The sequence below is a fragment of the Triticum urartu genome, chromosome 6A (assembly GCF_056163025.1).
Source record: "Triticum urartu cultivar PI428250 chromosome 6A, HENAU_Tu73, whole genome shotgun sequence".
NCBI classification, from domain to species: domain Eukaryota; kingdom Viridiplantae; phylum Streptophyta; class Magnoliopsida; order Poales; family Poaceae; genus Triticum; species Triticum urartu.
In genome coordinates, this window is record NC_141878.1 from 302,266,742 (window position 1) to 302,410,920 (window position 144,179).

Sequence of the window (144,179 nt, forward strand, 5' to 3'; positions counted from 1 at the left end):
TCTTTTTAAAGGCTTTGGTCTTCGTTCTTCCTGTCTTCCTTCCTCCAATACCCAAAAACTATTCACTCTGCATGCATTGTTCCCAGCTCCAAAGCGAACTCCAAGAACTATGGGGAAGCAAATGTGTGGTTGGATTACTGAGAGCCATAGGATAGTAAGAAAAAGGAAGAAGCTAAAATGGTGGCTCCTTTTCCGGCCTCCCACAAATGCCTGGAATAGAAAAGCAGATAACCTATCTTAGAACATGAAGCTTCTACGGAGGACACCATCTCTCTCTCTCTCCCTCTCTCCCTCTCCCTCTCTCTCTCCCTCTCTCTCCCTCTCTCTCCCTCTCTCTCTCTCTCTCTCCCACATGCTCCTCTTTTATGGGCTTGGATGGCCCTGTACTTCCTCTCGACTTTTGTTCCTCGCGGGAGCTACTCGGCCAGCCCAATACTGTAGTTGAGCAACATAATTTTTTCTGTGATTTTTTATGAGTTCTTTCACTGATTTGCATTGGGTTTTTTCTCTTTCTTTTCTTTTTTTGTTTCTTTTCCTTTTTTTAAACACATGTCTAATTTTTGCATACACATTGCACATTTTTTGTATACACCAAGATCTTTTTTCATACATATTTAACATTTCTAGATACATTATTAACATTTTTTCAAATGTTTCGATGTTTATCTTTTTCATACACATTTTCCATTTTTTTATGTGTCTAAGAAATTTTTTATATACATTTAACATTTTTCAAATACATGATTAACAATTTTCAAGTACATATTTTAAACATTTTTTGGGATATATGTCTTTCTACAGGGTTTTTGAATATGTGTTAAAATTTTTGAAATACATGTTGAAACATTTTTCTAAATGATATGAAACATTTTTCTAATCTATGCAAACATTTATTTACATTGTACGAAAGATTTTCTAAAAATGTCATAAACATATTGTTGGAACGAGTGAACAATTTTTAAAAGTAACGCACACTTTTTTATGGTAAAAAACTTTTTTGTGAATTATATGAACATTTTTTGATGTAACGTACATTGTGTAATATTTTTCAAAAATGTCACATATATTTTTCTATGAATTTTCATGCTATAACAGATATATTTGTCATGTTATTAAAAAAATTGCTATGTGAAAAACGAAAACTTGTTATGCTAGCAGAATGAATTGTTATGCTAGCAGGGTTTTTGAATATGTGTTAAACTTTTTTAAATACATGTTGAAACATTTTTCTAAATGATATGAAACATTTTTTTATCTATGCAAACATTTATTTACATTGTACAAAAGATTTTCTAAAAATGTCATAAACATATTGTTGGAACGCGTCAACAATTTTTTAAATGTCACGCGCACTTTTTTAATGGTAAAAAACTTTTTTGTCAATTATATGGACATTTGTTTATGTAACGCACATTGTGTAATATTTTTCAAATATGCCACGTATATTTTTCTATGATTTTTCATACTATAACAGATATATTTGTCATGCTATTAAAAAATCTATGTGAAAAAATAAAAAATTGTTATGCTAGCAGAATAAATTGTTAAGAATTTGCAATGCTGCAGATGATTAAATTGTCGTGTTTTAGGATTTGCCTTGACGCAGTAGATAGAATTGTCAGGCTAAAAGAAAGAGGAAGGTTTGTCCAATTGTTTAAATTTTTGACATGCTGCAATAGGCCGAATTGCCATGCGACATAGAAGAGTTGACATACATGCTTATAAGTGAATTGCCATACTGCATCGTAGTTCGTAGGGTGTCATGCTACGCATAGAGTCAATCGTCTAGATGGTGTATGTGAGCAAATGTTTGCATTGTTCCTTCGGAAGAGTACATGGGAAACAACAAATTTGCCGCATGTCCCTGCTTTGAAATTCTCACACGAGATCAAACATACCAGTGAGCACCACTTGACATGAGTGGTTAGCTATCTCAAAAACAATGAACAAAAAAAAAAATATACCAGTGAGCATTCCCTAGATTGAACACACACACATTTTCAGAGACCGTCAGCTTGTTAGCCTTTCCGTTTCTCATCCCCGAATTCTGTTGGAACAGCTTGAATGTCGTCGTTGTGTACATGAGGAGACTGAGCCGCAACACGCGGAGGAAAAATCAAATGCGGCCGGTTCGTCATGTAGCAGAAAATACCGTACGCGTTGGAAGGAGTCAAGGAACCGCCAAGGTAGCTAGCACGCGGTTTTTAGCCAAGTGCAAGCCAGCAGGCAGCACAAAGGCCCGTCGTTGTCGCCGAAGTGGTGCTGTTGTGCGGCCCATCCCCATCCCCTTGGTGGCTCGCTCACCGCAGCGTGGGTCCCACGCCACATTCCCGCGGCGCGGGCTCGCAGCACCTGGTGCGAGGAGACGCCCACACAGTCGCGGTCCAGAGCGGAGCCGAACCGCGCAGCGCTTGCTTAGACTAGCCATAGCCATAGTAAGAGTAATTTCAGCAGTAATATCAAATTCAATTTAACAAATTTGCTTACATGGTAATGAGTTAATGAAGAAAGAGGTAGTTGTAGTAACTTAGCTAGTTACTGTAACATCACATGGCCCAATGTAATATGAGTCTATAACCTAATAAATGAATCTTTGCATGTTACCACACTTAAGTTACTATCTATTATAAAAATAGTAATATAGTCTAGGGATATGTATATGTTATTAGTGTATGTTATTATTTATTGTGGCTAGTCTTACACGGCGCCATCGGCGTAGGCATCTACTCCCTCCGTCCGAAAAAGCTTGTCCCAACCTTGTTTCTTAAATGGATGTATTTAGCACTAACTTGATGCTAGATGTTCGAGGGACAAGTTTTTTCGGACGGAGGGAGTACTAGTCGATGGGATTGGTGAAGGCCAGGAGACATGAGAATAGACTACGTGGAGGGGAGGTGGGGCCCCCGAACATGGGCGTCGTGTGGGATGAGGTTGCCGTGTGCCGGCATCTGCCTCGCCCACGCCTAGCTGCCCATATGGCATGCATGAGCTGTAGTATGCAGTTTCGCTATTCCGTTCCCTTCTTTTCTGCTTTCTCTTCTTCAAGAAAAAAGAACAACCAACATCTCTACTTCTAGCGTCTGCAGCAAAAATGGACGCCGGTAAAAGGGCTACTGCACTAGGGCGGCGTTACGACGAGAGGCTGCAAGTGTAGCACCAGCATTCCTGTTCTAGCCAGGCAAAAACTGGTGATCCTGTGTGGTACCGGTGTGTCTTTTCCTTTTCGTTTCTTTTCTGGCTGGAAGCCTCGAATGCCGGCGCGTCATTCGTGCGGGAATGTGCTGCTTGTGCCATTAAAAAATACTTCCTCTGTTTCATAATATAAGAACGTTTTTAACACTATACTAGTATAAAAAACATTTTTATATTATAGAATGGAGAGAGTAGTTCTGTATCGTCGTTCGTAATAACCTTTTACCCACAGGTTTACATTTGACTGGGCCAAGGAGGAGCACGTTTACAAAATAATCTCCTTCGCCCAATTATTACATATAAAAGCAACAACGAAAGAAATACTGGTCCAACAATATAAAATGAAAGATATTCATCATACAACACCGATCTAAGATAACCAGTTTAATTGGACGTAGCCACTACGCTACGGAAGGAAATCATAGAAAGGATTGAGTACAATGTCACGTTACATCCTATAGCACCTAAACTCTACGATAACACCCCTAAAAGGGAGAACAGCGCTGAGCGTCGCTGCCTACCGAGTCCAACGGACAAAGATTTCACCCGAAGCCCAGATACGAAGAGGAGCACAATCCACCGCCCACATCAGCCACAGAGTCTGGGTCGGCGCCTCCATGGTAAGAGGCACCTACGTCTGCATCTCCTACCAGTCCCGGTGGATCGAAGATGATACAAAAGTGTCACTACCGACGGTCGTCACCGACCACGCTCGCACGACACCAAGTCCGTGGTCATCGACGCCGCTCTGCTTAATAGAGAAGTGGAGTCCCGACCAACACCAACGACCACCGCATCCGCGAGGAGAGGGGCCTCAACGCCCACATGCACCATCCGGACCGTGCCCAACCTCACCTACCCGGGGCGAGAGCCCCGACCCACATTAGACCCAGATCTGGTCCGCCCGAGCACGAGCCCCACGTCGGAGCCACAACCGTCGCACATGTCACAGGTATCTCCTTCGGCACCTACCGAGCCCCACATGCCATCGGCCCAAAACCAAGAGAAGATAGAGACCGACCTACCACCCTGTGTTTTCCGCCAGACACTAGTCGTCAGATACGTGCCACCGTCACCAGCACAAGCACGCATCACCTACCTCAGCTACACGTTGTCACATGAACCTGCTAGAACAAGGCAGCCGGGCCCTCACCACCGCCATAGGTGAGGCACACCATGCCTTTGCCGCCCCTGTCGGAGGCCACGGCCTGTGCTGGTCGCATCCCGCGCCGCCAACCAACATTGGGCACCAGATCGGGGCGGATCCCGATCCGCCGCCATCCCCCCTCCCCCCCCCCCCCCCCCCACACACACCACCATCACCACGAAGCCCGCAGTGCAGCAACCAGACCCGAACGCCAACATTGTTGGGAGCCGCGCCGCACCACCGCTCTCGAGGCCGGCGTGGCGTCTCGGCCCAACTTCGTCGCCCTGTGATGGCATCCCATCGCAAGGTGGTGAAGCGCCCTGCCCTCGATGGCCGGGCTTTGCCTGGTCGTGGCGGTGAGGAGTGAGAGAGAGAAACTGCCGCGGCAGCAGTTGAGCCCTCCCCATCATCCACGGGAGTGTCGCTAGGGAGAAATGGAATTTTTAGACGCGTGAGACTAACAAAAAGTCATATTTACAAACACTTATAAATTCAATAGTACTGGCGAATAGCGCTCCATAGTACCAGGATCTCGATTGGAGATTCAGGCTTTGTCGACTTGTTCAATACCTTACCCAAATCGCCAATTCTTTGTTGATTATGATAATTAAACATTGGGTGGTAGTATACTCTCTCTCTCCAGGTTTATTGAGCCTCCCGTAGTTTGAGTGAAAATTTGATCATTCATATGACTAAGAAAATATTAAGTACTCCCTCCATTCCAAAATATAGTGCGCCCGTACTTTCTAAGATCCAACTTTGACCATAAATTTAACCAACGAGACCAACTGCGGCGGAAGAAAAAATTATGTAATTGAAAACTTCTTTCGAATACGAATTCTCTTATGTCCGGCCTGTCATATGGAAGACCCATCGGGCAATCTTAGCCCACAAGTTATCTTAGGTTAATTCGTGTGCAAGTTATCTAGGTTATAAATATAAGTTGTAAGACTCTTTTCAGATCAAGCAATAAGAAGAATATTATCTCCTATTGCCCGGCTCCCTGAGGAGCCGGAAACCCTAGCCGCCAACAGCCCTAACCGCCGCCACCTTTCTCCTAGCTCGCGACGGCGCCCTGCCGTCGGCGCGCCCGTTCCTCGCCATGTCCCCCTCCATCCTTCCCTTACCACCTACGCCCTAGACCTGGTAGAGTACTTGATTCTACCAATTTGGTATCCAGAGACACCAGGCCGATCATGTCACAATCTCCATCACCGCCGCTACCATCCACCTCCACCCCGCTCTCGCTGCCGCCGGCCACTGCCACCGCGATGGCGGAGATCGCATCCGGCACCACCATCACCACCGCACCCATCACCATCACGGCGGACCCACCTCCGCTCCTCTCGCCCGAGGAGATGTCGGGCACCCTGCGGGAGCTTGTCCAGGCGGTCAGGGGTACTACCCTCTACCTCGCCCGGAACCAGCCCCCACCACCGAGCACCGGCACCACCGCCTACGGGCCGCCGCTGCTACAGTGGCCCGCCCCGGCCTTCCAGGCGCCCTACGGAGGGGCGTCCCAGCCGCCGCTGCTGCTGCCGCACTACTCTGCTGCGGGACAGCCATGGCCAGCATGGCCGGCCTCCACCGCGCCACTGGGGGGCCAGACCCAGCAGCTTCTTCCGGCGTCACCGCCGGCCCCCACGCCGCAGGCGCCGGTGCAGCAGCTCCACCAGGCGCCGCCGCCATCGACAGTACCACCACCCGCGCCTAGGGCTACGGGTCAGCCCCTGCACCAGGTGCAGTTTCCACCGTCACCATCGCCGATCCCTGCTTGGGCGACTGGCTCGTCTCCGGGCCCGGTCTACTTCACGGCGCCGGAACACTGACGCCCTCTCTGCGGTTTGATCACCCCTCCAGCTCAGCGAACTACGCCCCAGCGCTTCCCGACCCAGCATACGCGCCGGCGGCGACTGCGGCCGCCCCCGGGCACGGCGGGCCAACACCCCCTCGATTGGCCAAACTGGACTTCGCCACTTACGAGGGCACGGAGGACCCCCTCAACTGGCTCAACCAGTGCGAGCAGTTCTTTCGAGGGCAGCGGACGCTCGTTTCGAATCGTACCTGGCTCGCGTCCTATCATCCCCGAGGCGCGGCGCAGACCTGGTACTACGCCCTTGAGCAGGACGAGGGCGGCATGCCACCATGGGAGCGCTTCCGGGAGCTTTGTCTCCTCCGGTTCGGGCCTCCTATCCGCGGGAGCCGACTGGCGGCCCTCGGCCGCTTACCTTTCACATCCACGGTGCAGGACTATGCCGACCGCTTCCAGGCTCTGGCGTGCCACGCACCGGACGTCTCCGCAACTCAGCGCACCGAGTTATTTGTGGGCGGTCTGCCGGACCATATCCGCGTGGACGTGGAACTTCGGGGACCCCAGGATCTCCAGTCGGCCATGTATTACGCCCGCGCGTTCGAGCGCCGCGTGGTGGCCATCCAGCAGGAATCACCTTCTGTAACACCCCGGATATAACTTTCCCAATTTGTACTCCAACTCTTGCCGTTTCCGGCGTTAAGTTATTTTATTTCTCGGGTTCGGGTCTTTGTCTCCGGGTGTTGTTCTCGTTGTCATGCATCTCATATCATGTCATCATGTGCATTGCATTTGCATATGTGTTTGTCTCATGCATTCGAGTATTTTCCCCGTTGTCCGTTTTGCATTCCGGCGCTTCGTTCTCCTCCGGTGGCCATTTCTAGCTTTCTTTTGTGTGTGGGGATTAAACATTTCCGGATTGGACCGAGACTTGCCAAGCGGCCTTGGTTTACTACTGGTAGACCGCCTGTCAAGTTTCGTACCATTTGGACTTCATTTGATACTCCAACGGTTAACCGAGGGACCGAAAAGGCCTCGTGTGTGTTGCAGCCCAACACCCCTCCAATTTGGCCCAAAACCCACCAAACTCTACTCCATGTCCTAGAGCGTTCGATCACGATCGCGTGGTCGAAAACCGCACCTCATTTGGACTCTCCTAGCTCCCTCTAGGCCTATATATACACACCCCTCCGTTTTCGGATCTTCTTCCTCCCCGAAACCCTAAAAACTGCAGCTCCGCGCGCCGGACGTGTCCACCGCCCGCCCGCCACCTCACTCCGGCCTATAGGAGCTCGCCACGTCATCCCCGCCGTCGCTCCAGGCCAATCGGGTGCCGCCAGCTCACCCGGCCGGCTCTCTCTCTCCGCCGCGGCCCGCGGGGCCCGTGGCCGGCCCGCGCGGGCCCATCTCCTCGCGCCGCCTCCCGGGAGGCTCCGCCTTCGTCCTCTCGTGCACCGCCGCCCGCCGCCCCGCTCTGCCACCGCGTCGACGCCGCCCGCCACCGACGCCGGCACCGGCCACCGTCGCGGCTGCCACCGGCGTCCGTCGCCCCGTCCATGTCTTTATAAGGGAGTTTTGTTAATCTTGTAGTGCTCTATCCATCCATGTCTTTGTTTGCAATTATGGATCACCCTAGCTTGAGTCAATCGAGCTCTATTTTTGCTTCGTTGTGAATCTGGGCAGATCGTCAACTTGTTTGCGATTTTGCCGATGTTATTGTAGTTGATCCGTGCATGCTATGCCATTGTTCTTGCCATGTCTAGCTTTTATTTTGTGCCTTCTTTATGGGTGTATGCTTGTCTTGCCATGACTTGCACCGTAGTGAGTGCATCGAGCTCGTAAACATGCCTTCGTGAGTTATGTTTCAGCATGTCCCAGTTTTCACTAAGTCTGGAAACTGATTATGTTTTTGCTATGTTCGTGAGCTTGTTAGTATATTTTGTGATCCCCTTTGGCTCAAGGTCACTAAGGGACTTTTGTTAAGCTTGTTGAGTAGCTCCATGCCATGTCCTTCTTTGTCTTGTTCAGGTCCTGTAGCATGTTGTTTTTCTGCTCCGAAGAGGGCTTCATGATCTGAAATTTCAGACAAGTGTTAATTTCACTAAGTCTGAAACCTGTTTTGCATTTGCATTTTTGCCATGCTTGTTTGAACCTGTTAATGGATGAATTGGCCGTAGCTCAGTGCTAGACTTTTGTTAAGCATCTTGTGTGCATCCCTGCCATGTATTTTGTTGTCATGTTTGGGTGCTGTAGCATGTTCATTTCATTGCATTTAGATGCCTTCTTGCTGTAAATCGCAGACCGGTGTCAATTTTGAATCGCTTGCCATTTTCAAACCGTAACTCCGATTCCGGCGTTCTTTATATCGTTTTCAAGCGTTTTCATCCCATCTTTCCAGTGGCACATTTGGATTTCCATGTTGAGGTCAGGTTCATGCATTTCCTGTCATATCTTGCATTTTGCATCCCGCATCGCATCCCGCATAGCATATCATCATTGCATCATATCGCTTGATCCTTGCACGTGGTTGATTGTATCCTTGTTGCTTGTTTGTCTTGTTTGGGTAGAGCCGGGAGACAAGTTCGCTAACGAGGAGCCCGTTGAGTTTGCTTTTGAGGATCCAGTCAACTCTGACAACTGTGCAGGCAAGATGATCATACCCTCGAAATCACTACTATCTTTGCTATGCTAGTTTGCTCGCTCTTTGTTATGCCAATGCTACGATGCCTACCATTTGCTTGTCAGCCTCCCAATTGCCATGTCAAACCTCTAACCCACCTTGTCCTAGAAAACTGTTGATTGGCTATGTTACCACTTTGCTCAGCCCCTCTTATAGCATTGCTAGTTGCAGGTGAAGATTGGAGGCCGTTCCTTGTTGGAACATCCTTTATTTACTTGATGGGATATCATTATATTGCTATGTTATCTTAATGCATCTATATACTTGGTAAAGGGTGGAAGGCTCGGCCTCTCGCCTAGTGTTTTGTTCCACTCTTGCCGCCCTAGTTTCCGTCATATCGGTGTTATGTTCCCGGATTGTTGCGTTCCTTACGCGATTGGGTTATAATGGGAACCCCTTGATATTTTGCCTTGATTAAAGCTTTTCTAGCAATGCCCAACATTGGTCTTACCATTCGCCACCTAGCCTTTTCTTTTCCTTGGGTTCTGCAGACTCAAGGGTCATCTTATTTTAACCCCCCCGGGCCAGTGCTCCTCTGAGTGTTGGTCCACCTGTCAGCTACCGGTGGCCACCAGGGGCAACTCTGGGCTGGCCTACCCGTACCTAGGACAATCTGAGTGTGCCCTGAGAAAGAGATATGTGCAGCTCCTATCGGGATTTGTCGGCACATTCGGGTGGTGTTGCTGGTCTTGTTTTAACCTGTCGAAGTGTCTTGAGTTACCGAGATACCGAGTCTGATCGGAACGTCTTGGGAGGAGGTCTATTCCTTCGTTGAACTTTCGAAAGCCGTGCCCGCGGTATGGGCAGATGGAAATTTGTTAATATCCGGTTGTAGATAAATTGAACCTTAATTATTTAAAATGAATCAACCGAGTGTGTTACCATGATGGCCTCTTCTCGGCGGAGTCCGGGAAGTGGACACGGTGTTGGAGTAATGTTTGCGCAGGTTGCTCTCTAGTTTCTCGCTCGCGCTTTGCCTCCTCTTCTCGCTCTCTTTTGCGAATAAGGTAGCCACCATACTTGCTAGTCGCTTGCTGCAGCTCCACTCATATTTTACCTTGCCTTACCTGTAAGCTTAAATAGTCTTGATCGCGAGGGTGCGAGATTGCTGAGTCCCTGTGGCTCACAGATTACTATTACACCAGATGCAGGGCCTGATGATTCCGCTCCAGGTGACGCGTACGAGCTCAAGTGGGAGTTCGACGAAGACTCTCAACGATACTACGTTTCCTTTCCCGATGATCAGTAGTGGTGCCCAGTTGGGGGTGATTGGGACCGTGTCGCATGTTGGGTTCTCTTTTATTTTGGCACCGTAGTCGGGCCATGAGTGTTTGGATGATGTAATGTTATTTATGTTCTTGATTGACGTGGCGAGTGTAAGCCAACTATGTTCTCCCCTTTATTATTCATATTACATGGGATGTTGTGAAGATTGCCTAACTTGCGACATATGCCTTCAATGCGATTATGTCTCTAAGTCGTGCCTCGACACGTGGGAGCTATAGTCGCATCGAGGGTGTTACACCGTCCCAGACTGCTGGGTCGCTACCCGGACCGGATTCCGCGCAGGGTCGGCCTGTGCAGGCTTCTGCGGCACCCCTCGCCGCGACCGCGGGGCGCCCGTTCCGCTGGCTCACCCCAGCTGAGATACTCGAGCGTCGCCGCCAAGGGTTGTGCTTCAACTGCGACGAACCCTACAAGCCCGGCCACGCCTGCCCGCGACTCTTCTACCTGGAGGTGGCAGACTACATTCCGGAGGACGCCGTCGCCGCCGACCTGGACGCCCCAGATGTCGAGAAGGTGTTTGACGCTGGTTGATTACCTCGAGGAGTTCAAGCAAGCGCTTCCCCACCTTATAGCTCGAGGACGAGCTGTTTGTGCAGGCGGGGAGAAGTGTTATGTCCGGCCTGTCATATGGAAGGCCCATCGGGCAATCTTAGCCCACAAGTTATCTGAGGTTAATTCGTGTGCAAGTTATCTAGGTTATAAATATAAGTTGTAAGACTCTTTTCAGATCAAGCAATAAGAAGAATATTATCTCCTATTGCCCGGCTCCCTGAGGAGCCGGAAACCCTAGCCGCCAACAGCCCTAACCGCCGCCACCCTTCTCCTAGCTCGCGACGGCGCCCTGCCGCCGGCGCGCCCGTTCCTCGCCACGTCCCCCTCCATCCTTCCCTTACCACCTACGCCCTAGACCTGGTAGAGTACTTGATTCTACCAAATTCACTGATATAATTTTTGCTCCCGCCGCAATCGGTCTTGATAGTTAAATTTACGGTCAAAGTTGAAGCACGTAGATAGAGGAAGCACTACATTGTGAAATGGAGAGAGTATGTTAAAAAGTATATTATTGTCATCGTAAAAAAATATTGCATTTGTATTAGCAAAAGTTTTTCACGGTACAATTTGTATGACATATAATTTATATTCTATTAGTTAAATTTATTATCAGAATTTCGACCAAATAAGAGGGGCCCAAATTAACCTGGACGGACGAAGTATCACTGTAGAATCCACCAATGCTCAAGTATTTCACGAACCTATTTCTCTATAGTAAAACTTTATCAAACGGACACCACCAAATGTTTGAAGGAATCCGGTCAAGCGTCTGCCATTCAGTGGTGATTGAAAAATGTCGGCCCCTCCTTTTCTCCCATAATCTAAATATTGGAAAGAATCGAAGATAAATACCACAATGCATCGATGACACAAAGATAAATTCCAATGCAACAATACTTCAAATAAAAATATTACAATCCAAACATTAAAGTATGAAATAAACCGTTCAAATTGAAATTTAATTTATTTTGGCACATGTTTTAATTGTTGATATGAAACGCTGGCAAAGACTTAATGCGATCATTGTGAAGTTGTGTATGAGTTCCTCGATTGTAAATCTGATTATACATTTGGAGAAATTCCTAAAATGTTCTCTAATTCTGCTCTAGAAGCTGGATAAGATCACTCATACATTAAAAAACTAGACTCTGTAAAGTACCTTGCTCTTATCTTCGACAATCATATTGTGCATGATCACATAACATGCCATCACCACCCAAAATGGCTCTGTATTTCATCGTTTAGTAGGTCCACAGACAACTGCAAAAAGGGTTTTGAGCACTTCAAACACCCCCAACATCATTTTTAGCACCTTTTTATCTCGCAGCAAAGTGAGATTTTTTGTTACCTCTTTGATTAGAGATGGTCTTTATGAAGGTCAACCATGAAGTAATCATCATAGGTCCTTACACCTTGTATGATGCGCATAAACAATGGGTGATCCATCCGGAATCAATGTCGAAAATGGCGTTCGAATAACGCATCGAGGGCAAAGTAAGTAGTCCTCGGAAAGATCAACATACCTGTGTCCGCACTGATCAATACTTGATGTCCTGACTTAAACCCTTGAAGTTGAGACATGCTCCTTCGCACACTTCGTTTTTTAGGAATCGATGCCAACGTTTCTTCCTCATCCTCCTCATACGATGAAGATGAATCCGTGAACTCGGTGTAGAAGTACTTCTTGTCCAACTTCATCGTGTTTGCTTTAAAATAAACAACGAGAATGTAAATTTTTTTGCACTGTGCCATTTGTCGGAACACTTGTCGATTGCGGTGTCCACCATGGATGGTGTTGGTAGAGGCGGAGGGTACCTGTGCGGCAACCAAATCCGAGAGAGTATGGCACCGGGTCCTACAAGGCTTGGCCGGTGGCGGGGGGTCCCGCAGGCCTGAGCGGCGTTTGGGGTTACGGCGGCGGCGATCTCCGGGAGCAGAGATAGAGGGTAGAGGGGGAGCACATGATTGTGAAAAAACGGGTACTCCGAATGAGGTATTGGGTGGACATGGATGTTTGAGTGCATCCTGACGCGTTGGATGGTTAAAAATATCGAAACAACAGACTGATCCGAATATTTGCGCGAGCAGAAGGCATAAGAAAACCTTTTTCTTTTCTTTTATCACCCGAAGAAAAGACTCTTTTATCAGTTGTCTCCTCCCTAGGAAATGGAAGGAGTATCGTCGTTTCTCACGTATACAGGTTGCATGTGCGCTTCCGGTCTCTCGCTACATTTGTCAGTGGAACGAGGCCGAGGCCGGTCAGAGTGCGTGCGTGGAACCGCCGTTCGAGGCCTGCCCGGACCCCTCTAGAAGAGAAAACAATGATCCAGTGGAGAAGGCTCGCCAGTTGCCAACTAACAATTGTAACGGCCGAGGCGGATGAGATGCGTGCGCCGCGAGCGCTCCGGACGGCACGTACTCTGACTCTGACTTTGGGCAGGAGTAGAGCAGGAAGAACTGCTGCTGCTCCTTCCACCAGCGATGGATTGAGTGAGTCCGCGGAACTCGCGCTTCCCATCAATCAGAGCAAGATTTCGCGGCGGTTACCGGACTTAGTTAATCATGCGTATCTATTATCCTAAGGACATGTCCACATGCCATCTTTCTTAACTAGTACTAGGCCATGGATACATGAACCAGAGAGAGAGAGAGAGAATCATGGCTCACAGCGGGAACAAATTTCCTTGCATCACTTCCGATTCATTTTATATTGGCATCGTACCATGGAGTGCGGATTGCCCGCTCTAATTTTATTTTCTGCGGCCGAGGAATACATACACCGTATATATGTAGGAGCATGCTAGATCAGCCGGATCGCCAGCCATCAGATCTACCGCATCTACCAGCCGAGCGCGCCTCTACTATTGCAACACGGGTCTTGTTGCAGAATTATTTCTGCAACACATGTCTTATTAAAGAATTTTTTTTTGCAAAGACATTTTTGCAATTGAGGTTTTGTTGTAATTTCATGAAGGATGACATGTAGACCCTCATTTGATGCTTGTCATCCAGGAAAGCTGGCGGACGCGGCGGCGGCGATCCGCCGGTTGATAGTAAGCGTTTCTCATATATGTATGGTGCATGCGCATGCGGATACAAGCGCTGAAACTTTTTTTTTGAACCAAGAATCATAGCACAATCGTTCTGCGGTATTTTCATTATATAAATATAAAATGTATATACATGCGAAGTTACATAAAAGTTGCTAATAAGCAAATGACAGTTTTGGGAAGCATCAAATCAGTTAAGGTAAGTGTTGCTCAATCCAAGACTTGATCTTGAGTGCTTCTTGGCTCCCGTCTCAGACATAGACCGTCCTTCTCTAAGGTAAAAAATCCAACCATTAAAGTGAACAGGCACTGGGCGAAAAATCTTACCATCATTTCTGATAGACCAAATGCTCCCACAACTCATCAGTGTATAACATCTAGTGCAATCGCATTTGGGATTAGTTGAATCATCAGACATATCTCATCATAACTGGAGGTGCGTCTGTTTTTAGCGGGTAGAAGATTTTTCCAGTAATTAAGTGCAGATGGACGGTCCCCAAAAAGATGTATCATTGTTTCTTCAACATTCTTAAAGCATAAAACATAGTTATATGATTGAAGTCGCATGTTCCTCGTCTTCAGTAAATTTCTAGTGTTGACTATGTCATGAAGGAGATAGAAAAAAAAAATTATGTCTAAGCACGGCAGAACAATTCCATAGGAGTTCAAAGATTTGATGAGTCTTGGATTGGCCAATGATGGCTTGTACATCTTCATAAGGGTGAAATGTGAAGAGTTCCCTGCCAAGCTCCAAATATCATCATGGTCTTAGAGCTATCTGCTATTTGCTGAATATTAGTTGGGCCACAGGCCCACTTAATAATTTCAGAAAATCCTTAAGGGCCCATGCTGTCAATTGAGTGATGGGAAGTTTAGCCCCACATGGCTAGTTGAGAGAAATGTACACCAACTTATAAGGTGAGCTCTTCTCCCACTAGTATGAGTTGGTGTGAAGAAAGGAGACGTGTTCCACACGCGCGCTCCTCCTCCGCCGCCCGCCTCGCCTCGCCACAACGCGCGCGCGCCGCGGGTTGCGGGAATGAGCCAATAAATACGTTTTTATTGTGGAGATGAAAACGTCTGTAATTAAACGCGTTTTTATGGAGATGAAACGTCTGTAATTAAATGGCTTTATTGCTGGACCATTCTCCTACCCGACTGGCTATATATATGAGGCACCGCATCTCAGCTCCATGCACTTCACACCTCCACTGCTCCCTGGTCGTTCCTTTCACTGCTGCTGCCCTCGGTGATCCCATCCCGTCTACCGCGTACACGGCTGATGGGAGAGCAGGCCTTCGAAACCCCGCTTCTCCAGATCCTGTACGGGAGAGGCGATTAGGTTTTTGGGGAGCGTCTCCTACGCGACTGCTCGCCTTGGTTCAACTACTTCATCTATGTCGACTACTTCAGTGTCACCTTCGTCTTCACCATGAGCACTGACTCCGACCATGCGGCTGCCGAGAAGGCTGCTGCGGACAAGAGGATCGCAGACGAGGCCGACGCCTCCGCTGCTGCTACGGCCGACTGGCCTACTGGAGGGTATAACACATTTACACCGCTCCTGTTTACTTTCATGTGTGTAGTACTAGTAGTTTGCATAGGTGTTTCTACTATCTGCCTAGTACGTGCGTACATCATCAAAATTCAGTATGTCATTAGCATTGCCTATGTCGTTCATGATTTATTATTGGATTAAATTAATCGAACAATTGCTTACTTTCTCAACAATCCAAAAACCTAATATGTTCAGGCAATTTTTGATCCATGGTTTTGCTGCTGCACTGAAACCAGCCCCATTTACGGGGACGTACTTTAAGCGTTGGCAGACTAAAACCGTCTTATGGCTCATGGCCATGAACGTTTCCTGGGTCGCCGGCGTTACTCCCACGGGAACGATCGCTCCTGAACAGGAGAAGGCGTTCAGGGAGGCCACCGTCGTCTTTGTTGGATGTGTTCTGAGTGGATCGGAGATAAGCTGGTTGATGCATACTTACATATGCGGGTTGCCAAGGACTTGTGGGAGGCGCTCGAATCTAAATTTGGCGCAACGGATGCTGGAAGTGAGATGTATATTATGGAGCAATTCCATGACTACAAAATGGTCGAAAACCGTTCTGTATTGGAACAGGCTCATGAGATACAGTGCATTGCTAAGGAGTTTGAGCTTCTCAAGCGTGTGCTGCCAGGAAAATTTGTCGCGGGTTGCATTATCGCTAAGTTACCCAATTCCTGAAGGAACTTTGCCACTACTCTAAAACATCAGAGGCGTGAATTCTCAGTTGAGGATGTCATTGGCCATCTGAGTGTGGAGCAGAATTCGAGGGCAAAGGACTCTCACGGAAAAGGGACCGAAGGGACCTCTGTCGCCAATGTGGTGTAGAAGAACTTCCACCCCCACAAGCCCAAGAGGAAGACTGGTGTCCAACAGAATACCGAGTTTAAGAAAAAGGGCAAGAAGACCTTCAAGAAAGATAAGAAGTGTGGCTGTTTCACTTGTGGTTCAGATGAACATTGGGATGCTAAGTGCCCAAACAAGTTTAAGAAGCCAGGACAGGACTCCAAGACTGTCAACATGATTGTGAGCAACAATGAGAGTGGGCCATCTGGGTACGGTAATTTGTTTACTGTATTTTTAGTTTGTCATTCTACCGATTGGTGGATTGACACAGGTGCAAATATTCATGTGTATGCTGACATTTCATTGTTTTCTTCTTATCAGGCCACAGGGAATGGGTCCGTACTGATGGGGAACGGCGCGAGTGCTTCTGTTCATGGTGTTGGCACGGTTGATCTGAAGTTTACTTCGGGAAGGATCGTGCAACTGAAAAACGTGCAACATGTCCCCGCCATCAAGAAGAATCTCGTTAGTGGTTCCCTTCTATGTAGAGAAGGGTTTAAATTGGTATTCGAGTCTAATAAAGTAGTTGTTACGAAATATGGACTGTTTGTTGGAAAAGGTTATGAATGCGGAGGTCTGTTCCGTTTTTCCCTCGCTAATTTTTGTAATAAAGTCGTGAACAATATTCATTCGAGTGTTAATGAAGCAGAAGTTTGGCATTCACGTCTTTGTCACATTGGTTTTGGTAGTATGACGCGGTTAGCAAAATTGAATTTAATCCCAAGTTTCACTTTAGCCAAAGGTTCTAAGTGTCATTCATGTGTGCAAGCAAAGCAACCTCGCAAGCCCCATAAGGCTGCGGAGGAGAGACATTTGGCACCGTTAGAACTCATACATTCTGATCTTTGTGAGATGAATGGTGTATTGACTAAAGGTGGAAAAAGATACTTCATGACACTGATAGATGATTCTACTAGATATTGCTGTGTATATCTTTTAAACACTAAAGATGAGGCTCTACACTACTTTAAAATCTATAAGGCGGAAGATGAGAATCAACTTGAAAAGAAAATAAAACGAGTTCGGTTAGATCGTGGTGGAGAGTATTTTTCTAGTGAGTTTGATTCTTTCTGTGCGGAACACGGAATTATTCAGGAGAGGACGCCTCCCTATTCACCTCAGTCAAATGGGGTTGCCGAGCGGAAAAACCGTACTCTAACTGATTTGGTTAACGCCATGTTAGATACATTGGGTTTATACAAGGCATGGTGGGGGGAGGCTATATCAACGGCATGTCATGTCCTGAATAAAGTTCTGACAAAGGATAATGAGATCACTCCCTATGAGAAATGGGTGAAGAGAAGGACAACACTTTCATACTTGCGTACTTGGGGCTGTTTGGCGAAAGTCAATGTGCTGATCCCCAAAAAGCGTAAGCTTGGACCCAAGACTGTGGACTGCGTTAATTTGGGCTACGCTAAGAACAACATTGGCTATAGATTTCTAGTAGTGAAGTCTGAGGTACCTGACCAGAAGGTTGGTACAATTATGGAGTCTAAGGATGCTACATTCTTTGAGGATATTTTTCCTATGAGATATATGCAAAGCACTTCTAGACAGGAATCTGAGGAGACTCATGAGCCTGCCATTCCTATGGATTATTATGAACAAAGACATGATGAAAATCCTGAGGAGGATAACGAGGAAACCCTTGGTAGGGGCAAGAGACAAAGGACTGCAAAGACCTTTGGTGATGATTTCATCGTGTACCTCATGGATGATACTCCCACTTCTATTTCAGAAGCGCATGCCTCTCCAGAAGCTGACTACTGGAAGGATGCGGTCCGTAGCGAGATGGATTCCATCATGGCTAACGGGACATGGGAGATCACTGAGCGTCCCTATGGTTGCAAACCATTAGGATGTAAGTGGGTGTTCAAAAAGAAGATTAGGCCCGATGTTACGATTGAAAAATACAAGGCTAGGATTGTGTCCAAGGGCTATGACCATAAAGAAGAGGAAGATTTTTTTGACACTTATTCACCTGTGGCTAGACTGACCACCATTCGAGTATTACTCTCGTTGGCGGCCTCGCATGGTCTTCTCGTCCACCAGATGGATGTTAAGACGGCTTTTCTAAATGGAGAGCTAAATGAGGAAATCTACATGCAACAGACAGATGGCTTTGTGATAGATGGTCAGGAAAGAAAGGTGTGTAGGTTGCTGAAATCTTTATATGGCCTGAAGCAAGCACCTAAGCAATGGCATGATAAGTTTAATACAACTCTGACATCTATTGGTTTCGTTGTTAATGAGGCTGACAAATGTGTATACTATCGCCATGGTGGGGGCGAAGGAGTTATACTGTGCTTGTATGTTGATGACATACTGATATTCGGAACCAACCTCAAAGCCATTGAGGAGGTCAAGTCGTTTCTGTCTCAGAACTTTGAGATGAAAGACCTTGGTGTGGCTGATGTTATCTTGAATATCAAGCTACTGAGAGATAATGAGGGTGGGATTACACTTCTGCAATCCCACTATGCTGAGAAGGTGTTGAGTCGTTTTGGATATTCGGACTGCACACCATCTCAAACACCATATGATCCTAGCGTGTTGATTCGATCTTGAGATACTCTCAAATCATTGGTTCACTGAAGTTTAGTCCCACATGGCTAGTTGAGAGAGATATACACCAACTTATAAGGTGAGCCCTTCTCCTACTAGTATGAGTTGGTGTGAAGGAAGGAGAGGTGTTCCACACGTGCGCTCCTCCTCCGCTGCCCGCCTCGTCACGGCGCGCGCACGCGACGTGGGTTGCGGGAATGAGCCGAGCCGATGCAATGTTTTGCCCGTCAAAATTGGAGAGTCCATTACAGACACAAAATGAATGTGAGACGTCATATTCATTGCGGAAATTAAACGTCCATAATAAATACTTTTTTATTGTGGAGATGGAAACATCTGTAATTAAATGCGTTTTTATGGAGATGAAACGTCTGTAATTAAATGGCTTTATTGTTGGACCGTTCTCCTACCCGACTAACTATATATATGAGGCATCGCAGCTCAGCTCCATGCGCTTCACACTTCCACTGCTCCCTGGTCGTTCCTTTCACTGCTGCTGCCCTCGGTGATCCCATCCCGTCTACCGCGTACACGGCTGACGGGAGAGCAGGCCTCCGAAACCCCGCTTCTCCAGATCCTGTACGGGAGAGAGGCGATTAGGTTTTTGGGGAGCGTCTCCTACGCGACTGCTCGCCTTGGTTCAACTACTTCATCTACGTCGACTACTTCTGTGTCACCTTCATCTTCACCATGAGCACTGACTTCGATCTTGCGGCTGTCGAGAAGGCTGCTGCGGACAAGAGGATCGCAGACGAGGCCGACACTTCTACTGCTGCTACGGCCGACTGGCCTACTGGAGGGTATAACATATTTACACCGCTCCTGTTTACTTTCATGTGTGCAGTACTAGTGGTTTGCATAGATGTTTCTACTATCTGCCTAGTACGTGCGTACATCATCAAAATTCAGTATGTCATTAGCACTTCCTATATCATGTTCATGATTTATTATTGGATTAAATTAATCGAACAATTGCTTACTTTCTCAACACTATTATGACTAGTTTGTAGCTGTAGGAATTGAGTATGAGCCTGTGTGGAAGTCTATGAAAGTATTATACAAGATCCTGAATATCCAGAACTTGTTGAAGTGTGATGTATTTTCTATTGCAAAGGAGCAGAGCTCAGGATATTTCAGGCTCAGGCAATGGTTGTTCCCATTGTCATACCATAAGTAGATAGTGTCCCATTTCCCAGCTTTGCATAATAAGTGTTGTTTGAAGTTGTGCAGCAGTTTGATTATATCTCTCCACCAAAATGAACCCACAATTCTGTCACCAGGCGTTGCTTCAGAGTAGTAGGTGTCCCAAATGATTTTAACCCAAGGGATATTTTCTTTGTTGAGAAATTTATGCAGGAACTTCATGAGTAGGGCTTTACTATGAGTAGATATCCAAAATGCCCAATCCACCGTACTTTTTGGAAGGCATACTTTATCACATGAAATTAGAGTTGTCTTGATCACCAGTTCCATATTTTTTGAGAGACAATGTCGCATGAACTTATTAATTTGATTAATCATAGATTTGGAGGTAGCGAGGGTGCTCGTAAAGAAAATAGTCTTGCTAGCAAAAACGGATTTCACTAGGATGAGTTTGTCATCATATGATAGAAGGCTTGAGCAGCTCAATAATCTTCTTTCAATTCTGCAAAGCATTGGAACAAAATCTTCAAACATTGGTTTAGTAAGCTCGGTTGTAAACCCAGGTAGGTGATAGGCAGGGCAACAAGTTGACATACCATAAGTTCAGATAGAGCCTGCATTTTGTCATCAGGAGTATTGGTAGAGATCATTGTGGATTTGGAGTAGTTGAGATCTAGTCCATTGGACTCAGCATAATGGACAAGCAAGTTCTTGATGTGGCGGAGTTTTTTATCATCAGCAGGGATGACAAGAATTGTGTCATCAACATACTGGATAATAGGGAATTTAGGGGAAGTGACATGGTGGAGTGGAGTTTCAACCACATCAGTGTGCATAGTTTCATTAAGCATAGATTGTAACATATGTGTGGCGAGCACAAATATGATGGGTGAAACAGGATCACCTTGTCCGACCCCTCTTTTGCATTGTAACTGTTTCCCTGGAACACCGTTGTGCAGAATAGAGGAAAACTCCGAGCTATAAATCATCTGGATCCATTCCAACCACTTATTGCCAAAACACTTTGCCTTTAATATTTCAAATATAGTGTCAACTCAGCATATCAAAAGCCTTTTAAAAATCCAATTTGTAAGCACAATTTCCCTTTTTTAATTGGTGGCATTGGTGGATATATTCAAAGGACCATGCCAGACAGTCTTGGATGCACGTGTTGTTAAGGAAGCCATTTTGATTTTCATGATCTAGGGAAATGATGGTCTTCTAAAGTCTGTTGGCTAACAGCTTGGTGATGATTTTCACGATATAGTTGAGAAGGGAGATGGGCCTATAGTATCTAATAGAAGATGTAAAGTCCTTTTGGGAATCAGGGTAATATATGAGTAATTGATTCTTTGCATGTTGATGGCACCAGAGTGGCAATCATTTAAAAAAAGCAGCAGCCACAATACCCAAGCAGGCTTGGAGAAATGCTGCATTGAAGCCATTAGGCCCTTGAGACTTGTCACTAGGCATACAGTGGATGATGATGTCTACTAAGCGCAGAGTTCTGTAGGACAAGAGCAAATTTCCCTCAAGTGGATGACCTAAGATTTATCAATTCGTGTGAGGTGTAGAATGAAGATGGACTCTCTCAAACAACCCTGCAATCAAATACAAAGAATCTCCTCTGTCCCCAATACACCCAATACAATTATAAATTGTATAGGTGCACTAGTTCGGTGAAAAGATGGTGATACAAGTGTGGTATGGATAGTAGATATAGGTTTTTGTAATCTGAATAATTAAAAACAGCAAGGTAGCAAGTAGAAAACAACGACAAAAATGATATATCAATGCTTACATACAAGGCTTAGGGTTCATACTTTCACTAGTGCAACCTCTTAACAGTTCTAACATAATTGAATCATATAACCATCCCTCAATGTGCGACAAAGAATCACTCCAAAGTTCTTATCAATACCAGAGAACATAAGATGAAATTGTTGTACGTAGCAAACCACCTCAAGTTATCCTTTCTGGTCAATCTATTGAGTCATCCCTCTAAGTGTTACAAATAACCCTAGAGTTCATACTAAAATAACATCATATGATATGCATCAATCAAGTCTAATGCCACCTAGAAATATACTCCAATGTCACTGCAACTATCCATGAGTTAATTATTTGACATGCACCAAACAATTTCATATTCATAATATTCAATCCAACACAAAGAACTTCAAAGAGTACCCCAAAGTTTCTACGAAGAAAGTAGGACGAAAACGTGTATCAACCTATGTGCCTAGATTAGCCCAACGTCACCTCGGGAATCCGCAAGTTGATTACCAAAATATATATCAAGTGAGTCAATAGAATACCCCATTGCCGCCGCGAGTATCCACATGCAAGACATACATCAAGCATTCTCGAATCGAAAGTATTCGTTCCAACATAACGAAACCTCAAAGAGTAAGACTCAATTCATCAAAACAAAGATAGAGAGGGAAGAACACCATATGACCCAACTATAATAACAAAGCTCATGGCGCATCAAGATCATGCCAAATCAAAATCACGAGAGAAAGAGATCAAACACATAGCTACTGGTACATACCCTCAACCTCGACGATGAACTACTCCCTCATAATCATGGAGACCGCTGGGATGATGAAGATGGCCTCCAGTGATGATTTGCCCCACCGGCAGGGTGCGGGAAAGGGCCTCTAGATGAGATCACTTCGCTATAGAGGCTTGTGGTGGCAGCGTTGAACTTTTAGGTTTCTTTCTGGCGGTTTCCCAATTTATAAGAATTTTCAGTGTTGGTTTCACGCCAGTCGGTGTTACATGGGACCAACGAGCTCAAATGACACTCCTTACACCCTAGGGTGTGTGGGGTGAGCTTGTGACTCCCTTGTGGATCTTTTGGTCCTTCCTTGAAGCTTTGGGGGTCTCTTATGTTCCAAAAAAAAATTTACTGTAAATTTTCATGGCATTTGGACTTCGTTTGGTATGGATTTTCAGGAAAACCAAAAACATGCAGAAAATAACAACTAGCACTGGGCACTAGGTTAATAGGTTAGTTCATTAAAATCATAGAAAAGTGCACCAAGACCATATAAAACTGTTGTAAACATGGCTTGAATACTTCATAAATTATAGATACATTGGAGACGTATTAGCATCCCCAAGCTTAATTCATGCTCATCCTCGAGTAGGTAAATGATAAAGGAAATAATTTATGAAGTGTGAATGCTAGCATAGTGCATATGTTTGATCAATGATAATTCACCTTTTCTATCACCATTATGTATCATAAACAGTAGCTCATTTCTCATAAAACTTCTAATGATCAAGTAACAAGCTATTCTCATTCATCAAACAATTACAATTCATCTTATTTTTGGGAAGGGTCTATCTAAGAGATTTTGATTTAGCAAATTCCACAACTATCATTTAGTCTTCCATGATTGCTAACAACCAAAGCATATTTTTAGAACAAACTGTTTCAATCAGACACAGAGGAAGCTAGGGGCTTAATGTTTCGCCTCCCAACATATTTATCTCAGGGACAATGTGAACAATAGTAACTCATGATTACCTATATTCAACTGGATATATGTGCCTGGATCATTCCCTACCACATGATGCTTGCCAAGTAGAGAATAGCTGAGGTTGAAATGAGAATGAATACTATTGACTCTTGCATAAAAGTAGAAACTACTTCCTCCGTAAACAAATATAAGAGCATTTAGATCACTAAATAAGTAATCTAAACACTCTTATATTTGTTTAAAGAGGGAGTAGAAAGTAAAAGTTAGACCCTTCATAGAGGGAAGCATAGGTTGTCATGCACTTTTGAATTTTGGATGTGCAAACTCTTAATGTAAAGGAATGTCACTTTATATTGCCCCTTATGATAGCAACCTTTATTATGTAATCTGTCGCTTTTATTGTGTTGTCATCCCAAGTTCGTACAAAGCTTATTGTCCCTTACAATAAAAGATCATACATCTTCAGGAGCAAAAAGTTTTATTGCTCTGCACCGATGACAACTTATTTGAAGGATCTTATTTAATTGATAGGTAGTTATGGTGGGCCTCATGACAAGAAACTGGGTTTAAGGATTTTTGGATGCACAAGTAGTATATCTACCTAGTACAAAATTTTGGCTAGCGAATGATTATGAGCAAGCACCACATGTAAGAGGATCCATGACAACATGACTTATTTGTGAATATAAACAAACATAACCCATTGTGTTGTCTTCCTTGTCGAACATCAACTACCTGATCAAGCTTGAACATAATTAATGGGGGCTCACAATCATAAAGATGTCCAAGATAGTATATCTATATGTGAAATATCTCTTCCTTCAATATTCTTTCATGAATTGTTCAAGTGGCCAATATTGTGTTTGTTAACTTTCAATAAATTTTACCACTTATACTTCTTATATGTGAAGTCATTACTCCCCATGAGACATGCATGTGAAACATATATAATTTGAGATTTGTGATATTCAATTCATTCAACAATTTACTCTTAGGATATATGTGAAGCACAAGAGTGAATGACAAACTACTCCAAAACATATAAGTGAAGATCGATAAGTAGTCAAACGATTAAGTAGCTATGTGAGAACTCTCTTCAACTCAAAAACTTTCGGATCTAATAATTTTATTAAACAACAAACAAACAAAAAGACACAACAAGAATATCACACATCACGTGAACAAATAAAAACTCAGGCTCAACCGAGACTAACCAATAGTTGTTGATGAAGAAAGGTGGGATGCCTTGGGGCATCCCCAAACTTAAATGCTTGAAAATTCTTGGAACATTATCTTGGGGAGCCTTGGGAATCCCCAATCTTATGGCCTTGACACTCCTTGTTCTCCTCATATCGACATATCACCCAAAACTTGAAAACTTAAATCACACAAAACTTGACGGAACTTCGTGAGATGCGTTAGTAAAATAAAACAAATCATTCACTTGGGTACAGTCAATATAAGATTGATAATTGTTTCCAGATAATTCCTATTGTAATCTATCATTTCCGCAATTTATATTGACCAATATAAGCCACAGAAACTATAAAACAAGCAAACTATGCATTGAAAACAAAATCTGTCAAAAACAGAACAGTCCGCAATGACCTGAACAAAAGCCATACTTCTGCAATTCTAAAAATTATGAAACATTAGGAATACATAGGAAATTTTTATATCAATATTGTGTAAAAATTTCAGACCAAAATCATGTCCAGTAAAATAAAGGAATCTCTACACTGGGTGCAAAATTTTCTATTTTTGCACAAAATCAAGTCAACTATCATTCACATTATCATAAGGGTTTACTTGGCACATTATTGAAATAAAAGCTATAAAACATAATTACTACAGTATCTTAATCATGTGAACACACAAAAACAGTAGGGGTAAATATTGAGTTTTCTCCCAACAAGTGCTTTTCTTTAAAGCCTTTTGCTAGGTATGATGATTTCAATGATGCTCACATAAGAATAGTAACTGAAACATGCAAAAGAGCATCATGAATCACATGGCAAGCATATTTAAGCCTAACCCACTTCCTATGCATAGGAATTCTATAACCAAACAATTTATTGTAACAAGAATGAACTAGCATAAGAAGGAAAAACAAGCATGACTTCAAAACTTTCAACATAAAGAGAGGAAACTTGTTGTTGTTGAAATATAAATACGCATATCTTCCTCTCTCTTATTAATTTTCAACAGCCTCATGAACAAATTCAACAATATAACTTTCACATAAAGCATTCTTTTCAGGATCCACATGCATAGAATTTTTATTACTCTCAACATAAGCAAATTTATTCTCATCAATAGTAGTGGGAGCAAACTCAACAAAATAACTATCATGAGATACTTGATTGACATAATCAAATTGAACATTAAAATCATGATGACAAGTTTCATGCTTATCATTACTACTTATATCATACATGTCATCACCATAATCATCATAGATAGCAACTTTATTGTCGAAATCAATAGAAATCTCCTCCAAAATAGTGGAATCATCACTAAATAAAGTCACAACCTCTCCAAATCCACTCTCATGGTTATTATAATAAGATTCAACATCCTCCAAAATAGCGGGATCATTAGTACCGTACCTAGAGTTGACACTCTTCCAAACCCACTTTCATCATTGTAATCATCATAAATAGGAGGCATGTTATCATCATAATAAATTTGCTCATCAAATGTAGGGGGCCTAAAAAGATCATCTTCATCAAACATAGCATCCCCAAGCTTATGGCTTTGCATATCATTAGCATCATGGATATTCAAAGAGTTCATACTAGCAACATTGCAATCATGCTTTTCATTGAAAGATTTTATGCCATACATTTTATTGAATTCTTCTTCTAACACTTTGGCACCTTTTTTCAATCCATCATTTTAAAGAAAGACTTTATAAAGACAAGCAACTTGGCACAACTTCCCTTCCATTTTTTGCAGTTTTCTTTTGTGAACCATACTAGTGATAAACAATAAAATAAAATATTCAATTGCAAGATATTAAGATATACCCTCAAGCACTCACCTCCCCGACAATGACGCTAGAAAATAGCTGGATGTCTACTGTGCAATTTTTATTCTTGTAGACTTTCTTGGGCCTCCAAGTACATAGTTTTGTAGGATAGCGGCAAATTTTCCTCAAGTGGATGACCTAAGGCTTATTAATATATGGGAGGTGTAGGATGAAGATGGTCTCTCTCAAATAACCCTACAATCAAATACAAAGAATCTCCCTGTTCCCAACACACCCAATACAATGATAAATTGTATACGTGCACTAGTTCGGTGAAGAGATGGTGATACAAGTGTAGTATGGATAGTAGATATAGGTTTTTGTAATTTGAACAATTAAAAACAGCAAGGTAACAAGTAGAAAATAACGAGAAAAACGATATATCAATGCTCATAAACAAGGCCTTGGGTTCATACTTTCACTAGTGCAACCTCTCAATAGTGCTAACATAATTGAATCATATAACCATCCCTCAATGTGCGACAACGAATCACTCCAAAGTTCTTATCAATAGCGGAGAATATAAGTTGAAATTGTTGTAGGTAGCAAACCACCTCAAGTTTATCCTTTTCAATCAATCTATTGAGCCATCCCTATAAGTGTCACAAACATCCCAAGAATTCGTACTAAAATAAGACCATATGATACGAATCAATCAACTCTAATGTCATCGCAAGTATTCGTGAGTTAATTATTCAGCATGCATCAAACAATTTCAGATTCATAATATTCAATCTAACACAAAGAACTTCAAAGAGTAGTCCAAATTTTCTATCAGAGAAAGTAGGATGAAGACATGTATCAACCTATGTGCCTAGATTACCCCAACTTCACCTCGGGAATCCGCAAGTTGATTACCGAAACATATATCAAGTGACTCAATAGAATACCCCATTGTCATTGCGGGTATCCACATGCAAGACATACATAAAGTGTTCTAGAATCCAAAGTACTCAATCTAACATAATGAAACCTCAAAGAGAAAGACTCAATTCATCACAACAAAGATAGAGAGGGAAGAACACCATATGATCCAACTATATTAACAAAGCTCATGGTACAGCAAGATTGTGCCAAATCATGGTCACGACAGACAGATCAAACACATAGCTACTGGTACATACCCTCAGCCCCGAGGGTGAACTACTCCCTCCTTGTCATGGAGACCATAAGGATGATGAAGATCACCTTCGGGGACGATTTCCCCTCCGGTAGGGTGCCAGAAAAAGCCTCCAGATGGGATTGCTTTGATACAGAGGCTGGCGGCTGTAGCGTGGAAGTTCTTGGTTTCTTTCTGGTGGTTTCCCAATTTATAAGAATTTTCAGCATTGGTTTCAGGCCAATCGGAGTTACATGGGACCCATGAGCTCAGACGGCACTCCCTACACCCCAGGGCGTGCGGGGTGTGATCTTGACTCCCTCGTGGGTCTTCTGGTCCTTCCTCGAAGTTTCGGGGGTCTCTTATGTTATGGAAAAAATCACCATAAATTTTCATGGCATTTGGACTTTGTTTGGTTTGGATTTTATAGAAAACCAAAAACACACAGAAAACAACAACTGTCACTTGGCACTAGATTAATATGTTAGTTCATGAAAATCATATAACAGTGCACCCAAACCATATAAAACTGTTGTAAACATGGCATGAATACTTCATAAATTATAGATACGTTGGGGACGTATCAGATAACCTCACCTATTTCTTTCTTGGTGAAAGGGGCTTCTAGATCCTGCAGACTATCTCTTGGGTTAATCAAGTTTTGAAGTGGGAAAGGATTGTCAGTGGCTTGAGCAATACCCATTCTTTCTTTAAATGCTTTAAACTGAATAGCAACCCACTACTAGGAAAAGGCCTACTAATGGCGCACAAGTTTTGCCTACTAATGGCGCATCACTGGTGCGCCATTAGTATCACGCCACTAGTATTTTTTACTAATGGCGCACCACTGGTGCGCCATTAGTATCTGGTATACTAATGGCGCACCACCCAGTGCGCCATTAGTATATAACACCATGCGCCATTAGTATGCCTCCCAGGGCCATATTTAACCATGTGCTTTGGCACACTAATGGCGTACTGCGGATGGATGCGCCATTAGTATACTTGGCATACTAATGGCGCACTCTGTAGTGATGCGCCATTAGTATGAATATTAGGTTTTTATTTACTTTTCTGATTTTTGCACAGGTTACAAAATATATTATTTGACAGAATATAGACAGTAGCACACAGCAACAGCAGATTCATCGAATACAATAGAAGATTAGTCTCCGAATACAATTCATCATATTAGTCTCCGAATTCAAAAGACCGAACAAAGATAAAACATTACAAGTCTCGAGGCCGCGAGTATCGAGTTTGTCGGAAGTAATACTAATCCTAACAAGTCCTACTAATCATCATCATACAACTTCTACTCGTTATTCATAACAAGTCATACGATCATCATCTTGATAGTCATCGAACCAACCCTACTTAATTGTTCTTAGCACATGATCATCAGTATTAGGCAGGACCTAAATACCCTATTTAAGCTAAAATAGCATAAAACAATATAGACCCTGACTCTCCATTATGGAGAATGGAGAACATCCTGTCTCCAATTCTTGCGCTTCGCTTCCTTTTGCTTCCAAGAAGCTCCTTATGACCGTCCATACATTTTTTCCATCCTTTAATTTTCATGTCTCCACTTCTTTTAGAAATCTCATATGGACAGTTGAGATTCGTAGGACGACCTGGCTGTATGTTCAAAACATTAACACTACCTTTCTGATACATCATATGAGGCACACAATTCTCTGGGATTATCTATTGAAAAACATAGTAATAACTTCATGGTTAGCAATGATGTACTAGTTTTAGAAGTATGCAAAAGATGCATGGATGTCGTAATAGTAAAAATCTTACCAGGGTATCTCCATGGTAGTTACCATAGTTGAACACATGCACTAGTGGCACGTATTTACCATAATGTTGAGGAGTTTGATTGTGGATAATGTAATTCTCAATGTCAGTACAAAATCTGACCAGATGATTTTTTCTCCTTGTAAGTTGTTAATTCGGAGCCATCGGTGTAGTGGGTTTTGTCTACCATCTCCCACACATTCTTTAAACAATAAAAATAAGCTGTCAATGGAAATAAGCTGTCAACTATTTTGAAATAAACAATATAAATTAGCTAATAACTATGTTTGAGAAACTCACATAGCGGTAGAACTGGAGGCGTATCAACAAGGACCCAAATGTCCATATTGTCTTGGTTGATGTCAGGATTACCAAGATCCATGGTGATAAGCATACCCTCATCAAAACCATACATCTTGCAAAATGCTCCCAATTTTTGCAACCAAAATGGGTACGCTCTCAGAATTATACAGATTTACTTCAAAGTCCACATCGTGATGAGTCCTTAGGTGAATTCTCTTTGTTTCAGAAATTTCATGGTCTTCAAAATCCATCCTCTCAAAGACATAGCGTCTTGCATGGCATGGGATAAGCTATACTCGAATTGTAAAAGATGAAAATTACACGTTGAAATAGTTGAAGTCATGCTTAATTATGAAAATAACACTTGTCGTCGTTGTGTACCATTTCAACTTCGAAGGTCTCCTCGAGCTTAATGCTGAAGCGCCGATCATCGTCCAGGTGAGGCATGTCGCACATACCTCGATCGTCGTGGCACCAGTCGCACTCCGCCGGGAGACTTTCGACATCCGATGATGATGACGACATATCCTACGTTCATATTTCAAAACTACATCATTTAGGGTTTGTCGACACTGAGGCATCCTAAAAGCTAAGCTTTTATCATTTAGGGTTTGTCGACGCTGAGGCACCCTAAAAGCCTAAGCTTTCATCATTTAGGTTCTTATCGACACCGAGGCACCCTAAAAGCCAAGGTTTTATCATTTAGGGTTTGTCGACGTCGAGGCACCCTAAAAGCCTAAGCTTTCATCATTTAGGTTTTGTCAACGCCAAGGCACCCTAAAAGCCTAAGCGTACATCATTTAGATTCACATCGACACCGAGGCACCCTATAGAAGCCAAGTTAAGTTTTCATCATTTAGGGTTTATCGATGCCGAGGCACCCTAGGTTGGGCCTAATCACTTGGCACTAATCACTTGGCTCTATTGCCACCTATGTTGGGTTTATCATCTAGGGTTTATCGATGCTAACGAGAATTCTAAGTTGGGCCTAATCACTTGGCTCTATTGCCACCTATGGTTTAATGCAGCAAGAATGGCAGGGCAGTTGATCCTACTTAACTAAGTACTAAGATACCCCGACCAATGCATTAGTCACAAGTACCCCATATGTCCTATTTTTAGCAAAGACATGCTAAAATTCACGGAAAATTTCAGCATGACCTTTGCTGAAAATAGGACATATGGAGTACCCAAATTTGCCGGAACGGAAGTTAATCGACATTCCGGCAAACTCAAGGGTCTCTCGGGGTACCTGCAAATTCATCACGACACAATGGTCGGAGACAAAACCCAGCCACAGACCATATGGTCCTCTGCTTTCATATGGAAAAAAATCAGCTCAACTTATGTGAGCTTCCATTCCAGATATAATAGGTCACCAAACAAACAATCATCCAGATATAATGGTACAACAAAGAAATAGCTTAATCCATGCCTCAGCTTATGAACAGTCATTACTTCAAATACAGAAGAAGGAACAATTTATTTGTGACATAGTTACAAATGATGACAGAATAAAGCAACACCCTGCACTAGCCTAAAAACAAGTGAAGTTTCACCCATATAAGAACAACTTTATAAAATCAGAGAAGTTGCTAAATTTTTTGTATCCTTCATATACACTGGAGTACAATGCTTTATAATGTTCCATCATCATTACAGAAAATTGACAATTGTCCATAACAGTTAACTGAAATTTTTGCCTCATAGCTTGGGTGGTTTAAGTACTAGGAGACTTTGTAATGTGCAGTACAGGTGCAGTAACAGGCTTCTAAGTTAAGAAAACATTTCTGTTTGATTTTCAAACCACACATTACTTTCAACTATAAACAAAACCGACTTGCTGTTAATGAAACTCATGGTGGAAGTAACTACTAGCAGCATGTCATTATCATGGCAGTCCACTATATATTTTTATGACAAAATACATCATTATCAGGGCACATTATGGCCATTTTCTTACATGATGCTAACTGTACCTAACTGATTGTTTTGACAGTAGCTCAAAAAAAATTAACAATAGCTCCTAACTGTACCTAACTGAATTTTTTGACAGTAGCTCAAGTTTTTGACAGTAGCTCCTAACAGTAGCTCCTAACTGAATTTTCTGCTTAAAGGGAAGGCTGACTTAAGTGGCAAGATGATACAATTTGCGTAACATAACAATATATGCATCTTAATATAACACCATCTCCTAACAGAAATAGTATCCAGATCTACTAGGGGGCAAAGTAGAACTAGGGGGCAAGATTTCCATTCGAGTCATGAATATCTAAACAGTGTTCAGTTTTTCTTACTAATTTGTTCCCTAGATAATTCCAATTCCTTGAGAACATGAATAAAATCAAAATTATCCAGAGGTATATCAACACCCATCATTGATGCTCTAAACATAATCTCCTTAGCTACTTAATTCCCCAACCCTAGCTACTTAATTCTCCAACCCCTTTTCTTGTCCAAAATTCTCCAACCCCTAACCCTAGAACACATCAGAAGGAAATCAAGAGGGGGAAGAGGGGGAAGCGGCTCGAGTGCTCACTGGGGAGGTCAAGGGCGACTCAGGGTAGCTGGAGCTAGTCGAGGCGGCACGAATTCGGCGTTGAGCGGTGGCGATGGTGGCCGAGGCGGAGGAAATCGGCGGGCGTCGAAGGGCGTCCGAGCTCGTCCGGGTCCTCGTAGTCGAAGAGGAAGACAACGGCGGTCCTCCTGGGCAGGCCGCGCGGTGTTGGACGGCGAGCACGAGTGTAATACCCCGTGACCGATGTGCCAGGTGTCGTCCAGTTATTCGCGGTTGTTGCCTTGTCATTTGCTTGCGTGTTGCATCTTGTCATGTCATCATGTGCATTGCATCATCATGTTTTAAAACTTGCATCCGTCCCGGTCTCCTCGTTCCTTCCGTTGTCCGTTCTGAGTCCAGACACCCTTGCACGCGCCCGCGGCATGTCCGAAATATTATTTTATAAGTGGCCGGAAAATGTTCTCGGATTGGGTTGAAAGTTGGCGTGTGGCCTTATTATAGTGTAGGTAGGCCGCCTGCCAAGTTTCATCACATTCAGAGTTCGTTTGATAGCCCAACCGTTAAACTATAGCGGCATTATAGCCGGTCTAACGTCGGATGTTTTCGGTCTCCGGAAACAGTCGCCGGGTCTCTCTCTTCTCTCTTCTCAGTCCATTGCCTTCTGCACTACATCTCACGGCCAGGCCCAGCGTAACCTCTCCCGTCAGCACGTGGCCCTCCTCGCGCGCGCGTCCGAGAAGTTGTCCCGGACCCGACCCGAACAGTCGTCACCGTCGTGTCCGGATCATCCCCAAACATCTACAAAATATCTCCGTTTTCTTTGTTTGGTCTCCCTAGCCTATTTATCTAGGACCGTCCGATTTAATCGGAGGGACCAAATACCCCTACCCAAAATTCACTTGTTATTTAAAGACCAAACCCTAAAACCTAGGGGAGCTGTCCCATCCATCAATCCCCATGCCGCCGCCACCTTCCTCGTTTTCCCCATCGATCCAATCCATCGATACCTCCCGATCTCTCCACCCAACCAGTGAGCCTCCTCCCGATCCCTTCCAAATCAATCGCAGTAGCCTCGCTCCGTTCGAGAGGAGCTCGACCCCGAGACTCCAGCCTCCTCTCGCGCCCGAGGGGCTCCCCGAGCACCTCGTTCCTGTCGGCTTTGACACCGAGCCACCGGCGAGCAGCAGCCGCAGAGCCATCGCCAGGCCAGCCCCGTCGCGCGCCATTTTCTTTCCCTTCCTCCCTGGCTCACTTCTCCTTCCGTTCTCTGATCCCTCTCTCTCTTTCTCGATGTGTGTTGCCCGCAGGAGCTGCCGTGAACATCACCGCAGCAGCCGTTCGACCCCGCCTCTCCTGCCCGTTGACCGCGCCGCCGGAGCCCTGCATCGCGCCAAGCGTCGCCGGCGCCCCATGTCCCGCCGCCCGGATCCATCTCCCGAGCGCCGAGGACCCCGTCGTTGGACCAGCAGGTCCACTCGCCCCTTGCCCCTTTCCTTTTCCCTTGGTTCTCCTTCTCCTCTAACCATCTCTCTCTGCTCTTGAACCCTCGTCGCCCGCTGCCCTCTCGTTCGTCTTCCTGCGGATCCAGTCCTCCCGCTGCCGCCTCGCCAGCCTCACTCACGCCCCTGCTCGCCGGCGCCAAGTCCCTGTCGTTGCTGCTCCGCTTCCGTGCCGAACAGAGGACGCCCGCTCGTCCCAGCCGCTTTGACCGTCGATCCACGACACCTGAGCAACCGCGGGTCGGCCTCCTCCACGCCAAGGCCCAACTCCTCTTCGCCAGATCCGCCGGCCTCCCTCTGCTTCCAACTAGGCCATGGCCCATGGTGAGAAACCCCCAGCGCCCATGTCATGTTTCAGCCTGTAGCTCTAATTCGGCTCCATATGTTTTTTCGGGTCCTGCTAATTTTGCCAATTATCCAGACAATTACAGATTTGCAGAAAAACCCTCTAACTTCATGCATATAATTACTCATGAACCATGCATCCATTTAAAACATGTCATATATGTAACTTGACTAGAATTTCATCTAGTTTAATAATTTACAACTTTCATCTATGTTTAAAATGTTTAAAATGATGTGTGATTAAATTTGCTCCTATGCCATGCTAAAATGGTTTAATTCATAACTAAATAACCGTAGCTCCGTTTTTAACAAACTTTATATGTAAATGGGGTAGAATTTTGTCTAGTTTATCATGGGGACATTGTTTTGCATGCCTAACAACTCTAAAATATGGTTTAGGGCAGAACAGGACCTAACCTAATATATGCACATGAGGAGTTTCTGGATTTGTTGTTTGTTGTTCCCGGCCTCATTTAAACTTGACTAGATGGGTAGTTTTCATTTGCTTCACCCTCTTGCCATGTTTAACAACATTTAATATTGTTGGGTACATAAACGAGATCGAACTAAATAATTGATGTGGTGCTCCGTCAATATGCAACTTGTTGCATATTGAGCTCCACTTAATTTGTAGGATTGTTTGTGCACTTTGTCATGCCATGCTTCATTAAACCAGACATGCATCATACTTGATTGTGCATCATGCCATGTTATGTGGTGGTTGTTTACTATGTTGTGTGCTTCTTTCCGGTGTTTCTTCTTCGGGTTGTTTCCGGTAACGTTGCATTGTGAGGATCCGTTCGACTACGTCTGTGTGTCTTCTTCGTTGACTCGTTCTTATTCCTTGCGGGATCTCAGGCAAGATGACCATACCCTTGAAATCACTTCAATCTTTGCTTGCTAGTTGCTCGCTCTTTTGCTATGCCTATGCTGCGATACCTACCACTTGCTTATCATGCCTCCTAAATTGTTGAACCAAGCCTCTAACCCACCTTGTCCTAGCAAACCGTTGATTGGCCATGTTACCGCTTTGCTCAGCCCCTCTTATAGCGTTGTTAGTTGCAGGTGAAGATTGAAGTTTGTTCCTTGTTGGAACATGGAGATGTTATTCCTTGTGGGAACATGTTTACTTGTTGGGATATCACAATATCTCTTATTTAATTAATGCATCTATATACTTGGTAAAGGGTGGAAGGCTCGACCTTTTACTTGGTGTTTCGTTCCACTCTTGCCGCCCTAGTTTCCGTCATATCGGTGTTATGTTCCCGGATTTTGTGTTCCTTACGCGGTTGGGTTATAATGGGAACCCCTTGACAGTTCGCTTTGAATAAAACTCCTCCAGCAAGGCCCAACCTTGGTTTTACCATTCGCCACCTAGCCTTTTTCCCTTGGGTTAGGCCAGCCCAAGGGTCATCTTTATTTTAACCCCCGGGCCAGTGCTCCTCTGAGTGTTGGTCCAACCCAGAGCACCGTGCAGGGCCATCCCTTGGCAACTTGGGTTACGTCGGCTCCTGCACGCTTAGCTTATCCGGTGTGCCCTGAGAACGAGATATGTGCAGCTCCTATCGGGATTTGTCAGCACAGCGGGTGGTCTTGCTGGACTTGTTTTACCATTGTCGAGGATGTCTTGTAGAACCGGGATACCGAGTCTGATCGGAATTTCTCGGGAGGAGGTCTATTCCTTCGTTGACCGTGAGAGCTTGTCATGGGCTAAGTTGGGACACCCCTGCAGGGATTTGAACTTTCGAAAGCCGTGCCCGCGGTTATGGGCAGATGGGAATTTGTTAATGTCCGGTTGTAGAAAACCTGAAGTTGACCTTAATTAAAATACATCAACCGCGTGTGTTACCGTGATGATCTCTTTTCGGCGGAGTCCGGGAAGTGAACACGGTGTTGGAGTTATGCTTGACGTAGGTTGTTTTAGGATCACTTCTTGATCATACTTGTATCGACCGTGCTTTGCCTTCTCTTCTCGCTCTCATTTGCATATGTTAGCCACCATATATGCTAGCCGCTTGCTGCAGCTCCACCTCATACCTTTACCTTACCCATAAGCTTAAATAGTCTTGATCGCGAGGGTGCGAGATTGCTGAGTCCCTGTGGCTCACAGATACTTCCAAAACCAGCTTGCAGGTGCCGATGAGTCCGTGCAGATGATGCAACCAAGCTCAGGAGGAGCTCGATGAAGATCTTGTCCTTTGTGTTGTTCCGTTCTAGTTGATCAGTAGTGGAGCCCAGTTGGGGTCAATCGGGGACCGTGTCGCATTTGGGGTTCTTCTTTTATTTTGGTTCTGTAGTCGGACCTTAATTGTATTTGGATGATGTAATGCTTTATTCATGTAATTGTGTGAAGTGGCGATTGTAAGCCAACTATGTATCTCTTTTCCCCTATTGTACTACATGGGTTGTGTGAAGATTACCTCACTTGCGACATTGCTTTCAATGCGGTTATGCCTCTAAGTCATGCTTCGACACGTGGGAGATATAGCCGCATCGAGGGCGTTAGAAGTTGGTATCAGAGCCTTCCCCGACCTTAGGAGCCCCCCATTGCTTGATCGAATTAGCAGACGAGTTGAGTCTAGAAAAATGTTTTGAGTCATTTAGGAATTACATATCGGAGAGTTTAGGAATTCTTTTTACTCCTCAGTCTCCTCATCGCTCTGGTAAGGCATCCTGACGTAGAGTTTTGACTCTTCTCTTCTCAAATTTCACTAAATTTTTTTTAGGATCACGCGGGTATCTTGGAATCGTTCCGATGGCTTTGTGACGAGAACATTGTCTTGGTGCCTCCTGTCAGGGGTTTTGTGGCAGTGTCCCGGGGAGTTGAGCTCCGAGGTGTTGTTGTCATAATTTTATCGTTGCAGTTCTGGAATACCTGAGTTTAGTACGCTGACATCGAAAATCTCTTTTATGCAGTTCGTTGGTGAGATAACCTCGACGCCACCCTGTACTGGGGCGGGAGTTCGGGAGTATTGCCATAACTTGTATAACGGATGCTTTTCGAAGGTTGAGGTAGATGATTTTCGAAGGTTTCTTGGTTATGTGTTGAAGGATGGATACAGCTGGATGTAGGATTTGTTAGTTTTGGGTGAGATATTATGCTTCCCCTCTATCCCCAACACCTGATTGCATAACCGGAAAATTTCGGGAGTTTATAAGTGGGAATTCAAGTAGCTCTTAGGATATCTTTCCGACGGATGTATGATATGAAATTGGGGTTCGACGTCTAGTGGTCCGCCTATCCACGGTTGGTTTTACAGTGGTCTCGTTGTGTCTTAAAGAGTCCTTGGCTATGCCGACTTGGGGACACTTCGTATGTCATGCGCACTGCCTTGTACATGATGGTGCTGTATGATCGAGCCCGTGTAGGCCCCACCATGAAAATTTCGGACGAAATCTCTATCATATGTTTGTTCCGGCTTATTCCGCAAGCCAATCCTTTGTTTTTGTTTTGAGTTGTGGTATTCGAGTTGCTTTGAAGTCAAATGTTGATTCCATACCTTCCCCAAATGGTGTTCTCATATTCGTATGTGAATACTAATCCTTCTCGTTTATTGAGATTGTCATGTCAATTCTTCTCACCGGCGTGTCTCTCTTCAAGTGGATCCGTTCATTTTCAACATCCGCAAGATTCAATCTCAGTTTTCTCAACGGTGTTCATTTCTTCCGTCTCCAAGTTGCCTTTGTTTTTCCCACCCTCCCACCCTTTTTCTTCAAGGACTCAGATTTCTTATTAAGTATCCTTTTAGTGATGGCAAGCCTCTCCATTCTTTTCCGTCAATGCTCTTATACGGTGATTCTCAGAAAGATTCTACCGGAGTTTCAAGTTCGTCATTTTCACTCGTTTTCTTCTCTGGTGGATTCAATTCAAGTTTTTGATGCTTCTTTACCCTTTTTCCTCATTTCTATGCCTTTTCGTGCCGGTGGACCTCTTAATTGTCCATTTCTCGCTATTCAATGATTCCGGAGTGCTAAAGATATCTTAGAAAGATCTTCTTGTCATTCAAGATCCGTTCAACCTATTTCGAGATTGGTATCTCATTCAAGCCATTTAATTCAACCGGTGCAATCTATCTTTTAAATCATTCAACAATGTTTCTTTTGAGTGAGCCCTAACCCACAGGTCTTTTCCCAGGATCTTACCTGACTCTTCTTATTTTCCCGGAGCTATCCTCAAATTCTTTTTTAAAGTTTGACGTAAGAATGAATTATCATTAGTCTTATGTTTTTCTCCAAGATTTGTCGAATTCTTTTCATCATTGGCTCAACCTCTTTGTTTTGATTCTTCCGGAGTGTCTAAACAATTCATGGTGGTGTTTCTCGTCATAATTCTCAGATTTTGAAGACCGAAGAAGAATTTTCTCTCAATCTTGCTCCATTCTCTTCAAGATTCATGGTTCTAGTTAGAGGCCATCCTCTCATAATTGTTTTTCGATTGTCAAAATTCTTTTCACCTATCCGGAGCAATTCAAGATTCTTTTCAGTTTGTTTCTCCGGATTCGATCAGTTCATGTTTATTCATTCTCAGCTTTCAGTTATCATTCTCCAACCTTACCGGTGCATCATTCAAATATCCTCTAATCAGCTCGTGATCTCTTCGTTCTCATGTATCTAAATCCCCTCAAGTATCATCATTCGTTCTATAATTCTTCCCGGTGTTTCTTTTTCTTTTCTTCAATCGTTTTCAATTCTTACGGTGGTTCATTCAAGATTTCTATTTCTTCTTTATCATATCAATGTATTCGTTGTTTCTATCCTGCCGGTGGTTCGTTGAAGATTTTCTCGAGTGTATGCTATATCACTCTTAATCCTTTCTACGAGGATAAGTATTTTGTCAAATCCATTTGTTTGTCATCAATTTAATTGATGAAGGATAAGCACAATGTAATCCTTATTCTGGTTTCATCGAGTAAACTCAATTCCCTATTCCGGAGGCTCATCAAATTCTCGGTTTCACTTGGTTCATCTCTCTTTTCCCGGAGTTCCAAGTTCTCTCAATTATATCATCACGGAGATCCATCTAAATCATTACAAGGTTTCACCTTGTGTTTCCAACTTCTCTTTCTTTTCGCTATCCTTTTGTACTGGAGTTCTGCATGGAGGTTCTACATGATGGTTCATCAAGGATTTAATTTCTTCTCGAAGTGTTCATTAAGATTTTTTTTCAAAGGAGCTCAAGCATTCTTCATTTTACAATTCGGAGTGCTATTCTTTCACGCATATCTTTTGAGGTGGTGTTATGTCTTTCTTGATAATTTCCCGTCGTGCTCCGTGATTCACAAGTTATCAAGAATGAGATAATTTAAATCCATCAATCTCGCCATTCGAGTTATCTTGGGTAATATTTTCACCTAAAGCTTTCCCTAAGGACTGTTGCTATTAATGGTGATAATATATGATCCAAGTTCTTCATTTATCCTCCCGGTGAAATAAGTTTAATCGTCTCCTTGTTAATATCAATCCAAATCTATTGGTTCCACTAGTGGCATAATTTTCTCCTCATAAATTTGGAGATGTTTCTCCGTAATCCCACTACAACTTTGTTCTTTTGTTGTGTTAATTCAACTACTCAATTCTAACATTGCTGTTAGCATGTTCTCCCAAGATCTTGTTTCCCTTTGTTCTTTCCATTCCACTCTTTCATTTCTTCCGGAGGCTTGGTGATATTGCTCTTTTCAGTCATCATCTCGAATTGTAAAAATCATGATCTTTTCATGCTTATCCTTTTATCCGGAGTGTTGTGTCCTCTACTCAAGTTCTTTTCATCTTATCAAGTTGCTTATCACTTCTCAACCGGAGTGCTGTCCGAATTTGATTTTCCTTGTTCCTCTTTTCTAACAGAGAGTTATCAACTTTGTTCATCTCAGCTGTATTCTTTTCTCGAAATGGATTAACCTTTTCAAGGTTCTCTGGTTTCACTCGTTTGTCAAAGAAACAATTTAGTTTTACCTCTTCTCTCCTCTTCCGTTTCCCTCCGGTGCCATTCTAGATCTCGGGACGAGATCCTCTCGTAGTGGTGGAGGGTTGTAACGCCCCGTGACCGATGTGCCAGGTGTCATCCAGTTATTCGCGGTGGTTGCCTTGTCATTTGCTTGCGTGTTGTATCTTGTCATGTCATCATGTGCATTGCATCATCATGTTTTAAAACTTGCATCCGTCCCGCTCTCCTCGTTCCTTCTGTTGTCCGTTCTGAGTCCAGACACCCTTGCACGCGCCCGCGGCATGTCCGAAATATTATTTTATAAGTGGCCGGAAAATGTTCTCGGATTGGGTTGAAAGTTGGCGTGTGGCCTTATTATAGTGTAGGTAGGCCGCCTGCCAAGTTTCATCACATTCGGAGTTCGTTTGATAGCCCAACCGTTAAACTATAGCGGCATTATAGCCGGTCTAACGTCGGATGTTTTCGGTCTCCGGAAACAGTCGCCGGGTCTCTCTCTTCTCTCTTCTCAGTCCATTGCCTTCTGCACTACATCTCACCGCCAGGCCCAGCGTAACCTCTCCCGTCAGCACGCGGCCCTCCTCGCGCGCGCGTCCGAGAAGTTGTCCCGGACCCGACCCGAACAGTCGTCACCGTCGTGTCCGGATCATCCCCAAACATCTACAAAATATCTCCGTTTTCTTTGTTTGGTCTCCCTAGCCTATTTATCTAGGACCGTCCGATTTAATCGGAGGGACCAAATACCCCTACCCAAAATTCACTTGTTATTTAAAGACCAAACCCTAAAACCTAGGGGAGCTGTCCCATCCATCAATCCCCATGCCGCCGCCACCTTCCTCGTTTTCCCCATTGATCCAATCCATCGATACCTCCTGATCTCTCCACCCAACCAGTGAGCCTCCTCCCGATCCCTTCCAAATCAATCGCAGTAGCCTCGCTCCGTTCGAGAGGAGCTCGACCCTGAGACTCCAGCCTCCTCTCGCGCCCGAGGGGCTCCCCGAGCACCTCGTTCCTGTCGGCTTTGACACCGATCCACCGGCGAGCAGCAGCCGCAGAGCCATCGCCAGGCCAGCCCCGTCGCGCGCCATTTTCTTTCCCTTCCTCCCTGGCTCACTTCTCCTTCTGTTCTCTAATCCCTCTCTCTCTTTCTCGATGTGTGTTGCCCGCAGGAGCCGCCGTGAACATCTCCGCAGCAGCCGGTCGACCCCGCCTCTCCTGCCCGTTGAGCGCGCCGCCGGAGCCCTGCATCGCGCCAAGCGTCGCCGGCGCCCCATGTCCCGCCGCCCGGATCCATCTCCCGAGCGCCGAGGACCCCGTCGTTGGACCAGCAGGTCCACTCGCCCCTTGCCCCTTTCCTTTTCCCTTGGTTCTCCTTATCCTCTAACCATCTCTCTCTGCTCTTGAACCCTCGTCGCCCGCTGCCCTCTCGTTCGTCTTCCTTTGGATCCAGTCCTCCCGCTGCCGCCTCGCCAGCCTCACTCACGCCCCTGCTCGCCGGCGCCAAGTCCCTGTCGTCGCTGCTCCGCTTCCGTGCCGAACAGAGGACGCCCGCTCGTCCCAGCCGCTTTGACCATCGATCCACGACACCTGAGCAACCGCGGGTCGGCCTCCTCCACGCCAAGGCCCAGCTCCTCTTCGCCAGATCCGCCGGCCTCCCTCTGCTTCCAACTGGGCCATGGCCCATGGTGAGAAACCCCCAGCGCCCATGTCATGTTTCGGCCTGTAGCTCTAATTCGGCTCGATATGTTTTTTTCGGGTCCTGCTAATTTTGCCAATTATCTAGAGAATTACAGATTTGCAGAAAAACCCTCTAACTTCATGCATATAATTACTCATGAACCATGCATCCATTTAAAACATGTCATATATGTAACTTGACTAGAATTTCATCTAGTTTAATAATTTACAACTTTCATCTATGTTTAAAATGTTTAAAATGATGTGTGATTAAATTTGCTCCTATGCCATGCTAAAATGGTTTAATTCATAACTAAATAACCGTAGCTCCATTTTTAACAAACTTTATATGTAAATGGGGTAGAATTTTGTCTAGTTTATCATGGTGACATTGTTTTGCATGCCTAACAACTCTAAAATATGGTTTAGGGCAGAACAGGATCTAACCTAATATATGCACATGAGGAGTTTCTGGATTTGTTGTTTGTTGTTCCCGGCCTCATTTAAACTTGACTAGATGGGTAGTTTTCATTTGCTTCACCCTCTTGCCATGTTTAACAACATTTAATATTGTTGGGTACATAAACGAGATCGAACTAAATAATTGATGTGGTGCTCCGTCAATATGCAACTTGTTGCATATTGAGCTCCACTTAATTTGTAGGATTGTTTGTGCACTTTGTCATGCCATGCTTCATTAAACCAGACATGCATCATACTTGATTGTGCATCATGCCATGTTATGTGGTGGTTGTTTACTATGTTGTGTGCTTCTTTCCGGTGTTTCTTCTTCGGGTTGTTTCCGGTAACGTTGCATTGTGAGGATCCGTTCGACTACGTCTGTGTGTCTTCTTCGTTGACTCATTCTTCTTCCTTGCGGGATCTCAGGCAAGATGACCATACCCTTGAAATCACTTCTATCTTTGCTTGCTAGTTGATCGCTCTTTTGCTATGCCTATGCTGCGATACCTACCACTTCCTTATCATGCCTCCTAAATTGTTGAACCAAGCCTCTAACCCACCTTGTCCTAGCAAACCGTTGATTGGCCATGTTACCGCTTTGCTCAGCCCCTCTTATAGCGTTGTTAGTTGCAAGTGAAGATTGAAGTTTGTTCCTTGTTGGAACATGGAGATGTTGTTCCTTGTGGGAACATGTTTACTTGTTGGGATATCACAATATCTCTTATTTAATTAATGCATCTATATACTTGGTAAAGGGTGGAAGGCTCGACCTTTTACTTGGTGTTTTGTTCCACTCTTGCCGCCCTAGTTTCCGTCATATCGGTGTTATGTTCCCGGATTTTGCGTTCCTTATGCGGTTGGGTTACAATGGGAACCCCTTGACAGTTCGCTTTGAATAAAACTCCTCCAGCAAGGCCCAACCTTGGTTTTACCATTCGCCACCTAGCCTTTTTCCCTTGGGTTAGGCCAGCCCAAGGGTCATCTTTATTTTAACCCCCGGGCCAGTGCTCCTCTGAGTGTTGGTCCAACCCAGAGCACCGTGCAGGGCCATCCCTTGGCAACTTGGGTTACGTCGGCTCCTGCACGCTTAGCTTATCCGGTGTGCCCTGAGAACGAGATATGTGCAGCTCCTATCGGGATTTGTCGGCACAGCGGGTGGTCTTGCTAGACTTGTTTTACCATTGTCGAGGATGTCTTGTAGAACCGGGATACCGAGTCTGATCGGAATTTCTCGGGAGGAGGTCTATTCCTTCGTTGACCGTGAGAGCTTGTCATGGGCTAAGTTGGGACACCCCTACAGGGATTTGAACTTTCGAAAGCCGTGCCCGCGGTTATGGGCAGATGGGAATTTGTTAATGTCTGGTTGTAGAAAACCTAAAGTTGACCTTAATTAAAATACATCAACCGCGTGTGTTACCGTGATGATCTCTTTTCGGCGGAGTCCGGGAAGTGAACACGGTGTTGGAGTTATGCTTGACGTAGGTTGTTTTAGGATCACTTCTTGATCATACTTGTATCGACCGTGCTTTGCCTTCTCTTCTCGCTCTCATTTGCGTATGTTATCCACCATATATGCTAACCGCTTGCTGCAGCTCCACCTCATACCTTTACCTTACCCATAATCTTAAATAGTCTTGATCGCGAGGGTGCGAGATTGCTGAGTCCCTGTGGCTCACAGATACTTCCAAAACCAGCTTGCAGGTGCCGATGAGTCCGTGCAGATGACGCAACCAAGCTCAGGAGGTGCTCGATGAAGATCTTGTCCTTTGTGTTGTTCCGTTCTAGTTGATCAGTAGTGGAGCCCAGTTGGGGTCGATCGGGGACCGTGTCGCATTTGGGGTTCTTCTTTTATTTTGGTTCCGTAGTCGGATCTTGATTGTATTTTGATGATGTAATGCTTTATTCATGTAATTGTGTGAAGTGGCGATTGTAAGCCAACTATGTATCTCTTTTCCCCTATTGTACTACATAGGTTGTGTGAAGATTAGCTCACTTGCGACATTGCTTTCAATGCGGTTATGCCTCTAAGTCGTGCTTCGACACGTGGGAGATATATCCGCATCGAGGGCGTTATAACGAGGTTGACGCAGGCGGGGCCGTGGGGGGAGGGGGCGCTTGGGCGGGAGGACGTCGAGGGCGCGGGCGGGGGCAGAGGGGGGACGGCGAGGGAGGTGGCGCTCGGCTCGAGGAGGCGTGGGGGCGGCGACGGAGACGGAGGCGCGGGGGCGGCGGCGGCATGGGGGCGGCGACGGAGACGGAGGCGCGGGGGCGGCGACGGCGTGGGTCGGGGCAGCGGGGGGAATTAGCTAGGGGAGCGAGGGAGAGGGACGAAGGGGATCTAGCGAGAGGGAGGGAATTAGCTAGGGGGGAATCTTACTAATGGCGCACCTGCGGTCGGTGCGCCATTAGTAATCTTTTTTTACATAGCAATGGCGCACCAGGCAGAGGTGCGCCATTAGTAATCTTTTTTTTCATAGCAATGGCACACCAGGCAGAGGTGCGCCATTAGTAATCTTTTTTTATGTATAGCAATGGCGCACCAGCCAGAGGTGCGCCATAAGTAATTTTTTTTGTTGCATGTAATAATTTTTTAGAAAATGAATATGAATATGAAACAGTAATATTTTTTTTATAAAAACAGTAATAATTGTTGTTTAACAACAATTGTAGTCTACACTTTTTTTTAAAAAAAAATGAAGAGGGGAGAGGAGGCGCCGGAGTTCACCGGGGAGTGGGGGAGGGTGCGGGGGGGGGGGGTGCTCGTCGGCGGTGGTGGAGCGGGGGGTGCTCGTCGGCGGTGGTGGAGCGGGGGAGGGTGCGGGGAGGGGGGGGTGCTCGTCGGCGGTGGTGGAGCGGGGGGTGCTCGTCGGCGGTGATGGAGCGGGGGAGGGTGCGGGGGGTCGTCGGCGGCGGCGGTGGAGCGGGGGAGGGTGCGGTGGGTCGTCGGCGGCGGTGGAGCTAGCGGGGGAGGGTGCGGGTGGGATCGAGATCGAGATGGAGGGGGAATCGAGATCGAGATGGAGGGGGATCGAGATCGAGTGTCCTCATGAATATTCAATATTTTATCATATTGAATATGAAAAATATCATCAAATTTGAAAAAATATTCATGAATTCAAAAAGTGCCCATGAAATTTAAAAATATTCATGATATCAAAAAGTGCCCATGAAATACAACCGTGAAATGAAGACTACGATTTAAATACAGTCGATCTTAGCTAGCTATCTGTTCATAATCTTCTTGCCCTTCTTTTTCGCAAATGGAGTTCTTCTGTGGAACGGACGTCCTTTAGGTAGGGTGGTCTTGCTTCTTCTTGTGGTGTATGCTGCTACTTCATCGTCGTCGTCATGTTCGATCCTCGGGTTGCCGTACTTGTCGAAGTCTTGCTCATTGGCTACTCCATCCATTCCGATGATCTTCCTTTTGCCTCTCCTCACGACAACACGACTGGGCTTTGACGGGTCGGTAATGAAGAAGCATTGGTCCACTTGGGAAGCCAGTACCCATGGCTCATTTTTCGCGGTGACGTTTGCGCCCGCGGTCTTGGATTTGGCTTCGGGTATAACCATGGTGGTGAAATACCGGTCTTCTTTTAGGACGTTCTTGGCCCATCTGACACGGAACATCGGGACCTTCTCTCCAGCGTAGCTCAGCTCCCAGATCTCCCCGATCCTTCCGTAGTATCTGTCCTTGTCGTTACCGGTGTAGGATTCCATTGTTACCCCGGAGTTCTGATAACCATCGCTCTTCATGTCCTTTTCCTCGGTGTAGAATGTGTAGCCGTTGATATCGTACGCCTCATAGGTCATCAGGTTGTGCTCGGCGCCCTGTGAAGGCGAATATGAGTTGTTCTTCCACAGAAGAATCCTCATGTAAATGGTACGACAGAAGCTTCTGCTTGAACCAACACGTGAAACATGAGTTGTGCTCTTTGATTATATCTCCGTCCGTCCTCTGTTGGCCTCGGTCATTGTACGTCTTCTCAATAAAGGTTTTGTGCTCTACCACCCAAGGATCGACCACGTCTATGTGTTGTAGCGCGACTAGGTTTGCTCTTTCAAAGTCGGCGAGTCGACCCTCGAAGTCGACATGCATTTCGCGGCGACCCTCACGGTGACCCCATCCAGCGAGCCTGCCGAGGTGCCTGTTGACGGGCACACCAACGGGGTTCTCGATGCCTAGATAATTCGTGCAGTAGGAGATGCACTCTTCAGTTAGAAAGCCCCTGGCTATACTTCCCTCTGGACGTGACATGTTGCGAATGTATCCTTTGATGACACCATTCATCCTTTCGAACGGCATCATGCTGTGCAGGAACATCGGCCCGAGTTGGATGATATCCTCCACAATATGGACCAGCAGATGCACCATAACGTCGAAGAATGCGGGCGGGAAGTACATCTCAAGCTTGCATAGTATCACCACGATCTCTTCATGTACCCTTCTGAGTTGCCTCACGCCAACCGACTTCCGAGAGATGACGTCGAAAAAGTTGCATAGGCCAAATAGCGTTTCACGGACGTGCGCGTCCATGATCCCATGGATTGCAACTGGAAGTATCTGCGTCATCAGCACGTGACAGTCGTGAGACTTCATCCCGCTGAACTTCTGCTTCGCTGGGTCTAGATATCTGCTTATCTTCCCCGTGTAATCGTAAGGAAGTTTTACTCCTATGAGGCAGGTGAAAAACTGCTCGATCTCCTCCTGACTTAGAGTGAAGCACGCGGGAGGGTAGTCATTTCCGGTCTTCTTGGCCTTTTTGCCTTTGCGACGACTTTGTGTGTCCTGCTTCGCCTCATCATCATCATCATCATCATCATTAGCGTGAAGCTCCTGCCTGATGCCCATTGATTTCAAGTCTGCCCTTGCTTTCGGCCCATCTTTGGTCCTCTCTGGCATGTTGAGTAGGGTACCAAGCAGACTCTTGCACACGTTCTTCGTGATATGCATGGCATCAAGGCTATGAGGCACACGGTGGATCTTCCAGTACGGCAAGTCCCAGAAAACAAACCTCGTTTTCCATACCTTCAGTAGCGGCTCTGGCGCCTTTCTCTTCTTTCTCGGCTCTGGCGCCTTTTGCTTCTTTCCCGGTAGTGGGCAATCTTTCCAATTTTTAAACAGCCCGTCTATTTCCTCGCCGCTCCTCGTACGCGGGCGTCTTCGGAGTTCGGTTTCACCATCGAATAGATCCTTGTGTTTCATCCACGGGTCATCGTCGCGAAGCCACCTTCGATGTCCCATGAACACGGTTTTCGAAGACCCGGGATCTCTATCTAGCTGGCGATACGTTGTGTCATCCATGCACCTAACGCATCCAGAAAATCCGTGGACCACCTACCCCGCGAGATATCCGTAACCGAGATAGTCGTGCACCGTCGTGAGCAGTGCGACTCTCATAGGGAAATATTCTTTCTCTGCGGCGTCCCACGTATTGGCTGGAGTTTTCCACAGCGTGTCTAGTTCCTCTTTCAGCAGCCCCAGATACAGATTGATGTCGTTCCCTAGTTGTTTTGGCCCTTCAATTAGCATACTCATGTGAATGTACTTCCTCTTCATGCACAACCAGGGGGGAAGGTTGTACATCCACACAAACACAGGCCAGGTGCTATGTGTGCTTCTGTGGCTGCCAAACGGATTGACTCCATCGGTGCTCCCGCCCAGCACGATGTTCCTTGGATCCTTCCCAAATTCTGTGTGTTCGAAGTTCAACGCTTGCCACTGGCTCCCATCCTTAGGGTGACTCAGCATCTTGTCTTTTTTATTTATCTCCGGATCATTTGCGTCATCTTCTCGCTTCTTCTCCTCCCTATCCGCGTGCCAGCGTAGGAGCTTTGCTACCTTAGGGTCCGCGAAATACCGCTGCAGACGAGGAGTGATCGGTAAGTACCACACCACTTTTCGAGGAGCTTTCTTCCTCTTCTTGTATCAAGTGACGCCACACACCGGACATATGGTAGACTCCGCGTGCTCGCCCCGATAAATGATGCAATTGTTCATGCACACATGGTATTTCACGTGCGGTAAATCCAGAGGACACACGAATTTCTTCGCCTCCTCGAAACTGGTCGGGCACTTGTTCCCCTTGGGAAGACGTTCGTGCCAGAATGACATGTTCTCATCGAAGCATGCGTCGGTCATTTTGTGTTTTACCTTCATCTCCAAAGCCATGAGCGTTACTTTCAGGCGGGTATCCTCGGGTCTGCATCCTTCATACAATGGAGTAACCGCGTCTATCTCCAGTTGATCCAGCTTGGCTTTCTCTCGGGCGGCAGCTCTTGCGTTATCCGTCTGCTTGAGAAGCAGCTCTTGAATATGAGGGTCCTGCACCCATCCCATCGATGGTCCATCATCGTCTGCTCCTCCGGCATCTAGATCTTCATGATCATGCCCTTCGTCTGCTCCGGCATCTTCCTCATCATCATGTCTGGCATCTTCCTCATCATCATGTCCGGCATCTTCTACATGATGACTGTGTATAGCATGACCGTCGTGATCATGTCCTGGAGATTCTTTGTCTTCTCGCCCGCCCGAGCCGCGGTGGTTTTCTTGCTGCCCTTCCTCATTTCTTGCCCGGCCCCCATGGACGACTTCATAGTCCTTGCCACCGATAGCCATCCATGAAACGACGCAAGAGCAGGTGGTCCTGCACCTGCCCGGAATCTGGGTCCGCAATAAGGCTCTTTAGCTTGCATCTTCGACACGGACATCTTATCTCCATCTCATTCTTTTGAAGCATCTCGGCCTTCGTGGATCTAAAAAACCTATTCACGATGCCTTCGGTCATCATGCGGACCATGGTCGCCTGCGGGGTAGAGCAAAACGATATTTTAGAACCAAGAAAAAATTTGGCATGACTTTCCCTAAAAATAGGACCAAAAAGAATGCATAGTGCCAAAATTCTTGCCGAAACGGAAATGAATCAACATTCCGGCAAAATATTGGCAACTATCGCATTTCAAATACCGGTACCTGCAAACACAAACATATATGCAACACCACAAACATACATAGATCTAGCTAGGCCACAAAAAGTGCATGTGCATGTTGTTGGAGTGAGCTAGGGAGAAAAAAGTAGATCTATAACATGAAGATAGCTTTCCCCTTACTTACCTATCAAAAAAGGTAATTTCAACACTTAATTTTGATGAATCTATGGTGGAGGAGGAGGCAGCCGACAAGCTTAGAGAAGGAGGTGGGGGGAATGAAGTGGGGAAAGTGAGTGTGTAGGTGTGGCTGTCCAAAAATATCTAGCTGGTCCCAGGTTACTAATGGCGCACCACACAGACATGCGCCATTAGTAGTTTTGCAAAAAAGTAAAAAAATAACTTTTATACTAATGGCGCACCGTGGCACAGTGCGCCATTACTAGTTTAAATTAGTAATGGCGCACTATGCAACGGTGCGCCATTAGTAGTTTTGCAAAAAAGTAAAAAAAATACAGTAGTGGCGCACTCTATGGCTGGTGCGCCATTAGTAGTTCTATGGCGCACTCTGCCCGGATGCGCCATTAGTATGTTTGAAAAAAATAAAAAAAAACATTTTGTTACTAGTGGCGCACCGTGTGCCTGGTGCGCCATTAGTGTCTTCCACACTAATGGCGCACCAACAGATGGTGCGCCATTAGTATATAGTAATGGCGCATCACATGTCTGGTGCGCCATTAGTGTCATTTCCATCTATAGCCCTTTTCCTAGTAGTGACCTTAGTATGATGATCATGATGTTCAATGCCATTTTCATCTTTCATCATAGCAATGTGATTGTTTATGTGCTCGAGTTGTAGCTTTAGCTTGAAAGAATTTAGTGTTGGCCTTTCCGAACTTGATATTCTTGATGGTGGCTCTATGTTTCCAGTATGTCTTTTGGACCATCAAGGTCTTCTCTAAATGTTGCTTTAGAATAAGCTTGGCATTATACTCTTCCACAGTGAGCTGACTGAATTCTTTGATACTATCATATAGTAGAATGACCTCATTTTAGTTTATGATCTTCAAAACAGATATGTTGTTGATTAAGTATTTTCCTTCATCTTTTTATTATCCTTGCGAGTAGTATTTCCCTTCATTTTGGAAGCGCATCGCACTCACATTATTGTAGTGGGAATAGGGAGACTTGTTTGATTCGTACTACTACCCTAACATAGTAAAACAAAAATGTCTAGATAAACTTTTCATCCGTAACTACGAATATAACATTTGGTTAAGTTGCACATAGAAATATTCTACATCAAATACCATGGTACTATATTTCTCTAAAGTATTCGAACCTAAGTTATGACATAGTTTCATAGTTATACATTAATCCTAATAAATAATGTTGGAGTATCCACCTCCCGTGGCATTGGCGCTCCTGGGTGCCCTCGACGATGCCCGTTTCGCAAGCGCCTCGCGCGGATGCCTTCCTATCATGCTTCGCGTTGTCTGATCTCAGCAGGAGCTTCGTACCGGACCAATTTTCCTCAGGGGTACATGACATGTGGCCTATGGGCATGCTCGGGGCCACCTCTCTCTGGTGGTTTTCATCGCACCTCCGTGCACTGCGTTGTCCACTACTCAGGTGTGCTTTAGGTGAGGGTGGGTCAACCTATTAGCATAGTTAGCTCCCTGTTGAGCTGTTTGGCTCACACGTGTCGTGTGCGCCCAACTTAGCGTGCCGCGACTGGGTGCCGTTCTGTGATGGTTGGAGGCTGGATGGTCAGAGAGAGTTGCTTAGTGTGTGTCGAGACATTTTTCTCTAGTCCGGTGCTCGAGGTGTACATGTATCGGTCTATGCCGTCTTGGCATTTCAAGAACTTGGAGCATTGTTCTCCTGTGCATGCGTGATACATCTCCAACGTATCTATAATTTGTTATTCATTCATGCTATTATATTACTAGTCTTAGATACTTTATATGCAATTTTATATCATTTTTGGGGACTAACCTATTAAGTTAGTGCCCAATGCCACCTGTTGTTTTTGCTTGTTTTTAGCTTTTCAGAGAATCGGTACCAAACAAAGTCCAAACACGATGAAACTTTATGGTAAATTTTCTGGACCAGAAGGGACCCTAGAACATTCAGGAAGAGGCTAGAAGATCTATGGGAAAGCGACAAACTCACACGGCGGGCCCCCAGGGGGCGCCACCTGAGCTCGTGGGTCCCACACAACTTCGTTTGATATAATTCCAACTCCATAAATTCTCAAATATTCCCAAACTAACAAGGAGCCACCCAAAACACTTTTTCCATTGCCTCAAGCTTCTGTTCCTCCGCGATCTCATCTGGAGGCCTTTTCTCGCACTCTGCCAGAGGGGGAAACGGAGGGCTTCTACATCATCCTTACTGCACCTCGAATGATGTGTGAGTAGTTTACCACAGACCTACGGGTCCATAGCTAGTAGCTAGATAGCTTCTTCTTTATCTCTGATCTTCAATACAAAGTTCTCCATGATCTCCATGGAGTTCTATCCGATGTAACCTTCTTTTGCGGTGTGTTTGTTGGGATCCGATGAATTGTTGGTTTATAAACAGATTATTCATTTAAAGTAATTGAGTCTTTTCTGAACTTTATTATGCATGATTGTTATAGCGTTGCATTTCTCTTTGATCTATCCATTTAGTTTGGCCAACTAGATTGATTTATCTTCAGTGGGAGAGGTGCTTTGTAATGGGTACAACCTTGCGGTGTCCTCACTTCGTGGCAGAAGGGGCAGCAAGGCACGTATTTCATTTTTTCCATTAAGGGTAAAACGACCGGGGTTCAGTCACATTGCTTGGTTTTATTATGTCTACATTATGTCATCAGACTTCATGCATTACTTTGTTTGTTATGAACTTAGTACATAGAGAGGCTAGCATAGAAGCACTCTTGAAGTGGAGTAATAGTAGTAGATGCAGGCCGGAGTCAGTGTACTTGTCACAGACGTAATGCCTATATACATGATCATTGCCATGAACAACTTCATAACTATGCGCTTTTCTATGAATTGCCCAACAATAATTTGTCTACCCACCGTATGCTATTCATTCGAGAGAGAAGCCTCTAGTGAAAACTAGGGCCCCGGGTTTACTTTTATCATATTGTAAAAAACAAAAATACCTTGCAGCAAATTATTATCTTTTCTTTTACTTTGCAATTTATATATCTGCTGCTACTTGTGAGCTACGTTGGGATTTCCCTGAAGAGTAGATGATGATGTGGTGCATGTCGTGGGAGTGAGTTTGACAGTAAGACTAGGGGGTACGTAGGAGGAGGCAGTGTCATAGCTACGACGAGGTTGTACACACAGATTTACGAGTTCAGGCCCCTCATGGAGGAGGTAACAGCCCTACGACTCGGTGCCTCGGAGGCTTGTCGACTGAATATGTGTAGATGTTACAGCAGGTGCGAACCCTTGTGCCAGACGGGAGGGGTGGCTTATATAGAGTGCGCCAGGGCCCTCGCAGCCCTCAGTTACACATGAGTTCAATGTGAGTTAAGACTAGAATGCTACTAGTAATGCCTGCTATAAACGATCTTTATGACGACAGAGTGAATGCCTGACCGTTTCCATCCTGGTGTGACTTTAGGCCTTCCATACTCCGAGTGGGTTTTTGTATGGTCGAGTGAAGTTATCGTGGTCGAGTGGAATTGGGATATCCGAGTGGAATCTTCTGTCGAGTGAATCGTACTTCAGGGTGATTTCAGTCGGTGTCTTCTGTTGAACCTTGTAGGCCATGGACTCTAAGGTAATGTCCTTGGGTAGGGTGTCTAGGTTAGGCCTAAGATCCTACCCTAAGTACATGTCATCGTCATTATCCCCCGAATGGATTGAGGACCGAGTGAAGAAGAGTTGAAGTTTATTCTGACCCAACTCAATGTCCTGGAGACATTTCCTCAGGGGTCTAAGAACATGTTGGTACTTTAACTCTTCATCAGTCGCCTTGATTGATTCTTACCCATGGAATTTCTGAGTGAACTACGCTGCATATCTTCGAGCAGATTGGAATGGGATATCTTTGGTGCGATCGACTGCTCTGCAGTTCCCAGATCTTGCGGGATTCGAAATTTGGAGAAGCGCACGGGACGGGGCCGGGCACAGTATCTGGAGCGGATAGACAGGGACTCCTCGATCTTCGCGTCGCTTTTTCTACCACGTATCGAGCCAAGGTCTGTTAGAGGATGTGATAGGATTGCTCAGGCCCACGGGTCAGCCACTCGGAAGTGGGACCATAAAAGGTGCCCTTGCCGATGCGAGGCACTGTGCTCACCATTGGCTCCCCTTTCTCTCTGCTTCTCCGGCTAGCCCCTTCCTGCTCCCTCCTCCTCCACCCATTCTCCATGAGCTCCGCAGCCATGGTGAAGGACCGGACCACAACCCTGGAGCGCGCGAAGAAGGCAACGTCGAAGGGAAAGAAGGCGGCTAAGGGGTCGAGGTCGCGGTCCAGCCTGCCGCCTAGATGAATCTAGGGGGACTGGATTCGCTCTTCTGTCACGAGGATATGGAGAATCTGGTCATCGATGGCTTGATCGCCGAGGGGTCTTGCAGGTTGCCGGAGGAGGAGACCGAGCCCGCGTCGCGCAATGGCGAGCGCGTCCTCCTCACGACGCATGTCAACCGAGGTTTCTCCCCGCCTCCTCATCCATTTTTCTAGGGCTTCTTGAATTTGTTTGGTGCTCAGATCCACCATTTTCCTCCCAACACTATCTCGTATCTTGCCGCATTCATTTCAATGTGTGAAAATTTCCTTGGATGCCACCCGCACTGGGGTTTGTTCAAACACATTTTCACTTGCCGATCTCGGTCAGTGAAGAAAGCTAATCTGAATGATGAAAAGATGCATGCGATCCAAATGTGTGGGGGGCTTGGGATTCAGATTAGAGGTAGGAGTACTTTTCCTCCTATAACCTTTCCCGAGTCGGTTAGAGGGTGGCAGTCGACTTGGTTTTACTGTAAGGACATCCTGACTCCTGGTCAGTCGACAGGCCTTCCTCCTTTCACAATGGAGAGGCTCCACAACCCTCCTTCATTGGTACTTTCTGCGAGGAGAAGGGCGAAGTAGCAATTTCGGTCGACACGGTCGTTGCTTTGGTCCAGGGTGGATTAACAGGCATGGATCTACTCGAGGTGTTTCTCAGTTGGCACATTAAGCCCCTGCAAGCCCGTGACCACCCCATGTGGATGTATTCGGGCCTAGAAGACACCGCTTGGACCCACCCGGAGGAGGTCAGCGAAAAAACGGTGGCTCAGTGGCTTCGGAGCATCACATGCAACAAGGACAACCCTCGCGGAGCCAACATGATCCTGCCATTCGACGCCCAGAACTCTCCAGGAAAGGTCAGGCGTGTTTGTCGAGAGTTCATATTTTGTTCAATACGTAGCAATCTTGGAATCCGACTGATGGTCGTAACTTGTGTCTTGAAGGTTTTCACCAAGATGTACTCAATGCCGAGTGGGGATCAGCACCAAGAAGGAGTAGAGAGTGAAGGTGGAAGCACTGATTTTGAATATGCAGATGACAACGAGGATGATAGTGAGGACTCTGACAACAGTGAGGAAGTCGATTCACCGCCCTGCTCTGAACGACGCTCCAAGCAGTCACAAGACCCTGCGGGAGGGCACGGCAAGGCAGTTGCGTCGAGTGCGAAGATTCTGAAGCACACTCGAACATCGACCCCGGAGCCAACGTAGAAGGCTGCGAAGCAGGCCAAAGTTGCTCCACCCAAGCCTAAGAAGGCCCTGCCCAAGATTAAGGTGACCATGCCCGTTGCTTTGACATAAGTGTTTCTTTTTGTTGTCTTTCATTGCCACTGTGGACTTCTACATTTGCTTGACCGAGTGAAATTTTGGCCTTCCAGGGCTGCTACTTCTGCAACTTCCATGGATATTGACGAGGAGCGGGCCGATGTGGAGACCGCGGATTCGGCCACCTCTCGAGTGGGTATGATACCACAACCATGTTTATACTCTGTCAATTGACTTCCTGGTCGACTGAAATCTCACTGTCGAGTGTTTGCAGTGCCAACGAATGTTATCCAACTTCCAGATGACGATAACAAGGACGAACCTCATAGGAGTGCAGGGAGAAGGGGCAGAGCTCTGAGCAAGAGAGCACCTTCTAGTTGAGCATCTCGCCAGCTGTCTGAGCTTGTAGCTCAAGAACTTGGTGACCCATCACAGGCTTCTGTCTCTTTCGCTGTTCCTTTGTCGACTGACCAACCCTCAATGTCGACTGTCCATACTTCTGGTCCAGTTGCAAACCGCAAGCTCCGACCCCACCAGCTGCGTCATCAACTCCCTCGTCAACTCCATTTGTCATGCATCACGTCCCGGAGGACCAAGTGGGAGCTGCCAAGGAAGCCATGATCCAGGCGGGTCTGATGATGGATCGACTGAAGGTGGTGTTTGACACCAGCAATGCCGCTTACGACGCTAGCTCCGCCTTCCAAACCAATGTCCGAGTAAGTGGGATTGTAAGTTGATTTCTGATTGGCTCCAGCTTGCCCCTTGCTCTGTTAGGATATGCTATCTGAAAACGGCTGCTTTATTATTCATAAGATGTACGTTGACCCTTGATCTGTTAGGATATGCTACCTGAAAACCGCTACTTTATTATTCGTAAGATGTACGTTGACCCTTGCTCTGTTAGGATATGCTACCTGAAAACCGTTGCTTTATTATTTGTAAGATGCCCGTGGATGGGCATTTTGGAATCTTTAATCAGCATCTATCATGGGTCTATGCCTTGCATCTATACACCCACTGGGTGTTTCTCTTAGCTGTGTAGCTCTTCCACTCGAATTAGATAGGTCGTGTTGAGTGGGATCTTGGTCCAGTGGGGGCATGCTGAGTGCACCCACTGGGTGTAGTCTCCGAGACCGCTGTCGACTACGGGCAGTCGGCGGTGGTCTAAGAACAAATATTTTTTTGCTTCTTCCACTCGGGCTGCGCAGACCACACCGAGAGGGGAATTGAACCGGTGGGGGCATGCTAAGTGCACCCACTGGGTGTAGTCCCCGAGACCGCTGTCGAATGTTTGATTCGGCGGTGGTCTTAGAATTCTTTTGTATTTCCTCTTCTTCACTCGAAGGTAAAGGAACTTTCTAGTCATCGACTGAACTGTCTTTTTTGTTGACTACAGAAATCTTGTGAGCTTCTTACTCAGTATGTTGCCTTGGAGAAGGAAAAGATACAACTCAAGCTTGACCTAGAGCTTGCCAGGAAAAATCTGAAGACCGCGTAGAGTAAGTTGGCGGCCATGGGAGGTAATAACTTGCTGATTGTATATCCTGGTATTTTTTCTCCTTTGTCTTTTGAACCGAGTGGGTGATTTCACTCGAACAGATGTGTGTAGTGAAAACCGTCAACTCCAAACATGACCAAGGAATGTTATTTATTTAGACAAAATGAAGCAGGTATTGGAGCAGAAGGACATTGATCTTGTGGGAGCACAGAAGGTGGCACGTGAGAAGACTGAACTAGCTGAGGAAAAGCTGGCTTCAGTCGGCAAGCTCGAAGAAGAGAACACCAATCTGAAGACTGCTATCGATGAAGCGAAGAAGGAAGCTGCACAGCTAAAGGAGGAGAAGGTGGCCTTGACTGATAAGGTGGTAGATCTCACTCGGAAGAGAGGAGAGGTGGAGGTTTATGTGGGTGATCTTGCCAATAAGATGTTCATCATGCTCGAAGGTACCTTTACTCATCTGACTGAACCAAAGAACTGTTGGAGAACGCAGTATTTCAAAAATTTCCTATGATCATGCAAGATCTGTCTAGGAGATGCATAGCAATGAGAGGGGAGAGTGTGTCCACGTACCCTTGTAGACCGAAAGCAGAAGCGTTTAGCAACATGGTTTATGTAGTCGAACGTCTTCGCGATTCAACCGATCCTAGCACCGAACGTACGACACCTCCATGTTCAGCACATGTTCAGCTCGACGATGTCCCTCGAGCACTTGATCCAGTTGAGGACGAGGGAGAGTTCCGTCAACACAACGGCCTGGTGACGGTGATGATGAAGTTACTAGCGCAGGGCTTCGCCTAAGCACTATGACGATATGACCGAGGTGTGTAACTGTGGAGGGGGGCACCACACAAGGCTAAGGCAATTGATCTCATGTGTTCTAGGGTGCCCCCTGCCCCCGTACATAAAGGAGGAGAGGGGGAGGCCGGCCGGCCCCTGTAGGGCGCGCCAAGGAGAGGAGAACTACTAGGACTCCAATTCCTAGTAGGATTCCACTTGGTGGAAGGGGGAACGAGGAAGGAAGAGGGGGAAGGGAAGGAAAGGGAGGCAGCGCCCCCTTCCCTTGCCCAATTTGGACTGCCAAGGGGGTGGGGCGGCCAGCCCCTTGTGGCCCTTCTCTCTTCCCACTAAGGCCCATGAAGGCCCATTAGTTCCCCCGGGGGGTTCCGCTAACCCTCCGGCACTCCGATAGTTACCCGGTACCTCTCGAAACTCATCCGGTGTCCGAATAACATTGTCCAATATATCAATCTTTATGTCTCGACCATTTGAGACTCCTCGTCATGTATGTGATCTCATCCAGGACTCCGAACAAACTTCGGTCATCAAATCACATAACTCATAATACAAATCGTCATCGAACGTTAATCATGCGGACCCTACGGGTTCGAGAACTATGTAGACATGACCGAGTTCATCTCTGATCAATAACCAATAGCGGAACCTGGATGCTTATATTGGCTCCTACCTATTCTACGAAGATCTTTATGGGTCAAACCGCATAACAATATATGTTGTTCCCTTTGTTATTGGTATGTTACTTGCCCGAGATTCGATCGTGGGTATCATCATACCTAGTTCAATCTCATCACCAGCAAGTCTCTTTACTCGTTCCATAATGCATCATCCCATTACTAACTCATTAGTCATATTACTTGCAAGGCTTATTGTGATGAGCATTACCGAGAGGGCCCAGAGATACCTCTTCGATACACGGAGTGACAAATCCTAATCTCGATCTATGCCAACTCAACAAACACCATCGGAGACACCTGTAGAGCATCTTTATAATCATCCAGTTACGTTGTGATGTTTGATAGCACACAAGGTGTTCCTCCGGTATTCGGTAGTTGCATAATCTCATAGTCAGAGGAACATGTATAAGTCATGAAGAAAGCAATAGCAATAAAACTAAATGATCATTATGCTAAGCTAACAGCTGGGTCTTGTCCATCACATCATTCACTAATGATGTGATCCCGTTCATCAAATGACAACACATGTCTATGGTCAGGAAACTTAACCATCTTTGAGTAACGAGCTAGTCATGTAGAGGCATACTAGGGACACTTAGTTTTGTCTATGTATTCACACATGTACTAAGTTTCCGGTTAATACAATTCCAACACGAATAATAAACATTTATCATGATATAAGGAAATATAAATAACAACTTTATTATTGCCTCTAGGGCATATTTCCTTCAGTCTCCCACTTGCACTAGAGTCAATAATCTAGATTACGTAGTAATGATTCTAACACCCATGGAGTCTTGGTGTTGGTCATGTTTTGCTCGTGAGAGAGGCTTACTCAACGGGTCTGCAACATTCAGATCCGTATGTATCTTGCAAATCTCTATGTCTCCCTCCTTGACTTGATCGCGGATGGAATTGAAGCGTCTCTTGATGTGTTTGGTTCTCTTGTGAAATCTAGATTCCTTCGCCAAGGCAATTGCTCCAATATTGTCACAAAAGATTTTCATTGGACCCGATGCACTAGGTATTACACCTAGATCATATATGAACTCCTTCATCCAGACTCCTTCATTTGCTGCTTCCGAAGCAGCTATGTACTCCGCTTCACATGTAGATCCCGCCACGACGCTCTACATGGAACTGCACCAACTGACAACTCCACCATTCAATATAAATATGTATCCAGTCTGTGACTTAGAGTCATCCAGATCAGTGTCAATGCTTGCATCAACGTAACCATTTACGATGAGCTCTTTATCACCTCCATAAACGAGAAACATATCCTTAGTCCTTTTCAGGTATTTCAGGATGTTCTTGACCGCTGTCCAGTGATCCACTCCTGGATTACTTTGGTACCTCCCTGCTAAACTTATAGCAAGGCACACATCAGGTGTGGTACACAACATTGCATACATGATAGAACCTATGGCTGAGGCATAGGGAATGACTTTCATTTTCTCTCTATCTTCTACGGTGGTCGAGCATTGAGTCTGACTCAACTTCACACCTTGTAACACAGGCAAGAACCCTTTCTTTGCCTGATTCATTTTGAACTTCTTCAAAACTTTATCAAGGTATGTGCTTTGTGAAAGTCCAATTAAGCGTCTTGATCTATCTCTATAGATCTTGATGCCCAATATATAAGCAGCTTCACCGAGGTTTTCATTGAAAAGTTCTTATTCAAGTATCCTTTTATGCTATCCATAAATTCTGTATTATTTCCAATCAACAATATGTCATCCACATATAATATTAGAAATGATACAGAGCTCCCACTCACTTTCTTGCAAATACATGCTTCTCCAAAAGTTAGTATAAAACCATATGCTTTGATCACACTATCAAAGCGTATATTCCAACTCCAAGAGGCTTGCACCAGTCCATAAATGGATCGTTGGAGCTTGCACACTTTGTTAACACCTTTTGGATCGACAAAACCTTCTGGTTGCATCATATACAACTCTTCTTTAAGATATCCATTAAGGAATGCAATTTTGACATCCATTTGCCAAATTTCATAATCATAAAATGCGGCAATTACTAACATGATTTGGACAGACTTAAGCATTGCTACGGGTGAGAAGGTCTCATCGTAGTCAACTCCTTGAACTTGTCGAAAACCTTTCGCAACAAGTCGAGCTTTATAGATAGTAACATTACCGTCAGCGTCAGTCTTCTTCTTGAAGATCCATTTATTCTCTATTGCTTGTCGATCATCCAGAAAGTCAACCAAAGTCCACACTTTGTTCTCATACATGGATCCCATCTCAGATTTCATAGCCTCAAGCCATTTCATGGAATCTGGGCTCATCATCCCTTCCTCATAGTTCGTAGGTTCGTCATGGTCAAGTAACATGAGCTCCAGATCAGGATTACCGTACCACTCTGGTGCAGACCGTACTCTGGTTGACCTACTAGGTTCAGTAGTAACTTGATCTGAAGTTTCATGATCATCATCATTAGCTTCCTCACTGATTGGTGTAGGAATCACTAGAACTGATTTCTGTGATGAACTACTTTCCAATTCTGGAGAAGGTACAATTACCTCATCAAGTTCTACTTTCCTCCCAACCACTTCTTTTGAGAGAAACTCCTTCTCTAGAAAGGATCCATTCTTAGCAACAAATATCTTGCCTTCGGATCTATGATAGAAGGTGTACCCAACAGTTTCCTTTGGATATCCTATGAAGACACATTTCTCCAATTTGGGTTCGAGCTTATCAGGTTGAAGCTTTTTCACATAAGCATCGCAGCCCCAAACTTTAAGAAACGACAGTTTAGGTTCCTTGCCAAACCACAGTTCATATGGTGTCATCTCAATGGATTTATATGGTGCCCTATTTAACGCGAATGCAGCAGTTTCTAAAGCATAACCCCAAAACGATAGCGGTAAATCAGTAAGAGACATCATAAATCGCACCGTATCTAATAAAGTACGGTTACAACGTTCGGACACACCATTACACTGTGGTGTTCCAGCTGGCGTGAGTTGTGAAACTAGTCCACATTGTTTCAAATGAAGACCAAACTCGTAACTCAAATATACACCTCCATGATCAGATCATAGAAACTTTATTTTCTTGTTACGATGATTTTCCACTTCACTCTAAAATTCTTTGAACTTTTCAAATGTTTCAGACTTATGTTTCATCAAGTAGATACACCCATATCTGCTCAAATCATTTGTAAAGGTCAGAAAATAATGATACCCGCCGCGAGCCTCAACACTCATTGGACCGCATACATGAGTATATATTATTTCCAATAAGTCAGTTGCTCGCTCCATTGTCCCGGAGAACGGAGTCTTAGTCATCTTGCCCATGAGGCATGGTTCGCAAGCATCAAGTGATTCATAATCAAGTGATTCCAAAAGCCCATCAGCATGGAGTTTCTTCATGCGCTTTACAGCAATATGACCTAAACGGCAGTGCCACAAATAAGTTGCACTATCATTATTAAACTTGTATCTTTTGGCTTCAATATTATGAATATGTGTATCACTACTATCGAGATTCAAAAATAGACCACTCATCAAGGGTGCATGACCATAAAAGATATTACTCATATAAATAGAACAACCATTATTCTCTGATTTGAATGAATAACCGTCTCGCATCAAACAAGATCCAGATATAATGTTCATGCTCAACGCTGGCACCAAATAACAATTATTTAGGTCTAAAACTAATGCCTACGATAGATGTAGAGGTAGCGTGCCGACGACGATCACATCGACTTTGGAACCATTTCCCACACGCATCGTCACCTCGTCCTTAGCCAATCTTCATTTGATCCGTAGGTCCTGTTTCGAGTTGCAAATATGAGCAACAGAACCAGTATCAAATACCCAGATGCTACTACGAGCATTCGTAAGGTACACATCAATAACATGTATATCAAATATACCTTTCACTTTGCCATCCTTCTTATCTGCCAAATTCTTGGGGTAGTTCTGCTTCTAGTTACCAGTCCCTTCGCAGTAGAAGCACTCAGTCTCAGGCTTAGGTCTAGACTTGGGCTTCTTCACTTGTGCAGCAACTTGCTTGCCGTTCTTCTTGAAGTTCCCCTTCTTCATTTGCCCTTTTTCTTGAAACTAGTGGTCTTGTTAACCATCAACACTTTAAACTCCCTCTTGATTTGTACCTCCGTAGCCTTTAGCATTATGAAGGGCTTGGTAATGTCTTATCCATCCCTTGCATATTGTAGTTCATCATGAAGCTTTTGTAGCTTGGTGGCAGTTATTGAAGAACTCTGTCAATGACACTATCATCAGGAAGATTAACTCCTAGTTGAGTCAAGTGGTTGTGGTACCCAGACATTCTGACTATATGTTCACTGACAGAACTATTCTCCTCCATCTTGCAGCTATAGAACTTATTGGAGACATCATATCTCTCAATTCGGGCATTTGCTTGAAATATTAACTTCAACTCCTGGAACATCTCATTTGCTCCATGACGTTCAAAACATCTTTGAAGTACTGATTCTAAGCCGTAAAGTATGGCACACTGAACTATCGAGTAGTCATCAGCTTTGCTCTGCCAGACGTTCATAACATCTGGAGTTGCTCCTGCAGCGAGTTTTGCACCTAGCGGTACTTCCAGGACGTAATTCTTCTGTGCAGCAATGAGGATAATCCTCAAGTTACGGACCCAGTCCGTGTAATTGCCACCATCATCTTTCAACTTAGCTTTATCGAGGAACGCATTAAAATTCAAGGGAATGGTAGCACGGGCCATTGATCTACAACAACATATACATGGAAATACTATCAGGTACTAAGTTCATGATAAATTAAAGTTCATTAATCATCTTACTTACGAACTCCCTGTTGGGGAACGTAGTAATTTCAAAAAATTTCCTACGCACAGGCAGGATCATGGTGATGCATAGCAACAAGAGGGGAGAGTGTTGTCTACGTACCCTCGTAGACCGTAAGCGGAAGCGTTTATCAACGCGGTTGATGTAGTCGTACACCTTCACGATCCGTCCCGATCAAGTACCGAATGTACGGCACCTCCGCGCTCAGCACACGTTCAGCTCGATGATGTCCTCGCCTTCTCGATTCAGCAAGAGGGGCGAAGTAGTAGATGAGTTCTGGCAGCACAACGGCGTGGTGACGGTGTTGGTGAAGAATAATATTCGCAGGGCTTCGCCTAAGGGCTACGAAAACTATGAAGGAGGATAAACTAGACGAGACGGGGTTGCCGGCACACGGCTTGGTGTTTCTTGATGTGTCTTGGGTGCTAGCCCTACCCCTCTATTTATATGTTGAGCCTTGGGGTCCAAACTTGGAGGTAAAGCCTCCACAAAGTCGGTTTCACCCGAAAGGCAAGAGTCCTTCTCGGACTCCAGGGCCGGGTGCTAGGGACCCTGGCGTCTGGCCCCTGGACTCCGCAAAACTTCCTTTTGCGCTTTCCAAAAACCTTGTGGGCTTTCCCCTTTGGCCCAAATAAAGTGCTCTCGTACCCAAACATTTCGGGAAACATCCGGAACCCCTTCCGGTGAATTCCGGAACCCTTCCGGAGACCAAACACTATTATCCCATATATCAAACTTTATATCCGGACCATTCTGGAGTTCCTCGTCATGTCCGTGATCTTATCCGGAACTCCGAACAACATTTGTTTACCAACATACATAACTCATAAATACTATATCATCAATGAACGTTAAGCGTGCGAACCCTACGGGTTCGAGAACTATGTAGACATGACCGAGACAATTCTCTGGTCAATATCCAATAGCGGAACCTGGATGCCCATATTGGCTCCAACATATTCTACGAAGATCTTTATCAGTCGAACCGCATAACAACATACGTTGTTCCCTTTGTCACTGGTATGTTACTTGCCCGAGATTCGATCGTCGGTATCTCAATACCTAGTTCAATCTCATTACCGACAAGTCTCTTTACTCATTACGTAATACATCATCCCGCAACTAACTCATTAGTTACAATGATTGCAAGGCTTATAGTGATGTGCATTACCGAGTGGGCCTAGAGATACCTCTCCGACAATCGGAGTGACAAATCCTAATGTCGAAATACGCCAACTGAACAAGTACCTTCGGAGACACCTATAGAGCACCTTTATAATCACCTAGTTACATTGTGACGTTTGGTAGCACACAAAGTGTTTCTCCGGTAAACGGGAGTTGCATAATCTCATAGTCATAGGAACATGTATAAGTCATGAAGAAAGCAATAGCAACATACTAAACGATCAAGTGCTAAGCTAACGGAATGGGTCAAGTCAATCACATCATTCTCCTAATGATCTGATCCCATTAATCAAATGACAACTCATGTCTATGGTTAGGAAACTTAACCGTATTTGATTAACGAGCTAGTCAAGTAGAGGCATACCAGTGACACTATGTTTGTGTATGTATTCACTCATGTATTATGTTTCCGGTTAATACAATTCTAGCATGAATAATAAACATTTATCATGAAATAAGGAAATAAATAATAACTTTATTATTGCCTCTAGGGCATATTTCCTTCAATCTCCCACTTGCACTAGAGTCAATAATCTAGTTCACATCGCCATGTGATTTAACACCAATAGTTCACATCACCATGTGATTAACATCCATAGTTCACATCATCATGTGACCAACACCCAAAGTCAATAATCTAGTTCACATCGCTATGTGATTAACACCCAAAGAGTACTAAGGTGTGATCATGTTTTGCTTGTGAGAGAAGTTTAGTCTACGGGTCTGCCACATTCAGATCCGTATGTATTTTGCAAATTTCTATGTCAACAATGCTCTGCACAGAGCTACTCTAGCTAATTGCTCCCACTTTCAGAATGTATCCAGATTGAGACTTAGAGTCATCTGGATCAGTGTGAAAATTTGCATCGATGTGACCCTTTACGACGAACCTTTTGTCACCTCCATAATCGAGAAACATATCCTTATTCCACTAAGGATAAGTTTGACCGCTATCCAGTGATCTACTCCTAGATCACTATTATACTCCCTTGCTAAACTTAGTGTAGGGTATACAATAGATCTGGTACACATCATGGCATACTTTATAGAAACTATGGCTGAGGCATAGGGAATGACTTTCATTCTCTTGCTATCTTCTGTCGTGGTCGGGCTTTGAGTCTTACTCAATTTCACACCTTGTAACACAGGTAAGATCTCTTTCTTTGACTGTTCCATTTTGAACTACTTCAAAATCCTGTCAAGGTATGTACTCATTGAAAAAACTTATCAAGCATCTTGATCTATCTCTATAGATCTTGATGCTTAATATGTAAGTAGCTTCATCGAGGTCTTTATTTGAAAAACTCCTTTCAAAAACTCCTTTATGCTTTCCAGAAAATTCTACATTATTTCCGATCAACAATATGCCATTCACACATTCTTATCAGAAATGCTGTAGTGCTCCCACTCACTTTCTTGTAAATACAGGCTTCACCGCAAGTCTGTATAAAACCATATGCTTTGATCACACTATCAAAATGTTTATTCCAACTCCGAGATGCTTGCACTAGTCCATTGATGGATCATTGGAGCTTGCTCACTTTGTTAGCACCTTTAGGATCGACAAAACCTTCAGGTTGCATCATATACAACTCTTCTTCCAGAAATCCATTCAGGAATGCAGTCTTTACATCCATTTGCCAAATTTCATAATCATAAAATGTGGCAATTGCTAACATGATTCGAACGGACTTAAGCATCGATACGAGTGAGAAAATCTCATCGTAGTCAACACCTTGAACTTGTCGAAAACATTTTGCGACAATTCGAGCTTTGTAGATAGAAACACTACTATCAGCGTCCGTCTTACTCTTGAAGATCCATTTATTTTCTATGGGTTGCCGATCATCGGGCAAGTCAACCAAAGTCCACACTTTGTTCTCATACATGAATCCCATCTCAGATTTCATGGCCTCAAGCCATTTCGCGAAATCTGGGCAAATCATCGCTTCCTCATAGTTCATAGGTTCGTCATGGTCAATTAACATGACCTCTAGAATAGGATTACCGTACCACTCTGGTGCGGATCTCACTCTGGTTGACCAACGAGGTTCGGTAGTAACTTGATCTGAAGTTACATGATCATCATCATTAGCTTCCTCACTAATTGGTGTAGGAGTCATAGAAACAGATTTCTGTGATGAACTACTTTCCAATAAGGGAGCAGGTACATTTACCTCATCAAGTTCTACTTTTCTCCCACTCACTTCTTTCGAGAGAAACTCCTTCTCTAGAAAGGATCCATTCTCAGCAACAAATATCTTCCCTTCGGATCTATGATAGAAGGTGTACCCAACAATTACTTTTGGGTATCCTATGAAGATGCACTTCGCTGACTTGGGTTTGAGCTTATCAAGATGAAACTTTTTCACATAAGCATCGCAACCCCAAACTTCAAGAAACAACAGCTTAGGTTTCTTGCCAAACCACAGTTCGTATGATGTCGTCTCAACGGATTTAGATGTGCCCTTTTGAATGTGAATGCAGCTGTCTCTAATGTCTAAGCCCAAAACAATAGTGGTAAATCGGTAAGTGACATCATAGATTGCACTATATCAAAATAAAGTACGGTTATGACATTTGGACACACCATTACGCTGTGGTGTTCCAAGTGGCATGAGTTTGTGAAACTATTCCACATTGTTTTAATTGAAGACCAAACTCGTAACTCAAATATTCGCCTCTGCGATCAGATCATAGAAACTTTATTTTCTTGTTACGATGATTTTCCACTTCACTCTGAAATTCTTTAAACTTTTCAAATGTTTCAGACTTATGTTTCTTCAAGTAGATATACCCATATCTGCTCAAATCATCTATGAAGGTCAGAAAATAACGATACCCGCCGCGAGCCTCAACAATCATCGGACCTCATACATCAATATGTATTATATCCAATAAGTCAGTTTCTCGCTCCATTGTTCCGGAGAACGGAGTCTTAGTCATCTTTGCCCATGAGGAATGGTTCGCAAGCATCAACTGGTTCATAATCAAGTGATTCCAAAAGCCCATCAGTATGGATTTTCTTCATGCGCTTTACACCAATATGACCTAAACGGCAGTGCCACAAATAAGTTGTACTATCATTATTAACTTTGCATCTTTTGGCTTCAATATTATGAATATGTGTATCACTACGATCGAGATTCAACAAACCATTTTCATTGGGTGTAGAACCATAGAAGGTTTTATTCATGTAAACAGAATAACAATTATTCTCTAACTTAAATGTATAACCGTATTGCAATAAACATGATCAAATCATATTCATGCTCAACGCAAACACCAAATAACATTTATTTAGGTTTAATACTAATCCTGAAAGTATAGGGAGTGTGCGATGATGATCATATCAATCTTGGAACCACTTCCAACACATATCGTCACTTCACCCTCAACTAGTCTCTGTTTATTCTGTAACTCCTGTTTTGAGTTACTAATTTTTTAGCAACTGAACAAGTATCAAATACCCAGGGGCTACTATAAACACTATTAAGGTACACATCAATAACCTGTATATCAAATATACCCTTGTTCACTTTTCCATCCTTCTTATCCACCAAATATTCAGGGCATTTCCGCTTCTAGTGACCATTTCCTTTGCAGCAGAAGCACTCAGTTTCAGCCTTTAGTCTAGCTTTGGGCTTCTTCACGGAAGTGACAACTTGCTTGCCATTCTACATGAAGTTCCCTTTCTTTCCCTTTGCCCTTTTCTTGAAACTAGTGGTCTTGTTAATCATCAACACTTGATGCTTTTTCTTGATTTCTACCTTCATCGATTTCATCATCATATAAATCTCGGGAATCGTTTTCGTCATCCCTTGCATACGATAGTTCATCACGAAGTTCTACTAACTTGGTGATGGTGACTAGAGAATTCTGTCAATCACTATTTTATATGGAAGATTAACTCCCACTTGATTCAAGTGATTGTAGTACCCAGACAATCTGAGCACATGCTCACTGCTTGAGCTATTCTCCTCCATCCTTCTAGCTATAGAACTTGCTGGAGACTTCATATCTCTCAACTCGGGTATTTGCTTGAAATATTAACTTCAACTCCTGGAACATCTCGTATGGTCCATGACGTTCAAAACGTCTTTGAAGTCCCGATTCTAAGCCGTTAAGAATGGTGCACTAAACTATAAAGTAGTCGTCATATTGAGCTAGCCAAATGTTCATAACGTCTGCATCTGCTCCTGGAATAGGTTTGTCAGTTAGCGGTGCATCAAGGACATAATTCTTCTGTGAAGCAATGAGGATAAACCTCAGATCACAGACCCAGTCCGCATCATTGCTACTATCATCTTTCAACTTAGTTTTCTGTAGGAACATATCAAAAAACAAAACAGGGGAGCTAAACACGAGCTATTGATCTACAACATAGATATGCTAATACTACCAGGACTAAGTTCATGATAAATTAAAGTTCAATTAATCATATTACTTAAGAACTCCCACTTACATAGACGTCCCTCTAATCATCTAAGTGATCACGTGATCCGAATCAATTAAACCATGTCCGATCATCATGTGAGATGGAGTATTTTTCAATGGTGAACATCATTATGTTGATCATATCTACTTTATGATTCATGCTCGACCTTTTGGTCTCTAGTGTTCCGAGGCCATATCTATATATGCTAGGCTTGTCAAGTTTAACCCGAGTATTCTGCGTGTGCAAAACTGTCTTACACCCGTTGTAGATGAACGTAGAGCTTATCACACCCGATCATCATGTGGTGTCTCGGCACGACGAACTTTGGCAACGGTGCATACTCAGGGAGAACACTTTTACCTTGAAATTTAGTGAGAGATCATCTTATAATTCTACCATCGATCTAAGCAAAATAAGATGCATAAAAGATAAACATCACATGCAATCAATATAAGTGATATGATATGGCCATCATCATCTTGTGTTTGTGCTCTCCATCTCCGAAGCACCGTCATGATCACCATCATCACCGGTGCGACACCTTGATCTCCATCGTAGCATCATTGTTGTCTCGCCAACTATTGCTTCTATGACTATCGCTAACGCATAGTGATAAAGTAAAGCAATTACAGGGCGATTGCATTGCATACAATAAAGCGACAACCATATGGCTCCTGCCAGTTGCCGATAACTCGGTTACAAAACAAGATCATCTCATACAACAAAATATAGCATCATGTCTTGACCATATCACATCACAACATGCCCTGCAAAAACAAGTTAGACATCCTCTACTTTGTTGTTGCAAGTTTTACGTGGCTGCTATGGGCTGAGCAAGAACCGTTCTTACCTATGCATCAAAACCACAACGATAGTTTGTCAAGTTAGTGCTATTTTAACCTTCTCAAGGACCGGGCGTAGCCATACTCGGTTCAACTAAAGTTGGAGAAACTGACACCCGCCAGCCACCTGTGTGCAAAGCACGTCAGTAGAACCAGTCTCACGTAAGCGTACGGGTAATGTCGGTCCGGGCCGCTTCATCCAACAATACCGCCGAACCAAAGTATGACATGCTGGTAAGCAGTATGACTTGTATCGCCCACAACTCACTTGTGTTCTACTCGTGCATATAACATCTACGCATAAAACCTGGCTCTGATACCACTATTGGGGAACGTAGTAATTTCGAAAAAATTCCTACGCACACGCAGGATCATGGTGATGCATAGTAACAAGAGGGGAGAGTGTTGTCTACGTACCCTCGTAGACCGTAAGCAGAAGCGTTTATCAACGCGGTTGATGTAGTCATACACCTTCATGATCCGCCCCGATCAAGTATCGAACGTATGGCACCTCCGCGTTCAGCACACGTTCAGCTTGATGACGTCCTCGCCTTCTCGATCCAGCAAGAGGGGTGAAGTAGTAGATGAGTTCCGGTAGCACGACGGCGTGGTGACGGTGTTGGTGAAGAACAATCTTCGCAGGGCTTCGCCTAACCGCTACGAAAACTATGAAGGAGGATAAACTAGAGGGGACTGGGTTGCCGACACACGGCTTGGTGTTTCTTGATGTGTCTTGGGTGCAAGCCCTACCCCTCTATTTATATGTTGAGCCTTGGGGTCGAAACTTGGAGTAAAAGCCTCCACAAAGTCGGTTTCACCCGAAAGGCAAGAGTCCTTCTCGGACTCCAGGGCCAGACGCCAGGGTTCTAGACTCCGCAAAACTTCCTTTTGCACTTTCCAAAAACCTTGTGGGCTTTCCCCTTTGGCCCAAATAAAGTGTTCTCATACCCAAACATTTCGGGAAACATCCGGAAACCCTTCCGAAGACCAAACACTATTATCCCATATATCAAACTTTATCTCCGGACCATTCTGGAGTTCCTCGTCATGTCCGTGATCTTATCCGGAACTCCGAACAACATTCGGTTACCAACATACATAACTCATAAATACTATATCGTCAACGAACGTTAAGTGTGCGGACCCTAAGGGTTCGAGAACTATGTAGACATGACCGAGACACTTCTCTGGTCAATAACCAATAGCGGAACCTCGATGCCCATATTGCCTCCGACATATTCTACGAAGATCTTTATTGGTCAAACCACATAACAACATACGTTGTTCCCTTTGTCATCGGTATGTTACTTGCCCGAGATTCGATTGTCGGTATCTCAATACCTAGTTTAATCTCGTTACCGGCAAGTCTCTTTACAGGTTACGTAATACATCATCCTGCAACTAACTCATTAGTTACAATGCTTGCAAGGCTTATAGTGATGTGCATTACTGAGTGGGCCCACAGATACCTCTCCGACAATCGGATTGACAAATCCTAATCTTGAAATACGCCAACTCTACAAGTACCTTTGGAGACACCTATAGAGCACTTTTATAATCACCCAGTTACGTTGTGACGTTTGGTAGCACACAAAGTGTTTCTCCAGTAAACGGGAGTTGCATAATCTCATAGTCATAGGAACATGTATAAGTCACGAAGAAGGCAATAGCAACATACTAAACGATCAACTGCTAAGCTAACAGAATGGGTCAAGTCAATCACATCATTCTCCTAATGATGTGATCCCGTTAGTTAAACGACAACTCATGTCTATGGTTAGGAAACTTAACCATCTTTGATTAACAAGCTAGTCAAGTAGAGGCATACTAGTGACACTATGTTTGTTTATGTATTCACACATGTATTATGTTTCCGGTTAATACAGTTCTAGCATGAATAATAAACATTTATCATGAAATAAGGAAATAAATAATAACTTTATTATTGCCTCTAGGGCATATTTCCTTCACTCCCACTTAGATAGACATCCCTCTAGTCATCTAATTGATCACGTGATCCATATCAACTAAACCATGTCCGATCATCACGTGAGATGGAGTAGTTTTCAATGGTGAACATCACTATGTTGATCATATCTACTATATGATTCATGTTCGGCCTTTCGGTCTCAGTGTTCCAAGGCCATATCTTCATATGCTTGGCTCGTCAATTTTAACCCGAGTATTCTGCACATGCAAAACTGTCTCGCACCCGTTGTATATGAACTTAGAGCTTATCACACCCGATCATCACGTGGTGTCTCGGCACGACAAACTGTAGCAACAGTGCATACTCAGGGAGAACACTTATACCTTGAAATTTAGTGAGGGATCATCTTATAATGCTACCGCCGTACTAAGCAAAATAAGATGCATAAAGGATAAACATCACATGCAATCAAAATAAGTGATATGATATAGCCATCATCATCTTGTGCCTTTGATCTCCATCTCCAAAGCACCGTCATGATCACCATCATCACCGGCTTGACACCTTGATCTCCATCGTAGCATCATTGTCGTCTTGCCAACTATTGCTTCTACGACTATCGCTACCGCTTATTGATAAAGTAAAGCAATTACATGGCGATTGCATTTCATACAATAAAGCGACAACCATAAGGCTCCTACCAGTTGCCGATAAGTTTTACAAAACATGATCATCTCATACAAAAATTTATATCTCATCACGTCTTGACCATATCACATCACAACATGCCCTACAAAAACAAGTTAGACATCCTCTACTTTGTTGTTGCAAGTTTTACGTGGCTGCTACGGGCTTCTAGCAAGAACCGTTCTTACCTACGCATCAAAACCACAACAATTTTTTGTCAAGTGTGCTGTTTTAACCTTCAACAAGGACTGGTCGTATTCAAACTCGATTCAACTATAGTTGGAGAAACAAACACCCGCCAGCCACCTGTGTGCAAAGCACGTCGGTAGAACCAGTCTCATGAACGCAGTGATGTATTGTCGGTCCGGGCTGCTTCATCTAACAATACCGCAGTATCAAAGTAAGATGTTGCTGGTAAGCAGTATGACTATTATCGCCCACAACTCTTTTTGTTCTACTCGTGCATATAACATCTATGCATAGACCTGGCTTGGATGCCACTGTTGGAGAACACATTATTTGAAAAAAATTCCTACAATCACGCAAGATCTATCTAGGAGATGCATAGCAATGAGAGGGGAGAGTGTGTCCACGTACCCTCGTAGACCAAAAGCGGAAGCGTTTAGTAACGCAGTTGATGTAGTCGAACGTTGATACGTCTCCAACGTATCTATAATTTTCGATTGTTCCATGCTGTTATATTATCAATCTTGGATGTTTTATAATCATTTTATAGTCATTTTATATCATTTTTTGGTACTAACCTATTGACATAGTGGCAAGTGCCAGTTCCTGTTTTTTCCGTGTTTTTACATCATAGAAAATCAATATCAGACGGAATACAAATGCCACGAAAATTTACTGAGATTTTTTATGGACCAGAAGGAACATGTTGGGCCCTGGTTGCACCTAGGGGGAGTCCTGAGGAGGGACAACCCACTAGGGCGCGCCAGGAGGCCCAGGCGCGCCCTGGTGGGTTTTGCACACCTTGGGTGCCCTCGGGGCCACCTCTTTGCTCTATAAATACCCCAAAAATCCCAGAACCCTAGGGGAGTCGACGAAATATTCATCCAGCTGCCGCAGAGTCCAGAACCACCAGATCCAATCTAGACACCATCTCAGATGGGGTTCACCACCTCCATTGGTGCCTCTCCGATGATGTGTGAGTAGTTCTTTGTAGACCTTCGGGTCCGTAGTTAGTAGCTAGATGGCTTCATCTCTCTCTCTTGATTCTCTATACAATGGTCTCTTGGAGATCCATATGATGTAACTCTTTTTGCCATGTGTTTGTTGGGATCTGATGAACTTTGAGTTTATGACCAGTCATATCTTTTTATATCCATGAAAGTTATTTGAGTTTCTTTGATCTCTTATATGCATGATCCCTTATAGCCTCGTATTTCTTCTCTGATATTTGGGTTTTGTTTTTCCAACTTGATCTATTTATCTTGCAATGGTAAGAGGTGCCCGGTAGTGGGTTCAATCTTACGGTGCTTGATTCCAGTGACGGAAAGGGAACCGACACGCATGTATCGTTGCTACTAAGGATAAAAAGATGGGATCTTTATCTACACAATAGATAAAAGGATCTTGTCTACATCATGTCATCATTATTATTGCATTACTCCGTTGTCCATGAACTTAATACACTAGATGCATGCTAGATAGTGGTCGATGTGTGGAGTAATAGTAGTAGATGCAGGCAGGAGTCGGTCTACTAATCTTGGACGTGATGCCTATGTAATGATCATTGCCTGCATATCGTCATACTTATTTGAGGTTCTATCAATTGCCCAACAGTAATTTTTTACCCACCGTTTGCTATCTTTCTTGAGAGAAGCCACTAGTGAAACCTATAGCCCCCGGGTCTTCTTCCTCATATATTTTCTTGCGATATACTTTTCCTTTGCATTTTTATTCAGATCTGTTAAACCAAAAATACAAAAATACTTTGCTGCACTTTATTTTATTTGCGTTCTATTATTTCAATCTACTACAAATTTCTGGCATCGTTACTCAAAAGGGATTGACAACCCCTTTAACACGTCGGGTTGGGAGGTGTTGTTATTTGTGTGCAGGTGCTGTTTATCTTGTGTTGTTTGGTTCTCCTACTGGTTCGATAACCTTGGTTTCTTCACTAAAGGAAAAACCTACCATTTCTGTACCGGATCATCCCTTCCTCTTTGGGGAAATACCAACGTAGTCTTAGCAGACAAGAGCTTTTCTGGCGCTATAGTCAGAGAGCAATCAAGAGGAATTTCTGGCGCTATTGCCGGGGAGGATCTTCTTCATAACCAGGTTCCTAATCACAAATCTCATCTCCTTGCAATTTACATTATTTGCCATTTGCCTCTCATTTTCCTCTCCCCACTTCACAAAAATTTGCCGTTTTATTCGCCCGTCTTTTCCGTTCGCTGTTTTCTTGCCGGATCTGTTTTTGTGTGCAATCTTGTTTGCTACCTTTGCTTGTGTTACCATGTGCCTTATATTTGCTTGCATCTTTGGTTGCTAAAAATCTATTGATATGGATCCTCATCCAGTTGCTAATATTTTCAAAAGATCTGATTATGTTAAAGCAATTGCTAGTGAGTTGAGAGCACTTGATTATCTTTATGAAATTTTGCTTGAGATTCATGAATCTGAAAATTGTGATGAAAAATTTATGAAGTGATTCATGATAGCTCCTTGAATGAAAAGCATGATTTCAATGATTTTACTATAAATTCTATTAATGTCAATTGTGCTAATAATATGCAAAATCCCAAGCTTGGGGATGCTAATTTTGATATGTCCACTACTTATTGCAATGATCATGATTGGGGTGATTCTAATTATGATCTTGAAAATTTATTTAAGCCTCGTGATGAATATGTTTGCGATAATATTGGAAGTGGGTTTGGAAGAGTTTAAACTCTAGGTAATAATGATCCCACTAATTGGCAGTATGTTCAATCTTATGATTTTTTTGATAAAAGTGGGTTTGAAGAGGTCATGTGTCGGTGTACAAAAGTAGGGGCCTTTCTGTACCCCTTTACTTGTGCATGGGCAGTCGTAGCCACACCTGCGGCCATGCTTGGCGGGGCAGAGGAAGTGAAGGTACAAGACTGCCAATGGTAGTACTCAAGCCTGAGGCACGAAGAGTAGAGGGGCAAGATGGATTTCCCCCGGCAAGACCCTTGGTGGGACGACCTACATGGCCCTGGCAAGAGCCTTGCCGGGGCAACTTGCCCAACACTAGCAAGACTGCCACCCTTGAGCCTGAGAGTTATGACGCCATCGACAACGTCAAGACCAAGGCGAGAGCGCCTGCATGATGGTATGTGGATATTTGTGAAAACCAAAGGCCTGCAAGCCTAGATGAGAACCAAAAGACGAAGACCCCCAGCAAGACCCTTGCCGGGGACACCCACGGGATCCCGGCAAGGCCCTTGTCGGGGGCGTCTACGGGGTCGGGGCCAAGCCCACACTTGCCAGAGTTTCGCTACCCCGCGCCCATTCCGACGTGGCGGCCAGCCCGCCAACTAGGCGAGCGCCTGCGTGGCAGCAGGCAGCTTCTAGGCCAACTAGCCAAGCACCTGCGTGGTGTCATGCCGATCTTCGTGAAGACCCTACCACCGCACCAACTCAGCAGCCAGCCAGCTAGCGTGGCGCTGCATGCCTCATCAGCTTGGACGCGCGTCAAAGCAAGGCGAGGCGGCGACGGATGGGACGAGCTTCTTTGTCGTCCCCGCTAAAGCAAGAGGGGACGTCAGCAACGCATTAAATGTGTTTGTCCTACGGTGCCAGGCGATAGACTTGTTCACTGTACATACTTTCCACCTCCTGTGTGCCACTATGGCAACCCCTTTGACATATAAAAGGAGGCCTGAGGCGTATTGAGGAAGGATTCAGACTTTTTGGACTAGGCATGCACTGCAGCTAGTTCAAAAGCTCAAGAACACTAAATACACAAAAAGCAGGACTAGGGTTTTATGCATCGTTTGCAGCCCGAGTCTGGGTACAAATCCCCCCACGTTGATCTTCTAGACCCGCTCTTTACACAGCCCCACACCCCGCCAACCGTAGAAGGGACTCCCCGAGGGATCCCATAGCTGTCGTTCCTGATCCCCGACATCTTTGGCGCGCCAGGTAGGGGCGCCGAGGCTGTGAAAATCCGGATTTGAAGTCAACTCATTGACTCCTTCACTGCGATGGCTCCCAAGAAGAAGGCGATCATGGCGATCGGCTCGTCTGGGGCCGAACCACCCATCCCAGAGCGGGCGGGCGACAGAGTGGCCGCGGATGATGGCGGAGGCATGGCCCATGAGCATCCACGACACTCTGGAAATCGGAGCTAGGCAAGCGGCGTCGTGCGTACCCGAGACGACGAGCCGCACGCCACTGGGCCCGGGGCGGGGCCGTGCTGCCCACGGGCGGCGTGGCAACCTCCTGGACGCCCCAGTCGGCACCCGGGCCGCGACCTTCCCAAGCCGCGTGTGACGAGCAACGCCGCGACGTTGGTGCCTCCGGACACCACCGCGGGAAGATCCCTTTGCGTCACTCTCAAGACACACTGGGCCGGCATGCGCGCCCAGACGTTGGCGGAAACGACACGCGACAGCGAGACCGTGATAGAGCTCCTTCTAACATGGTTAGAAGTTGGAGCGCGTCACGGTTCGCGCAGCTTTCGTCGCCACCCACGCCATTCGAAGCCTCGACTTCCCTCCAGCTGCGGAGAAGCGTTGGCACATGTGCAACTACTCCTCGACTTCCCTCCAGCTGCGGAGAAGCTCGACGAGTGGAGGGCCACCATTCGAAGCCTCATCAGCTTCGCCAACAAAGATGAGCCGCGCCCAGCGGGACCCTCGTGCCGGCATTCTGTCAAGCCGGTGCATGCCGGTGGTGGGAGGACCGGGGACGTTGTGACGACGGTGCACTCTCCTCCCCCATGGCCATGACAGCAGCCGCCGGCTCGCTGGGCCGACGCCCGCGACAACGTTTCTATGGCGTTGTCTGACCCACGAGCCCACTGCGACCAACATCAAGTCCTTCAGGAGCGAGCTCAGGAAGATGCTCGGACCACTATCGAGCGGCGGAGGGACGCACGCCATCAAACGGATAGGCGCAGGACCCACTATGGATCGCCCAGCGTCGGGGGATGCCGGTGACCTGCCTTACGAGGTGGGTTGTTGATACGTCCATTTTGTATCATGCTTTTATACCGATATTTATTGCATTATGGGCTGTTATTACACATTATGTCACAATACTTATGCCTATTCTCTCTTGTTTTACAAGGTTTACATAAAGAGGGAGAATGCCGGCAGCTGGGATTCTGAGCTGGAAAAGGAGCAAATATTAGAGACCTATTCTGCACAGCTCCAAAAGTCCTGAAACTCCACGGAAGACGTTTTCCAAATATATAAAAAATACTAAGAGCAAGAACTTCACCAGGGGGGCCACACCCTGCCCACGAGGGTGGGGGCGCGCCCTACCCCCTGGGCGCGCCCCCTACCTCGTGGGCCCCCTGGTGGCCCTCCGGTGGCCATCTTCTGCTATATGAAGTCTTTCGGTGGGAAAAAAATCAGAAGCCATCTTCTCGGACGAAACTCCGCCGCCATGAGGCGGAACCTTGGCGAAACCAATCTAGGGCTCTGGTGGAGCTGTTCTGCCGAGGAAACTTCCCTCCCAGAGGGGGAAATCATCGCCATCGTCATCACCAACGCTCCTCTCATCGGGAGAGGGCAATCTCCATCAACATCTTCATCAGCACCATCTCCTCGCAAAACCCTAGTTCATCTCTTGTATCCAATTCTTGTCTCCAAGTCCGGGATTGGTGCTAGTAGGTTGCTAGTAGTGTTAATTACTCCTTGTAGTTGATGCTAGTTGGTTTAATTGGTGGAAGATCATATGTTCAGATCCTATATGCATATTAATACCCCTATGATTATGAGAATGTTTATGCTTTGTGAGTAGTTACTTTTGTTCCTGAGGACATGGGAGAAGTCTTGCTATTAGTAGTCATGTGAATTTGGTATTCGTTCGATATTTTGATGAGATGTATATTGTCTCTCCTCTAGTGGTGTTATGTGAACGTCGACTACATGACACTTCACCATTGTTTGGGCCTAGACGAAGGCATTGGGGAGTAGTAAGTAGATGATGGGTTGCTAGAGTGATAGAAGTTTAAACCCTAGTTTATGCATTGCTTCGTAAGGGGCTGATTTGGATCCATATGTTTCATGCTATGGTTAGGTTTACCTTAATACTTTTGTTGTAGTTGCGGATGCTTGCAATAGAGGTTAATCATAAGTGGGATGCTTGTCCAAGTAAGGGCAGTACCCAAGCATCGGTCCACCCACATACCAAATTATCAAAGTACCGAACGCGAATCATATGAGCGTTATGAAAACTAGCTTCACGATATTCCTAAGTGTCCTCGGGAGCGCTTTTCTCTATATAAGAGTTTATCCAGGCTTGTCCTTTGCTACAAAAAGGATTGGGCCACCTTGCTCCACTTTATTTACTTTTGTTACTTGTTGCTCGTTACAATTTATCCTATCACAAAACTATCTATTACCACTTATTTCAGTACTTGCAGAGAATACCTTGCTGGAAACCGCTTATCATTTCCTTCTGCTCCTCGTTGGGTTCGACACTCTTACTTATCGAAAGGACTACGATAGATCCCCTATACTTGTGGGTCATCAAGACTCTTTTCTGGCGCCGTTGCCGGGGAGTGAAGCGCCTTTGGTAGGTGGAATTTGTAAGGAAAAATTTATATAGTGTGCTGAAATTTACTGTCACTTGTTACTATGGAAAGTAATCCTCTGAGGGGCTTGTTCGGGGCATCTTCACCCCAACCAGTAGAGCAAAGAGTTGCTCCTCAACCTATTGAAAATGAAAATGAAAATGTCTGCTTTGAAATTCCTTCGGGTATGATAGAAAAACTACTAGCTAATCCTTTTTAGGAGATGGAACAAAACATCCTAATGAGCATCTAATATATGTGGATGAAGTTTGTGGACTATTTACGCTTGTAGGTGTACCCGGAGATGTTGTTAAGAAGAAGGTCTTCCCTTTATCTTTGAAGGGAGATGCATCGACATGGTATAGGCTATGTGATGATATGGGGTCTTGGAATTACAAACGATTGAAATTGGAATTTCATCAGAAGTTTTATCCTATGCATCTTGTTCATCGTGACTGCAATTACATATATAATTTTTGGCCTCGTGAAGGAGAAAGCATCACTCAAACTTGGGGGAGGCTTAAATCAATGTTATATTCATGCCCCAATCATGAGCTCTCGAGAAAAATGATTATTCAAAATTTATATGCTCGTCTTTCTGATAACAATCGCACCATGCTTGATACTTCTTGTGCTGGTTCTTTTATGATGAAGACTATTGAATTCAAATGGGATTTATTGGAAATAATTAAACAGAACTCTGAAGATTGGGACCTCGACAAAGGTAAGGAGTTAGGTATAACACCTAGTTTTGATTGTGTTAAATCTTTTATGGATACCGATATTTTTCGTAAATTTAGCACTAAATATGGACTTGACTCTGAGACAATAGCTTCTTTCTGTGAATCTTTTGCTACTTATGTTGATCTCCCCAAGGAGAAGTGGTTTAAATATCATCCTCCCACAGAAGTAAAAGTAGCTGCACCTATTAAAGTTGAAGAAAAGATTGTCACTTATAATGACCCTATTGTTCCTACTTCTTATGTTGAGAAACCACCTTTCCCTGTTAGGATAAAGGATCATGCTAAAGCTTCAACTGTAGTTCATAAAACCAATATTAAAACATATACACCTCCCGAGCAAGTTAAATTTGAACCTAATATTGCTATTGTTAAAGATCTCTTGTCTAATAATATTGATGGGCATGTTATTTATTTCTATGATGAAACTGCTAGAATTGCTAAACCCTGTGCTAAAGATAAACCTAGACCTGTGGTAGGCATGCCTGTTGTTTCTGTTAAAATAGGAGATCATTGTTATCATGGCTTATGTGATATGGGTGCCAGTGCTAGCGCAATACCTCATTCCTTATACAAAGAAATTATGCATGAGATTGCACCTGCTGAAATAGAAGATATTGATGTCACAATTAAACTTGCCAATAGAGATACTATTTCACCAATGGGAATGGTGAGAGATGTTGAAGTCTTGTGTGGGAAAACTAAATATCCTTCTGATTTTCTTATTCTTGGTTCCCCACAAGATAGCTTTTGTCCCATTATATTTGGTAGACCCTTCTTGAACACTGTTAATGCTACCATAGATTGCAAAAGGGATGTTGTTACTGTCGGTTTAGATGATATGACTCATGAATTTAATTTCTCTAAATTTAGTAGACAACACCGTGAAAAAGAATTCCCTAGTAAGGATGAAATTATTGGTCTTGCTTCTATTGCTGTACCTCCTAGTGATCCCTTAGAACATTATTTGCTAGACCATGAAAATGATATGTTTATGAATGAAAGAAGGGAACTAGATGAGGTATTCTTTAAATATGAACCTATTCTGAAAAATAATTTACCTGTTGAAATCCTAGGGGATCCTTCTCCACCCAAGGGTGATCCCGTGTTTGAGCTTAAACCATTACCTGATACTCTTAAATATGCTTATCTTGATGAGAAAAAGATATATCCTGTTATTATTAGTGCTAACCTTTCAGAGCATGAGGAAGAGAGATTATTGAAAACTCTGAAGAAGCACTGTGCTGCTATTGGTTATACTCTTGATGATCTTAAGGGCATTAGTCCCACTCTATGTCAACATAAAATTAATTTGGAAGAAGATGCTAAACCAGTTCTTGATCATCAACGACGGCTGAATCCTAAAATGAAAGAAGTGGTAAGAAAGGAAATACTAAACCTCCTTGAGGCAGGTATAATCTACCCTGTTGCTGATAGTCAGTTGGTAAGTCCTGTCCATTGTGTCCCTAAGAAGGGAGGTATTACTGTCGTTCCTAATGATAAAGATGAATTGATTCCTCAAAGAATTATTACAGGTTATAGGATGGTAATTGATTTCTGCAAATTAAATAAGGCAACTAAAAAGGATCATTACCCCTTACCTTTTATCGATCAAATGCTAGAAATATTATCCAAACATACACATTTTTGCTTTCTAGATGGTTATTCTGGTTTCTCTCAAATACCTGTGTCAGCCAAAGATCAATCAAAGACTACTTTTAGATGCCCTTTTGGTACTTTTGCTTATAGACGTATGCCTTTTGGTTTATGTAATGCACCTGCTACCTTTCAAAGATGCATGATGGCTATATTCTCTGACTTTTGTGAAAAGATTTGTGAGGTTTTCATGGACGACTTTTCCGTCTATGGATCTTCTTTTGATGATTGCTTAAGCAACCTTGATCGAGTTTTGAAGAGATGCAAAGAAACTAATCTTGTCTTGAATTGGGAAAAGTGCCACTTTATGGTTAATGAAGGTATTGTCTTGGGGAATAAAGTTTCTGAAAGAGGTATTAAAGTGGATAAAGCCAAGGTTGATGATATTGAAAAGATGCCATGTCCCAAGGACATCAAAGGTATAAGAAGTTTCCTTGGTCATGCCGGATTTTATAGGAGGTTCATTAAGGACTTCTCAAAAATTTCTCGGCCTCTGACTAATCTATTACAAAAAGATATACCATTTGTTTTTGATGATGATTGTGTAGAAGCATTTGAAATACTTAAGAAAGCATTGATCTCTACACCTATCGTTCAGCCACCTGATTGGAATTTACCCTTTGAAATTATGTGTGATGCCAGTGATTATGCTGTAGGTGCTGTTCTAGGGCAAAGAGTTGATAAGAAATTAAATGTTATTCAATATGCTAGTAAAACCCTAGACAATGCTCAAAGAAATTATGCTACTACTGAAAAAGAATTCTTAGCAGTTGTATTTGCTTGTGATAAGTTCAGAACTTCTATTGTTGTTTCTAAAGTAACTATTCACATTGATCACGCTGCTATTAAATATCTCATGGAAAAGAAAGATGCTAAACCTAGACTTATTAGATGGGTTCTCTTTCTACAGGAATTTGACTTACATATTGTTGATAGAAAGGGAGCTGAGAACCCCGTTGCAGACAACTTATCTAGGTTAGAAAATGTGCTTGATGACCCACTTCCTATTGATGATAGCTTTCCGGATGAGCAATTAAATGTCATAAATGCTTCTCATACTGCTCCATGGTATGCTGATTATGCTAATTACATTGTTGCTAAGTTTATACCACCTATTTTCACATACCAGCAAAAGAAAAAGTTCTTCTATGATTTGAGGCATTACTTTTGGGATGGCCCACATCTTTATAAAGAAGGAGTAGATGGTGTTATTAGACGTTGGGTACCTGAGCATGAACAGGAACAGATCCTACGCAAGTGTCACTCCGAAGCTTATGGAGGACACCATGCTGGAGATAGAACTGCACATAATGTATTGCAATCTGGTTTTTATTGGCCTACTCTCTTCAAGGATGCCCGTAAGTTCGTCTTATCTTGTGATGAATGTCAAAGAATTGGTAATATTAGTAGACGTCAAAAAATGCCTATGAACTATTCACTCGTTATTGAACCATTTGATGTTTGGGGCTTTGACTATATGGGACCCTTTCCTTCCTCTAATGGATATACACATATTTTAGTTGCTGTTGATTACGTTACTAAGTGGGTAGAAGCTATTCCAACTAGTAGTGCTGATCATAACACTTCTATTAAAATGCTTAAAGAAGTTATTTTTCCAAGATTCAGAGTCCCTAGATATTTAATGACTGATGGTGGTTCACATTTTATTCATGGTGCTTTCCGTAAAATGTTTGCTAAGTATGATGCTAATCATAGAACTGCATCTCCTTATCACCCACAGTCTAGTGGTCAAGTAGAATTGAGCAATACAGAGCTCAAATTAATTTTTGCAAAAGACTGTTAATAGATCTAGAAAGAATTGGTCCAAGAAACTTGATGATGCATTAGGGGCCTATAGAACTGCATATAAAAATCCTATGGGTATGTCTCCGTATAAAATGTTTATGGAAAAGCATGTCACTTACCTCTCGAACTAGAACACAAGGCATATTGGGCTATTAAAGAGCTCAATTATGATTTCAAACTTGCCGGTGAGAAGAGGCTATTTGATACTAGCTCACTTGATGCATGGAGAACCCAAGCCTATGAAAATGCCAAGTTGTCTAAAGAAAAAGTTAAAAGATGGCATGACAAAAGAATACAAAAACGTGAGTTTAATGTAGGTGATTATGTATTGCTATACAACTCTCGTTTAAGATTTTTTGCAGGAAAACTTCTCTCTAAATGGGAAGGTCCTTACGTTATCGAGGAGGTCTATCGTTTCAGTGCCATAAAAATCAACAACTTCGAAGGCAGAAATCCGAAGGTGGTGAACGGTCAAAGAATCAAACATTATATCTCAGGTAATCCCATAAATGTTGAAACCAATGTTATTGAAACCGTAACCCCAGAGGAATACATAAGGGACACTTTCCGGAATGTTTCAGACTCCGAAAAGGAATAGGTATGTGGTACGGTAAGTGTACCGACTCCAAAACAGTTTTTAAGGCAATATTTCTCCGTTTTGGAATATTTAGAAAAATAGAAAAATAAGAAGCAGTCCGGGAAGGACACGAGGGCTCCATGAGGGTGGATGGCGCGCCCTACCCTACTGGGCGCACCCCTACCTCGTGGGTACCTTGTGTGCTCTCCGGACTCCGTTTTCGTACACGACACGTATTTTGGTCTGTAAAAATTCATTATATAATCTCCCGGGGGTTTGGACTCCTGTATCACGCAAAAATCTCCTATCTTTGTTTCAAGCTGTTTTCTGTCAGGGTTGTCAAGGCCAGGCACTATGTCGTCTCCCTCCTCCTCCAACCACGAGGGCAATGATGCTTGGCTAATGAAGATAGAGCTGAAGAGAGAAGAATCCATGGAGATCAGCAAGGATGAAGGGATCAAGAAGGCAATGGACGACCAAGTTCCGGCAACAGCAGACATCCTTCAACTTGATCACAATCTTCTTACCCCAACTGAGATCTATGCTTTCAAGATGATTGAGTTAGCTCGTATACAAAATAAGTATCTCACACGTGAAAATATTTTGTTGAAGGAGCATATCATTGCACTCAAAGGCATTATCCGCAAGTTAGAAGACCTCCTACGTTCGATGTGTGACTATCCATCATCAACAACTCCACCTTCTTCACCAACAAAGAAGAACTGGGCATCGGGTATGGACACTCCCCTTGGCAACTGCCAAGCTTGGGGGAGTGCCCCGGTATCATATCACCATCACTTTTATCTTTACCATTTTTCTTAGTTCGATCCTTTTGGTAATATCTTGATCTAGTAGAATAAAAGTTCTTAGTATGATCTAGTTGTGAGTTTTGCTTTTTTACCCTTCTATGTAACCGAGTTCGTGAGCTATATAATAAAGATTAGTGTTGAGTCAAGGGCTTGATTATTTTGCCATGATCCTAAGTGAGTAAAAGAAAAGAGAAAGAAATAAAAAGAAACAAAGAGATCATATGGATCTTATGGAGAGTAATGAGCTCACATAGAAAAAAGTATGATGAATAAAAGGTGTTGAGAGTTGACAAACATAGTTTTGGTCATCGTTGCAATTAATAGGAAGTAATAAAGAAAGAGAGCTCTTCACATATAAATATACTACCTTGGACATCTTTTATGATTGTGAGCACTCATTAAAATATGACATGCTAAAGAGTTAACGTTGGACAAGGAAGACAACGTAATGGGTTATGTTTTCTTACATCCGAGATAAATTATATTGTCTTGGATCCTCCAACATGTTGAGCTTGCCTTTCCCCCTCATTCTAGCCAAATTCATCGCACCAAGTAGAGATACTACTTGTGCTTCCAAATACCTTAAGCCAGTTTTGCCATGAGAGTCCACCACACCTACCTATGGATTGAGTAAGATCCTCCAAGTAAGTTGTCATCGGTGCAAGCAATAAAAATTGCTCTCCAAATATGTATGACTTATTAGTGTGGGAGAAAATAAGCTTTATACGATCGTGTGATATGGAAGAAATAAAAGCGACAAACTGCATAATAAAGGTCCATATCACAAGTGGCAATATAAAGTGACGTTCTTTCGCATTAAGATTTTGTGCATCCAACCATAAAAGCGCATGACAACCTCTACTTCCCTCTGCGAAGGGCCTATCTTTTACTTTTATCTCCTACTTTGCATAAGAGTCATGGTGATCTTCACCCTTCTTTTTTTTACATTTTATCCTTTGGCAAGCACAGTATGTTGGAAAGATCCTGGTATATATGGCTAATTGGATGTGAGTTTTCACGAACTATTATTGTTGACATTGCCCTTGAGGTAAAACTTTGGGAGGAAAAACTATGAGCCCTTATCATTCTCTGTGTCCGATTAAAACTCCATACCCATAAGTATTGCGTGAGTGTCAGCAATTGTGAAAGACTATATGATAGTTGAGTATGTGGACTTGCTGAAAAGCTCTTATATGTTGACTCTTTCCTATGTTATGATAAATTGTAATTGCTCCAATGACTGAGATTATAGTTTGTTAGTTTTCAATGAAGTTTACGATTCATACTTGAAATTGTGATTGAATTATTACTCTAGCATAAGAAATCATATGACAAGAATTATATAAGTTGCTGTTCTAAGAATGATCATGATATCCTCATGTCCGTATTTTATTTTTATCGACACCTCTATCTCTAAACATGTGGACATATTTTTCGATTTCGGCTTTTTGCTTCAGGACAAGCGAGGTCTAAGCTTGGGGAGTTGATACGTCCATTTTGCATCATGCTTTTATATCGATATTTATTGCATTATGGGCTGTTATTACACATTATGTCACAATACTTATGCCTATTCTCTCTTATTTTACAAGGTTTACATAAAGAGGGAGAATGCCGGCAGCTGGGATTCTGGGCTGGAAAAAGAGCAAATATTAGAGCCCTATTCTGCACAGCTCCAAAAGTCCTGAAACTCCACGGAAGATGTTTTCCAAATATATAAAAAATACTGCGAGCAAGAACTTCACCAGGGGGGCCACACCCTGCCCACGAGGGTGGGGGGCGCGCCCTACCCCCCTGGGTGCGCCCCCTACCTCGTGGGCCCCCTGGTGGCCCTCCGGTGTCCATCTTATGCTATATGAAGTCTTTCGATGGGAAAAAAAATCAGAAGCCATCTTCTCAGACGAAACTCGCCGCCACGAGGCGGAACCTTGGCGGAACCAATCTAGGGCTCTGGCGGAGCTGTTTTGCTAGGGAAACTTCCCTCCCGGAGGGGGAAATCGTCGCCATCGTCATCACCAACGATCCTCTCATCGGGAGAGGGCAATATCCATCAACATCTTCATTATCACCATCTCCTCTCAAAACCCTAGTTCATCTCTTGTATCCAATTCTTGTCTCCTAGTCCCGGATTGGTGCTAGTAGTGTTAATTACTCCTTGTAGTTGATGCTAGTTGGTTTAATTGGTGGAAGATCATATGTTCAGATCCTATATGCATATTAATACCCCTCTGATTATGAACATGATTATGCTTTGTGAGTAGTTACTTTTGTTCCCGAGGACATGGCAGAAGTCTTGCTATTAGTAGTCATGTGAATTTGGTATTCGTTCGATATTTTGATGAGATGTATGTTGTATCTCCTCTAGTGGTGTTATGTGAACATCGACTACATGACAATTCACCATTGTTTGGGCCTAGAGGAAGGCATTGGGGAGTAATAAGTAGATGATGAGTTGCTAGAGTGATAGAAGCTTAAACCCTAGTTTATGCGTTGCTTCGTAAGGGGCTGATTTGGATCCATATGTTTCATGCTATGGTTAGGTTTACCTTAATACTTTTGTTGTAGTTGCGGATGCTTGCAATAGAGGTTAATCATAAGTGGGATGCTTATCCATGTAAGGGTAGTACCCAAGCACCGGTCCAGCAACGTACCAAATTATCAAAGTACCGAACGCGAATCATATGAGCGTGATGAAAACTAGCTTGACGATATTCCCATGTGTCCTCGGGAGGGCTTTTCTCTATATAAGAGTTTGTCCAGGCTTGTCCTTTGCTACAAAAAGGATTGGGCCACCTTGCTGCACTTTATTTACTTTTGTTACTTGTTGCTCCTTACAATTTATCCTATCACAAAACTATCTGTTACCACTTATTTCAGTACTTGCAGAGAATACCTTGCTGGAAACCGCTTATCATTTCCTTCTACTCCTCGTTGGGTTCGACACTCTTACTTATCAAAAAGACTATGATAGGTCCCCTATACTTGTGGGTCACCAGTTGTCCAGCCTTTACCCGTGAGCTGTGACAGTTCCAGTGGCCCACCCACCGCATGTTCAAGCCTGAGGTCGGAGAAAAATACAATGGCAAGACTCACCCATCGGAGTTCCTCAGCATCTACACCATCGCGATGCAAGGTGCTTGCCAATTATTTCCCATTGGCAATTAAGCCCAACTTCATGTCATGGTTTATGCACATGCCAGTGGATTCCATATCTTCTTGGTCGGATCTTTGCCACGAGTTTGTTGGCGCCTTTACCGGAGGCCACCAAGCTCCTGGCCAGGTGAGTGATTTGCATGTCATCCCCCAGAAGGACGGCTTGTCCCTGCGCAAGTACATACAAAGGTTCAGCCATGTGCAGTACAACATCCCAGATGTTCATCCCGCCGCTGTCATCAGTGCATTCCATCAGAATGTGCGCAACAGCAAGATGCGTGAGGAGCTCGTAATGAACAAGGTTAAGGATGTAGCCGAGCTGTATGTTTTCGCCGATAGGTGCGCTCGGGATGAAGAAGGAAGGAAGTACCCCGACGAAGATGCCGACGCGGAAACCGACTCCACAGACGAAGACGCCGTCGCCCCGACAAAGAAGGGACGATGCCGCAACAGGAAGCGTAAGGGCAAGACCGTGCTTGCCTTCGAGGGATCCGGCAACCCCGACGCCCCCAAGAAGGCCAAGGTTTATGACCCCGGCAAGGAATTTGCTGGGTGCGCCGCCTGCCGGGCCTTGGTAGCTGCCGACAAGCCAGGAGGCTCCGACAAGCAGTACTGCAAGATCCACCGCGCCAAAGGCCATGACCTCCAGAATTGTCGACAGGTTGAACTGCTTGCAGAGAAGCAGAAAGCTGAATATGAGAGGCGCGACAAGGAGAAGGGCCAGGATGGTGCTGAGGGGTCCGTGAAGAAGCGTGGCGGTCGAGGTGGCCGCCGCGACAAGGATAATCAACAAGAGAGGCCCGCTCGGGGCCGCGACAAGAAGGAGGAAGATGATGGTCATGATGAGGACGACGAGTCCGGCGAGCACGATTTCCAGAAAGCTACGGAGGCCATGTGCGTCGACGGTGGCGCCTCGCTGCACACCTCTCATCGCCAACACAAGCAGTGGGCGCGTGAAGTCACTGCGGCGGAGCCATCGTTCGACACCCAGAGGCCACTAAAGTGGTCTAGCACGCCTATCATTTTTGACACCGAGGATCACCATGACGGCACAACTGCGGTCGGGTGTTTGCCGTTGTTTGTTTCCCCAACAATACACAACGTCAAGGTGACGAAGATACTAGTTGACGGTGGGGCCGGTCTGAACTTGATCTCGCCCGCTGTTATCGAAAGGCTGCAGATCCCCGATGGAGATCTCGACGAGACGGGCACGTTTCAAGGGGTCAACCCAGGGAGGACTCAGCCGAAGGGCAAAGTCACGTTGCCCGTCACATTTGGGGGCGAGCTGAACTATCGGACGGAGAAGATCATTTTTGATGTTGCCAAGATCCCCTTGCCCTATAATGGGATCCTCGGCCACCCAGCGTTGGCCAAGATTATGGCGGCATCGCATTATGCTTACAACACGTTGAAGATGCCCGGGCCGATGAGCATCATCACCGTCCCCTCCGACAAGAAGGACATGCTCATCTGTGCCGACCAACTCTACTCGGAGGCAGTTGCAGTGGCTACCGCCAAGGCACTTGTTCCTGCCGGTGAGGCCCAGGGATGGAAGAAAACCAGCAAGGTCCCTTCTGGCAAGACTTCCGACCCCGGCAAGGACTCCTATGTAACACCCATGATGCGTCTATATCTCCCACGTGTCGGGGAACGACTTAGAGGCATAACCGCATGGTAGGCATGTCGCAAGAGGGGTAATCTTTACACATCCCATGTACTGAATAAGAAAGGGATAAAGAGTTGGCTTACAATCACCACTTCACACAATACATAAATATAGCATACATCATCTAGAATACAATCAAGGTCCAACTATGGAACCAACATAAATAAATACAACCCCAAATGCTAGATCCCCGACCGCACCAACTGGGCTCCTCTACTGATCATCCGGAAAGGAAACATAGTAACGGCCCGAATCCTCGTCGAACTCCCACTTGAGTTCGGTAGCGTCCCCTGCACTAGCATCATCGGTACCTGCATCTGTTTGGAAGTATCTGTGAGTCACAGGGACTCAGCAATCTCACACCCTCGCAGTCAAGACTATTTAAGCTTAAAGGGAGCAAAGGGTAGTGAGGTGGAGCTGCAGCAAGCACTAGCATGTATGGTGGCTAACTTACGCAAAGAGAGCGAGAAGAGAAGCAAAGCATGGTCGAGAAGCTAAAATGATCAAGAAGTGATCCTGAAACTACTTACTTTCAAGCATAACACGAGACCGTGTTCTCTTCCCGGACTCCGCCAAAAATAGACCATCACGGCTACACACGTGGTTGATTCATTTTAATTAAATTAAGTTTCAAGTTTTATACAACCGGACATTAACAAATTTCATCTGCCCATAACCGCGGGCACGGCTTTCGAAAGTTCGAAATCCTACAGGGGTGTCCCAACTTAGCCCATCACAAGCTCTTACGGTCAATGAAGGATATTCCTTCTCCCAGGACGACCCGATCAGACTCGGAATCCCGGTTACAAGACATTTCGACAATGGTAAAACAAGACCAGCAAAGCCGCCCGAATGTGCCGACAAATCCCGATATGTGCTGCACATATCTCATTCTCAGGGCACACCGGATAAGCAATCTATACAACTAAAACCAACCCTCAAGTTTCCCCGAGGTGGCGCTGCAAGGGGCTCTAGTTTGGACCAACACTCAGAGGAGCACTAGCCCGGGGGTTTAAAATAAAGATGACCCTTGAGTCCGCGGAACCCAAGCGAAAAAGGCTTAGGTGGCAAATGGTAAAACCAATGTTGGGCCTTGCTGGAGGAGTTTTATTCAAGGCGAACTGTCAAGGGGTTCCCATAACACCCAACCGCGTAAGGAACGCAAAATCAAGGAACATAACACCAGTATGACATAAACTAGGGTGGCAAGAGTGGAACATAGCACCAGGCATAAGGCCGAGCCTTCCACCCTTTACCAAGTATATAGATGCATTAAAGTAAACAAGATATAATAATGATATCCCAACAATATCCATGTTCCAACACGCAACAAACTCCATCTTCACCTGCAACTAGCAACGCTATAAGAGGGGCTGAGCAAAGCGGTAACATAGCCAAACAACGGTTTGCTAGGAAAGGTGGGTTAGAGGCTTGACATGGAAATATGGGAGGCATGATAAAGAAAGTGGTAGGTATCGCGACATAGCAATAGAGCGCACAACTAGCAAGCAAAGAAGATATTATGGCACCGGAAGGAAAAGATTGATCAAGGCACCAACTTGGCAAACCAAGAGTGACGCTGGAAAGATGAGATGATTTCAGTCGAAATCGATATAAAGATCACCGGAATCGGATACACGGTTTGCAAATGGCAAGCGAAACAAGAATGGCACAATTATGCGATTAACAGCACAATGCCACCTAGAATGCAACAAGAAACTAAGCTACTGCACTCGAACATAACAACAAAGCACATGGAGGTGATCTACTAAAGATGCTTGGCAAAAGATGAACACTGAGCTATGGCTAAATCACACAAGAGCAGGTTCAAACAAGCATGGAAAAAGTGCAAAAGATATCAGCATCACAGACTTAGTGAAATATACTAACATGTCAGGAATTAACATCAGGAAGCAATGTTTAGAGCAAGCAAACAACATGATACAAGATCAGATCATAGCAAACAAAGGCACGGCCTAAATCTACTCAAAGCATAGAACAAAAGTCCCATACTGATCAAGAGACAAAAAGGCATAGAAGATATTATGGCACCCATGTAAACATAGCAAGTTTCATTAACAGATTCAGACTTAGCAGAAAACTGAGCATGGCATAAACAGAGTTATGTAGGCCTCTTTGCGAGCTCGATTCACTCAACACAAAGCCTTGCATGATAAACGAAGCATACTACCAGCACGAAGACATGACCATAAGGCTACCCAGCACGAAGACATCCACGATTTGGGCATCAATATGGACTCAAATAAGCATGTCACAATGGAACAAAATGAAGAGCACATCATGATGACCATTTTGATATATAGCACACACAAAACGGAGCTACGGTCACAGAGTTATGGCATGATGAACAGGGGCTAAAAATATAGCAGAAAAATGACTTAGACGAAATCAACCTCCGAATTCCAGATCTAGGGTTTGCACGCGGATCGAGGATGAACAGAGAAACCGGCTAGAGTTCATCGGAGAGGAAGGAGAGGCGGTGGCCGGAGCTTGCCGGAACTTGCTGGAGACGGCGAAGGCCGACGGGGATCGGTGACGCGGCGGGGCACCGCTTGGGCGGCGGCGGATGGGCGGAGCGGTGCCGGGGGTAAGGCGGCGCTGGCGCCCCGGCGGGGAGGCGCGCTGCGGTGGAGATGGGCGGCGCACGCGGGGCAGGGCCCGCGGGCGGCGGCGGCGACCGGATGGGCCCCGCGGGCCCGATCTGGGCCCGGCGGGCCTGGCGCGGTTGGAGGAGGGAGAGGGCCGGCGGGGTGACGTGGCGCGCTGCGACTGGCTGTGGGCGGCAGCCTGGATGTGTCCGACGACGGGGTGGACGCGTCCGACAACGGGAGGAGGAAGAAGCTAGGGTTAGACCCGAAATTTTGGAGGAGATCACATATAGATAGGTAGGGGGTGTTTGGAGTGTCCAAATGGAGTGCGGTTTTCGGCCACGCAATCATGATCCGATGGCAGAGGACAAGGGATAGGTTTGGATGAGTTATTGGGCCGCTTTGGAGGGGTGTTGGGCTGCAACACACACGAGGCCTTTACGGTTCCCCGGTTAACCGTTGGAGTATCAAACGGACTCCAAATGACACGAAATTTGACAGGCGGTCTACCAGTGGTGTACCAAGGCCACTTGGCAAATCTTGGTCCATTCCGAGAATATTTAACACCCGCTCACGAAAAGAGACAAAAGGGGGCGCTGGAGGACGTAGGAGTGTCGGATTGCAAAACGGACAATGGGGAAAATGCTCGGATGCATGAGACGAACACGTATGCATCAGAGATGCACATGATGACATGATATGAAATGCATGACATGGACAAAATGCAAAACGAAGACAAAACCCAACCACGAGGGAATCTCATAACTTAGAGCCGAAAATGGCAAGAGTCGGAGAACAAATATGGCAAGTTACATCCAGGGCGTTACAACACTCCACCACTACAAAAGGATCTCGTCCCGAGATCTAGGACTGAAAGAACTCCGGATATTCGGAACGGAGGTGGTCCTCGCGTTCCCAGGTGGCTTCTCGGTCGGAATGGTGTGACCACTTCACTTTCAGGAATTTGATAGACTTGTGGCGAGTCTTGCGCTCAGTTTCCTCAAGAATAGCAACAGGATGCTCATGATAAGACAGGTCTTCTTGGAGATCAATCTCTTCGAAGTTGATGGTGCGGTCAGGAGTCTTGAAGCACTTGCGAAGCTGTGACACGTGAAACACATCATGTACATTCGCGAAGTTGGACGGAAGCTCCAGTTGATAGGTGTCGGAGTAAATAGCCATGGGTAGCCTAGCCGGCTCCCCCTGGCCCTTCTGAAAAAAGTTACGAGCCCGCCCGGCTCTCAGGAATCCAAGACATGGGGCCGCCTTCCCCTAGCTGGCTGCAACCCAGGCCGGCTTTCGGAAGGCGGTCCGACTTTAGCCCTCATGAGAAGGCCGACTCCAAGAAGCCGGCTCCCCATAAAGCGGTCAAGACCGTACCCACAAAGTTTGCACCCACCTAACGGCGGTGCGACGGGGCGTGGCTACAGTAAAGCCTGCCACCCCCGAATCCCGGAGCACGCCTGGCACAGTGCGCCGTACGGGGTAGGCGTGATCTGTCCGGCGCAGCACTGTTGCCATGTTGACTCTGGCATCACCCACGACGGGCCGCCAACGTGGCCCACCGACGGTGGGCCCCTTTGAGTAGAGAGACGCCCGAAGGCGGCCACACCTCCCACCAGTCGGCCCAAGACAGAGCCGGCTCCCCGCAGCCGGCTTGCCGCTTTCCTCGAAGAGGACACCCCATTAAGGAGACAAGACGCGGTAAGGCTACAGCGATCGCCTGACAGGCGGCGGTACTGTAGCCGCGCTTACCACGATGAAGCTCACGTCAACAAGATGGAGTCACAGTAACCAGCCGCCGACCAGGCCCTGGACAGTGGGGCCTGCCTGTCGACCAGGGGGCCGGCAGCCGGCGGGACCCACCAGTCGGCGGGCCCCAGCAGCCGGCACAGAAGCCGGCGAGCACAGTCACAGACGGCTGGGCCCCGTGCCCAGTCGGATTACCATTGTACCCCCGGGGGGTAGGCCTATATAAACCCCCCGGAGCACCCATGCAAAGGGTTGGACCCCTGACCAGTTCTAGACACCACATAAGGAGAGGAAGCAGGCTAGCCGTTCCCTTCTTCCTCCTCCCATCAAACAGCTCAAGGAGCGTTGTATTGCTACTCGATTCATCTAGTGAACATGCGGAGACCCCGCAGAGCAGCAGTAGGGGTGTTATCTCCACGGAGAGCCCCGAAGCTGGGTAAGATCCACCGGCGTGCATGTCTTCGCCTTATCCCGTTTCCAGGCACCGGTGATGTCTTACTGGCTCCCACAATGATAAGCCACCCGTTGGCATATGTCGCACCTACCACCCGACATTTGGCGCCCACCGTGGGGCCAGGTGCACCGTCGTCCGGAGACCTGTTCTGGACGGGAACCTTATTCCTCCCCCGCGAGCGTAGCCAGCCCGGCACGCCCGATGGCGCTTGCCACGACGCGCTGCAAGGCGTCACCAGCATCTGCGCGGCGAGCAGCCTCGCCGATCTCCACGACGAAACCCGCTTCTCCGACGAGCTCGCCTCCGATGCGGGCACCGACAACCTCGCCAACCTTCTCGGCCAGCTCCACGTCTCCAGCGAGCCCGCTGCGGACCTGGAGTCGGTTGGCTCCACCGACCCGATGCCTGTCGACTCCGACACGGCCTCCTACGACACCTTCCCCACCAACGTCGCGATCTACAACGACCCGCTTCCTCGAGCTGACGGCTGCGATGCTGTCACCGCCGAAGTGATGGTTGTCGGCCACGGCGGCCTGGCCGACGAGAGCGCCCACGACGCCTCGCGCGCGGCGGCCCACGACTTGTCCACTCCCCTCCCGGCTAACGCCAACGACGAAGCACTGGAAGCACGCCGCCTCGCCCTCCTCGCGGAGGGCCGGAGGCTGGCCTCCGTAAGACGCCTCACCGAGGCCTACCAGCGCGAAGCTGACCGCGCAGCCTTCGGCACGCCGGCCCCGGGCGGGCCAAGCCGGGCCGGCCTTGTCAAGCAACGCGGCGCCATCATCGCCGACACACTGGGAGTCGACCGCCCAGTCTATGCCACGCCGCTCGAGAACTTACGTGCCGCCCAGGCGGCTGTAGACGAGTTGGATGGCTTGAGGCCGAAGACCCACCCCACATGACCCGGCACATCCAGCAATTGATTGACGCAGCCGCGCAACGACACGAAGCCGACGCTCGCGCGGAAAGCCTCCCCCCGCGCCGAGAACACGGCGCGACGTCCCGGACGCCGACTACGAGCAATACCCGCGCGCGACGCGAGAAAGAGCCGGCTGCCAGCCGCAGCCGGACCCGGATCTCCATCGAGCGAGACGCGGACGGTCATCCCTGAGCCATGGAATGGCGGGGCGACCCGCCTCCGCCTCCGCCCCGTGGAGAGAGATATCCTGCCTCGCCGCCAGTGGCGCACCCGACTCTCAGCGGCCGGCTAGGCCGCCGCGAAGGAATCGACGAGAACGACGCCCGCCATCGGATCGACCGCCTGGCGTGATCCCTGGCGTTGGAAGAAGAAGACGATGTCGGCCCGCCTTGTTTCAGCCCCCGCATCCGTGACGAGCCCTTTCCCAAAGGGTTCTCGCTCCCAAGATACACGCCCAAGTACAACGGCTCCGTGAAGCCGGAAGATTGGTTGATCGACTACTCCACGGCGGTTAGCATAGCCAACGGCAACCGGCGTGTTGCCGTGAAGTACGTGCCCCTCATGCTGCAAGGCACGGCGCGGACCTGGATCAACAGCCTCAAGCCGTGTAGCATCAACAGCTGGCTAGACTTCACAGAAGCCTTCATCCGCAACTTCACCAGCACCTACAAGCGGGCTCCCAAGCCCAGACAGCTCTCCTTGTGCGTACAAGGCCCCGCCGATTCCACTCGCGATTACCTCACGCGTTGGGCCGAGCTCCGCAACTCCTGTGAAGGGGTGCACGAGGTGCAAGCCATAGAATACTTCACAGCCGGATGCCGAGAAGGCACCCTCCTCAAGCACAAGCTCCTCTGCGACGAGCCGGCTACCCTCGACGAGCTTCTGGACATAGCGGACAAGTATGCCACCGCCGACTCCTCGATGAAGACCGAGCTTCGGGTGGACGCGTCCGGAAAGGTACTCGACCCGGCGCCCAAGACACCGTCTGGGGATTCCGGCCGACACCCTAACTCGAACGACCACAAGCGCAAGGGCCCCGCGCCGCCTCCCGCCAGCCGGCAGGTGGCCACAGTCGAAGATGCGCCGCCCGAAGAACGACCGGCGCCCAAGAAGCCCAAGGGCGGCAGGCCGGCTTGGCAGCCCGCCTTCTCCTACGAGCAAACCCTCGACGCCCCTTGCAAGTTCCACAGCGGCGCGAAGCCGTCCAACCACATGACCCGAAAGTGCAATTGGCTCACCCGAATCTCTAAGGGCGAGGGGCTCTTGCCGCCTCCGCCTGCCGGCCCGCCGCCTCTGGCCGCTCGGCCCGCAGTCGGAGCCGTGCATGACGAGTTCCCTGATGAGCAAGCAACCTACATCGTCTTTACAAGCCAGCCCGAAGACCGGCGCAGCAAACGCCGAGAGCGCCAGGAAGTTGGCGTGGTCGCTACCAACCCCGCTGGACTCATGCATTGGTCAGAAAAGCCCATCAGCTGGAGCCGGGCCGACCATCCGGAGGTGATGCCGTCTCCCGGCTCTTATGCTTTGGTCCTGGAAGCCACCCTTGCAACGGACAGACGCGCCGCCTGCTTCTCCCGTGTGTTGATAGACGGCGGGAGCAGCATCAACATCCTGTATTGTGACACCCTGGAGAAGCTAAACGTCAAGACAAAGCAGCTCACGCCCACTCGGACAGTTTTCCACGGCATCGTACCCGGCCTGTCCTGCGCCCCCATTGGCAAAATCAAGATCGATGTACTTTTTGGGGACAAGGAGCATTTCCGCCGGGAAGCGATCTGGTTTGAAGTGGTGGACCTGGAGAGCCCTTACCATGCATTGCTGGGCCGACCTGCCTTGGCCAAATTCATGGCAGTTCCCCACTATGCATATCTCAAGATGAAGATACCAATCACCAAAGGCGTCATCACCGTTGCCGGTGATTACAAGAAGTCCTTCGAGTGCGCAGCGGCCAGCAGCCGGCTGGCCGAGTCCCTTGTGATTGCCGAAGAGAAGAAGATGCTGGACCGAGTCGTGGCCATAGCAGGCAAGCAGTCGGCCGTGTCCCCCGACCCCAAGGAGCATGATACTCAAGGGTCTTTCCAGCCGGCTAAGGAGACGAAGAAGATACCTCTTGACCCCGAGCATCCAGAGAGGTTTGCCGTCATCGGGGCAAACCTGAACAGCAAATAGGAAGGCAAGCTCGCCGATTTCCTCCGTGAGAATCGGGACATCTTTGCATGGTCCCCCAAGGACATGCCGGGTGTTCCGAGGAAATTCGCCGAGCACAAACTGCACGTTCGAGAAGACGCAAAGCCAGTCAGACAACCCCTTCGCCGATTGTCGGAGGAGAAGCGCATGATTGTAGGGGAGGAGATAGCCCGGCTCTTGGCGGCCGGCTTCATCATGGAAGTTTTCGTTCCAGAGTGGCTCGCCAACCCGGTCCTTGTGCTAAAGAAGAACAACAAGTGGCGCATGTGTATAGAGTACACGAGCCTCAACAAGGCCTGCCCCAAAGATCCTTTTGCCCTGCCAAGGATTGACCAAGTGATAGACTCCAGAGCCGGATGCGAGCCGTTGAGTTTTTTGGATGCTTACTCCGGGTACCATCAGATAAAGATGGATCCGGACGACTGCCTGAAGACCGCCTTCATCACGCCATTTGGAGCCTTCTGCTACCTGACCATGACATTCGGCTTGAGAAATGCCGGTGCCACCTTTCAGCGTTGCATGCAGAAGTGCCTCCTCAAGCAACTCGGCAGAAACGCTCACGTTTACGTGGATGATATCGTGGTGAAGACGGAGAAGCGCGGCACCTTGCTGGGAGACCTCAAGGAAACATTTGAGAACTTACGCCGGTTCCAAATCAAGCTCAACCCCGAGAAATGCGTGTTCGGAGTGCCAGCCGGCCAGCTCCTAGGCTTCCTGGTCTCCGAACGCGGCATTTAATGCAACCCGGTGAAGATCAAGGCCATCGAGAGAATGGCGATCCCCACCAAGCTTCGAGACATTCAGAAGTTCACCGGGTGCTTAGCCTCCCTGAACTGCTTCATCAGCCGGCTCGGAGAGAAAGCTCTCCCCCTCTACCGCCTCCTGAAGAAGAGCACTCACTTCGAGTGGAATGACCAGGCCGACCAAGCTTTTCACGAGCTGAAGAAGATGCTGGCCGCGCCGCCTGTCCTCGCGGCGCCAACTGAGAAAGAGCCCATGCTCCTCTACATCGCTGCAACCAGCCGGGTGGTCAGCATCGTCATCGTAGTCCAGCGCCCAGAAGAAGGCCGAGCCCAGCCGGTCCAGAGGCCGGTGTATTATTTGAGCGAGGTGCTGTCCGCCTCAAAGCAGAACTACCCCCACTACCAGAAGATGTGTTACAGCGTGTACTTCACCGCCAAGAAGCTGAAGCCCTACTTTCAAGAGCATCCCGTCACGGTCGTATGCACTGCCCCGCTAGCCGAGATCATAGGCAGCCGGGATGCATCCAGCCGGGTGGCAAAATGGGCCATCGAGCTGGCCCCCTACACGATCTTCTACCAACCCCGCACTGCCATCAAGTCCCAAGCACTGGCCGACTTCCTCGTTGACTGGGCCGAGACCCAGTACCTGCCGCCGGCTCCCGACTCCACCCATTGGCGCATGCACTTCGACGGGTCCAAGATGCGCACCGGCTTGGGAGCCGGCATCGTCCTTACCTCTCCGAAAGGTGACAAGCTCAGATACACGCTACAGATCCACTTTGCCGCCTCCAACAACGTGGCCGAGTACGAGGCGCTCATACACGGGCTCCGGCTTGCCAAAGAACTTGGCATTCGCCGGATCCTATGTTATGGCGACTCGGACCTGGTGGTCCAGCAATCATCCGGCGACTGGGACGCCAAGGACGCGAATATGGCGAGCTACCGTTTCCTGGTCCAACAACTCAGCAGATACTTTGAAGGATGCGAGTTCCTCCACGTACCACGAGCCGACAACGAGCCAGCCGATGCCCTGGCTCGAATAGGCTCCACTCGGCAAGCAATCCAACCGACGTCGCTCTACAATGCCTCCTCAAGCCGTCTATCAAGCCGTCTCCGGAATCTGAGTCCATCTTCGTGCCGCCTGACCCCGATGCGGCCCGGTCCGGCTCGAAGAATCAAGTAGCCGACCCCAAGACCCCCGTAGCCGGCCCGGCGACTTCGGCAGCTGGCTCGGGGACTTCGGCGGCCGGCTCGGGGACTTCGGCAGCCGGCTCGGGGACTTCGGCAACCGGCTCGGGGACTGCCACGACCGGCTCGGGGACTGCGGTAGCCGGCCCGGGGACTGCACCAGCACTATAGCCGGCGGCTGACTCCAGCACCTCACCGCCCAGCCTGCCCACCCTGGTGGCAGTAGCCACTTTGGCAGTAGAAGAAGTCGCGGCTCCATCATGGGCTCAGTCCATCCTCAACTTCCTAGTAAACCAAGACCTGCCGGCTGACGAAACAGAAGCAAGACAAGTCCAGCGTCAAGCCGGAGCGTACACAATCGTCAACAGAGAACTACTCAAGCGCAGCGTCACTGGAGTCCTCCAACGGTGCGTCGAGCAAGAGAAGGGCATTGCAATCCTCACAGACATTCACCAAGGAGAATGCGGCCACCATGCGGCCTCAAGATCACTTGTCGCCAAAGCCTTCCGCCATGGTTTCTTCTGGCCGACTGCTTTGGATGACGCCAAAGAATTAGTCAAACACTGCAAGGGATGCCAACTCTTCAGCTCCAAGCAACACGTGTCGGCTTCGGCACTCAAGACCATTCCCCTCACTTGGCCCTTTGCCATTTGGGGACTGGACATGGTGGGCCCATTCAAGACGGCGCGCGGCGGCATGACGCATTCGCTCGTCGCCGTGGACAAATTCACCAAGTGGATTGAGGCAAAGCCGATCAAGAAGCTGAATGGGCCGACTGCCGTGACGTTCATCGCGGACATAACAACTCGGTACGGCGTGCCGCACAGCATCATCACTGATAATGGCACGAATTTTGCCAAAGGAGCCTTGGCACGTTTCTGCGCAGCCCAAGGTATCCGGCTGGACTTAGCATCCATCGCCCACCCGCAGTCAAATGGCCAGGTCGAGCGAGCCAACGGCCTCATCCTCTCCGGTATCAAGCCTCGACTGGTCATACCTCTGGAGCGCTCAGCCGGCTGTTGGCTCGGTGAGCTGCCGGCTGTCCTCTGGAGTCTGCGCACTACACCAAACAAGTCAACCGGCTTCACCCCTTTCTTCCTTGTGTATGGTGCCGAGGCGGTCATCCCAACTGACATCGAATTCGACTCGCCTCGAGTAACCATGTACACGGAAGCAGAGGCCAAGGAAGCACGAGAAGACGGCGTCGACCTGCTGGAAGAAAGCCGGCTGTTAGCCCTCAGCCGGTCTGCAATCTACCAGCAGGGTTTGCGCCGCTACCACAGCCGGAAGGTCAGGCCAAGATCTTTCCAAGAGGGCGATCTTGTGCTCCGGCTGATCCAGCGAACAGCCGGCCAGCACAAGCTCTCAGCCCCTTGGGAAGGCCCCTTCGTCATCAGCAGAGCTCTAGGCAACGACTCCTACTACCTGATCGACGCACAGAAGCCGAAGGCACGAGATGACTCCGGCAAGGAGTCGGAACGGCCATGGAACGCCAACCTCCTTCGAAGATTTTACAGTTGAAATGCAGTATGTACCGCGCTAACTTTTGTATTAAGTACAAGACAATAGGCTCCCCGAGGAGGGCTCAGGGACTGCCATCCCTTATTTATGAATGAAAAGTATCATGCTTATGACCTTGTCATATCATTTACTTATTCCGTCCGGCACCGAGTTCGACTAGTCGGCTCGGGGACTGGCCGACTGGAGTTATGTTAGAAGTCCTACCCGTAGTCAGACAAGTAGTGTGCCGGCTCTCAAGCCTTCTCTTGCCAAAAGTCGCAGTTCGAAGAACCGACTGTCCGGCTGGCAAGAGTTAAAGGTAGGAACGGGCGCCCACATGAAAAATGGCTAGGGACTAACGGACTAATATAACAAAAGCCGGTTTTTCTCACACCGCCGGCTGGCTACCAGAGTAGCCGGCCGGCCGGTTTCCATTCACTTCACTTCAATCCAAGAAAGCTCAAGTACTTGCCTCCCCAAAGATGGAAGGCGGCAAAGGGAAAAGCCTAAGGATAAAAAGCATACGCGAATGGAAACCAAACATGCACATGATAATATTTACATAAAAAGACCTCCAAGAGGCCAACATTCAACATAGTTTGGATACACCCCCCAGTGGGTGGAATTGCGAAAACTTAACAAAGATTGTTCAAAGACAACAAAGCAGGAAAGATGAAGACGGCAGGTCAAGCTGGCGGAGCGGCCGACGAGCCAGACTGGTTGGCGGAGACGGTCATGCCGGCTGAAGGAGCGGCCGACTGACGAACTTTGGCTTGGTCGCCGCCTCCCGCAGAGGGCGCGCTTCCATGCGCCTCGTTGCTGGAGGCACGGTCGGCCTGAGGTCGGCTGGTTGTTCCACCAGCCGGCTCGACATCTTCGCCGTCCTCGTCTTCGTCTTCTTCGCCCTCGTCGCTGGAGGCAATCTCCTCCGCTGAGTCCTCGCCCACCGCCGGGTTCAGCCCGAACCACTCCTCCGGCTGAGCAACACCGTCATCATCGATTTCGGGTGCGAAAACGCTGATGTCGATGCACTCGGCGATCGTCGAAGCTCGCTGGGCGATAGCCGCCCTCACCTCCTCCAGCTTTGCGTCGGCCTCCACCCGCCAAGTGCGCAGCTGGTCCAGGCTCAGCCCTAGGTACCAAGCCCGAACGAATTCCAACGCCCGCCCGGCTTCGAGGCGGGCCGCTCACGCTTTCCAAGCCTCGAAGCGACCAACTGCGACTTCCAGCCAGTCGGCAGTTCGGCTTGGGGTGCGGGGGATCGTCTTGCCGGGCCAGAGGACGGCCAACACTTGCGCCCCGGCACGTTGGAGCCGGCGAAGCATCCGATGAGCCGGCTGCAACCGTGCCTGGACAGGCAGGAGCTGCTCCTCAAGGGTCCGGTTTGCATCCGGCGCAATGTCGGCCCCCGCTTGACGGCGCGCCTCGCGATGGGCCTCAATGCTTTGGGCAGCAAAGGCGGAGTAGCCCGGGAAGTAATCTGCAAGAAACAACAAGCAACAGCTCAAGATAAGTCAAAAAACCCAGGCGGCAAGGGGCAGGAGAAGGGCTAAGAAGACAGCTTACCGTCGATCAAGTCCTCGATCCGGCCGAAGCCTTCGTCCAGGGCTCGCCGGGTCTCAGACCAGCTCGCCGCCTCCATCTCATACTCCGCCAGCAAGGCGGCTTCACTTTCCTTCACTGCCTACAGGGCTGCTTTGTGGCTCTCCTCTTGGTCGGCCAGCTTCTTGGCTAGGCGATCCCGTTCCTGGACCAAGGCGGCGCACTCGGCCTCCTTGGTGTGGAGGGCGGCCTTCGCTTCGCCAAGCTCCTTCCTCAAGTCAGCGGTGGCCCCTGAAGACAAAGAAAAGAAAAAACCAATAAGAAAAGAGTTGTCAAGAAAGATCCGACCCGACTGCGCAGCAGTCGGCCCGAATCTCGGGGACTACACCCAGTGGGTGCGCTGACGCGCCCCCACAGGAGACAGACAAAATCGAGTACTTACTTTGGCTGTTGGCCAGGTTGTCCGTCCGCCGGCTCAACTCCCGAGCCTGGGAGTCGAAGGCGGCAGCACGAAGATTGTGGTATTCCTGAAAGTTTAGAAAGAAAGCAAAGTAAGGTGGCCGTCGAGAAAGATCCGACCCGACTGCGCAGCAGTCGGCCCGATTTTTGGGGACTACACCCAGTGGGTGCGCTGACGCGCCCCCACGGAAGGAATTAAGAAAGCGAAGCAGCCAAGAACGAAGGACTCACCCGGATAGTGGCTCACGTTAACAAGAACTCTTGGTTGAGCTGTTGCAGTAGGGCGGCCTGAGCTTGTAGCCAGCTCCGGACCCCTTGAGCCGCCGCATCCAGCTCGCCAGTCCCCCCGCTGGGAGTCCACTCGGACATGGCGGTGCTGGCGGCCTCCAGATCTTCCGCCGGCTGGCCTGCGCCCGTGGCTCGGCGCAACTTCGGCAGAGCGGCGCCTCCCCCTGCGCGCCGGCCCGTCGCCGGCTGCACCTCGAGGCCGGCTCTGTTCTCCGGCTCACCTCCGGCCGGCTCCTCTGGCGCCGCTGACGATTGACCACCTTGGCCCGCTCCGGTTGGCGCTGCTGGCGGCGCTCTCCCCGCCAAGGCCACGGGGTCCTCCCCCCTCTCCAATAACGGCGGGTCTTGGACGATCTCCTCTGCCAAGGGCAACGGGGTGTCGGGGGCTACGGCTCGGAGAGGAATGGCGAGCAGTGGAGGCTGGTCGCGCGAGCTTTCCGCCTCCGTCTCCATGGTAGCTGCCTCCGTCTGGGCCTTGGCCGCCGCTTCGGCCTGCTCCCTCGCCGCCTGGGCGGCCGCCTTCTCCGCCGCCTCGCGCTCCTCCCGCGCTTCGCGGGCGTTCTGCTCTGTGGCCTCCCTGAGATCGGTGCGGGGTCCATGCGGCGGGAGCTCGATGACCCTCCAGCCGGCCCCACGACGGAGCCGCCCGGGCCCCGCTCAAGGGAAAGCGGTGCCCTGTCCAGCAAGCGAGGAAAAGTTAAGAAGAATATTCGAAGAGAAAGACAATTATGACAAGAATGCGGCAAGGCAATTGAAGACTTACGTCGAGACCGCCTAGGGCTGCTTCACCGCCTTACGGAAGCGGGCCGCCTTCGCGGCCGCCTCGTCTCGCTTTGTCGCCGCGGTGGAGGGCTTGGACTTCTTCGGCCGACTGCCGAAGAGGCCTAGAGCGGCCCGGCGCTTCTGCGCATCGTCGGCAGCCGGCGCGACAGATGAGCCCGCGCCCTGTTGGTCGGCCGCCGGCTGGCGAGGCGGGGCGACTTCGGCTTCGAAATCGTCCGGCCAGTCCTTGAAGCTCGCGGTGAACCTTGAGCCTCCGGGCTCGGCGCTGTCCCCCACGACGGCGTCTTCCATGGCGGCTGCCCCCAAGTGCGGGTCGTCAACGTCATCCGCCGTGCGGTCGGGGGCGTACTAGCGTTCAATTCCTGCCGCCCCAGGCGGCGGCGCAAGAAGAGGGTTCTGCTCAAAAGAACCGACTAGTCAGAAGCCGGCTGTCATGAAGCCAGCCGACAACAAAAAGAAGAAGAGAGAGAAACTTACCACGGGCGGAGGATTGGCGCGAGAATACGGCGCCTTGCCGTATTGCCAGTCCCCGGCGAGCTTGCAGTTGGCGATGTAGTTAACCATGAGCGCCACCTCCGCGTGGGGCATTTCCCATGTGCTCAGACGGCTTGGGTCGAAGCAGCCGCTCATCTGACACATCATATGGGGCCGGCTTGGGAGAGGAAGGATCCGGCGCTCCACGAAGGCGGCCACCAAGTCGGCCCCGCGCAAGCCTTCCGACTGAATCAACACCCGAAGCCGGGAGATGGCGGCGTTCCCGGCCGGAGTCAATGACCGGGACCGGAAGCTCCACGAGGGCTGCCTCCCAGCCGGCAGGCCGGCTACGTAAGCCGGCAAGTTGATGTAGTCTCCTTGCTCGGCGACGTTCTTCACATAAAAATAAGATCTTTGCCAAACCTTCACTGTCTGGATCAGGGGGATGGGCGGGAACGGGTTGTTCTCGCTCGCCCTCCTCATGGCGATGAAGGCTCCGCAGGGGGCGGGCACGCCGGCGACGACCGTGCCGAGCTTGCTCTGGAAGAACTCTCCCCAGAGCTCCAGTGTGGGGAGCAGCCCCAAGAAGCCTTCGCAGAGGGAGACGAAGGCCGACAGCAGCATCACCGCATTGGGCGTAAGGTGATGCGGCTGGAGGTTGTAGAACTCCAGGAAAGAGCGCAGAAACCCGCTCGCTGGAAGGCCGAAGCCGTGCAGGCAGTGCGAGCGGAAGACGACCCGCTCGCCCTCCTCCGGCGCCGGCGAGATCTCCTTCGCGGGCGCCAGGCGGACCTGTACGCGGTCGGCGCCGGGCAGGCGCCCGGTCTGGCGAAGGAACTCCACGTGGTCTTCGTGGACGTTGGAGCCGTCCCACGAGCTTGACAATGCCATGGGAGCGAGGCGGTGTAGAGATGCGACGGCGCTGAGACGGGAAGCTGCGACGGCAGCGAGAGGAAGAAGACGAGGGTTAGGAGGGGCGGAGCGGGAGGGAGCGTGCGAACCTCTGTCGCTCTCCCTCCTCCCCTACTTATAGGCTCATGTGGCGGAGCCGAGGAGGCGCGGCGTGGGGAAGCGTGGGGATCGATCGTGCCCACTCCCCACGTCCCGCGATTATTGAGCCTTAACGGCAAAACGAAAATGCCTCAAGAAGGCGAGCGGCCCCTGTGGGCCATGGAAGATCCGCGCCCGGACCAAGGCTCGCGAGTGGCGGGCCCGGGCCTGCGGCGGCGTCCCGTCGCGCGCGTGCGCTCGCAGGATCTCGCCGCCACGTGGCCGCGGGAGGGCCCGTAGTCGGCACGCGGGTTGCCCCCCTCCTCTCACCTACAAGACGCGGGGCTCTCTGAAGTCGGCGTACACCTGCTAAGCCGGCTCTTCAGGATGGGAAGCTGACCAAGCTTCTCGTCCCCCCGTTCGCCTCGGAGCTCGATCAGCTTCGGGGACTACTGTCGGAGTAAATAGCCATGGATAGCCTAGCCGGCTCCCCCTTGCCCTTCTGAAAAAAGTTACGAGCCCGCCCGGCTCTCAGGAATCCAAGACGTGGGGCCGCCTTCCCCTAGATGGCTACAACCTAGGCCGGCTTTCGGAAGGCGGTCCGACTTTAGCCCTCATGAGAAGGCCGACTCCAAGAAGCCGGCTCCCCATAAAGCGGTCAAGACCGTACCCACAAAGTTTGCACCCACCTAACGGCGGTGCGATGGGGCGTGGCTACAGTAAAGCCTGCCACCCCCGAATCCAGGAGCATGCCTGGCACAGTGCGCCGTACGGGGTAGGCGTGACCCGTCCGGCGCAGCACTGTTGCCATGTTGACTCTGGCATCACCCACGACGGGCCCCAGCGTGGCCCATCGACGGTGGGCCCCTTTGAGCAGAGAGACGCCCGAAGGCGGCCACACCTCCCACCAGTCGGCCCAAGACAGAGCCGGCTCCCCGCAGCCGGCTTGCCGCTTTCCTCGAAGAGGACGCCCCATTAAGGAGACAAGACGCGGTAAGGCTACAGCGATCGCCTGACAGGCGGCGGTACTGTAGCCGCGCTTACCACGATGAAGCTCACGTCAACAAGATGGAGTCACAGTAACCAGCCGCCGACCAGGCCCTGGACAGTGGGGCCTGCCTGTCGACCAGGGGGCCGGCAGCCAGCGGGACCCACCAGTCGGCGGGCCCCAGCAGCCGGCGCAGAAGCCGGCGAGCACAGTCACAGACGGCTGGGCCCCGTGCCCAGTCGGATTACCATTGTATCCCCGGGGGTTAGGCCTATATAAACCCCCCGGAGCACCCATGCAAAGGGTTGGACCCCTGACCAGTTCTAGACACCACATAAGGAGAGGAAGCAGGCTAGCCGTGCCCTTCTTCCTCCTCCCATCAAACAGCTCAAGGAGCGTTGTATTGCTACTCGATTCATCTAGTGAACATGCGGAGACCCCGCAGAGCAGCAGTAGGGGTGTTATCTCCACGGAGAGCCCCGAAGCTGGGTAAGATCCGCCGGCGTGCATGTCTTCGCCTTATCCCGTTTCCAGGCACCGGCGATGTCTTACTGGCTCCCACAATGATAAGCCACCCGTTGGAATATGTCGCACCTACTACCCGACAATAGGCGAGATCGCCTCTTTTGCCAATGATCTTGAAAGGACCCACGTATCTAGGGGCAAGATTCCCTTTGATACCGAAGCGACGAGTGCCTTTCATTGGAGAGACGCGGAGGTATATATGGTCTCCGATCTCGAAAGACAAGTCACGATGCTTGCTATCATAGTAACTCTTCTGGCGCGATTGCGCGGCTTCGAGATTTTCACGGATGACTTTACACATTTCTTCAGCTTCTGTGATTAAGTCATTGCCAAGAAGTTGGCGTTCACCAGTCTCTGACCAATTAAGAGGAGTACGACACTTCCTGCCATAGAGAATCTCGAATGGGCCCTTGCCCGAACTCGCTTGCAAACTGTTGTTGTAGGAGAACTCGGCGTATGGAAGACAATCTTCCCACATCATACCGAAAGAAATGACACAAGCCTTGAGCATATCTTCAAGAATTTGATTGACTCGCTCGACTTGGCCACTAGTTTGAGGATGGAAGGCTGTGCTGAAGCGAATGTTGGTGCCCATGGCCTTCTGGAAGGAGTCATAGAACTTAGAAGTAAAGATGCTTCCATGATATGAAGATATCAATTGCGGAATGCCATGCAAAGAGACAATCTTGGAGGTGTATAGCTCTGCCAACTGAGCTGATGTGATAGATTCTTTGATAGGAAGAAAATGAGCCACTTTAGTAAGCTTGTCGATGACAACAAAGATAGCATCATTTCCATGTTTGGACTTGGGAAATCCAGTCACGAAGTCCATCTCAATATGGTCAAACTTCCATTCTGGAATGGCAAGAGGTTGGAGGAGACTAGCTGGCCGTTGGTGTTCTGCTTTCACTCTTCTGCAGACATCACATTCATTCACGAACTGAGAAATTTCTCGCTTCATTCGAGTCCACCAGTACGACTGCTTGAGGTCATGGTACATCTTTGTACTTCCAGGATGAATGGATAGAAGGGAATTGTGCGCCTCGTTCATAATGACTTTCCTTAGATCACCTTTAGGAACCACAATTCGATCCTCGAAGAATAGAGTATCTTTGTCATCAAGGCGATAGCACTTGTACTTGGGTTGGCTCTTGGCAATCCCATTATTCACCTTCTTCACCATGGCATCAAGAAGTTGTGCCTCACGAATTTGATCTTCCAAAGTAGGAGAGACTTGTAGGTTGGCAATAAATCCTTGAGGAACAACTTGGAGATTTAGTTTGCATAAAGCTTCACAAAGGTCCGGTTGGATGGGTTTGAGAATTAAATTGTTGCAGTAAGCCTTCCTGCTCAAAGCGTTAGCAATGACATTGGCCTTGCCTGGCGTATATTCAATACTCAGATTGTATTCTTGAATCATTTCGACCCAACGAGTGTGCCTGAGGTTGAGGTTGGGCTGAGTGAATATGTACTTGAGGCTCTTATGATCAGTGAAGATGTCCACTTTCCTTCCCAAGAAGAGATGTCTCCAAGTTAAAAGAGCATGGACAACTGCCGCCAACTCGAGGTTGTGAGTGGGGTAGTTCTTTTCGTTGGGCTTCAACTGGCGAGAGGTATAGGCCACAACTTTCTTCTCTTGCATTAACACAGCACCGAGACCTTGCAGGGAAGCATCACAGAAAACTTCGAATGGTTTGGATTCATCAGGAGTCAAAACAGGAGCTGTGACTAACTTCTCTTTGAGGGTGTTGAAAGCGATGTCACACTCACGCGTCCAGACATACTTGACATGCTTCTGGAGGAGGTTGTAAAGAGGCTTTGCAATCTTAGAGAAATTCTCAACGAATCTTCGACAATATCTTGCAAGCCCAAGAAAGCTGCGTAGCTGCTTCACATTCTGAGGCGGTTCCCAATTCACAATTGCAGACACCTTCTCAGGATTAATAGCAATGCCCTTGGTGGAGATGATATGGCCAAGGTAGAGAACCTCATCGAGCCAAAACTCACACTTTGAAAACTTCGCATAGAACTGATGTTCTCTGAGTTTGTCGAGTACCAATCTCAAATGCTTGGCATGATCCTCCTTTTTCTTGGAAAAGACCAAAATATCATCGAGATACACCAGGACGAAATCATTTGTGTAAGGGTTGAAGATGAAGTTCATCATGCGGGAGAACGTTGGAGGAGCATTGACAAGGCCGAAAGACATGACAGTATATTCATAAAAACCATAGCTTGTTCTGAATGTTGTCTTGGGGATATCTTGTTCATGAATGCGAATCTGATGATAACCCATATGGAAGTCAAGCTTGGAGAATACTTGAGCGCCCTTAAGTTGCTTGAATAGCTCATTGATGTTGGGAAGTGGGTACTTGTTCTTTATTGCTTTCTTGTTCAATGGGCGGTAGTCGACACAAAGTCGGTCCGTGCCATCCTTCTTCTGGGCAAAAAGAACACCACAACCCCATGGAGACGAACTCGGTCTGATCAGACCCAGACGCTCTTGTTCATCGAGTTGTTTCTTCAGTTCCTTCAATTCCTTTGGTCCAAGCTTGCAAGGACATTTGCAAACAGGTTCCGTGCCAGGCTCAAGATCGATGACGAATTCAACTGGCTGGTGAGGAGGCATTCCTGGAAGCTCTTCTAGAAAGACGTCTTGATATTCACAAATGACTGGAATCTGAGAGATGGCATCCAACTCACCCTTGTCATTGAGAGAAAACAGTCGAATGGTATCATCACGAGTGGCATAGATGATCACATCCTCACAAGAGTGTGTCAATTGAATTTGCCTGGCAGCATAATCAAGCTGAGCCTTGTGCTTAGAAAGCCATTCCATGCCGAGAATTAGATCAATATCCGAGTCGCCAAGAACAATTGGACAAGACAAAAACTTATAGTCACCCATCTTGATAACGGATTTCGGAACGAAAACTCGAGAAGTTATTTGTTGGGCTGGAGAAACAATAGACAAAGGTCTCGGCAATACTTGAGTAACCAAATCATGCATAGCCACAAAAGGTCTTGAAATGAAAGAATGCGATGCACCAATATCAAAAAGGACTTTTACAGGAATATCATTAACAAGAAGGTTATCCATGATCACTTCTGAAGAGTCCTCTACCTGAGCTACGTTCATCATGTTGACCTTTGCAAACTTGGAATTATGCTTGACCACTACATTGCTGGCAGATCTCACAGGAGGAGGAGGCGGAAGGCACCTTTGGTTGAATCATTTGTTTTCATAGTGCCCTTTTTGCTAACACTTGTTGCAAGTAACCTCTGAGAGCGGACAGTGATAAGGAGCACTTTACCTTGGAGCATGAGACGGAGGTTTGTTCTGAAAGCCTGGGTTGGGTGGGTGGGAAGATCCATTGGCACCTTTGCTCTTCTGCTAGTAAGGCTGACGAAATGGAGGAGGAGGAGGCATCCAGAATTTCTGTTGCTTAGCTGCCACTTGAGTTGAAGAAGAGGATGGAGTTGCATCCCTGACTCTCTTCTTAGATGCATCGCACTTGAGCTGAGCAGCTTCTTGATTTAGTGCCATGTTGTAGAATTCATCATACTTGGTCAGATCAAAAAGGAAGAGAGATAATTGCAGATCTTCTCTGAGCCCACCTCTGAATTGATAAATCATGCTCTTTTCATGAGGGCGTCTTGTTTAGCAAAGCGAGCGAGCCTCTAAAACAGGATGTTGTATTGGTAAACAGACAAGCTGCCTTGCTTGAGATTGCGGAACTCCTCGTGCTTACTCTTAGCAACACTTTGTGGGATGTGGTGAGCTTTGAAGTCTCGGCGAAAATCATCCCAGGTAATCACATGACCTCCTCTGGAATCTTTGTATTGTTGATACCACTCAGCATCTTGGTCTCTGAGTTGGAACGAAGCAAACTTGACAAAGTCCTCAGGCCTGACATTGCTACACTCAAAATGTTTGCAGATATCCACGTGCCAGTCGTCGGCGTCTATGGCCTCGACACAGTTACTAAAGGACTTCGGCTGGTTTGCGACGAACTAATTGAGTGTAGCAAACTGAGCTTGATTGTTGCATTGGCCATGATTTCTTAGATTGCGCTCTTGCAAGAGTTGCAAAAGAATCTGAGTGTTAGCTGTAACGCCCTTGATGCGGCTATATCTCCCACGTGTCAAAGCATGACTTAGAGGCATAACCGCATTGAAAGCAGTGTCGCAAGTGAGGTAATCTTCACACAACCCATGTAATACATAAGGGAAAGAGATACATAGTTGGCTTACAATTGCCACTTCACACAATACATGAGTAAAGCATTACATCATCCAGATACAATCAAGGTCCGACTACGGAACCAAAATAAAAGAAGACTACCCCAAATGCTACACAGATCCCCGATCATCCCAACTGGGCTCCACTACTGATCAACTAGAATGAAACAACACAACGAACAAGGTCTTCATCGAGCTCCTCCTTGAGCTCGGTTGCGTCGCCTGCACGGTTTCAGCGGCACCTGCAACCTGGTTTTGGAAGTATCTGTGAGTCACGGGGACTCAGCAATCTCACACCCTCGTGATCAAGACTATTTAAGCTCATAGGTAGGGTAAAGGTATGAGGTGGAGCTGCAGCAAGCGACTAGCATATATGGTGGCTAACATACACAAATGAGAGCGAGAAGAGAAGGCAAAAGCACGGTCGAGAAACTATGATCAAGAAGTGATCCTAGAGCAACCTACGTCAAGCATAACTCCAACGCCATGTTCACTTCCCTGACTCCGCCGAGAAGAGACCATCACGGCTACACACGCGGTTGATGCGTCTCAATTAAGATTAAGTTTCAGGTTTTCTACAACCAGACATTAACAAATTCTCATCTGCCCATAACCGCGGGCACGACTTTCGAAAGTTCAAATCCCTGCAGGGGTGTCCCAACTTAGCCCATCACAAGCTCTCACGGTCAACGAAGGATATTCCTTCTTCCAAGACAATTCGATCAGACTCGGCATCCCGGTTACAAGACATCCTCGACAATGGTAAAACAAGTCCAGCAAGACCGCTCGATGCGCCGACATCTCGATAGGAGCTGCACATATCTCGTTCTCAGGGCACACCGGATAAGCAATCCGTACAACTAAAACCAGCCCTCGAGTTTCCCCGAGGTGGCGCTGCAAGGGGCTCTAGTTTGGACCAACACTTAGACAAGCACTGGCCTGGGGGGAGGGGGTCAAAATAAAGATGACCCTTGGGCTGGCCTAACCCAAGGGAAAAAGAGGCTAGGTGGCGAATGGTAAAACCAAGGTTGGGCCTTCCTGGAGGAGTTTTATTCAAAGCGAACTATCAAGGGGTTCCCATTATAACCCAACCGTGTAAGGAACGCAAAATCCGGGAACATAACACCGATATGACGGAAACTAGGGCGGCAAGAGTGGAACAAAACACCAGGCATAAGGCCGAGCCTTCCACCGTTTACCAAGTATATAGGTGCATTAATTAAATAAGAGATATTGTGATATCTCAACAAAATATCCATGTTCCAACATGGAACAAACTCCAATCTTCGCCTGCAACTAACAACGCTATAAGAGGGGCTGAGCAAAGCGGTAACATAGCCAAACAACGGTTTGCTAGGACAAGGTGGTTAGAGGCTTGGCTTAACAATATGGGAGGCATGATAAGCAAGTGGTAGGTATCGCAGCATAGGCATAGCAAAAGAGCGAGCATCTAGCAAGCAAAGATAGAAGTGATTTCGAGATTATGGTCATCTTGCCTGCAAAGTTCTCGCAGTTGCCTTGATCCTCGTAAGTGTACTCAATGGGCTCCTCGTTCACATACTCGTCTCCCGGCGCTACGCAAGAAAGAACAAGAAGCAAAGGGAGAACAATCAACCACGTGCAATGCACAAATAACAAGATGCAAACATGGTATGATATGCGGGATGCGATATGGGATGCATAAGCATGATTTGGAAAGGAATGATTGAACCTGGCCTCAACTTGGAAAACCAAGAGTGCCACTGGAAAGGTGAGTTGATTTTGGTCAAAATCGATATAAAGATCACCAGAATCGGATGCACGGTTTGGAAATGGCAAGCAAAACAAACATGGCTCCGGTCTGCGATTAACGGCAAGTAGCCTCCTAAATGCATCAAGATAAATAAGCTACTGCCCTCAAATATGGCAACAAAATACATGGAAGGTATCCAATCATGATGCTTGACAAAATATGAACACTGAGCTACGGCTAATTCACTCAATAGTAAGCTCAAACAAGCATGACAAAAGTGCAAAAGATAACAGGTTTCAGAATTAGTGAAATTTACAGCATGTCAGGAATTTATCATCAGGAAGCAATGTTTAGAGCATGATAACTACATGCTACAGGAACATATCATGGCAAAGCAAGGCATGGAATGAAGCTACTCAAATCATATAACAAAACTCCCTTAGTGACCATGAGCCAAAAGGGATCAGAAAATACAATTGCAAGCATGTGAACATAGCAAAAACATAAACATATTCAGACTTAGTGAAAAACTGGAGCATGGCAAAACAGTTAACGAGTTGGCATGTTTACGAGCTCGATGCACTCACTACAAAGCATGTCATGATAAAATAAGCATACACCCAGCAAGTAGACATGGCATGGAAGCTAGAAATGGCAAGAACAACAACATAGCATGCATGGATCAACAACAACAGGCTCGGCAAAATTGCTAAACATGTTAACAATTTGCCTGGAACATTCTATATCAAAAGTAGAGCTCGATTGACTCAAGCTAGGGTGCTCCATAATTGCAAACAAAGTAATGGATGGATAGAGCACAACATTATCTACAAAAGATCCTTACCGATCATGCTCAAAAGAGGAACGGATCACTAGGAAACACCATGAACATATGGCATAAAAATAATGACAGGGCAAGGACTTAGTGAAATTCTAAGTCCCTGAAATCAGCATCATTGAGTAAGCTACTTTGCATGCTTGTGCTAGTCACGACAAAGATCACAAAAATACATGGCATACACCCCTGTAAATATGACATGGCATTCTTTAAAACACATGTAGAGCTCAGGATCATAGCATGCACACATTAATCATGGCAAAAAATGACAAAAGTGCATTTGCTGAAACAGATCTGAAACTATCATCACATAGCCCTCTTCCAACAGCATTTTGGGCATCAAGATGAGCTCAAATGAAAATGATGCAATGAGACAAAATGATGTACTCGTCGAGACGAACATTTTGATATGCTACACGCACGAATCGGAGCCACGATGAGGAAGTTATGGCATGTGAAAGTATGCAAAAAATATTAGGGTTAGGGACGAAAAAGTCAACCCCGAGATTTCGGATCTGAGATCCAGATCGGGCCGGCACTATAGCAGTTCATAGATCGAGGATGAACGGAGGGGATCACCGGAGTTCGTCATCGCCGGAGCTTGGAGGAGGAGCTCGCCGGGGTGCGGTGGCGGCGCTGACGGCGGTGGTGGCCGGCGGAGGGCCTCGGGCGGCGGGGTGAATGCCGGCGGTCGATGGGGCGAGCGCCGGCGGGTGGTGGGGCGAACGCCGGCGGGTGGCGGGCGGGCGGCGCGGTGAGGGCAGCGCGGCCTCGGGCGAGTGGTGGCGGAGGCGGGCCGCGGGGCCGGGCACGAGCTCGGTGGGCCTCGGCGCGGGTGGCGGCGGCGGCTTTGTCCAGCCGGAACGGACGTGTCCGGCGCGGCGCGGTGGAAGAGGAGCAAGGTTAGGGGTGTTTTGATCCGGAAATTTCGTGGAGGGACATATATATAGAGGTAGAGGGAGCTAGCAAACTCCAAATGAGGTGCGGTTTGCGGCCACGCTATCGTGATCGAACGGCCTAGGTGATGGGAGAGGTTTAGGTGGGTTTTGGGCCACTTTGGAGGGGTGTTGGGCTGCAACACACACGAGGCCTTTTTGGTCCCTCGGTTAACCGTTGGAGTATCAAACGAAGTCGAAATGGCACGAAACTTGACACGCGGTCTACCGGTAGTAAACCAAGGCCGCATGAAAAGTCTCGGTCCAATCCAAAAACGTTTAACACCCGCACACGAAAAGAGGTAGAAAGGGACACCGGTGGACATAGGAGCGCCGGAATGCAAAACAGACAACGGGAAAAATGCTCGGATGCATGAGACGAACATGTATGCAAATGCGATGCACATGATGACATGATATGGAATGCATGACACACAAGAAATGACAAGGCAACCACAGCGAATAACTGGAAGACACTTGGCACATCGGTCTCGGGGCATTACAACACTCGACCACTACGAGAGGATCTCGTCCCGAGATCTAGAATGGGACCGGAGGGAAAACGGAAGAGAAAGAGAAGAGGTAAAACTAAGTTGCTTCTTTGACCAATGAGTGAAACCAAAGAACCTTGAAAAGGTTGAACAAATTTGAAAGAAAGAATACAACGAAGATGAACAATGTTGAAAACCTCCATTAGAAAAGAGAAACAAGGAACATCACAAGAACCCTGTAGGTTGAAAGACACAAGAGAAAGGTTGCAAAGGACAAGAAGTACATGCAAGCACTCCAGTTAAAACGAGATGTACAAGGAATGATAAAGCGAAAAGAACTTGAGCAAAAGGGCACAACACTCCGGTTAAATAGATAGGCATGAAAAGAACATGATCTTTGACAAAAAGAGATGATTGGTTGAAAAGAGCAACATCACAATGCCTCCGGAACAAAAGAATAGAAGATAGATAATTGAAATAGGAGAATGGAGAATAAAATGAAAACTTCTGCCACAAAAGAGCTTGAACAGGCATCCTTAGGGGAAGGGTCGAACGGAGTTGTTGGAAAAACCAACAATGAGAAGAATAATCTTGATATGGTCTTATGGAATACATCTCAAATTATGAGGTGACAACCTGCCACTCATGGGAAGCATAATTGGAATTGATATGAACAAGGAGACGAGAAAACTTGTTTCACCGGGAGGATAAAAGAACTTGAGTCATTTATAAGCACCATAATAGCAACAATCCTTATGGAAGGCTTTAGGTGAAACATGACACAAGATAACTCCAACGAAGAGGTTTATGTATTTAAAATACCTCATTCTTGATAACTTGTCAATCGTGAAACATGAACCCAAATTATCAAGAATGACATAATACCACCTCCAATATTATGGTAGAAAGAATTGCACTCCAGATAGCAAGATGGAAAATGCTTGAGCACCTCTGAAAAGAAACTTGATGAACACTTCGAGAAGGAATTAAATCCTTGATGAACCATCATGTAGAACCTTCATGAAGAACTCCGGTAACAAAAGGATGATCCAAACGGAATGAAGCAGAATTTGAAAACACAAGTTGAATCCTTGCAATGATTAGATGGATCTTCGCGACGATATAGTTGAGAGAGCTTGGAACTCCGGGAAAAGAAAGATTACGAGAGAACTCAAGAATTTTTATGAACCTCCAGAATAAGAATTGATCACTTGGATGAAACACGAATAAGAATTACGTTATGCGTATCCTTCACCAATTTAGATTGATGACAAGCAACGGATTTGGCATACTACTTATACTCGTAGAAAGGATTAAGAGAGATATAACATAAACTTGAGAAAGTCTTCAACGAACCACCGTAAGAATTGAAAATGAACGAAGAAAAGATAAAGAAACACCGGGAAGAATTAGAAAATGAATGAAGATACTTGACAGAATTTAGATACATGAGAACGAAGAGATCATAAACTGATTAGAGAATACTTGAATGATGCACTGGTAAGATTGGAGACTGATAACTGACAGCTGAGAATGAATAAACCTGAATTGATGGACTCCGGATAACAAACTGAGAAGACTCTTGAATTGCTTCGGATGGGTGAAAAGAATTCCCACAATCGGATACAATTATGAGAGGTTGGCAACAAGCTAGAATCACGAATCTTGAAGAGAATGGAGCAAGATTTAAGAGAAACTCTTCTTTGGTCTTCCAATCTGAGAATGACAACGAGAAACACCACCATGAATTGTTGAGGCACTCCGGAATGAAAATTAGAAATGTTGAACCAATGATGAAAAGAGTGTGCAAGATCTTGGAGAAAGCATTTGACTGATGATAACACATTCTTACGTCAAACATGGAAAAGAATTTGAGAATGACTCCGGGAAAATTAGAAGAGTCAGGTAAGATCCTGGGAAAAGACCTGTGGGTTAGGGCCCACTCAAAAGATACACCGTTGAAATGATTACTTGAAAAGGAGAATGCACCGGTTGAATTAAGTTGCTTGAATGAGATAACATCATGAAAAGAACTTGAACGCATTGAGAATGGAAACTTGAATCTTCTAAGATATCTTCAGCACTCCGGAACAATTGAATAACGAGAGGTGAATGATTTAGAATTGCACCGGCATGAGAAGGCATTGAAACGAGGAAAGGATATGATCAACAAAGCTTGACTTGAAACCACCGGAGAAGAAAAAAGAATGACGAATGATGAACTTGTAGCTTCCTTAGCATCTTCATGAGAATCACCGGATAGGAACATTGACGGAAAAGAATGAAGAAACTTTCCATCCAAAATATGGATATTTGATTGAGAAATCTGAGTCCTTGAAGAAATGGGTGGGTGGGCGGGAAAACAAAGGCAACTTGGGGACAGATGAAACGAACAATATTGGAAAGAAACTGAGAGGTGATCTTGCGGATGTTGAAATGATCGTGTCCACTTGAAGAGAAACACGCCGGTTGAAAAGGATTGACAAAACAATCTCGATGATCAAGAATGATTAGTATCCACATAGAAATATGAGAACACTACTCGGGAAAGGTATGGAATCAACATTTGACATTGAAGCAACTCAAATACCACAACTTAAAACAAAACAAAGGATTGTCTTGCAGAATAAGCCGGAACAAACATATGATAGAGATTTCGTCCAAAGTTTTCGTGGTGAGGCCTACACGGGCTCGATCGTACAACACCATCATGTACAAGGCAATGCACATGACATACGAAGCATCCCTGAGTCAGCATAGCCAAGGACTCTTTAAGACACAACGAGACCACTGTAAACCAACTGTGGATAGGCGGACCACTAGACGTCGAACCCCAATATCATATCATACACCTGTCAGAAAGATATCCTAAGAGCTACTTGAATTCCCACTTATAAACTCCCGAAAGTTTCTGGTTATGCAATCAGGTGTTGGGGATACAGGGGAAGCATAATAACTCACCCAAAACTAGCAATCCTACATCCAGCTGTATCCATCCTTCAACACATAACTAAGAAACCTTCGGAAATCATTTACCTCAACCTTCGAAAAGCATCCGTTATATGAGTTATGGCAATACTCCCGAACTCCCGCCCCAGTACTGAGTGGCGTCGAGGTTATCTCACCAACAACTGCATAAAAGAGATTTTGGATGTCGGCGAAACTCAGGTATTCCAGAATTGCAACGATAAAATTGTGACGACAACACCTCGGAGCTCAACTCCCCGGGACACTGCCACAACCCCTAAATGTCAGGAGGCACCAAGAACAATGTTCTCGTCACAAAACTATCGGAATGATTCCTAGATACCCGCGTGATTCTAAATTTTTTTAGTGAAATTTGAGAAGAGAAGAGTCAAAACTCTACGTCAGGATGCCTCACCAGAGAGATGAAGGGACTGAGGAGTAAAAAGAATTCCTACTCTCCGATATATATAATCCTAAATGACTCAAAACATTTTTCTAGACTCAACAACGCCAACGATTCGAGCAAGCAGGGGGCTCCTAAGGTTGGGGAAGGCTCTGATTACCAACTTGTAACGCCCTCGATGCGGCTATATCTCCCACGTGTCGAAGCACGACTTAGAGGCATAACCGCATTGAAAGCAGTGTCGCAAGTGAGGTAATCTTCACACGACCCATGTAATACATAAGGGAAGGAGATACATAGTTGGCTTACAATCGCCACTTCACACAATATATGAGTAAAGCATTACATCATCCAGATACAATCAAGGTCCGACTATGGAACTAAAATAAAAGAAGACTACCCCAAATGCTACACAGATCCCCGACCGTCCCAACTGGGCTCCACTACTGATCAACTGGAACGAAACAACACAACGAACAAGGTCTTCATCGAGCTCCTCCTTGAGCTCGGTTGCGTCACCTGCACGGTTTCATCGGCACCTGCAAACTGGTTTTGGAAGTATCTGTGAGTCACGGGGACTCAGCAATCTCACACCCTCGCGATCAAGACTATTTAAGCTCATAGGTAGGGTAAAGGTATGAGGTGGAGCTGCAGCAAGCGACTAGCATATATGGTGGCTGCTACGTCTTGAGCTTGCGTTGGTTTTCCCCGAAGAGGAAGGGATGATGCAGCAGAGTAGCGTAAGTATTTCCCTCAGTTTTTGAGAACCAAGGTATCAATCCAGTAGGAGCCCACGCTCAAGTCCCTCGTACCTGCACAAAGCGATAGCTACTCGCAACCAACGTGATTAGGGGTTGTCAAGCCCTTCACGGTCACTTACGAGAGTGAGATCTGATAGATATAATATTTTTGGTATTTTTGGTATAAAGATGCAAAGTAAAAGTAAAGGCAAAGTAAAAAAGCAAAGCAAGATTAAAGTAAGGGATATTGATATGATGAAAATAGACCCGGGGGCCATAGGTTTCACTAGTGGCTTCTCTCAAGAGCATAAGTATTCTATGGTGGGTGAACAAATTACTGTTGAGCAATTGACGGAATTGAGCATAGTTATGAGAATATCTAGGCATGATCATGTATATAGGCCTCACGTCCGTGACAAGTAGATCGAAACGATTCTGCATCTACTACTATTACTCCACTCATCAACCGCTATCCAGCATGCATCTAGAGTATTAAGTTAAAAACAGAGTAATGCTTTAAGCAAGATGACATGATGTAGAGAGATAAATTCATGCAATATGAAATAAACCCCATCTTGTTATCCTCGATGGCAACGATACAATGCATGCCTTGCTGCCCCTTCTGTCACTGGGTAAGGACACCGCAAGATCGAACCCAAAGCTAAGGACTTCTCCCATAGCAAGAACTACCAATCAAGTTGGCCAAACCAAACGGATAATTCGAAGAGACTTGCAAAGATAACCAATCGTACATAAAAGAATTTCAGAGAAGATTCAAATATTATTCATAGATAGACTTGATCATAAACCCACAATTCATCGGTCTCAACAAACACACCACAAAAAGAAGATTACATCGAATAGATCTCCACAAGAGAGGGGGAGAAGTTTGTATTGAGATTCAAAGAGAGAGAAGAAGCCATCTAGCTACTAACTATGGACCCGAAGGTCTAAGGTAAACTACTCACACTTCATCGGAGAGGCTATGATGATGTAGAAGCCCTCCGTGATGATGGCCCTCTTCCGGCGGAGCTCCGGAACAGGCCCCAAGATGGGATCTCGTGGATACATAAAGTTGCAGCGGTGGAATTAGGTTTTTGGCTCCTGTTTTGATCGTTTGGGGGTACGTGTGTATATATAGGAGGAAGAAGTACGCCGGAGGAGCAACGAGGGGCCCACAAGGCATGGGGCGCGCCCTGGGGGGGCACCCTCGTGACCGCCTCTTTTGTTCCTTGGAGCAGGGTCCAAGTCTCCTGGATCACGTTCGGTGAGAAAATCATGTTCCCGAAGATTTTATTCCGTTTGGACTCCGTTTGATATTCCGTTTATCTGAAACACTGAAATAGGCAAATAACAGCAATTCTGGGCTGGGCCTCCGGTTAATAGGTTAGTCCCAAAAATAATATAAAAGTGGAAAATAAAGCCCAATATAGTCCAAAACAGTAGATAATATAGCATGGAGCAATCAAAAATTATAGATACGTTGGAGACGTATCAGGCATCCCCAAGCTTAATTCCTGCTCGTCCTCGAGTAGGTTAATGATAAAAAGAGAATTTTTGATGCGGAGTGCTACTTGGCATAATTTCAATGTAAATCTTCTTAATTGTGGTATGAATATTCAGTTTAGAAAGATTCAAGACAAAAGTTTATATTGACATAAAAAATAACAATACTTCAAGCATACTAATAAAGCAATTATGTCTTCTCAAAATAACATGGCCAAAGAAAGTTATCCCTACAAAATCATATAGTCTGGCTATGCTCCACCTTCACCACACAAAGTATTTAAATCATGCACAACCCCGATGACAAGCCAAGCAATTGTTTCATACTCTAACTTTTTCAAAACTTTTTCAATCTTCACGCAATACATGAGCGTGAGCCATGGATATAGCACTATAGGTGGAATAGAATGGTGGTTGTGGAGAAGACAAAAAGGAGAAGATGGTCTCACATCAACTAGGCGTATCAACGGGCTATGGAGATGCCCATCAATAGATATCAATGTGAGTGAGTAGGGATTGCCATGCAACGGATGCACTAGAGCTATAAGTATATGAAAGCTCAAAAATAAACTAAGTGGGTGTGCATCCAACTTGCTTGCTCATGAAGACCTGGGGCAATTTTTGAGGAAGCCCATCATTGGAATATACAAGCCAAGTTCTACAATGTAAAATTCCCACTAGTATATGAAAGTGATAACATGAGAGACTCTCTACTATGAAGATCATGGTGCTACTTTGAAGCACAAGTGTGGTAAAAGGATAGTAACATTGTCCCTTCTCTCTTTTTCTCTCATTTTTTTGTTTGGGCCTTTTCTCTTTTTTATGGCCTCTTTTTATCAGGGCTTCTTTGGCCTCTTTCTTTTCGTCCGGAGTCTCATCCCGACTTATGGGGGAATCATAGTCTCCATCATTCTTTCCTCACTGGGACAATGCTTTAATAATGATGATCATCACACTTCTATTTTTCTTATAACTCAAGAATTACAACTCGATACTTAGAACAAAATATGACTCTATGTGAATGCATCCGGCGGTGTACCGGTATATGCAATATGACAATGATGAATGTGTGATGAACGGAACGGTGGAAAGTTGCATGGCAATATATCTCGGAATGGCTATGGAAATGCCATAATAGGTAGGTATGGTGGCTGTTTTGAGGAAGGTATATGGTAGGTGTATGATACCGGCGAAAGGTGCACGGTATTAGAGAGGCTAGCAAAGGTGGAAGGGTGAGAGTGCGTATAATCCATGGACTCAACATTAGTCATAAAGAACTCGTATACTTATTGCAAAAATCTAGAAGTTATCAAAGCAAAGTATTACGCGCATGCTCCTAGGGAGATAGATTGGTAGGAAAAGACCATCGCTCGTCCCCGACTGCCACTCATAAGGAAGATAATCAATAAATAAATCATGCTCCGACTTCATCACACAACGGTTCACCATACGTGCATGCTACGGGAATCACAAACCTTAACACAAGTATTATTTAGATTCACAACTACTCAACTAGCATGACTTTAATATTATCACCTCCATATCTCAAAACAATTATCATGCTTCAATCTTTTCTTAGTATTCAACACACTCAAAAGAAAGTTTCACAAATCTTGAATACCAAGCATATTATTATTAAGCAAATTACCATGCTATTAAGAGACTCTCAAAATAATTTAAGTGAAGCATGAGAGATCAATAGTTTCTTTAAAAAAAATACACCACCGTGCTCTAAAAGATCTAAGTGAAGCACATAGAGCAAAATTATAACGCTCAAAAGATATAAGTGAAGCATATAGAGCAAAACTACTTAGCTCAAAAGATATAAGTGAAGCACATAGAGTATTCTATCAAATTTTAATTCATGTATGGCTCTCTCAAAAGGTGTGTACAGCAAGGATGATTGTGGCATACTAGGACACAAAGACACAAATAATACAATACGCTCCAAGCAAAACACATATCATGTTGGTGAATAAAAATATAGCTCCAAGTAATTTACCGATGGAAGTGGACGAAAGAGGGGATGCCTTCTGGGGCATCCCCAAGATTTGACTTCTTGGTGTCCTTGGATTATCTCGGGGGTGCCATGGGCATCCCCAAGCTTAGGCTCTTGCCACTCCTTGTTCCATGATCCATCAAAAGAATTCACCCAAAAATTGAAAACTTCACATAACAAAACTCAAAATAGAAAACTCGTGAGCTCCGTTAGCGAAAGAAAACAAAAGACCACTTCAAGGTACTGCAATGAATTCATTATTTATTTATATTGGTGTTAAACCTACTGTATTCCAACTTCTATATGGATTAGAAACTATTTTACTAGCCATAGATTCATCAAAATAAGCAAACAACACACGAAAAACAGAATCTGTCAAAAACATAACAGCCTGTAGTAATCTGTAGATAGCGCAAGATCTGGAACCCCAAAAATTATAAAATAACTTGATGGACGTGAGGAATTTATCTATTAATCATCTGCAAAAAGAATTAACTAAATATCACTCTCCAAATAAAAATTACAGCAGTTCTTGTGAGCGCTAAAGTTTCTGTTTTTTACAGCAAGTTCAACAAGACTTTCCCCATGTCTTCCCAACGGTTCTACTTGGCACAAACACTAATTAAACACAAAAAACACAAGAAAAACAGAGGCTAAATAATTTATTTATTACTAAGCAGGAGCAAAAAGGAAGGTATAAAAATAAAATTGGGTTGCCTCCCAACAAGCGCTATCGTTTAACGCCCATAGCTAGGCATAAAAGCGTGGATAGATCTAGGTATTGCCATCTTTGGTAGGCAATCCATAAGTGGCTCGCATGATAGTTTCATATGGTAATTTTATTTTCTTTCTAGGAAAGTTTCCATGCCCTTTTTAATGGAAATTGAAATCTAATATTCCCTTCCTTCATATCAATAATCGCACCAACCGTTCTAAGGAAAGGTCTACAAAGAATAATAGGGCAAGAAGGATTGCAATATATATCAAGAACAATGAAATCTACGGGCACATAATTCCTATTTGCAACAAGAAGAACATCATTAATCCTTCCCATAGGTTTCTTAATAGCGGAATCCGCAAGATGCATGTTTAGAGAGCAGTTATCAAAATTACGGAAATCTAGTAAATCACACAAAGTCTTGGGAATAGTAGAGACACTAGCACCCAAATCACAAAAAGCATAAAACTCATGATCTTTAATTTTAATTTTAATAGTTGGTTCCCACTCATCATAGAGTTTTCTAGGGATAGAAACTTTCAACTCAAGTTTTTCTTCATAAGATTGCATCAAGGCACGAACAATATGTTCGGTGAAGGCTTTATTTTGACTATAAGCATGTGGAGAATTTAGCACGGATTGCAACAAGGAAATACAATCAATTAAAGAGCAACTTTCATAATTAAATTCCTTGAAATCCAATATAGTGGGTTTGTCAATATCTAGATTTTTATTTCTTTCAATTCCACTTTCATCAATTTCTAGGTAAAGGAAGATCATATTCAGTTTCATCAAGATTCATATTGCAAAACAAAGATTTAATAGGAGACACATCAATAACTTTTAGATCTTCATCTTGATTTTCATAGGTATCTGGTTTAGCAGCCATCTTATTAACTAAGGTGGCTTGCATATCTGAAATTTCAGCAGTCATCTTTTCTAGACGAGCAATTTGGGATCTTATACCCTCAAATTCTTTAGACATATCATCAAGCTCTTTATTCATATAAGTCATAAAACTTTTTTGTTCCTTAAGATCGTTTCTAAAGTGTCACACCCTAGCTAGTTCAAGCATTAGAATGTGCATCATGTTTAAATTCCTCTTAAATTTGAATTGGGGAAGACAGAACCCCCAACACCCCCCCTTGGAAACAACTAGGGTTTACTAAAAATATTTTCAATGAACCTGAAATGCCCTTCTAAAAAGTTCACCCTCTTTGTCTTAGGTTAGAACCTCTGGCAAAATTGGTGCACAATTTTCTAGGTCAACAGAAGGTCATTGAATTAAATCATAAGTATTTGAATTTGGGCATTTAAATGCTATAAAATAATCTAAATGCTCAAATAATTCTGGGAATAAATGTTTCCTGTTGGAAATAATCTAAACAGAGGCCACATTTATTTTCAGGATTTTTGGAAATGTTTTAGTATTTTATTTAAAGCTAAACAGTTGCACTTAAATAGAAAACAGAAACTAAATAAAAAAAAGAGGAGAAAGAAGCCCACCTGGGCCTTACCTGTGCTGGCCCAGCCACCTGGCTCGGCCCAGCCTGCTGGCGCTGCCAGTCGTCGTCCTCCTCGCGCCAGAAGGACGCGGAGCGCATGGCCGGCGCCCGCGGCCACACGCCGGCCACCTCCTGCTTCCGCCGACGCCCGGGAGACGCCCTGAAGTGCCACGCGACCCCCCACGTCTCCCTCTCGCACTCGCTCACTCTCCCCCTCGTCTCCCTCTCTCTCTCCCGCGACGGCCGAGCGCGTACCTCGCCGCCGATCGCCGTAGTTGCCACCACAGACACCCCCTCGCCCCTCCGACGAGCCCATTAGCTCCGCCTCGACTCCCTCGTCCTCCCCACCGAGCCACGCATCACCGGAGGCCCTGCATCGCCGCCTTCGCCCTCGTCTTCAACCTCGGGCACCCGAGCCATCTCCGGTCGAATTCGCCGCCGCCAGGACCTCCCCGAGCCCGCTGACCCCCTCTCCGACTCCACTGTGAGCTCCTCTTCCTTTCCCCCTAGTTCCCGTGCTCGATTACGCCTCGTAGCCACCGCCCCCTCCGAGCCCGAGCGCTCCTCGCCGCCGGCCATGCCGCCGTCATGGCTACGGCCGTGCAAGCACGCGTCCGAGCGCCTCACCGTGCTCAGTGCAGCACCAGGGACCCGTAGCCACCACCAGTTCTTCCTCCCATGCACCGTAGCCTCCAAACCGACCTCGCCCGAACTCCAGCCGCTGCCACGAGCTCGATTCCGGCGATCTCGCTCCACCCCAGCTCCTCCCACTTGCCCCACTAGATGCGCACGAGCCCCAGCTACGCGTAACACGTCTCCGCCGTCGATTTGGTCACCGGAGGACCAAATCCGAAGCCCTCCACCGTCTCGGGCCTCGCCGGCGTCGAGCCGCCGGCGAGTTGACCCAGTTTGACCCCTGGGTGGGCCCAGGAAGACCCCCCCTGTGTCTATGACAGGTGGGGCCGGTCGGCTAACTAAATTAGGATTAGTCTTAATTAATTTTAATTAAATCAGTCACTGACATGTGGGCCCAGGCCCCACTGACAACTAATTAGTGTTAATCTAATTTTGCTAATTAGCTGAGAGGCTGACAGAAGGGGCCCACAAGTCAGGTTTGACCTGGGCTGGCGCCTTTGACCTGCTGACGTCACCCTGATGCAATGCTGATGCAGTAATTGATTTTCTGGATTTATTCTTATTCAGGAAATTCCAGAAAATAGTTCAAACTTCAAAAATTCATAGAAATTCAACCATAGCTCCAAATGAGATAAATTATATATGAAAAATTATCAGAAAAATTCAATCTATCCAACTGTAATGGTTTCATGCATGACAAAACAAGTTACCTTGCTGTTTAGGCCGAATAAGGAAAAGCACTATTAAGGCCATGTTTAATGAGCTAATATTTGAATCTTTGATTCAAATGAGTTCATTCCTTTCTAATATAACTTGCATTAGGCCAAGACACATTCATATTGCCATGTCATAGCATGCATCATATTGTTGCATATCGTCATGTGTTGATTGTATTACGATGTGTTCTTCGTGGTAGGTTCTGCCTCTGAGGATATCCATGAGTATCCAACTGAAGGGCATTATCCCACTACCACTCCATCAGGCAAGCAACCATTGATCATTCCGATACAAACCCATGTTCTCGCTTCTGCTCTTGTTTACTGCATTAAGACAACACGATTCAAACTGCTGTGTGCTACGGTAGTTGAAACCTTATCCTCTGCATGACCTGTCATTGCCACAGTAACTAGATGAAACCCACTAGCATGTGTAGGAGTTGATTGAGACATGTATGTGATTCTTACCTTGCTATGCCTGCTATGCTTAGAGTTGTGTCAGGTCTGGTTCATCTGGGAGATGGGCTAGAGTGAAATGCTTATGCCGGTAATGTGAGGGATGCGTTGAACATGTTTTGGTAAAGGTATCGATGAGAGGCCATGTAGGAGTACATGGTGGGTTGTTTCATTGAGGCCATCCCTAAGCACCGAGATCTGTATGCGTGATTTAAGATTCAGCTACTACCACACATTGGGCCCTGAAATATGACCCCGCTCGACTTACTGACCCCTCTCGCCTCTGTCCAGGAGTTGCAACTAGTTTCTGGTGTTTGTAGGACACGTGTTGGCGGCCGTGCGTAGCGCTGACCCTAGGGGTGGGCTATGTTGCGGTAGATACACCGTGGCACGGTGTACCGAGTCACCCGTTTGGTGTCGCGGGAAGCCTGTTCACATCGTTTGGGGCCGTTGAGGACACCCCGGCCAGATTTCCTTGCGGATGGAACCTAAATAGGCGATAAACCTGGACTAGAGACTTGTGAGGTTAGTCAGGTCGTGGTCTACACCCACGTCGGTTTTTGCTTGAAGTCTGCCGAGCACATGTCGTGTGCAGACGCTAAGTGGTGGAAACATGTGTGACGAAGTACACCCCTGCAGGGTATAAAACTATTCGAATAGCCGCGTCCGCGGTAAAGGACTACTTGGTTGCATATACAATTCATAGACAAGTTAATGGATACTACTAAAAGAGTCAAGATAAAGTGTGAGTACCGAGGATGGCCCTCTCGTAGGATGACGAGGGAGGATCCCCGGTGGAGTATTGTGTTGGTGAGTAGTTGACTCGTGTGCGAAAACTATTTTACTGGTGAAGTTCCGTAGGATAGCTTAGTCAAGAGTCAAAGCTGGCTTGCTGCATCAACCCCACCGCCTTCTTGAGAATAAGCATGTATAGTAGGTTCTGATGTAAGACTTGCTGAGTTCCTTTGTACTCATGTTTTGCTTATTTATTGTTTTCAGACGACAACACTGCCCCCTCCGATGGGTTCTATGTAGACCTTGACGTCGACGAGTGACTAGCCACCCAGGTGGTGACCCTGGCCATGGAGGGCCTATGTAGATAGACAGGCTTCGAGATGCCTTCTTTCTTTCTAGAGTCTGTACCCAGACTAGTTGCTTCTGCATGTGCTTGTATGTTTGTATGACTTGAGTGTCGGGTCATGTGACCCGTATCTGTATGAACATGTTATGTATGGCTCTCTGGAGCCTTTAAATAAAGTACTTGAGTTGTAGAGTTCTGTTGTGATGCCATGTTGTATGTACTCATATCAGGCATATTGTGTGTATGATTGAGATGCTTGGTATGAGTTGGATCCGACAATCTAGTTGTTTATCCTTGACAGCCTTTCTTATGGGGAAATGTAGTCTAGTGTTCCTCGAGCCATAGTAGTCCGCTACAGCCCGGTTCACCGCAGTCCTGCTAGCCCAGCACTACTGCTCAGGACACTTGACTGGCCGGCATGTGTTTCACTTCGTCCCTATGTCTGTCCCTTCGGGGAAATGTCACACGGTGACTTCCGGAGTCCTGCCTAGCCTGCTACAGCCTGGGGTTCCTCGGAGTCCTGTTAGCCCAGTGCTACAGCCCGGAATCACTCGTTGATGACCGACATGTTCGATGTGATTCATGTATGCCTGTCTCCATAGGTCTGTGCCGCTTTGGGTTCACGACTAGCCATGTCGGCCCGGGTTCTCTGTCATATGGATGCTAGCGACACTGTCATATACGTGAGCCAAAAGGCGCAAACGGTCCCGGGCCATGGTAAGGCGTCACCCGTGGGATACCGTGCGTGAGGCCGCAAAGTGATATGAGGTGTTACCGGCTAGATCGATGTGACTTGGAATCGGGGTCCTGACAGCGTTGGTATCAGAGCCAGACTGCCTGTAGGATCGTTGAGCCAAACTGGTCGATGTCGAGTCTAGAAATGCTCTAGTTATATTTAGGGGAATTGATTGTGGGAGGGAACGTAAGGTTCTTTTACTCCTTTACCTATGCCTCTGATCTGAGTCATTCTCTTCTCATTCAACGTGGGTTAAGGACTAGGCTCTCTTCTTCTATCAGGTTCACGTGTTACTATTCCGTAGTAGCTTATACGATTGTTGTTACAAGCCCCAGTTCAGTTCTACTACTTTAGTATGTTGCTAATTGGATCAGAATCTTGATATGATGTTGTTGAGTGGTATTGCAAACTGTTGTGGATGACTCAAATCTTTTTCTGAGCATTTACAGCTGTTATGCTGTCCAATTTTCCCTAGAAATTCTGATGCCTTTGCATTGTGGTTGTGCTTTTAGATGGCCAACCATGTTCAAAATCAAGTGGTTCGCCTGACCCGGTGCCTCGACGTGCCCGGTCATACTGCTATGTTAGTCCGGGTAATGATTGAGACGGGCTACCGTTGGTATCCCGAATACACCGTCGAAGAGCAGTTCCGCGACTTTAATCAAAGCTAATATCTCTGCACCGTCAGGATATTTCCTTCTTATCCTGGATCTACCGAGCCCCTTCACTGTTCCTATGGACTCAGGGTTACTGTTGAGATGGCTGTGCAGGATGCTGCCTATTCCATGATGACCATCTTGCGAGTCCGGATTGGCCTGCTTCGGAACACCGACTTCCGTTACATGCCAGCTTCACTTCCGGGAGCGCAAGGGTATCTTCAGGCTATCTATGCTGACTCCACTCAGGAGGACTCATTAACTCGTACCACTGCCGAGATGCTCGAAGATAAGGACCGAGAGAATCGGGCCTTGAGTTTGGAGCTTTTTAATACCCGTGCTGATCATTGGGCCACATTGACTCAGTTTGCACCTGCGGTTCAAACTGGATGTATGGATACAAGGGATCTGTATCCTGTGAGATCAGCTCTGCCAGACATGGTGGATTGGCGTGATGTGGGAGGCATCACCCCACCCCGTGGTCCCCGCAGGCCACCGTTTGTTGGTCCAAGACCTCATCCTAGCCCCTTTGGTCCACAGGCTCCTCAGGACTATCTGTTCCCGGATGGTCATGTTGAACTTCCAGGCTACGGAGGCGACTTCTATGAGAACTACTACGGAGCTGTCTGAGTTAGTAGTAGTACCACTAGTATTGTAGTAGTTGTATCTCCACTGTCCTGTGTGACTTGTGGAATATGACTTTGGGTGTAATCAATTCCGGAGGTGTAGACAAATAATGTATAGGAGCTTGGAATGCCTCTGATGAGATGTAATGTCTTTCATCATAGTTGTACTATAGCCTGGGCTTGTACTGAACTATGTATGATGTGTATGATCGTTGGTATATATATGGCAGTTTTATATTACCATGACATACGGATGAACATCTCGGCATTCTGTGTTATCCATTACATTCTGCACTTCCTTGCTAAGTTTGAGCCATCCTTGTCTAAACCATTGTCTTGTTTCCTCTTAGGATGGTCAACACCCGCAGCAACCCTGCTGCCCTAGAGCAGGGGGAAGCCAGTGCAGCTAGAGGTGAGAATCTGCCTCACCCGCCTTCTCTGGCCGAAGTGATGCTAGAGGCAGAAAGAAACAAGCGTGAGACTAACCGCCTGCTAGAGCGGATTGAGCAGAACACTGCATGCCACCCGCGAAATGACTTGGTGTCAATCAATGACTTTATCAAGCTATACCTGCCAAAGTTTAATCACTCCGTCGAGCCCCTCGACGCGGATGACTGGCTTCGCAGCATCACCCACAAGCTACGTTCTGCCAACGTAGCCGAAGCCGACAAGGTTACCTATGCTGCCTATCACCTCGAAGGCCCTGCTAGCCTTTGGTGGGAAAACTTTGAAGCTATGCGCCCGGTCGGCCAAATCACTTCTTGGGCTGAATTCAGTGAGGCTTTCCGTGAGCATCACATTCCGGAAGGTCTCATGGATCGCAAGAGGGAGGAGTTCTGCAACTTCACCCAAGGAAGACTGACTGTGGATGCATATAGTCGTGAATTTGGGAATCTGGCAGGCTATGCCCCTAAAGAGGTTTCTACTAACGCTAAGAAGCAGGCAAGGTTCCGCAAGGAACTTAGCCCTGAGCTTCGCCGCGATCTCCGTCTGCACGAGTGCACATCTTTTCAAAAGCTGGTCAATAAAGCCATCAGCGCTGAGATAGGCCAGACTGATTATGACGCTTCACGCAAGAACTCCCGTGATTTTGGCTCTTCATCCGGCTCGGGAGCTCAGAAGCGCCGGGTGTGGATCCCAAGCACGGCACTGCCACCCAGGTTCATCCCGAGGCCATCCTTTGAGGCGCCTCGTCCCAACCAGCAATTTGCACCGCCCAAGCCCTATGGTGGCCCCGCTGCTAATGCTGCTCCACGCCCCAATGTGGTGACATGCTTTAAGTGTGGAGAGGCGGGTCACTATAGCCGAGAGTGTCCCCAGAACAACAACTCCAATCAAACTGGGAAGTCCGTTGGCCGTGGTAAGCTAGCGGGGAAAACATTTTACGCCAAGCCGGCCACCACTGAACGTGGCCATGTCAACTATGTTTCAGCCGAGGAGGCTCATGAGGATCCCAACGTCGTCCTTGGTACGCTCCTTGTTAACTGCCATCCGGCATCCGTTCTTTTCGATACTGGAGCATCTCATTCATTCATATCCGAGAGCTATGCTCGATTGCATAACACGACATTCAGTGACATGCCCACTTCCATGGTAATTCAAACCCCGGGTTCCAAATGGCAAACTTCTAGAGTAAGCCATGGGAACGAAATTCTTGTCGACAGACTTGTCTTCCTTGCATCCTTAATAGCTCTGAAGTCCTCCGACATAAATATCATCTTGGGTATGGACTGGATGTCAGCTCATTATGCTAAGATCGATTGTGCCACTAGAACCGTTCAACTTACTCACCCAATTGGGCAAGACAGTCAATGTCTTAACTCGAGTGGCCAAGCGCCAGCTTTACTCTCTAAATGCTAACCCTCTTCCAGACCTTGAGGATGTTCCGGTAGTCCGGGACTTTCCGGATGTTTTTCCAGAAGAACTGCCAGGTGTTCCACCTGACAGGGATGTTGAGTTCGTGATAGACCTTGTCCCAGGAACCGTTCCCATCTCTAGAAGACCCTACAAGATGGCACCCTTAGAACTAGTCGAGCTTAAGAACCAACTCGATGAGTCCTTGAAAAAGGGTTTCATCCGTCCTAGTTCCTCTCCTTGGGCTTGCCCCGTCCTCTTCATCAAGAAGAAGGATGGAACGGATCAAATGGTTGTGGATTACCGACCTGTCAATTTGGTCACCATCACGAACAAATATCCGCTTCCCAGAATCAATGATCTGTATGATCAGCTCGCTGGATCCTCAGTCTTTTCCAAGATGGATTTGAGGTTGGGCTACCATCAAATCAAAATCAGAAATGGGGACATTCCCAAAACGGCCTTTGTTACTCGTTATGGCCAATACGAGTACACCGTGATGTCCTTCGGTTTAACCAATGCCCCAGCCACCTTTTCCCGGTTAATGAACTCGGTTTTCATGGAGTACTTGGAAAAATTTGTCGTAGTATACCTCGATGACATACTCATCTACTCCAAGAATGAAGAAGAACATGGCGAACATCTAAGGCTGGTATTGATGAAACTTCGAGAGCATCGCCTTTATGCCAAATTCTCCAAGTGTGAATTTTGGTTGCCAGAAGTGACCTGTCTAGGCCATGTAATTTCTGGTAAGGGTATTGCTGTCAATCTCGAGCGAGTTCAAGCCGTCCTTGATTGGACTCCACCTGAGACGGTTAAGCAAGTTTGGAGCTTCCTTGGCTTAGCGAGCTATTGCCGCCGCTTCGTCGAAAATTTCTCCAAGGTTGCTAAACCTCTAACTGAACTCCTCAAGAAGGATAAAAAGTTCGAGTGGACTCCACAGTGTGAGTTCAGTTTTCAGGAACTGAAAAGACGCCTGACATCTGCTCCCGTACTGGTACCACCAGATTTCTCCAAGGACTTTATTATCTATTGCGACGCCTCGCGACAAGGACTAGGTTGCATACTCATGCAAGATCGTTAGGTAATTGCCTATGCTTCACGGCAATTACACCCACATGAGGAAAATTATCCCACACATGATCTAGAGCTTGCAGCTGTAGTCCATGCACTTAAAACCTGGCGACATTACCTTCTCGGTAATCGTTGGGAGTTCTTCACCGATCACCAAAGTTTGAAATATATCTTCACCCAACCAGATTTGAATCTCAGGCAAAGACGTTGGGTCGAGTTGATCTCGGATTACGACTTAGGAATAACTTACACCCCAGGCAAAGCCAATGTCGTGGCTGATGCGCTAAGCCGTAAGTCCTATTGTAACAACCTGATGTTACAACAAAGTCAACCACTTCTCCATGAGGAATTTCGTAAGCTTAATCTTCACATTGTTCCTCGAGGATTCCTATCCACCCTGGTGGCGAAACCTACCCTTATGGATCAAATCATAGCTGCCCAGAAGCGTGATAAGGGCATATCCCGGATTAAGGAAAACATCGCTAGCGGAGTTGCTAAATGTTTCTCTATGGATGAGCGAGGTGCTGTCTTTTTCGAGAACCGTTTGGTGGTTCCCAAGAAAAAACATCTACGCCAGTTGATCCTTAAGGAAGCTCATGAATCCCCTCTCACCATTCATCCCGGTAGTACTAAAATGTATCAAGACCTACGCCAGAGGTTTTGGTGGACTAGGATGAAGAGAGAAATCGCTCAATACATTGCTAGCTGCGACGTCTGTCGTCGTGTTAAAGCAGAGCATCAACGGCCTGCTGGCACCCTTCAACCTTTGGCTATTCCTAAATGGAAATGGGATAAAATCAGTATGGATTTCATCACTAGGTTTCCCAGGACCAAGAGAGGGAATAATGCCATCTTCGTTGTGATCGACCGACTTTCCAAAGTAGCCCACTTTCTACCTATTTGTGAGAGTATCAGTGCTAGCCAGCTAGCTGATCTATACATCTCCCGGATAGTATCTCTTCATGGTGTTCCATTGGAAATTAACTCAGACCGTGGGAGTCTCTTCACCTCTCGATTTTGGGAAAGCTTCCAAAATACTATGGGAACTCGTCTCTCTTTTAGTACCGCCTTCCATCCTCAATCAAGTGGTCAAGTAGAGCGAGTCACTCAAATTCTGGAAGATATGCTCCGAGCTTCTGTTATCTCGTTCGGAATGAGTTGGGAGAAATGCCTTCCACTCGCGGAGTTTGCCTATAACAATAGTTATCAAGCTAGTTTGGGGAAAGCTCCTTTCGAAGTTCTCTATGGACGAAAATGTCGAACGCCTCTTAACTGGTCAGAAACCGGGGAAAGACAGCTCTTTGGCCCGGATATGATTCAGGAAGCAGAAGAGCAGGTTCGCGTTATTCGTGAGAAATTGAAAACAACCCAATCTCGTCAAAAGAGTCAATATGATCGTAAACATAAACCTATGACTTATGAAGTCGACGAGAAGGCCTACCTTCGGGTTACTCCGTTAAAGGGAACCCATCGTTTCGGTATCAAAGGCAAATTGGCTCCTTGTTACATTGGACCCTTTCGCATTCTTGCCAAACGAGGAGAAGTTGCCTACCAATTGGAACTACCTCCGCATCTTTCCAGAGTTCACGATGTATTCCACGTTTCACAACTCAGGCATTGCTTCGCGGATCCTATCCGTGGAGTGGATCACGAAACGCTTGATCTACAAGATAACCTTTCTTATCGGGAATATCCCGTTCGTATCCTTGATCAAGCCGAGCGTACCACTCGACGTCATAATATCAAATTTCTCAAGGTTCAATGGTCACACCATTCCGAGGAAGAAGCCACTTGGGAAAGGGAGGATCGTCTTCGACTTGAGTACCCCACCTTCTTCCCGGAGGATCCTAAATCTCGGGACGAGATTCTTTTGAGTGGGGGTGAGTTGTCACACCCTAGCTAGTTCAAGCATTAGAATGTGCATCATGTTTAAATTCCTCTTAAATTTGAATTGGGGAAGACAGAACCCCCAACACACCCCCCCTTGGAAACAACTAGGGTTTACTAAAAATATTTTCAATGAACCTGAAATGCCATTCTAAAAAGTTCACCCTCTTTGTCTTAGGTTAGAACCTCTGGCAAAATTGGTGCACAATTTTCTAGGTCAACAGAAGGTCATTGAATTAAATCATAAGTATTTGAATTTGGGCATTTAAATGCTATAAAATAATCTAAATGCTCAAATAATTCTGGGAATAAATGTTTCCTGTTGGAAATAATCTAAACAGAGGCCACATTTATTTTCAGGATTTTTGGAAATGTTTTAGTATTTTATTTAAAGCTAAACAGTTGCAGTTAAATAGAAAACAGAAACTAAATAAAAAAACAGGAGAAAGAAGCCCACCTGGGCCTTACCTATGCTGGCCCAGACACCTGGCTCGGCCCAGCCTGCTGGCGCTGCCAGTCGTCGTCCTCCTCGCGCCAGAAGGACGCGGAGCTTGTGGCCGGCGCCCGCGGCCACACGCCGGCCACCTCCCGCTTCCGCCGACGCCCGGGAGACGCCCTGAAGTGCCACGCGACCCCCCACGTCTCCCTCTCGCCCTCGCTCACTCTCCCCCTCGTCTCCCTCTCTCTCTCCCGCGACGGCCGAGCGCGTACCTCGCTGCCGATCGCCGTAGTTGCCACCACAGACACCCCCTCGCCCCTCCGACGAGCCCATTAGCTCCGCCTCGACTCCCTCGTCCTCCCCACCGAGCCACGCATCGCCGGAGGCCCTGCATTGCAGCCTTCGCCCTTGTCTTCAACCTCGGGCACCCGAGCCATCTCCGGTCGAATTCGCCGCCGCCAGGACCTCCCCGAGCCCACTGACCCCCTCTCCGACTCCGCTGTGAGCTCCTCTTCCTTTCCCCCTAGTTCCCGTGCTCGATTATGCCTCGTAGCCACCGCCCCCTCCGAGCCCGAGCGCTCCTCGCAGCCGGCCATGCCGCCGTCGTGGCTACGGCCATGCAAGCACGCGTCCGAGCACCTCACCGTGCTCAGCGCAGCACCAGGGACCCGTAGCCACCACCAGTTCTTCCTCCCATGCACCGTAGCCTCGAAACCGACCTCGCCCGAACTCCAGCCGCCGCCACGAGCTCGATTCCGGCGAGCTCGCTCCACCCCAGCTCCTCCCACTTGCCCCACTAGATGCGCACGAGCCCCAGCTACGCGTAGCACGTCTCCGCCGTCGATTTGGTCACCGGAGGACCAAATCCGAAGCCCTCCGCCGTCTCGGGCCTCGCCGGCGTCGAGCCGCCGGCGAGTTGACCCAGTTTGACCCCTGGGTGGGCCCAGGAAGACCCCCCTGAGTCTATGATAGGTGGGGCCGGTCGGCTAACTAAATTAGGATTAGCCTTAATTAATTTTAATTAAATCAGTCACTGACATGTGGGCCCAGGCCCCACTGACAACTAATTAGTGTTAATCTAATTTTGCTAATTAGCTGAGAGGCTGACAGAAGGGCCCACCAGTCAGGTTTGACCTGGGCTGGCGCCTTTGACCTGCTGACGTCACCCTGACGCAATGCTAACGCAGTAATTGATTTTCTGGATTTATTCTTATTCAGGAAATTCCAGAAAATAGTTCAAACTTCAAAAATTCATAGAAATTCAACCATAGCTCCAAATGAGATAAATTATATATGAAAAATTATCAGAAAAATTCAATCTATCCAACTGTAATGGTTTCATGCATGACAAAACAAGTTACCTTGCTGTTTAGGCAGAATAAGGAAAAGCACTATTAAGGCCATGTTTAATGAGCTAATATTTGAATCTTTGATTCAAATGAGTTCATTCCTTTCTAATATAACTTGCATTAGGCCAAGACACATTCATATTGCCATGTCTCGCTTCTGCTCTTGTTTACTGCATTAAGACAACGCGATTCAAACTGCTGTGTGCTACGGTAGTTGAAACCTTATCCTCTGCATGACCTGTCATTGCCACAGTAACTAGATGAAACCCACTAGCATGTGTAGGAGTTGATTGAGCCATGTATGTGATTCTTACCTTGCTATGCCTGCTATGCTTAGAGTTGTGTCAGGTCTGGTTCATCTGGGAGATGGGCTAGAGTGAAATGCTTATGCCGGTAATGTGAGGGATGCGTTGAACATGTTTTGGTAAAGGTATCGATGAGAGGCCATGTAGGAGTACATGGTGGGTTGTTTCATTGAGGCCGCCCCTAAGCACCGAGATCTGTATGCGTGATTTAAGATTCAGCTACTACCACACATTGGGCCCTGAAATATGACCCCGCTCGACTTACTGACCCCTCTCGCCTCTGTCTAGGAGTTGCAACTAGTTTCTGGTGTTTGTAGGACACGTGTTGGCGGCCGTGCGTAGCGCTGACCCTAGGGGTGGGCTATGTTGTGGTAGATACACCGTGGCACGGTGTACCGAGTCACCCGTTTGGTGTCGCGGGAAGCCTGTTCACATCGTTTGGGGCCGTTGAGGACACCCTGGCCAGATTTCCTTGCGGATGGAACCTGAATAGGCGATAAACCTGGACTAGAGACTTGTGAGGTTAGTCAGGTCGTGGTCTACACCCACGTCGGTTTTCGCTTGAAGTCTGCCGAGCACATGTCGTGTTCAGACGCTAAGTGGTGGAAACATGTGTGACGAAGTACACCCCTGCAGGGTATAAAACTATTCGAATAGCCGCGTCCGCGGTAAAGGACTACTTGGTTGCATATACAGTTCATAGACAAGTTAATGAATACTACTAAAAGACTCAAGATAAAGTGTGAGTACCGAGGATGGCCCTCTCGTAGGATGACGAGGGAGGATCCCCGGTGGAGTATTGTGTTGGTGAGTAGTGGACTCGTGTGCGAAAACTATTTTACTGGTGAAGTTTCGTAGGATAGCTTAGCCAAGAGTCAAAGCTGGCTTGCTGCATCAACCCCACCGTCTTCTTGAGAATAAGCATGTATTGTAGGTTCTGATGTAAGACTTGCTGAGTACCTTTGTACTCATGTTTTGCTTATTTATTGTTTTCAGACGACAACACTGCCCCCTCCGATGGGTTCTATGTAGACCTTGACGTCGACGAGTGACTAGCCACCCAGGTGGTGACCCTGGCCATGGAGGGCCTATGTAGATAGACAGGCTTCGAGATGCCTTCTTTCTTTCTAGAGTCTATACCCAGACTAGTTGCTTCCGCATGTGCTTGTATGTTTGTATGACTTGAGTGTCGGGTCATGTGACCCCTATCTGTATGAACATGTTATGTATGGCTCTCTGGAGCCTTTAAATAAAGTACTTGAGTTGTAGAGTTTTATTGTGATGCCATGTTGTATGTACTCATATCAGGCATATTGTGTGTATGATTGAAATGCTTGGTATGAGTGGGATCCGACAATCTAGTTGTTTATCCTTGACAGCCTTTCTTATGGGGAAATTTAGTCTAGTGTTCCTCGAGCCATAGTAGTCCGCTACAGCCTGGTTCACAGGAGTCCTGCTAGCCCAGCACTACTGCTCAGGACACTTGACTGGCCGGCATGTGTTTCACTTCTCCCTATGTCTGTCCCTTCGGGGAAATGTCACACGGTGACTTCCGGAGTCCTGCCTAGCATGCTACAGCCCGGGGTTCCCCGGAGTCCTGTTAGCCCAGTGCTACAGCCCGGAATCACTCATTGATGACCGACATGTTCGATGTGATTCATGTATGCCTGTCTCCATAGGTCTGTGCCGCTTTGGGTTCACGACTAGCCATGTCGGCCCGGGTTCTCTGTCATATGGATGCTAGCGACACTGTCATATACGTGAGCCAAAAGGCGCAAACGGTCCTGGGGCATGGTAAGGCGTCACCCGTGGGATACCGTGCGTGAGGCCGCAAAGTGATATGAGGTGTTACCGGCTAGATTGATGTGACTTGGAATCGGGGTCCTGACATAAAGAAATTATTATGCTCAAATTGCAAAACCATAAACTTCCTAACATTGGTTTCGATCTCCTCTGACCTTTTAAGGTGAAGATCACCAAATCTCGGTTGAGCCATCACGACAAACAAGCAATCTAACACACGTGCAAACAAAAAGGAAGCGGGCAAAAAGAGGCAAAATAGAGAGGGAGGGTAGGGAGAGAGAGAGGACGAATAAAACGGCAAGGGCGAAATTGGGGGAGAGGAAAACGAGAGGCAAATAGCAAATAATGTAATGCGAGAGATAGGGATTGTGATGGGTACTTGGTATGTTGACTTTTTGGGTAGACTCCCAGGCAACAGCGCCAGAAATCCTTCTTGCTACGTCTTGATCTTGCGTTGGTTTTCCCCGAAGAGGAAGGGATGATGCAGGAGAGTAGCGTAAGTATTTCCCTCAGTTTTTGAGAACCAAGGTATCAATCCAGTAGGAGCCCACGCTCAAGTCCCTCGTACCTACACAAAGCGATAGCTACTCGCAACCAACGTGATTAGGGGTTGTCAAGCCCTTCACGGCCACTTACGAGAGTGAGATCTAATAGATATAATATTTTTGATATTTTTGGTATAAAGATGCAAAGTAAAAAGTAAAGGCAAAGTAAAAAGCAAAGCAAGATTAAAGTAACGGAGATTGATATGATGAGAATAGACCCGGGGGCCATAGGTTTCACTAGTGGTTTCTCTCAAGAGCATAAGTATTCTATGGTGGGTGAATAAATTACTGTTGAGCAATTGACATAATTGAGCATAGTTATGAGAATAACTAGGGATGATCATGTATATAGGCATCACGTCCGTGACAAGTAGACCGAAACGATTCTGCATCTACTACTATTACTCCACTCATCGACCGCTATCCAGCATGCATCTAGAGTATTAAGTTAAAACAGAGTAATGCCTTAAGCAATATGACATGATGTAGAGAGATAAATTCATGCAATATGAAATAAACCCCATCTTGTTATCCTCGGTGGAAACGATACAATACGTGCCTTGATGCCCCTTCTGTCACTGGGTAAGGACACCGCAAGATCAAACCCAAAGCTAAGCACTTCTCCCATGGCAAGAACTACCAATCTAGTTAGCCAAACCAAACGGATAATTCGAAGAGACTTGCAAATATAACCAATCGTACATAAAAGAATTCAGAGAAGATTCAAATATTATTCATAGATAGACTTGATCATAAACCCACAATTCATCGGTCTCAACAAACACACCGCAAAAAGAAGATTACATCGAATAGATCTCCACAAGAGAGGGGGAGAAGTTTGTATTGAGATTCAAAGAGAGAGAAGAAGCCATCTAGCTACTAACTATGGACCCGAAAGTCTGAGGTAAACTACTCACACTTCATCGGAGAGGCTATGATGATGTAGAAGCGCTCCGTGATGATGGCCCTCTTCCGGCGGAGCTCCGGAACAGGCCCCAAGATGGGATCTCGTGGATACAGAAAATTGCGGCGGCGGAATTAGGTTTTTGGCTCATGTTTTGATCGTTTGGGGGTACGTGTGTATATATAGGAGGAAGAAGTACGCCGGAGGAGCAACGAGGGGCCCACGAGGCACGGGGTGCGCCCTAGGGAGGGGCGCCCCCACCCTCGTGACCGCCTCTTTTGTTCCTTGGAGCAGGGTCCATGTCTCCTGGATCACGTTCGGTGAGAAAATCACATTCCCGAAGATTTTATTCCGTTTGGATTTCATTTGATATTCCGTTTATCTGAAACACTGAAATAGGCAAAAAATAACAATTCTGGGCTGGGCCTCCAGTTAATAGGTTAGTCCCAAAAATAACATAAAAGTGGAAAATAAAGCCCAATATAGTCCAAAACAGTAGATAATATAGCATCGAGCAATCATAAATTATAGATACGTTGGAGACGTATCAGTGGCTAACATACGCAAATGAGAGCGAGAAGAGAAGGCAAAAGCACGGTCGAGAAACTATGATCAAGAAGTGGTCCTAGAGCAACCTACGTCAAGCATAACTCCAACACCGTGTTCACTTCCCGGACTCCGCCGAGAAGAGACCATCACGGCTACACACGCGGTTGATGCGTTTTAATTAAGGTTAAGTCTCAGGTTTTCTACAACCGGACATTAACAAATTCCCATCTGCCCATAACCGCGGGCACGGCTTTCGAAAGTTCAAATCCCTGCAGGGGTGTCCCAACTTAGCCCATCACAAGCTCTCACGGTCAACGAAGGATATTCCTTCTCCCAAGACAATCCGATCAGACTCGGCATCCCGGTTACAAGACATCCTCGATAATGGTAAAACAAGTCCAGCAAGACCGCCCGATGCGCCGACATCCCGATAGGAGCTGCACATATCTTGTTCTCAGGGGGCAACGGATAAGCAATCCGTACAACTAAAACCAGCCCTTGAGTTTCCCCGAGGTGGCGCTGCAAGGGGCTCTAGTTTGGACCAACATTTAGACAAGCACTGGCGGGGGGGGGGGGGGTTAAAATAAAGATGACCCTTGGGCTGGACTAACCCAAGGAAAAAAGAGGCTAGGAGGCGAATGGTAAAACCAAGGTTGGGCCTTCCTAGAGGAGTTTTATTCAAAGCGAACTGTCAAGGGGTTCCCATTATAACCCAACCATGTAAGGAACGCAAAATCCGGGAACATAACACCGATATGACGGAAACTAGGGTGGCAAGAGTGGAACAAAACACCAGGCATAAGGCCGAGCCTTCCACCCTTTACCAAGTATATAGGTGCATTAATTAAATAAGAGATATTGTGATATCCTAACAAAATATCCATGTTCCAACATGGAACAAACTCCAATCTTCGCCTGCAACTAACAACGCTATAAGAGGGGCTGAGCAAAGCGGTAACATAGCCAAACAATAGTTTGCTAGGACAAGGTGGTTAGAGGCTTGGCTTAACAATATGGGAGGCATGATATGCAAGTGGTAGGTATCGCAACATAGGCATAGCAAAAGAGCGAGCATCTAGCAAGCAAAGATAGAAGTGATTTCGAGGGTATGGTCATCTTGCCTGCAAAGTTCTCAGAGTTGCCTTGATCCTCGTAAGCGTACTCAACGGGCTCCTCATTCACGTACTCGTCTCCCGACTCTACCATAGCAAGAACAACAATAAAAGGGAGAACAATCAACCACGTGCAATGCACAAACAACAAGATGCAAACATGGTATGATATGCGGGATGCGATATGGGATGCATAGGCATGATTTGGAAAGGAATGATTGAACCTGGCCTCAACTTGGAAAACCAAGAGTTCCACTGGAAAGGTGAGTTGATTTCGGTCGAAATCGATATAAAGATCACCGGAATCGGATGCACGGTTTGGAAATGGCAAGCAAAACAAATATGGCACCGGTCTGCGATTAGCAGCAAGTAGCCTCCTAAATGCATCAAGATAAATAAGCTACTGCACTCAAACATGGCAACAAAATACATGGCAGGGATCCACTCATGATTCTTGACGAAAGATGAACACTGAGCTACGGCTAATTCACTCAATAGCAAGCTCAAACAAGCATGGCAAAAGTGCAAAAGATAACAGGTTTCAGACTTTGTGAAATTAACAACATGTCAGGAATTTATCATCAGGACGCAATGTTTAGAGCATTATAACTACATGCTACAGGAACATGTCATGGCAAAGCAAGGCATGGCATGAATCTACTCAAAGCATATAACAAAAGTCACTTAGTGACCATGAGCCAAAAGGGATCAGAAAATACAATTGCAAGCATATGAACATAGCAAAAACATAAACAGATTCGGACTTAGTGAAAAACTGGAGCATGGCAAAACAGTTAACGAGTAGGCATGTTTACGAGCTCGATGCACTCACTAAAAAGCATGGCATGATAAACTAAGCATACACCCAGCAAGTAGACGTGGCAAGAACAACAACATAGCATGCACGGATCAACAACAACAAGCTCAGCAAAATTGCTAAACATGTTAACACTCTGCCAGGAACATTTTATTGCAAAAGTAGAGCTCGATGGACTCAAGCTAGGTTGCTCCATAATTTCAAACAAAGACATTTATGGATAGAGCACAACATTATCTACAAAACATCCTTACTGATCATGCTCAAAAGAATCACGGATCACTAGGAAACAACATGCTTGGTGAGATTCTAAGTCCCTGAAATCAGCATCATTGAGTAAGCTACTTTGCATGCTTGTGCTAGTTACCACAAAGATCACAAAAAATACATGGCATACACCCCTGTAAAGATGACATGTCATATTTCAAAACACATGTAGAGCTCAGGATCATAGCATGCACACATTAATCATGGCAAAAATGACAAAAGTGCATTTGCTCAAACAGATCTGAAACTATCATCACATAGCCCTCTTCCAACAGAATTTTGGGCATCAATATGAGCTCAAATGAAAATGATGCAATGAGATGAAATGATGTACTCGTTGAGACGAACATTTTGATATGCTACACGCATGAATCGGAGCCACGATGAGGAAGTTATGGCATGTCAAAGTATGCAAAAAATATTAGGGTTAGGGACGAAAAAGTCAACCCCGAGATTTCGGATCTGAGATCCAGATCGGGCCGGCACTGTAGCAGTTCGTAGATCGAGGATGAACGGAGGGGATCATCGGAGTTCATCGTCGCTAGAGCTTGGAGGAGGAGCTCGCCGGGGTCGCCGGGGTGCGGTGGCGGTGCTGACGGCGGTGGTGGTCGGCGGAGGGCCTGGGGCGGCGGGGCGAGCGCCGGCGGTCGGCGGGGCGAGCGCCGGCGGGTTGCGGGGTGAACGCCGGTGGGTGGCGGACGGGCGGCGCGATGAGGGCAGCGCGGCCTCGGGCGAGTGGCGGCGGAGGTGGGCCGCGGGGGCCGGGCATGGGCTCGGCGCGCCTCGGCAAGGGGGCGGCCGGCGTCGCCACGTGGCGCGAGCGGATTCGCTGCGGGCGGCGGCGGCGGCTTTGTCCGGCCGGAACGGACGTGTCCGGCGCGGCGCGGTGGAAGAGGAGCAAGGTTAGGGGTGTTTTGATCCGGAAATTTCGTGGAGGGACATATATATAGAGGTAGAGGGAGCTAGGAAACTCCGAATGAGGTGCGGTTTGCGGTCACTTTGGAGGGGTGTTGGGCTGCAACACACACAAGGCCTTTTCGGTCCCTCGGTTAACCGTTGGAGTATCAAACGAAGTCCCCGATCGCCCCAACTGGGCTCCTCTACTGATCATCCGGAAAGGAAACATTGTAACGGCCTGAATCCTCGTCGAACTCCCACTTGAGTTCGGTAGCGTCCCCTACACTGGCATCATCGGCACCTGCCTCTGTTTGGAAGTATCTGTGAGTCACGGGGACTCAGCAATCTCACACCCTCGCGATCAAGACTATTTAAGCTTAAAGGGAGGAAAAGGTAGTGAGGTGGAGCTGCAGCAAGCACTAACATGTATAGTGGCTAACTTACGCAAAAGGGAGCGAGAAGAGAAGCACAGCACGGTCAAGAAGCTAAAATGATCAAGAAGTGATCCTGAAACTACTTACTTTCAAGCATAACACGAGACCGTGTTCTCTCCCCGGACTCCGCCGAAAAGAGACCATCACGGCTACACACGCCATTGATTCATTTTACTTAAATTAAGTTTCAAGTTTTCTACAACCGGATATTAACAAATTCCCATCTGCCCATAACCGCGGGCACGGCTTTCAAAAGTTCAAAACCCTGCAGGGGTGTCCTAACTTAGCCCATCACAAGCTCTCACGGTCAACGAAGGATATTCCTTCTCCCAGGATGACCCGATCAGCCTCGGAATCCCGGTTATAAGACATTTCGACAATGGTAAAACAAGACCAGGAAAGCCGCCCGAATGTGCCGACAAATCCCGACAGGAGCTGCACATATCTCGTTCTTAGGGCATACCGGATAAGCAATCCGCACAACTAAAACCAACCCTCAAGTTTTCCCAAGGTGGCGCTGCAAGGGGCTCTAGTTTGGACCAACACTCAGAGGAGCACCGGCCCGGGGGTTTAAAATAAAGATGACCCTTGAGTCCGCGGAACCCAAGGGAAAAAGGCTTAGGTGGCAAATGGTAAAACCAAGGTTGGGCCTTGCTGGAGGAGTTTTATTCAAGGCGAACTGTCAACGGGTTCCCATAACACTCAACCGCGTAAGGAACGCAAAATCAAGGAACATAACACCGGTATGACAGAAACTAGGGCGGTAAGAGTGGAACAAAACACCAGGCATAAGGCCGAGCCTTCCACCCTTTACCAAGTATAGAGATGCATTAAAGTAAACAA

General features: G+C 46.6%; 1 protein-coding gene across 1 annotated transcript in view; it reads right to left on the bottom strand.

Annotated features, from left to right (window-relative positions):
• LOC125512901 (fimbrin-5-like) overlaps positions 1-197 on the bottom strand; it is a 6,935-nt gene extending 6,738 nt beyond the window's left edge. Inside the window, exon 1 of the mRNA XM_087527876.1 lies at positions 1-197. This exon is cut by the window's left edge and continues 185 nt beyond it. The gene's annotated coding sequence lies outside the window, so the exon portion shown is untranslated.
• Positions 198-144,179: the final 143,982 nt, after the last annotated feature.